General features: G+C 39.3%; 1 protein-coding gene and 1 long non-coding RNA gene across 7 annotated transcripts; one reads left to right on the forward strand and one right to left on the reverse strand.

The window, feature by feature from the left end:
* Positions 1 to 61,234: 61,234 nt before the first annotated feature.
* On the reverse strand, positions 61,235 to 103,390 carry LOC140122239 (uncharacterized). 3 transcript variants are annotated; one of them, XR_011854299.1, is made up of 4 exons: positions 102,873 to 103,390; positions 101,866 to 102,758; positions 62,613 to 62,865; positions 61,235 to 62,223 (listed from the first exon to the last, which is right to left on the reverse strand). It is a non-coding gene; the product is annotated as an uncharacterized lncRNA (long non-coding RNA). The 3 variants fall into 3 exon arrangements; XR_011854298.1 differs by lacking the exon at positions 61,235 to 62,223 and having other exon boundaries at positions 62,247 to 62,865; positions 101,866 to 101,924; positions 102,671 to 102,758; XR_011854297.1 differs by lacking the exon at positions 61,235 to 62,223 and having other exon boundaries at positions 62,247 to 62,865.
* Positions 102,248 to 107,893, forward strand: SLITRK3 (SLIT and NTRK like family member 3). 4 transcript variants are annotated; one of them, XM_072142888.1, is made up of 3 exons: positions 102,248 to 102,387; positions 103,427 to 103,522; positions 104,809 to 107,893. In XM_072142888.1, exon 3 carries the CDS (start codon positions 104,828 to 104,830, stop codon positions 107,477 to 107,479), a length of 2,652 nt encoding a protein of 883 aa, XP_071998989.1. In that variant the 5' UTR covers positions 102,248 to 102,387; positions 103,427 to 103,522; positions 104,809 to 104,827; the 3' UTR covers positions 107,480 to 107,893. The 4 variants fall into 4 exon arrangements, with proteins under 4 accessions (XP_071998989.1, XP_071998990.1, XP_071998988.1 ...); XM_072142889.1 differs by lacking the exon at positions 102,248 to 102,387 and adding an exon at positions 102,710 to 102,818; XM_072142887.1 differs by lacking the exon at positions 102,248 to 102,387 and having other exon boundaries at positions 103,195 to 103,522.
* The last annotated feature ends 14,003 nt before the right edge of the window (positions 107,894 to 121,896 follow it).

Genomic DNA, 121,896 nt, shown 5'->3' on the forward strand with positions numbered 1-121,896 from the left:
GGTCAACATTAAGAGAAGGGAGATGAGAGGCGGCAAAGAAGATGAGGGGGGCCTACATGTCAGAAAAAGAGGGAGAGATACCAGGGGGCTCACAATAAGAGAGGGGGAAATGAGGGGCTACATAATGAGGGATGGATAAAGTGATTCCACAATAAGAAAGGTATATACAAGGGGGTACATAACCAGAGGGTGGAGAAGAGAAAGACCACAATAACAGGGGGAAATGAGAGGGGACCCACAATGTTTTAGTGCATAGCCCCTGCACCTCAATATATAGCCTGCAGCCCTTGCCACCCAGTATGCTGCCTGCAACCCCTGCCCCCAGTATATTGCCTGTAGCCCATGTCTGCCAGTATATGTCCTACACCCTCTGCCCCCCAGTATATAGCCTGTAGCCCCTGCCCCCCAGTATATGGCCTACAGCCCCTACCCCCCCCAGTATATGGCCTACAGCCCCTGCCCCCCAAGTATATGGCCTACAGCCCCTGTCCCCCAATAGATAGCCAGCAGCCCCTGTCCCCCCAGTACATAGCCAGCAGCCCCTGTCCCCCCAGTATATAGCCATCAGCCCCTGCCCCCAGTATATAGCCAGTAGTCCCTGCTCCCCAGTATATAGCCTGTAGACCCTGCCACCCCCGTATATAGCCTGTAGCCCCTTCCCCCCAGGATTTAGCCTGTAGCCTCTTCCCCTCAGTACTTAGACTCTTGAAGAAATAACGGAGCTCCGCACCAGTGATGGGATAAAACTTTTCTTGTCCGTCCAGACTTTATTGCAATATCACATTAAAATATACACATCATATGCACACCATGCTCCTCAGTATATACCCTGCAGCCCCTGCCCCCCAGTATATAGCCTGCAGCCCCCAATATTTAGCCTGCAGCCCCTGTCCCCAGTATTTAGCCTATAACCCCTGCTCACAGTATATAACCTGTAGCTGCTGCCCCCAGTATACAGCCTGTAGCCCCTGCCCTCAGTATATAGCCTGCAGCCCCTGGCCCCAATATTAATTAGTAGCTGCTGCCCAAAGTATATAGCCTGTAGCCCCTTCCAACAGTATGTACCCTGTAGTGCCTGTCCTCAGTATATAGCCTATAGACCCTCCCTGAGAAATGTCCAGCCTATAAGAAAAAAACAAATGTGTACTCACCTTCCGACACCCCCTGGCAGGTCCTCTTCTCTCCATTGATGCTTCGGCTCCGGTTCCCCTGCCCTATAAGGTCGGTTGCGCCATGACGTCAGCTGTTCGCTGACATCATAGGGTATGCCAATGGCAGCGCACACACACAAATGTCAGCAGGCAGCTGACGCCATGACACTAGCAACGACACCAGACGGAGACACAGAACCGAAACAGGAACATCAATGGATAGAAGAGGACCTGCCAGGGGGTGTCGGAAGGTGAGTACACATTTTCTTTTTTTCTCATTGACTCGAGTAGAACCCACATTCTTTGTGCTGAAAAACTCGGCTTATATTTGAGTATTTACGGTTAATATTCTTATGTAGCAGTAGGTGGGCCCCCAAAATCTAATTCACTGGTGGGCCCCTGGTCCTCCAGTCTGACCCTGTGCAGGCTCACCCGTGCCCCTCTCTGCATGCTAGTGTGGTGCCCGCGCTACTCACCTGTCCCTGCTCCTGAACTCAGTCCTTGGGCCTTGCGTGCGTGCGTGTCCCCGTTTCCTGGCTTTAGAAAGTTTAAGGGCCAGCACACTGTTAATTGCCACTGGCCATTTCCCAGAAATCTATTTAAACCTTCCTCTTCCTGCACACCCTATTGGATCTTCGTGTCTTATGCCTAAGAGAAAGCTCTCTCTCATGCCCTGCACTGATATTATGATTTCCCGTTGTTACCCCAGTTCCCTTCCTGACTACGCTCCTCAGCTGCCTGCCTTGACCTATTGCTACATCCCTGACTCTGATCCCATGCTGCCTGTCCTGACCTCCTGCCTGTCACTGCACCTCGCCTTGGCTGCTACCACGGACAAAGTCACACCTGTGGAACAACCTGGGGGTATTACTTTGCGGCGGTCTCTGGTGAAAACCGAGTGGCACTTAGACTCTGATTCCAGGCTTACATCATCATCCGTGGTGGTCCAGTGGGTCCACTACCCCTGAATCCTGACAGACACTTGAAATGAGCTAGAGTTGTCCACACAATTTCCAGTATGGCAATACTCGCCCACAATATTGTGCAGCTAAAGGTTCCCTTTTAGTAGCCTTAGTAAAACAAAGCACTATCAGGACTGCAAACTGCCGCCAACTTTCACTTCATATAAGCTCAGTCTGTAACAGTTTAGAAGATGATGCTCTCATTCCTGGCTCACCTACAGAATAGCAGTCTGGATGTCTTCCACTATAAAGCCTGGCAGCAGCAGGGGATTCCTAGCAACCCAAACTGAATCAGACACAAACATGGACCGATCATGGTGACAATAAACAAACCCCAGGAGGAACATCTTAGTGACTGGAGGGCCACCATAGAGTCATCCCAAGCTGATCAATTACCAGAGTCTACAGAGAGTCTACAGACTTGCCCCATACCTGGAGAAACTACCAGACCCCAGAGACTTCCAATTCCTGAGCCACTACAGACTAAGCGCCCACAACCTGACCACAACTGAACACATTCTTCGCCTTCATATAAATCATACAGGGATTTTATCAATATAAAACATAATTTTATCCCCCTACATTAACATATGTACAGCACTTGTATTGTCTTTTATTTATTGAAATAACCAAATCAGCAACTTTTTGACAACTCTAAACAGAGAAATGGAGTTAGAAGACACCTAGAACCACAAAGCGGTATGGGCTCTGATGAGTACATGATGTGTAATGTCCACATAATACAGTCCTAAGAAGTTCACAGATATTTCAACAGGACATTAAAAGCATATCTGTCAAATTTGAAATCTCAAAGCAAGTGGAACTATAAATGAAAGTGCGCATTAGTGGGAAGTCCTTCAGAAAAATGCATTCATTCTTGTACCTGATAACACCGGGTTTTATGGTAAGCAAACTATGTGCGTAAATATGCATACATGGCTCCCAGTCTATGTATAGAACTGCCCACTGGTCACGTAAACTGACATAGATGTATAGATGTAAATTGCAGTAGATTATTAGATAAGCAGCATAAATTTATGGAACAGGAGCGGCTGCACAGATTGAAATATAGTTTTCGGATATTTTGGGCGGTAGCCCAAGGCCCAAGTTTTCTAGGGGGCCCATTGTCACCCAAACCACCCTCCAAATTTAGACTTTCAAGGGCTTTCACCCATTAAATCCTAATATTTTCCTGCTCATACTCCAGATGAAGGTCCTCCAAAGGTCCTGAAACTACTGATTGAAATAAAACTGCCGGGATGCTCCTGCATTTCAGAAGAAGCATGATTTTAGTACTTTATGTAGGAAGTAAATTCCGGCGTTGTAGAAGTTATAATATTCTTACAGCCCAGTGTCTGCAGTACAGCTGGTGACTGGTTCAATCAGAATTATTTCAGCCCTTATAAAGAATGCCTGGACCATTGTACAAGCTCTTATACCTCTTGTGTCACCCCTTCATAATTATAGATTATAAGTGTGTGTTAGTTAGTGTGTGTAGTGTTAGTAGTAATAGTAAGGAGTATGGTGGTGTCATTTCTGTAGTTTTTGGTAGTGGACATGGTGTGGCAGTATTATACAGATGCAGTATGGTAATATTATTCAGTCACTGTGTGTTGGTTATGATATGGCAGCAATTTGTTTCTTCTCCTAGATGTGTGTCAATTATGGTGCCACAGGCAAAAGGGGGCCTCTCCTGTTTGCCACTTAGTTTAATTAGCTTCTTAGTAGTGATGAGCAGACTAGTGAGAATTTGGGTTCAGCCGAGTTATTCTTAAGAATTTATAAAAACAGTTTGGACCCACAAATGAATTGCAGGAGCAGGTCCAGGGAACCCGAACCTGGCAAGTTTTGTAAGAACCTGGGTCCTCTGAAGCTACATCTGCTTTTGCATCCATTTTTTCTGTTTTTGGCATTTTACAATGTATAAATCCTTATGTAAATGAGAGACACTGATTAGAAGTGTGATAGAAAAGAAAACATGTGCTGGGGTGGTTTTGTTCAGATTTGGCTTAAACGCATTAGGACATATACATCATAATGATTTTAAGAGTGTATAGAGAGCTACCACAGGCTGAGCCGTCTCCCAACACCGGGTCCATGCCGAACATTGCACGTTCAGTTCCCTGACTCCGAACCTGGACTTCAACCAGAGGTTCGGGTTTGGGCTGGTGTTGAAATACTTGAAATGAGAATCAAATTTAAATAACTAGAAACAAAAGCAGTAATGTGCATGGTGCCAATAGATGTGCATGGTGACGGGCAGTGTAGATGAATGATGGATAAGGAGTTCTGTCTATAGAGCATAATGATTTAATGTACCATAACTGCAAATAGCATAGCTCTGCTTTATCTGTAATACAGCATGTGTTCCTGTATTTTATTGTATATTCAATATTTTTGATGAGGATAGAAATCACCTACCTCTTATTTGTCTATATTATAGAATATAAATGTTTGTAGTATATACTGTAAATGATAAAACACAAGGAAAAAAAAACCTCAATAGACACTTTGCAAGAACCATTTGTTTTTAGTCTCACTATTTCCATGGGTTCTATTACTGGCCTAAAATTTAATCTAGTTCAATTTTTTTTTTCCTTTGGAATTCATACTAATTAAAGTCAATCTTCCAGAAATTGCTCAGCTCAGCAGTTTCACTCGCAATATTGAGAAATGTGCTTTTTCTCACAGCTCTTCACTCAGATGATCAGGTTTGTACTTATTTAATTTATCTGAGTAAAATAGAGCCTGTGTTTATATGGGATTTTTTTTATAGCTCACAGAAATAAACTCAGGAACAAATGACACAAACTGCAAACTGTGCTGTATGTCATTTACTCAGTACTCAACTTTTGGCCTTGAAAATATACCAGTAGCCATTATTTCCATTGTTAATTCACATCCTTTTGTTACAGAAAGTTACACATATTTGTGTCGCTTTCCTATTTCATCCATTATTTGTAGCAGTATTATTGTAACATGAGTCAGTTCATTACTGGGTTTAATTGATAAGAAATATAGATGAAAAGGACATTTTCTATGTATTCCATATGATCAGTCAATCCATGAAACCATTTTCAGAGTTAAACCCTAGTATGTCACATGCCGGGTGCGGGTGCATGGAGAGGGCTCACCGGCTGAACCCTCTCCATAGCCTGTAAGTCTTTGCTGCATATTGCAAACCTGCCGGCGGCTTCGAAAAGATTTTGCTGAGGATCGCCGGTCCCTGTGACGTCATCGTTGAGCGGTGATCCGTCGCCATGACAGCCTCGGGTCTTCCAAAGACTGCACGTTGTAATGAATGAGGAGTAAAATCCCCATATACTGCCATACAGTATTATGGCAGTATATGTTAAGATCATACAAACAACCTAGGGTTAAAGTAGGCTCCCTAGGGAGCCTGAAAAATAGTAAAAATGAAAATAAAAAAATGTTTAAAAAAAAAGTTATTAAAAAAAACCTAAAAACTCATCACCCCCCTTTCCCTAGAACCGATATAAATATAAATAAACAGTAAAAATCATAAACACATTAGATATCAACGTGTCTGAAAATGTCGATCTATTAAAATATAATAACAGTTTTTCACTGTGTTTAACCCCATAACGGAAAATCGCACCCAAAGACGAAAATGGCACTTTTTTTGCCATTTTCCAAAAAATTAAAAATTTGATAAAAACTGTTCAAAAGGTCGTATAGTCCTAAAGAAGATAACATTTTAAACATCATCAAAAGCCGCAAAAAACAACACCTCCCAAAGCTCTGTATACCAAAGTATAAAAAAGTTATTAGCACCAGAAGATAGCAAAATCCAAAATAAATTTGTTGTACAGGAGGTTTTAATTTTTGTAAATGTATGAAAACATTATAAAACCTATACAAATCTAGGTATCCCCGAATAAAGTAGACATGTAATTTGGGGTGCACAGTGAAATCTGTAAAATCCAAGCCCACAAGAATACGGCACAGTTTTTTAACCAATTTCACTGCATTTGGAATTTTTTTCCCGCTTCCCAGTACACGGCATGGAATATTAAATAACACCATTTTGAAGTGTAATTTTTTTATACAGAAAATAACACAGCCCTGTACATGGAAAAATAAAAAAGTTATAGATTTTTGAAGGTGGGAGGGAAAAATGAAATTGCAAAAACGAAAAAGGGCTGCGGCTGAAGGGGTAAATGGTAAGTACAAACAAATTCCAACCCATCTCCCAGCAACCTCAAGCAGAACACCGCCTCCTTCACCTTGGTCAACCATTCTCCTGGTCCAGCCATTAACACACAGAAATAAGTATATACTAATGTTACAAATAACACTATTGAGATTAACGTATGCGCCCTTGTCTTATCTATTGTGCACAGTATCTATGCCCCCTATAGGGTAATAATTGACATCACCAAATTATATAATAACCTCCCCACAACTTCTCAAATTATGTAAAACAGAGAATTTTCCCCTCAGGTGTGTCTCCTGGGCCTAGAGGGAGACGTCCTATAAGCAAAATTTGAGAGGGTTTTGTTCTAGCTGCTAATGTTTTATGGTAGGAAGGTTATCTTGCTGAATTGGAATACTCCTAAGCTCCCCACGTGGGCCAAATGGATTTCGCTGATTAATGCAGAACTTTCAATGTACAAACTTACTTACACTGCGAGAGGTAATATACGGGTTTGTTATTGCATTACTGACTGATGTATTTCTCCAATATTGATATCTTTGTGCTACTAACCCTAATTTTATGATTGTGCCTTATACTTCCCTTATACTTTTTCGTAATCCTGCAGTCTGCCACTCCCCTCACTGATTCTGTCTTGCAAGAGTTAACACTGTGGATCTGTAATTGCTTACTCCTACCACCTGTGGCAGGGCTGAGTTCCCTATAAGTGTCCAGTTTAGCCTTGACTCCTTGCTGGTCAAACTGCTATCTTGCTGTGTTCTCTAGCTCTCTTGTATTTCTGATTTCTTGCCTGTTAATTGACTAGTCTATTTGGATTTTGATTTGGTTATTGTTATTTCCCTGCTGTTGCTGAATCGGATTGCATACCGCGCCTTATTGTGTTTGTTTGCCTGTATTGTTACGTGTTCACACCTTACCCAGGGCTCACTGTCCTTGTCAGGGCTCACTGTCCTTGTTTGTGTCCTGCCATTACAAGCGTGCACTAATACCAAGATTATAAAGGTGCTCCTGTCAATAAATAGTATGTACTAATAACTAGATTGTAAAGGTGAATGGAGTAAACTAATACCAAAATTGTAAAGTCATTGAATAGTGTACTTAAATACCAAGATTGCAAAGCTGCTCCTGTGAGTGAATAGAACACACTAATACCTAAATTGTAAATGTGCTCCTGTTGGTGAAAAGCATGATGTAATATCAAGATGGTAACGGTGCACCTGTCAGTAAATAGTGTGTACTAATACTTAGACTGTAAAGGTGAATAGCGTGCTCTAATACCAAAATTATAAAGGTGCTCCTGTCAGTGAATAGGATGCACTAATACCAAAATTCTAAAGGTGCTCCTGTCAGTGAATAGCATGCACTAATATCCAGATTGTAAAGGTGCTCCTGTCAGTAAATAGCTTGTACTAACACCTAGATTCTAAAGGAGAATATCATGCGCTAATACCAACATTTCAGAGGTTCTACTGTTAGGGACCAAGACTGTAAAGGTGCTCTTGTCAGTGAATAATGCACTCTAATACCCAAAATTGTAAAGATCCTCCAATCAGTGAATGTTGCACACTAATACCTAAATTGTAAAGGTGCTATTATTGTCAGTGGATGGCATGCACTAATAGCAAGATTGTAAATGTGCTCCTGTTAGTGAATACCTTGTAATAATACCTAGATTGTGAAGGTGCTGTATAGGTTGGTACTGTATCTCTTTTAAAATGAGGAAAATAGAAATTAAGGGACAGCGACGTGGCTGTGGTGCTGTTATTTCTGGTGGTGGGGATGGAGCTGGTACTGCACGGATAGTATTTGTTTCGTCACTGCCTGCTCCAAATTCCTCTGATGCAAGTAGGTGCCAGGGTATTCAGCATGTACTCAAAGGCCCAAATAGGGGACAGAAATTTGAGGCATTGGTCAATTAACTGGTATCCTGTGGCACATCCACCTGCCCCAGTAGCAGAGATAGAGTTCAAGGATTCCCAAGAATTTTAATTGGAGAATGAGTTTGTAGATGTGGACCATCAGAAGAGACATATGATGACAATTAAACATAACTGCTTATGCCTGTGGCTTTCTGCAATGAGCAGACAGAGAGTAAGGCAGCAGTGAGGCCTCTGTGGTCGAAGCCAGCCAGGGGTGAAAATGAGGTCCTAGATACCATACTGGTGGAAGGCAGATATATTTCGGATGAAGTGGTGGTCAGGAGGTCACAGGCAGCTGGCCTAACAAGCCAAAGGGTCCATACCAAGTACATACCGTATCTGTATAAAATACGATGGGCTGGCAGATGATGGATGGATGACTATTGGCTGGATAATAGAATGCACCTACTACAGGTACTGGATACTGACACTTATATACGGCAGCATATAGTGCACAGCAGTATGCAGCATGTATTTAGTCTGTATTTTATATGTTCCGATTGACTTCTATGGGTCGTAAAGAATGGAAATACGGTGGAAAATAGGACATGCTCCTAATTTTTATACTGATTGCTTCTGGTATGGCCTGTATATACGGCCGTTTTTATATGGCTGTGTGCATGGGGCCTAAGTAATGTGGTATTATGTCTTAAAAAGACAAAGAACTCCTTCATCTCCCAGATCACATGTGATGTAAACATATGGCCTTGAAGTTTTCTCAATCCTAATCATGACTTTCATGAAAATATGTTGCCTAAAAGCACAGAAATCTTATTTTTAATTCATATGCAATTCAGTTATTTGATTGGTGTGTCCATGCTTTTTGGTGAACCCTATGTTATCAAGTTCCATAGGAGGTACAGGGCACCATCAATAAAGGCAAAGGGAAAGGCAATGAAACCAGACAACCAGTCAATGTTTGTTTTATTTGTTACCTAGGACCTGAGGCTGAAAGAATCCCTTTAACGGAAACATCAGTTCTGCACATGTTCTGAGTACATAGTCCAGTATTCACTTTTGCCAAAAATATTACTAAAACACTTTCCCTTACTGATTTAAAAACAACACATACATAGGACAGTGAATAACTATTCCAGATTCTGTGCAGTTCAGTTGTCATGACAACAGATTTTATTAAATAATAACGTTAATTGACAATTAAAAACTTTAATGTGTTATTAAATATACACATTTTTATTCAATACAAATATTTTTGTCTCAACTTAAAGGATATCTACCATCTAAATCAAGATTGATAAACCTGGGACTGTGGTAATCTTCTTATATGGTTATATGGTTATCCATTGTCTCCATCGTTCTAAAATTGACTTTAAAGGAAACCTACCATTTGATTTCAAGTAATATGAACCAAATATACCTTAAGAATGCTGTAGCTACACTGATGCAGAAACATATCTTGTTTAATCCCTGAACTGAGTGGTCTTGCTGCACAAAAATTAATATATATATACTGGGTGATAGATCCTCTTCAATGTTACAGGATAAAACCGTGAGTGGGTGGTGTACATCTTTTCCAACTGTAATATATACAGTTGTAATATATACAGTTGCGAAAAATGTCTACCACCCATTCACGGTTTTGTACTGTAACATTAAAGAGGGCCTGTCACCCATAAAAAAGGCACTAAAAGGCTTACTAAAGTAAGCAGCTTCTAGCGCTACCCCATTTTTACTCTCCGATAAAGCTTGCAGATACTGCCCCGCTGTACATCCCGAATTCCGGACCATGCTCAAAGCGGTCCGGCGTATTCGTATAGTAAGCAGCTCCTAGTGCCTTTCATGTGGGTGACAGGTCCTCTTTAAATCACAGTGATTAAACCATCCCAATCTCCCATTTTTCACATGACATCTTCCAAAATGTCCATCTTCAGGCAAAATGTTGCTGTCTGCTTGTCTCTGTGTTGACTGTGTTCTGAATGCATCAAAGTAGAGATTGATATGTGATACCAAGCAAACACGTTACATCAGTTTAGGAACAAGTTGGGTACTGTACACAAGTGTTATGATCTTAGAAGCAACATAAGCTCCTGGGCTTTTAAATTAAATCTTTTTCCCATCCTTTAAATGGAACAAGTTGCATAAAGCTTCATATTACATTTTGATGTATCAGCCTGTGAGGACGGGTAAAATGCACACGCTGTGTATACAGTTACATATATATATATATATATATATATATATATATATATATATATAAATATATATACATATATATATATATATATATATATATATATATATATATATATATATAATATAGATATGCATTGGCAAGAACTGTATCCTTTACATCAGAGCAAAAAACATATTTGTCTGCTGAAAAATGTAACGAGTTTAACAATGAACTAGAAATGGTCCTGTTTCTGGGAACCCTATAATGTATATTCTAAAGTTAGCTCGATCCATACTACTTACCAGCTGTTCAAGGAACTTGACTCCTGTTTTAAACCTCTAATAACAGTAGGATTAGACTAAAAGTGTCTTGTAATTCCTACTTGTTAAAGCAATCTTTCATTTGATATTATTAAACAGAAGAGCAGCCTCTGCTGGAAAGAGACACAGAACTACAAGTAAAGAAGGAGAAATGTGTTTATTCTCCACTAAAGATTTACACGGATATTTAGGGATTCTGTGCATAATATAAAATGTGATATTATGAAGTTTAATAATAAAAAATAAAAGAAAATGGGAAAGTTAGAAGAATGTAAAAATTATAAGAAGTCATGAAGAATAATAATAATAATAGTAATAATAATAGTAGTAGTAATAATAATAGTAATAATAATAGTAGTAATAATAGTAGTAGTAGTAATAATAATACTAATAACAAGCCCGTTTTTTCTTGCTGCCCACACAAATATCTGTATTCTTATAAATATGTTCATGTTTTTCCTGTTCATGTGACAATTTGCATTAATTCCAAAATTGATGATGTTTTAAAAGATTCCAAAAAAATGACTGTGCATTTGAAAAACATCACAGAGGTTCTCTAGTTGTATTTTATTCTTGCTACTTCATTCAGTATAGAAACGTTCCAAGTTATCAAGGAGTTTGATTAAAAAATGTGCTGACAGAATTTGTTGGATTATTGCTCTCTGCATTAAAGCTTTTCCCTCTTAGAAACCAGAATCAATAATTTAGAGCTTTTTCCTACTGTATGTACTTGATAATGCTGCTGTATTTCCTCAGTGCAGACTGACATCCCCCCTAATCCCATAGAAATCTCCTCATCATTAGTTTTGTTTGGCATCATGCTCAATCTTAATCTCTCACCAATAGTTTTGCCGATTTAAAGCTTTAACTGGATGGATAAAATTCCAATACAAGTACAAAAAAACTATAAAGTTTAAAAAAAAAAGTATTAACCCCTTGCCTGGAATTCCCTTTTTCATTTCCATTTTTTGCTCACCTTCTTTAAAAATCCATAACCTTTTTATTTTTCCATTTACAGAGCAGCCTGAGGTCTTGTTTTCTGCATAGCAAATTGGACTTTCTAGTGGTGGTATTTAATATTCTACTCCATGTACTGGCAGGGAGAAGCAGGAAAAAAAATTTCACAGAAAATGCATTTGAGCCAGTTTCTTGTGGGCAATATTTTTATGACTTGCATTGTGTACTTTATATGACACATGTTCTATATTCTCTGGGGCAGTACATTGGCAGTACCAATGTAACCAAAGTTATATAGGTTTCATTAGGTATCAATAGATTTTACCTTTGTACAAAAAAACAAAAAAATTTGTTATTTTGACATTATCTTATGCTAAAAAGTATTAAGGAGTTGTGTAAGGTGTAATTTTTAAAAAATGTTTGTGCGTTGTAAAATGGCAGAAAAAAGTGGCGTTCCGTAAATTTGGCCACTATTTTCTTTTTTGGAGTTCACCACCCGGAATAACTGTTTTTATATTTTGATAGTTTAGTACTTTGAGGATGTGGGGATATTTAACATGTTTATGATTATTTTTATTTGTCTAGATTTAAATCCATTCTAGACAAATGGGGGTGATTAAACTTTTACAGTGATTTTTAAATTATATTCTATACATTTATTTTACTATATATGTAGACCCCCTATGATGCTTTATTCTTAGGGAGTCTGATCTCTCCTACCATATACTTTAATAACACTGCATAATGCTGCAAACAACCAGTTTGTTTGAATAGGTCTCAGCTAGTGAGTCCTCTTCAAACATCCTTAACGGCACTGATGTACTAATATGTCACATGTCAAAAAGATGTTAACCCCTTCACGCACTAGGTTGACTCATGCACTGAGCTCTCTCCATACACAGCGGGTGTTGAAAGTATAACACAGATGACACCCTCCTGTAACAGCCGGGATTGATTAACCTGTTGGTCAAAGCTGATCGTAGCACCTAATAGAGCTGTTGGTGGATGATGGCCAGTGGGTGGCCAATCGCCGCCCACTGTGACATCATCAGGGGGCAAAAATTTGTTGCCATGGCAGCCTACAGTCTCTGAAATAGTATTAAAAAATGAAATTTTTTAAAAATTTAAAAAAGTAAAAGTTTAAATCACCCATTCTACCTGACTTTTAAAAAGTTTATTCTGGACATTGTAACAGAAAATAGCGCTCAAATGTCAGAATCACCACTTGTTTTGCAATTTTTCCATCTATGTATATTTGAATAAAAATGATCAATCAGTCATATAGGTCCCAAATTTATATAAATCAAAATGTCAGCGCATACCGCAAAAAATTAGACCTTAACTATTATTTTTATATTATAATTATGTTTACACAAAAGATTTTAATGTTTTAAAATCTACTACAAACTAATAAAACCTATATAAATTTGGTGTCCCTGTGATCGTACTGACCCATAGAATAAAAGGAAAGTGTCATTTGGATTGCAGAAAGACATTTGTAAACAGAGCCCACAAGAAAACATGGCAAGTGTGTTTTTTTTCCCGCTTTCCAGGACATTGCATGGAATAGTAAATGGCGCCACTAAAAAGTACAATTTGTGCTGCAGATAACAACCCCATCTAAATCTCTGTTAATGGAAAAATGAAAAAGTTATCGTGTTTGGAATAAGGAATGAGGAAAAAAACAGAAACACAAAACAGGGCTGAGTCCTATTTTTTTTTTAGTTAATCTACCGTAAGAGTGGTAAATAGTGCCTAAAAACAACAATACTTTTTAATATCACATTAAAACTTGCACAAAAATTATGTGACATGGGGTAAATCCAGGTACCTGTGCCATATCTTGGTTATAACAGATGCCCTGCAGAAATATGGTTGATAAACAAATGGAAAATATTGCCCTTTTACTCACAGTTTGATGTTGGCAATCCAGAATCAACAAAAGAGTCCTAACGTGGTTCAGACGTACTGTTTTGGCAATATTAGCGGGAATGGGTTACGTTTCAGGGGGTACTATCCCTGTCAATAGCTTATAAGAGCAGTACAAAGACTGTCCCTGTAGCCTTATGCTTCCGCCCCTCCGCAAACGTTTCCCTGACACGTTTCATCAAAATTGGATTCTTCAGAGGGACTTGTGTGCTGAGGTAGCTAAAGAGGAAAAAGTGAACTAGTGTAAAGTGCAATGTAAGTGCAGGGCATGCTGTGCGCCTAGCACCCGGAGAGCCACCGGTCCCTTGTCCCAGTGGTGGACCGTGGGACCCTAATGGGCGGTATGCCAGTAGGTTAACCCTGTCAGGGTTAATTAAACAAGCTGGATGCATTGTTGGGTCTCTGTCAGTGATTCTGGCATATTGAAAAGAATTTGAAGAAGTATGAACAAGGTTTTAAGCATAATTGTTTTTTTATTACAGAGCACGGATCCTCTTTCTCCACAAGTGTTGCATGTACTGTATCACATGATTTGTAAACCGCTTCAGAATTTGATGGCGCTATAAATAAAGATTATAATAATAATAATAATAATAATAATAATAATTATTATTATTATTATTATCACAAGAATAGCAGCCATAAGCAAATAATTACAGATTGTTTTTTAATGGCAGCAAACAACTAAAAATTTCAGTACGTACATTTTTTTTCTACATTTTATTAGTTTTCCACAAATAACAGTTAATGAAATCAACAGCCATATCATACATAAACAACAAAAACTAGTAGATACGAAGCATCAAAACCAAAAAAAAGAAATAAAAAAAAGACAAAAACAAACAAAAAAAAAAACTTAAAAATGTCAGATCCCAATTAGTTTGCACAAGAAGTTCCTCAATATTTTAGTAGAATGGAATATTTAGTTTAGCAGAATCTAGTCTATTGATACGGTACCAATCCTGTACATTATGTACAGATAATATCACTTGGTGCAAACATACTGGTTTTATAAGGGAGAGTGATGAATAGGTGGAACACTGCTGTATTTCATAATGCTCTGCGATGGGAGGTTGACATTACCATGGTGTGATGAACCATAACTGGACATCTTCTGGGACTCAGCATGATACCTTCAGGTGGTTTATACTGTAATAATATACTATATAATTGTTTTATCCATATGCTGCATTCATTCTGTATACTTACTCGGAATTCCTTCCAGGTCTGTAGGCACGCTATATGCCTCTGTATAGTGCATCCATTAGGCATTGTATATTACTGTAGAAATCATACCAGGGGGAATACATCTATCATATGGCACAGTATGAGTGCATTGCAGGTTTAGGACACTTCTGGAGAGATTCATAATATGTCAATGTATGAGACCTTCGAGAAGTGGGATATTAGCAAGTTATTAATGTGTCTTTATTGGTAGTTACTGAGCAGCACATACATGCTGGCTTTCAGCATTGCTTTAGTATCTTCTCATGTCTTTCCCCAGAAGATTTATGTATAGCAGCTCCTCACTTGTTATACTGCAGCAGATCTCCCTGGTGTCATTATTAGGCCTAGTTCATAAGCAGAAGAACATTTACTGTACCTGTGAATATATTAAATTCTACAATTTACTTTCTATGAGTACAGATTGAATAAACTTATCTATGAAAGATTCTAATAGAAAAAGCATATACAACAAATGTAAGCAGCCATTAATTAAAAGCCATCATTGCAGTGAATAGCGCCAATCATTATTAAACACCTTTATGTTTTTTAGAGCCAGCAGGGAAATCAATAGCAGCGAAAGTTTGGAATGAACTGAAAATGTAGACAGATAAAATTTTTATGACATATCTGTCTTGCTTTGAGAATGCATCCTGCCAGCAGCGGCGAGGTTTTAATTGGCCAGATTATGCACTTGTTCACAATTACCCCACAGCTGGTGTTAAAATACTGACGTGAGAGAAACATTTTCCTGTAATTATATATACAAAAGTAAGACAGGAATATTGTACATTAAAAATGCCTTGCCTTCACTAACACATTTGGTTGTTCTGATTATGATTTCCTTTTGTTAGCAATATAACCCTTGATAACCCATTCCAATGTACCCCATGTAAATTAATTGACCCCTTAATGGACCCTGTTAATTCTTGTTAGCACCATTTCAAGTAATCAGGTCTTTAGATTATCCAGGTTTGAAGAGCAGGTCTATGTCTTGGGTCTCGGGGACCTGCATGTGACAACTTCATACCCTTGAGTATAGCTGAATGCTTAAAAGAACTCTAGCAACAGTTTTGTCCGCACGAATCCGAAGCTTGTTAGTAGGGATGAGCGGACCATTTAAGATTGGGTCTGAGTTCCATTACTGAAACTGAAACCAAACTGTCACCCCCCTACTAACACCCACAATCGGTACTCGGACGCACCCTGCCATTTTCCCAAAGACCCTCACTCCCCAATGACGTTACATGATGCTACATTGAAGTCAACACCCGTGACCGATGCCAGCACCAATCATGGATGTTAGCAGTGGGGGAGTTGAGCCAAACCCTAAAAACAAACTTTTGTAGTTTTGTAGTTTTGGGTCTGCTTATCATGAAGCAGAGGGGAGTAGCTATGGCACCGTTCAAAGTAAAGATTTCATACAGCGGTGTACTAGATCCACATGCAATCCTGGAAAATAAATGTGTTTTTCACAATGCTGCTGCTACTAACAACGCAAACACAGGTATCATTACACAGATGTCCTTGGCTGCTATCTAAGGATGCATTGACATGTATGTATGCCCACCCGGCCATAGCTGGGCAGGGACACTCCAGGCACGCTGGAGAGGATGAGAGGTGAGCGCTACTCACATTTTATTATTGTAACAGAAAATAATGTATTTTTCAATGGTTTACATTTTGTGCGCTTCTGCAGACATCATCAGAAAGCTTGAGAAGTCATGTGGTACCACGTGGAGCTCCAGTAAGAGAGCAGAGTGAGGTTAATGTAAAAATGTATTATTATCAAGGATGACCTTTAATTTAACACCATACTACCTACTACATTTCTGATGCACACAAGGTATTAAAAAGAAAACTTGACTATTTCAGTATCTGTGATCTTAGCTTTTTATAATCCTTTCTAATCTCCATTGTTCTGTACTGAAATTTTTTCTGCAGTTTTTGGCAAATCAACAAGGAAACTGTATGTGAAGCAGAAGGTCACTTTCACAATGCAATAATTTACTCCTTCCAGCTTCATACAGAAACACAGCACCAGGACCAGGGTCCCTATACACATACAGTATATACGGTATGATTTTACATGACAGGTTGTATCCAGTGCAGCACCCTCCCTGCTTGTCCCTGACATAAGCTGTACCCCATTACAGCACATGGGTGAGGCAGGAGAGGGTGCACATCACAGGCTTGGGAATACACAGGGGAGCATTGCACATTAAAGGGTTATGGCAGGAGGGAGTGCAGAAAATTGGTGTCGGCTTAAGATACAAATGGTAGGGGGAGAGGAGGAAAGCTGCACAGGGTATGCAGTTGCTAAGCATATAACTGCTTAAAAACAGCTCAAGTCCCTCCTCCTTATGATATGGAACATACTGCCACCGGAGTCTCAAGCTGCTGCACAGAAAGCGCACGGTATCTAACAGCAGATACAGGACTTGTGCAGCTCTCGTGATTATCACTGGGATTCATTTTACCATAATTTGAAGTAGGTGGAGGGCTGATGCTGGTGCCCCTTACCTGCTCAAAGTGAGTGTTGCCCCGGGTGGCTGCTCATCCCATCAGATGGTAGAAACAGGCCTGCAAATGTGCATCAAAAAAACACTCTAATTCCATGAAGTTTTGTGGAAGTTTATGGAGATGCTTTTCACAGGTCTAAATGTGTGCCACATAATGAACCAAAAATGGTCTGGGAAAAAATCAGTGCAAAAAAAGTGTCAGAAAATGTCAAAAAGCTGCACCAATAGGAAACAAAAAAACATGCATAAGGCATAAGTGTCAGAAAAATGAAACTTTTTGTTAGGCTAGTGCAAACATAAAAAGCATGGGATCTCCTAAAAAAACAGACAGAAAAGCATAATTACATTTCCCCGATGTAATTCACAGTAGACTTGGTTGTAATAACTTGGCTGTAATAAAGTTGACATTATTACCAGAATTTATTTAGACAGTTTTTAGACACTTTCGACTTTGTACAAAAAAGAAACCATTTCTTTACAGAAATAAGGGTGTGTTTCTGTGCTCACTATACAGGTAGTCCCCGGGTTACGTACAAGATAGGTTCTGTAGGTTTGTTCTTAAGTTGAATTTGTATGTAAGTCAGAACTGTATATTTTATAATTGTAGCTTCAGACAATTTTTTTTTGGTCTCAGTGACAATTGGTTTTTAAAAATGTTGGATTGTCATAAGAACCAGAATTAACAATACATCTTAATCTCAGACACCTTTAATAACTAAAGTACAGTAAATTACCAATATCCAGAGGTCCGTTTGTAACTAGGGGTCGTCTGTAAGTCTGGTGTTCTTAAGTAAGGAACTGCCTGTATAGCTGTGTAGGCTAACTTTCTACTGTCTATCTATTAGATAACATTAGTAACTCTGCCCCATTGTGCTGGTGTAAAATTCTTCTGCACCTATTATATAATAACAAGGATATCCCATTACAAAATGGTGTTGTAGTTCAAGTGATTGTTTATTCCACAAAGACAATCAATCGATCATACACCCATTGGGGCTGGTTCCATTTTATCCTAATAATAACTAACAGAATGTGGTACATAATCAACTAACCTTGACTTAATTTGCTTTCATATTATATTACCATGTAGCATCTGTAAAATGTCTACTCATAAGCCGTATTTACACATGACATGTTTCCAAGTTAATTTAGCAGACAATATTTGCATTTATACCTGCTGATAATTCAATGGCTTTTTACCCTAATTGCACATGTGAATGCAACAATGCATATATTATTTTATTTGACACAATTATAGCATTACATGGCCATATTTCTGTGTTCAACAACAAAGACTTTCATTCATCAGGACTAAACAGTAGTGAGGGATATGACTGTACTGTCTGGGCTGTAAATTAAATAGCAGCCATTTCTGGTGTCTCTCCTGTAATGTATTGGAAGGAATAGCACATCTATCTCTAAAACAATGAAATATGGAGCAGTAAATCCATTGGAAATTATTTTTGTTGAACTTAAAACCAAATTCAACGAGTACTAGGAAGGAAATAGCTAAGCACTGAAACAGTGTTGTATTGTGAGGGAAAATTAACCCCTAGGCGCACCAGGACGTTATAGTACGTCCCCGGGGCTAGATGCTTAGCGCACGGGGACGTTCTATAACGTCCTGCTTCTGGCACCGGCTCACAAACGGAGCCGGTACCAGAAGCAGCGGCTGTCAGCTGTCTAGTACAGCTGACAGCCTGCGCTAACACCCGCGATCGGAGCCGGCTCCGATCGCGGGTGTTAACCCCTTACACGCCGCGGTCATGTTTTGCGTTGTGGTGTTTGCGCTGTGGATCGGATCCCCCGTGCCGCTTACCGGGGGATCCGATCCACTTCTGGGCAGCTCCGAGGACTGGCATGTGCCCCGGAGCTGCCCGGTCTCCATGGCAGCCAGACCCCTTCCGGGTCTGGCTGTAAACTGTCTGAGCATGCGCAAGTGATCAGAGCATCACTGGTTTAAGTTCAAGTATGTATAAGTAAAAATATGCAAAAACACTTAACACTACACATTATAATAAATAAAAAATAAATACATAAAAATATAAGCCCCTAAAATGTCACTTTCCCATAAAAACACTTAATAAAGTATAAAAAACACAAAAACACAAAAAACCCCGCATATTTGGTATTTCCGCGTCCGTAACAATCTGTATAATAAAACAGAATCGTTACTGGACCCGCACGGTACACGCCGTAGAAAAAAAACCGCAAAAACGTTCCGAAAAAAGATAATTTTTAATTATACCCTATCAAAAAATGCATTAAAAAGTAATTTAAAAAATGTTATGCACTCCAAAATAAGCCCACTAAAAAGAACAACTCTTCTCGCAAAAAAATAAGCCCCTAACCAGATTTGTCATCAGAAAAATAAAAAAGTTATGCATATGAAAAGATCGTGATGCTAAAATGAACAAGATTTTCTCCAAATTGGTTTTTATTCAGTACAATTGAATAAAATACACAAAACCCCCACATATTTGGTATCCCTGCGTCCGTAACAATCTGCATAATAAAACAGAATCGTTATTAGATCCGCAAATTGAACCCCGTAAAAAACAAAACAAAAAAAAGCTCCAGAAAAAAGATCATTTTCAATTAATACCCTATAAAAATGCTCTAAAAAGGGATTTAAAAAATGTTATGCACTCTAAAATAAGACCACTAAAAAGAACAATCCTTCTCGCAAAAAATAAGCCCTTAAACAGATTTGTGAGGCAAAAAATAAAAAAGTTATGCATATGAAAGACGGTGATGCTAAAATTAACAACATTTTTGCCAAATTACTTTTTATGCAGTAGAAATGGGAAAAAAATAAAAAATCTATATAAATGAGGTCTTTTTGTAATCGTGGCGACCCATAGAATAAAAATAATATACTATTTTTATGGTATGGTAAACGGGCAAAAAAAAAACCCATAAAAATCTTCCTGAAAAGTGATGATTTTCATTTCCTCCACCAACAAAGAGTTAATAAAATCTCACCAATTAGCCTATAGATTCCCCCAAATTACGTACCAGAAAAGTGCATCTCATGTGGCAAAAGAAATAAGCCCCTATAGGTCCACATTAAAAAAAAAGAAAAAAATTATAGCCTGTACAATGTGACATAGAAAATCTGCTCTGGATGGCGCCTCCTTCCCTTCTATGCCAGGCCGTGCGCCCATACAGCAGGTTACCACCACATATAGAGTATCCGTGTACTCGGGAGAAATTGGGTAACAAACTTTGTGGAGCCTTTATTCATTTAATCCATTGTAAATGTTTAATTTTCCACCCAAAATGGGTGTATTGTGAAAAAATATTACAATTTGCAGACTGCACCTCCATTTTGTTTTAACCCCTATAAAACACGTAAAGCGTTAACAAACTTCTTAAAAGTGGTTTTTCATACGTTGAGGTGTGTAGTTTCCACAATGGGGTATTTTACGAGTCCCACTATTATTTGGGCCTCTCAGTGTCAATTAGAAGTTGAGCAGGTCCATCTAAATGCGGGTTTTGGTGATTTTACAAAAAATGTGAAAAATGATACCTAAATTCTGAGCCTCATAACATTCTAGTAAAATATGTGGAATCTTAAAAAACCATGCCAACATAAAGCAGACATTTGGGAAATGTAAGTTATGAATTTATTTGGGAGCTATGACTATCTGCATCAAAAGTAGAGAATTTAGAACGTTGAAAATAAAGAATTTTTCCAAATTTTTTCCAAATTTTGTTTTTTTTCATAACTAAACACAAAAGATATCATCCAAATTTTTAAACTAATTTGAAGTACAATGTGTCACGAGAAAACAATCTAAAAATCCCCTGGATATCTCATAGCGTTCCAAAGCTATAACCACTTATAGTGACACAGGTCAGATTTGAAGAATGGGGCCGCGTCCTTAAGGCCAAAATAGGCTGTGTCCCCTAGGGGTTAATATCACTTGGCGGACAGGATTAATGTGATGGAAAAATTGTGCAGTCCTGTTGTGTTGTTGTGATTTGTTGCTAATTTAATCAATAAAGAATTTTCACACTGTCCAGTCCACACTTGTCATAGTAGGGAACGAGCTGTCCCCAGGTTACGTACAGGATGTTGGAAGTTGGAACAGGCGTATTTAGTAAGTGTAACGCAAGCCAAGTTGTTTTATGAAGCAAAAAGAGAATGGGGAAACAAGGAGAGACAGAGAGCGCTTCTATAGTGTAATACCCTTTTATATGGTTATTGATGAGATGGTGTATTAATACACTCACCTGACTGAATCTGATGAAGTGCTTAGCACAAGTGCGAAACATGTTATTCTAAATTTTTTTTTTTAATCAACATCAATTCAACCAAGCCAGTGACATTTTTTAGCGTTCACCACTGGAGAGAGAAAAAAAAACCACCAATCAATGGGTGTTGAAAGGCATACTCTGTATGCCCCCGTATGGTTATTAAAACATATTAAAAGAAGAGGGGCTGATACTTGCCCCATGTAGTATCCACTGGTAACTGCATCCCAGTCTCATAAACTACCATTAACGATGACCCTCTGTTTTGTATTACTAGCTAATTATTAACCCAGTTACTCTTATCTTAGTGATAGCAGTCTCATATTCTGAACCAACCTTTTATGTGGTATAGTAATACAAAGTCTTGGTACACAACATTTAAAATTATAATGACAAATATATTTCTTCTACTTTATATTCTTTTGCTCCCCATCAACACCCTCATGTTTATCTACTCAACCTTCTATATATCTCTGTCCTTTTGGATTGCTTCCAAGATAAGAATGGAATGAGATATAGCTAAAATTCACATTTCCCTGACCCCATCACACACAACCTTTGCTATATATTTAATCTCTAGTATCCACCTTGGTTCTGGATATTTTGACCCCATTTTTTTCATTTCATTCCATTCTATTAGATCATTCAGTGCTGCTATTGCAAATCCCATGCTTAAAAGTATTCTCCAGATTTCCTGCTCTCTGTAGTTGCCCTCTACATCAAATATCTTGGAGCCTCCTTAACCTAAATTCTTACTCTTGCCTGACCATTTACTGCCTTGTTTTCATCAGTAACCTTTCACTTTTACCATTATAACAGAAGCTGCTTAGGATTGTCTGCCTACATTTGTACCATTTCTCCTTTATTTTCCTTTTAACATTTCCTCGCCTTTAGCATTACCACTAGAGATGAGCAGATATGAACTTCCCGTTCAGATTCGGGTGCACTCTGTGCAAACTCCGAGCCAAACTTGGAAATAAATGCCCCTACCAACTAGCCATGGCTATGATTGGCCAGGAGTGTCCCCTTGGCCAATCAAAGGAAAAGACCATGTGCTATACCAAAATATAATCTTTATTAATAAATCAACAAATATATTAACACACCACACCAAAAATCAATAAAAACATTTAAAAAGGATCACAATCCTCTATACAAAAGCACAGGGAGGGTAGGGCATATGATAATACCCACCAGGACAACACCTCCCTATACAGCCCCAAACCTTATGCCTGTCCAGCTATGTCAATGCAAAGAGTAGCAAAAAAGAGTAGCAAAGAAATATGCTACAACATTATGGCAAGAATAGCCAATGTAAAAAGCATGGTAGATGAATAAATAATGATAATTACCAATGAAGGCTAGGCTGGCAGGGAAGGGGGGGCTGTGAAAAGCCCCACGCGTATCGCCACTAGCAGTGGCTTCCTCAGGGGTAACTGGTATGATGGGTGACGCAGTATAAATACCTGTGTAAGTGTAGTAAGTGGTGGCAGGTGTGGAGCGCTGTGATGGAATGTCAGCGCTCGGCGTCCTCTCCGGTGTAGTGCGCATGCGCCCATCTTGTACCCGCGAGTCACGTGATAGAAAGTCATGTGACTAAGATCGTGGCGTCCAGCGCCGCACAAAACTCACACAAAGGGAGTGATGCTTGCTATAAGGTATGTATATATGCATATGGTAGACTGAATAAGTGTTATAAGAGTAGTGTCATATACTATTAGATATATAAAAAACCCCCAAAGAAAAAGAAAAACAAAACAAAAAGAACAAAAAACATCCTCAAAGGAACGAATATGAATATAAATAAATAAATAAATATGTGATCAATGTGCAGGAGTGAATAAAAACTGCAGAAGCATTATAAAAATTAGAAAAATCTGACCATATAAGGATGCATATTGTAGTTCACTTAATCATATGATGTACATAATTAGATCCAAAAAAGAGTACATGAAAAAAACAATATATATATAGGTATGCATGATGTATGAAAGAATGACATAAAGGACTTCTACACCAACATGACATACATAAACAGACACATACATGGGCCCATGTATACACACACACACATTGAGTACAAACACACAGAAAGCCACCTCAATTAAGTAAATAATTAAAATACACAGATATCTATGAATGTCTATTCTGGTCACAAAAATATGTTGCAAACAGTTGCGGATGAGGGTGACAGGGACATCCCGGAACTGCTCCTAAAGGGACCCAAATCATTGAAGGATTTTTAGTTCGGGGGAATGAAAAAAACCAAAGCAAAGATTAATAAATCATATATCATATGTATATTCAGGAATGTGTGTGAATAAGTGATGTGAGAGAAATTGAAGTAAGAAAACAAGAAGGTGAAGAGCGTGAGAAAACTGGAGAAAACAGAGCATGTGAGACAAAGTAGTACCAGAAGTGAAGAGAAAAAGAAAGAGAAGAAAGAGGAAAGAAGTGAAGTGAAAAAGGGGGGTGTGAAATGAGGAGAAAACAGAAAGAAAAAGGGGGGGACAAAAATAAGAGGAGTACAAACATAAGAAGTGAAAACAGAGAGGAAGAGAGACTACAAAACATATAGACTGTGATAAGCAACGAGAAGGCACAAGAGGAGACCCCAAAACACAACAAGACCTTGTGAGAACATCTGTGATAAATATAGGGAGTCACAGCACTGAAGCGGGAAAACACAAAAAAGGGGTAAGGTGCTGACTCAGATGTGTGATGTGGTGATAAAGAAGGTGAGAATGAAAGTATAAATGACAGGTGTTAAGTGAGGACAAATAACTAAGTGAACAAATGGTGAAGAGTAAGTTATATATATATATAAAAAAAAAAGATTAGTGTAATAGTGATATACCTTATTGCTTGTAGAATCCTGAAAACAGCATATCTTCATTTATCCCAGTTGGAGACAGTGAGCCCAGACGGAATATCCATCTTGCCTCTTGCCGTAGTAATGCTGGTACTATATCACCACCCCGAATGTTGGATTGGATTTTTTCCAAACCTACCACCTTTAGTTTGCCCGGATTATTGCCATGAACAGCATGAAAATGCTTAGCCACCGTGGAAAGTTGTCTACCATTGGCCATGTCCTGTGCAGCATTATTGATTGTAGAGACATGTTTCTGAACTCTTTTCCGAAGTTCTTGGTCGTTTGGCCGACGTACACTTTCGGGCAGGAACAGATCAATCCGTATACGACACATCGAGATCATGGGACAAACTGTACAATCCCCACATGGGTAAGAACCCACTAGTTGGAGACCTCTGCCTAGTGTTTGACTAGGTCTCTGGAAATGACTCTGGACCAATGAGTCTCGCAGGTTCTTGGCTCTCTTTGCAATCATCCTGGGTTTGGCTGTGATGTGTAGGTGAAGCCGTGGATCACTCCTCAGAATGCCCCAGTTTTTTTTGTAGCAGTTTATAGACGTCTGACCATTGGTTATGGTATGGTGTTGTCAAACAAGGTTTTCAATCTGTCTTTTTAGGGCTGGGTGTAAATGTGTCTTCCCTCTTGGTGTGCCTAGCCCGCAAGTAGGCTCTGGACACTACTTTCCTTGGGTATGCACGATTGCAGAATCTATTGGTTAGATCCGTACAGTGTTGTTGGAATTCCTCCTGGCTGCTACAGTTTCTCCTCAGACGTAGAAACTGATCAATTGGAATCCCATCCCTCAGGTGTCGTGGGTGGAAGCTCGAGTAATGTAGCAAGTTATTGGTCGCTGTCTCTTTTCTGTAAAGAGTCGTCTCGATATGTCCATTCCGGATTGTAATTCGAAGATCCAAGAAGTTTACCTCTGTCTGTGAATACACAGGTGTGAGATGGATCTGTAAGTTATTAGTGTTTAAATCTGAGATGAACTCTTGGCAGGTCCCGAGTGAACCCCTCCAGAACACCAGCACATCATTGATGTAACGATGTCATCCAATGACGTGCTCCTGGAAGGCCCACGAGGGGTACACGCTGGTCTCCTCCCACCATCCCAAAAAGAGATTGGCATAGGAAGGGGCACAGCGTGCACACATCGCGGTACCCGAGACCTGCCTGTAAAACACCCGGTCGAAAACAAAGTAATTGTGCCTGAGAACAAAATCAAGTAATTCAACAAGGAAAGAACTATGTCAACAATCACTCCCTTGGTCATTCCTGAGAAAGTATGCCACAGAATTGATGCCCATCTCATGTATAATATTGGTGTACAATGACTCCACGTCCATCGCCACTATCCAAAGTTCTTAACCTGCCAAATGTAGATCCACTTTCTCGATCTGTCCTATGAGATGTGAGGAGTCCCGTACGTATGATGTACGTTTTCACTTCTTATGTTTGTACTCCTCTTATTTTTGTCCCCCCCTTTTCTTTCTGTTTTCTCCTCATCTCACACCCCCCTTTTTCACTTCACTTCTTTCCTCTTTCTTCTCCTTCTTTTTCTCTTCACTTCTGGTACTACTTTGTCTCACATGCTCTGTTTTCTCCAGTTTTCTCACGCTCTTCACCTTCTTGTTTTCTTACTTGAATTTCTCTCACATCACTTATTCACACACATTCCTGAATATACATATGATATATGATTTATTAATCTTTGCTTCATTCCAATATTTTTTACCTTCTACCCAGATCGGTATTGTGATTCATCTCCTATGTACACCATCATCTCCATTCTTCCTTGCTTTGGTCCGTTCGACTTTGGTTTTTTTCATTCCCCCAAACAAAAAATCCTTCAACGATTTGGGTCCCTTTAGGAGCAGATCCGGGATGTCCCTGTCACCCTCATCCTAAACTGTTTGCAACATATTTTTGTGACCAGAATAGACATTCATAGATATCTGTGTATTTCAATTATTTACTTAATTGAGGTGGCTTTCTGTGTGTTTGTACTCAATGTGTGTGTGTGTATACATGGGCCCATGTATGTGTCTGTTTATGTATGTCATGTTGGTGTAGAAGTCCTTTATGTCATTCTTTCATACATCATGCATACCTATATATATATATATTGTTGTTACATGTATTCTTTTTTGGATTAAGTGAACTACAATATGCATCCTTATATGGTCAGATTTTTTCTAATTTTTATAATGCTTCTGCAGTTTTTATTCACTCCTGCACATTGATCACTTATTTATTTATTTATTTATATTCATATTCGTACCTTTGAGGATGTTTTTTGTTCTTTTTGTTTTGTTTCTTTTCTGTTTCTTTTTCTTTGGGGGGTTTTTATATATCTAATAGTATATGACACTACTCTAATAACACTTATGCAGTCTACCGTACGCATATATACTTACCTTAGGCACTCTTTATAGCAAGCATCATTCCCCTTGTGTGAGTTTTGTGCGGCGCTGGACGCCGCGATCTTGGTCACATGGCTTTCTATCACGTGACTCGCGGGCACAAGATGGGCGCATGCGCACTACACCGGAGAGGACGCCGAGCGCTGACATTCCATCACAGCGCTCCACACCTGCCACCACTTACTACACTTACACAGGTATTTATACTGCGTCACCCATCATACCAGTTACCCCTGAGGAAGCCACTGCTAGTGGCGATACGCGTGGGGCTTTTCACAGCTCCCCCCCCTTCCCTGCCAGCCTAGCCTTCATTGGTAATTATCATTATTTATTCATCTACCATGCTTTTTACATTGGCTATTCTTGCCATAATGTTGTAGCATATTTCTTTGCTACTCTTTTTTGCTACTCTTTGCATTGACATAGCTGGACAGGCATAAGGTTTGGGGCTGTATAGGGAGGTGTTGTCCTGGTGGGTATTATCATATGCCCTACCCTCCCTGTGCTTTTGTATAGAGGATTGTGATCCTTTTTAAATGTTTTTATTGATTTTTGGTGTGGTGTGTTAATATATTTGTTGATTTATTAATAAAGATTATATTTTGGTATAGCACGTGGTCTTTTCCTTTTTTACTTCATTCGTTTTTTCATGTGCCCAGATGGAGCATTTTTGTACATGTTGTTCCCCCTTCTTGATTTTATTTTTTTCCCTTGGCCAATCAAAGACAAGGCTAGTAGCATAAATTTGCAAGATTGGCTGTTTGGTGAGCCATGTCTGGGTCATGCAGGCCATACTCGAACTGAAGTTTGATCCTCTCCTCTCTAATTACTAATTATTTGCAGCTACACATATTCTCCTCACATATCTCCTTTTATGTGTACTACTGCACTATTTTTTTTTTATTTTAGTCTGTTCCTCCTCTACTTGTCCACTTGAATTTGTCCGTTTTCATATCAAGATGTATTCATAAATCTATTTTTTTAACATTTAAATATGACATTTCTATGTTAAATCCTGACTTAAGGACACCCAACATACAGACAACCCCTAGTTACAGACAGACCAATCTGCCCAATGTGACCTTTGGTGAAGTTCTCTGGATGTAGGTAATTTACTGAACTTTAGTCCCAGGCTGCAATGATTAAGTGTAAAGTTTCTGTAATGAAGTTTTATTTAAAATATGTGTTCCCATGACAGCACAAAATTTAGAAAATCCAGTTGTCATAGGATTAATTATACCTGGAGTTACAATTATAAAATATTATGTATACAAATAATAATCCAAATAATAATATACAAATAATATACAAAAGGTTTGCCGGTTTACCTATAACCTCTATACATTTCATTGTTGCCCAAGGTAACCAGGTAATTAGGAGCAACATTCACTTTTTGATGTACATACATAGAATACAATGTATTTATCTAGAATTGTTTATATAGATACACCTAGAACATTTGTAGCTTCTTACACCATTTTATGCGGTTTTTCTAGCTTATGTACCAGGTAAACAGCAAGAAACGGAACAGGAAATACAGGAAGTAAAGTATCAGGTATGGAAACCTAAAAGAGACCTTACACATAAATTCTACTCTTTGGAATGAAAAAGGGGTCAGGTGTGGAGAGATTTGTGTAGGGAACCAGCTGTTCTTGGTTGCTTGTTACAGGAAAATATACACTGAAGAATGTGACCCACTGCTTTCACAGCTGCCTACAGCTTTAAATAGAGGATATAGTTCTAGAAGAGGGTTGTAGGTGAGAGTAGAAGGTGAATCTGTCAGAGGTGCCATTTCTCCAAATGTTTAAATTACTTCAGTATTTAAAAAAAAATAGCAGGAAAACACACATGTACTGTATGAGAAATAAAAATGTAGATTTTTTGTTTTAAAAGTTTAAACACAACAGGGGAGATCTTTCAACAACTAGTCTGGTTTCTTTTACTGCTTTTTGGTGTCAGTTGGGACCTTATGGTCTTTGTTGAGACAAAAAGCCCTAACTGAGGCCAAAAAGTTTCAAACTGGAGTACAAGAAAACAGACAAAATGGTGGTTGGATGAAGTATTTTTTTTAATTTCACTCAGTACAGCAACATAACAACATAAAGTGAAAGATTATATTGAAAAGATTTTTTTTTATTTCTAACTAAATTGTAATGCACAGTCACCACAGATTTGTTAAAACTTTTTTACATTGCTTAACCTTTCTTTGTGTAGGCTTTATTTTTATTATCCCTGTTATCAGATCTGCCTGGTCTTATCTATTAAATGGTCTTTTCTTGAACTACACAGATTTCACATTTATGCAAACCATGAAGAGAAAAACTCAAATTTGATTGGGAAAGCTTACAAATGCAATTGTCCCAGCATGAAAAAAGGCTGAAAGCAACTTGACAGCTATTAATGACCACAGGAATGCCAACTGGTAAGGAAGTCAGGAACTAACAAAGAAAATGAATTTTCACTGAAAAAAAGCTTTTATGAAAATTTTTTTACTGGCATTTTAAAATGAATTTTAAGAAATAAATTCCATGTTCCTTTCTTTTGTAATGATATAGTACATCTATCTGGTTTCCACTTACTTTCTACTTTTATTGTGCTAAATCTTTCAAATAAAATGTCCTCCACTCCTGGGTCACTACAGGCTTTAACATAAAAATGTCATGATATTTAAAAGTTCTAACACTGGCCATTTACAAATATTTCTACTGTAAAATTAGCAATTCCTATAAAAGATCTTAAAAATAATATTGTAGTAGGAATTGGTGCAGGAAATTTGAATGATCTACTAAACAAATATGTATGGATATAGTTTAGTTTCCAAACAAAATTAAGAAAAATGAAGAAATTCTCCTAAGTGATCATCAAGATTGCCTTATAAGGTGGCATCAGCTGTGTACTCTTAGCCCCTTTGATGTATGTTAAAGGCCTTAGGTTAGAAAGGGAACACCCTAGAAGAGGACTTCTGGACATATTCACTCCTGAAAATGCAATCACAAGGTGGCAATGCCATTCATGGTCTTTTGCCTTTCCTACAGTTTCTCCAGCTCCTGCGCTGGTTGGAGGTAAATGGACCTGTCTCTGCCTGTCAGAGGCAGCCAGTGATCCTAAGGAGAGGGCAGAAGCAGTTTATTATTGCTTCTGCCTTCTCCTTTATTCACTGTATAGTGCTAAAGCAGTGCTTTCCTGGGAACGCAGGAGACAGCACTGCCACCGGCTCTATAGGCTCTACAGTCACATGATCTAAAAGAGCTGAGCAGAGCTGCTCGGTCTAATAATACCCATTACAGCTCTGTCCCACACTTTCTCCCCACAAGATGGTATTTTCTCTTGTAACGGGGGCTCTTATAAATGCCCCAGTTACAGTGGAAAACTTGTAAAGAAATTTAAAAAATAAAAAAAACCTGTAAAAATATTCCCTATGCCTCTTTTATTACCTCAATGGGAATATTAAGTAAAAATAGTGCACACATAAAATGTTAATAAATATTTTGAAATAAACATAAATATTCCCCAGTTTTAAAAAAATCCTCTGCTATAAAATAAAAAATAACACCATAGTCGTCCCGTTGGCCTGATACTAAACATTTCAAATATTTAATCACTCACAAGAAAATAGATGTCAACTGTTGCTTGACGGTTAAAAATCTCTCAAGTTTATTACATGTAGTGAACATATGCCTTAAATCTCAATCCAACATCCGTTTTGCGTGTACCACGAAGAAGCGTGGTACACGTGAGCCAGCCACCGCTTGTCCGTACAGCAGATTTGCATCACTCCCTATCCCTAAGCCATGTTTGTTTAACAAGCTGGAATAAAGATTGATTGAATCAGCAGGAAGGATAAGTGCCATTCCATGTCTCTCTATTCTAATATTAAATATTAAAATGACCATCACCCACTCGGGAATTAATTTATAATTGTCATTTTGATATCATTTGTAAGTAAAAAAAAAATACTATAAATTACAAAAAAGTCTTTTTTTCCCACTGTGTGTAACTGTAACCCCCCAAAAATGAAAAAATAATTAACATTTGTTCATTTTTCACTAGCCTTTCATGTCGCAAAAAACTCCAAAAGTCTTTAAGACAGCATAGAAAAAATTACTTAAACCTATATGTACAAAAATCATCTAAAAAATCACTCAGTCATTAAATCCTTTCAGGCCTCATCATTAAGGGGTTAAATTATAATAGTAGATATTAAATATGTTTTGTGCATATGGGGGTAATTATCAGGGCATTTTTCTTGCATACAAACCTTAAAATAGTCTCAATTCCCTGTGAAAAAAAAAATTGCTACTTTGAAATCTCCATGTCAAGAGAGCATGCTGATGGCTTTGTCTGGTCGTGACTTGGGAAGGTGCAAGGCAAGACCTGGCCAAAGTATTTAGCAAAAGTACCGTAATTGTTGAATATTTTTTCTGGACAAAATGTTCTCCACTTTACTTGCCTCTCTTTTTTCTGTTTGTCTTTTGTTTGCATTTAAAGGGCACCTACCACCACGAATCTACCTATAAAGGTAGATCGGGTGGTAGGTGGATGTATGGGACGTGAGGATAGCCCTTTTTAGAGCTAATCCTCACGTCCCCGCTAGCGTAGCATAAACTTTATTGCCCTAATATGTAAATTTTATTAAGCGGCTACTGGGGCGTGGAGTAGCCGGACACGAGGCTACACGGCTGCCAGGAGCTGCGCGCCGAAGATCACAGGGTAGGCGGGGAAAGCGGCTACTGGGGCGTGGAGTAGCCGCGCCGTGTAGCCCCGTGTCCGGCTACTCCACGCCCCAGTAGCCGCTTAATAAAATTTACATATTAGGGCAATAAAGTTTATGCTACGCTAGCGGGGATGTGAGGATTAGCTCTAAAATGGGCTATCCTCACGTCCCATACATCCACCTACCACCCGATCTACCTTTATAGGTAGATTCGTGGTGGTAGGTTCCCTTTAAATTAGAAATAAAAAAAAAACTCCCTTTTTTGTTATTCAGTAATTAAAACTAATAATAAAACCAATAATTAATGTTGCTAAAATAACTGTGTTATAGAGAATAAGTTCATAAATTAGCACCAAATATTTCACTTCACTGTTCAAGTTTCATTTATTACATTTTGTGCCTTGGCATAGTTTTCTTTCGGTAGCAGCAGGCGTGCAGCAGGACATTCGTGGTATGGTTTTGTGGTAAATATATTGCACACGCTAATTTATCTTGTCTTTGGAAAGTGCTTTTTGGCAGGATTTAACAGTACCATGTCCAAGACAATAAAAGTTTTTGGCAAAAGAGACATATAGAATATATTGAATCTTCCCTTGCAGTTAGCTAACAAAATCAACAGTGTAGCAGGCAATTTAGGCAACAAAGAAACATAATCACTATTATACGATTATATTCAATGATTATGGGGGCTAAACAGCTCAACAGTTACCTCTCGATATTCTACTTATAAATCATCTTACCAATTTAACAATTCTTTGGCCTCTTTCAATGACAAAATAAATAAATAAATTGGTTTCCTACCTAGAGAGAGAGCCAGTAAGGCTGGTTGCACATGACTGTGTGCCGGGGGAAACTGACCTGTATGCTGGTGAGGCTGCACACATTGCACAGAGTCATTGGGGGTCATTTACTAAGGGCCCGATTCGCGTTTTCCTGACGTGTTACCCGAATATTTCTGATTTTCCCTGAATTGTCCCAGGATTTTGGCACACTCGATCGGATTGTGGAGCATCGGCGCTGGCATGCTCGCGACGGAAATCGGGGGGCGTGGCCGAGGAGCCGAAACGCGCGTCGGGGCGTTGCAGTCGTCGCAGCCACTGGTAACACCATACCTGACTCACTGGTAAGGACTGGTATTTACATCATCCTGGATGTCTCATCATTTTCTCTATGTGCCAACCTAGCAATTATCTGCACCTTAGTACTTCTAACTGACATCCTTGCGATTATATATCATATCCAGCCCTGGTATACACCTATACCTAGTAGAATTTTCTACTGTGTTCCCTAAGCTGTTTTTTTCGATTGCAATCTGTCTGTGTTTCACCATCCTGTATAGTTGTCTGCATCTCATGTTTTATATTCATCACACATTCTTGTATGTTTTTTATATATTTTTTCATTAAAGAATTACTACCTTTTTATGATTTGTTGTTAGTGTCTTCCCTCTCTTTCCCCGCTTTGGGGAATATCTTTGGTTTTCTAGTAATTTTGCGAGGTTTTGACCGCTTTAAAATGCGTATACCTAAGGGGTGCCGCTAGGCATTTAGGTGGGGTTTGGACACCCACACCTGCACTACGCTCCATTTGCTTTCCCCTTTATACTGTTCCTTTCTGTTTGCTTTTATGCTGGTGAGGCTGCACACATTGCACAGAGTCATTGGGGGTAATTTACTAAGGGCCCTATTCGCGTTTTCCTGACGTGTTCCCCGAATATTTCCGATTTGCGCCGATTTTCCCTGAATTGTCCCGGAATTTTGGCACACGCGATCGGATTGTGGCACATCGGCGCTGGCACGGAAATCGGGGGGCGTGGCCGAATGAAAACCCGACGGATTCGGAAAAACCGCCGCATTTAAAACAAAAAATGTGTTGCGAAAATTACACTTACCTTCACTAGGTATTGGCCGGTGAATTTCGGGGCATTGCAGCGCGCCTCTGGGGAACTTCAGCGCAGCAGCGCCACCTGGTGGACGGCGGAGAAACTACCTTAGTGAATCCCGGCCGGACCCGAATCCACCGCAGAGAACGTGCTGCTGGATCGCAAATGGACCTGGTAAGTAAATCTGCCCCATTAAGTCAGAAATATGATGCCATAACTCCCTGTCTGCCATCCAAACTGCAGCAAAGCAGCTGTAACAGTTTCTACAGTGCTGGCATTGCAGTTTGGTCATCAGACAGGAAATCCTTACACCATATTTCTGTATGAAGCAATGGTGGAGGCTTATTAATCTGTCCACAACAGAATTCTGTCTTAGTTTGCACAAAAAAAACTGTCTGCACCACATTTATTAAGGGTTTTAGACAGAGTGCAGAGTAGGATTAGACAGTCTTATACTACAATTTATTATCCAGCATTCAACACTTAAATCTGGTGCAGAATAAGACCGTATAGTCTACCTCTGCACTGTCCAACCTTAGGACACTTTTTATAAATCTGCCCCAATGACTGCCGTCCTTTGTAACATGTTTAAACTTGAAGACTAGACAAACGTAAGGGTCCACTTATACAGGTCAATCATGTACAGTTGGCCTACAATGTAAAAACCCTGGTGATTGGATCAAGAGCACACACAATTATGATTTTCTATTTGTAAAAAAAATGATGGGTCAACATTAGAGATGAGCGAACATACTCGTCCGAGCTTGATGCTCGTTCGAGCATTAGCGTACTCGAAACTGCTCGTTGCTCGGACGAGTATTTCGCCTGCTCGAGAAAATGGCAGCTCCCGCCGTTTTGCTTTTTGGCGGCCAGAAACAGAGCCAATCACAAGCCAGGAGACTCTGCACTCCACCCAGCATGACGTGGTACCCTCACACGTCGATAGCAGTGGTTGGCTGGCCAGATCAGGTGACCCTGGGATAGACTAGCCGCTGCCCGCGCTGCTCGGATCATTCTCTGTCTGGATGCCGCTAGGGAGAGAGCTGCTGCTGGTCAGGGAAAGCGTTAGGGTGTTCTATTAGCTTACTGTTAGGCAGGAGTGATTCTACAACAAACCAACAGCCCTTCTTAGGGCTACAATAACGTTATCCTTTTTTTTTTATTTGCTTGTGGCTGGGCTTGCTGGCACTAGTAGTGCAGCTAGTACCATATTGTGAGGAATTAGCAGGGGGACTTGCTACCGTTGTGTTTAGCTCTTAGTGACACACATATCCACCTCAAACACCAAAGTGGGAAAATTTATTAGGGGTTTGATTTCAATTAGGCACAGTCTGGCAGTTTCTTTTTATTTTACATTTATTTTTTCATAACTCAGCGTCATCTCATCTGGCATAGTAGTGTGCTTTCATACTTGGCTAGAAAATAGCCATAGGAGAATCCAAAAGGCTTACTTACGTCTACAATAGCGTTATATATATTTGATTTCTGGTTGATCTGCTGGTGGCTGTAGTTGTTGCAGTGCATCTACTAGCAAATTGTGAGCAATTTGGAGTGAGACTTGCGACCACTGTGTTTTGCGCTTAGTGACGCACATATCCATCGCAAAGACCGAAGTGGGAAAATTTATTAGGGCCCGGGGTTGTATTTCAATTAGGCACAGTCTGCCATTTCCTTTTTTATTTTACGTTTATTTTTTTCATAACTCAGCGTCATCTCATCTGGCATAGTAGTGTGCTTTCATACTTGGCTAGAAAATAGCCATAGCAATAGGATAGCATCTTTTGGTTTTAAAAACTAAAAAACACACAAAAAAAAAAAACACAAAAAAACGTTAAAAAAAAAATTAAAGTTATAACTCTCATTTTCAAAATGTTTAACCCGAGGGCTAGGGGTAGAGGACGAGGGCGGGGACGTGGGCGTCCAACTACTGCAGGGGTCAGAGGCCGTGGTCCTGGGCGGGGTGAGACACCACCTGCTGATGATGAAGGAGCAGGGGAACGCCGCAGAGCTACACTCCCTAGGTTCATGTCTGAAGTTACTGGGACTCGTGGTAGAGCACTGTTGAGGCCAGAACAGTGCGAACAGGTGATGTCGTGGATTGCCGACAATGCTTCGAGCAATTTGTCCACCAGTCAGTCTTCCACGCAGTCCACCCATGTCACCGAAATCGGCACTCCTCCAGCTCCTGCACCTCAGCCTCCTCCCCCCCAGTCTGCCCCCTCCCAGCAAAATTTGCCATTTGAACCGGCATACTCTGAGGAACTGTTTTCTGGACCCTTCCCACAGTCACAAACCACTTGTCCTGCTGCTGCTGAGCAATTTTCCGATGCCCAGGTTTTCCACCAGTCGCAGTCTGTGGGTGATGATGACCTTCTTGACGTAGTGGAAGAAGTGTGTAAAGAGGTGTCCGACGATGATGAGACACGGTTGTCAGACAGTGGGGAAGTTGTTGTCAGGGCAGGAAGTCCGAGGGGGGAGCAGACTGAGGGATCGGAGGATGATGAGGTGACAGACCCAAGCTGGGTTGAGAGGCCGGGTGAACACAGTGCTTCTGAGACGGAGGAGAGTCCTCGACCAGAACAGGTTGGAAGAGGCAGTGGTGGGGCCAGACGGAGAGGCAGGGCCAGAGCTGGTGCATCAGCGCCAAATGTGTCAACTAGTGAAGCTCCCGTGGCGAGGGCTCCTGTGGCGAGGGCTAGATTTTCAGAAGTCTGGAGGTTCTTTAAGGAAACACCGGATGACCGACGGACTGTGGTGTGCCAAATTTGCCAAACCAGGATCAGCAGGGGTTCCACCACTAATAGCTTAACTACCACCAGTATGCGCAGGCATATGAATGCTAAACACCCCACTCAGTGGCAACAAGCGCGTTCACCTCCGGCCGTGCACACCACTGCTCCTTCCCCTGTGTCAGCTGATAGTCAGCCCCCTGCCCAGGACCCTGCCACAAAAACCCCATCGTCGCCTCCACGATCCTCCACAGCATCCACCAGCGTTCAGCTCTCCATACCCCAGACGCTGGAGCGGAAACGCAAATATAGTGCAACCCACCCGCACGCCCAAGCCCTTAATGTGCACATCTCAAGATTGCTAAGCCTGGAGATGCTGCCCTATAGGCTAGTAGAGACCGAGGCCTTTCGCAGCCTCATGGCGGCGGCCGCCCCTCGGTATTCGGTCCCCAGCCGCCACTACTTTTCCCGATGTGCCGTCCCAGCCCTGCACCAGCACGTGTCAGACAACATAATCCGTGCCCTGACCAACGCCGTTTCTGACAAGGTCCACCTGACCACGGACACGTGGACGAGTGCTGCCGGGCAGGGCCACTATATATCGCTGACGGCACATTGGGTTAACTTGGTGGAGGCTGGGACCGAGTCTGACCCTGCGGCTGGTCATATACTGCCGACGCCGAGGATTGCGGGGCCTACCTCGGTCCAGGTGTTTCAGGCCTACTATGCCTCCTCCTCCTCCCACCCCTCCTCCACCTCCTCCTCCGAACGACCATCCGTGGGCATGGCGCCATCAGTCGGTAGCTCTAGGCACAGCAGCAGTGCCGTCGCTAAGCGACAGCAGGCGGTGCTGAAACTGCTGAGCCTAGGCGATAAAAGGCACACCGCCCAAGAACTATTACAGGGCATCACGGCGCAGACTGATCTGTGGCTGGCACCGCTGAACCTGAAGCCAGGCATGGTTGTGTGTGACAACGGCCGTAACCTGGTGGCGGCTCTGCAACTCGGCAGACTGACACATGTGCCATGCCTGGCCCATGTGTTAAATCTGATAGTTCAGCGTTTCCTCAAGACATACCCCAATCTGTCTGATTTGCTCACGAAGGTGCGCCGCATCTGTGCGCATTTCAGGAAGTCCAGCACAGATGCTGCCACTCTCAGGGCAGCGCAGCGCCGCCTCCAACTGCCCGCTCACCGACTGTTGTGCGACGTGCCCACGAGGTGGAATTCAACACTGACCATGTTATCCAGAGTTTACCAGCAGCGCCGAGCGATTGTAGACTGCCAGATGTCAACTTCCACCAGAACTGGTAGTCAGGTCAGTCAGCTTCCTCAAGTCTACAATGAGGAGTGGACGTGGATGTCTGATATCTGTCAGGTGCTGAGTAACTTTGAGGAGTCAACACAGATGGTCAGTGGCGATGCCGCCATCATCAGCCTCACCATCCCGCTGCTTGGCCTGTTGAAAAACTCTCTGGTCAGTATGAAGTCGGAAGCTTTGCGCTCCTCACAAGAGACGGGGGAAGAAGATTCCCTTGTTGATAGCCAAAGCACCCTTAGGTCTGTTTCTCAGCGCATATCGGAGGAGGTGGAGGAGGATGAGGAGGAAGAGGAGGAGAATGTTGGCGAGACACAAGAGGGGACCATTGCTCAGACCTTCACTGTTCAGCGTGTATGGGAAGAAGAAGAGGAGTTGGAGGAGTTGGAGGAGGAGGAAATGGACAGTCAGGCCAGTGAGGGGAGTGAATTCTTGAGAGTTGGGACTCTGGCGCATATGGCAGATTTCATGCTAGGCTGCCTATCCCGTGACCCTCGCGTTCAAAGAATTTATTCCAGCACCGATTACTGGGTGTTCACTCTCCTGGACCCACGGTACAAGCAAAATCTTTCCACTCTCATCCCTGGAGAGGAAAGGAGTGTGAGAATGCATGAATACCAGCAGGCCCTGGTGCACAAGCTGAAACAGTATTTCCCTTCTGACAGCGCTAGCGGCAGAGTGCGTAGTTCTGCGGGACAAGTAGCGAGGGAGAGTAGGCGAGCAGGCAGCTTGTCCAGCACTGGCAAGGGTACGCTTTACAAGGCTTTTGCCAGCTTTATGTCACCCCAGCAAGACACTGTCACCTGTCCCCAGTCTCGGCAGAGTAGGGCTGATCTTTACAGAAAGATGGTGAGGGAGTACGTAGCTGACCATACCATCGTCCTAAATGATCACACAGCTCCCTACAACTACTGGGTTTCAAAGCTGGACATGTGGCACGAACTGGCGCTGTACGCCTTGGAGGTTCTTGCCTGCCCTGCCGCTAGCGTCTTGTCCGAGCGGGTTTTCAGTGCAGCTGGTGGCATCATCACCGATAAGCGTACACGCCTGTCGACTGACAGCGCTGACAGGCTGACGCTTATCAAAATGAATAAAGCCTGGATTTCTCATAATTTCCAATCTCCACCAGGTGAAGGAAGCTCAACCTGAATAATTTATCCACTCCTCCTCCTCCTCATTTTCCTCCTTCTCCTCCTCTTTGTACAGTAAAGCAGAGGAAACTGGCTATTTTTTGACAGGGCCCACTGGCTCTAGCTATAGTACTTTATGCATGTAATTTTTCTGGAGGGCCACCGACCCGGTCCTCTGTTTTCAACAATTTTTGGGAGTGCCACATACAGGCACTCAATCTATTCAATTTTTCTGGAGGGCCACCTACCTGCTCCTCTGGTTTGAAAACTTTTTTGGACTGCCACATACAGGCACTCAATCTATTCAATTTTTCTGGAGGGCCACCTACCTGCTCCTCTGGTTTGAAAACTTTTTTGGACTGCCACATACAGGCACTCAATCTATTCCATTTTTCTGGAGGGCCACCTACCTGCTCCTCTGGTTTGAAAACTTTTTTGGACTGCCACATACAGGCACTATCCAAATTGAATTGTCTCCATAGCAGCCTCCACACGTTGTCTCCATTGCTACCTCCAAAAGTCGTTTATATAGCTGCCTCCATACATCGTCCCTTTATCAAATGAGGTGTGTCAGGCCGAAATTTGGGTTGTTTTCATGGATTCCACATCAAAGTTGTTAACCTTGTCGCCACCCTGCTGTGTTATCCACAAAATACACTGGCAAACTTTTACCATTTACGGATATTATTTCAGCGCTTCTTGCGCATCTGTTTACATTCCCCTCACCCGCCATATCCTAAACTTATAAGAACGCTACTACACTTGATCTTATACAAAAGATTCTTAGAAGTGCTGTTTGGGGAGTAGCCTAGAGACAGGGGCTTGGATTGGCGAAAGCTCGCCTGGCAGCGGAGCGCCAGCTCCATGCGCATCATGCGCTTCTTGCGCATCTGTTTACATTCCCCTCACCCGCCATATCCCAAACTTATAAGAACGCTACTACACTTGATCTTATACAAAAGGTTCTTAGAAGTGCTGTTTGGGGAGTAGCCTAGAGACAGGGGCTTGGATTGTCGAAAGCTCGCCTGGCAGCGGAGCGCCAGCTCCATGCGCATCATGCGCTTCTTGCGCATCTGTTTACATTCCCCTCACCCGCCATATCCTAAACTTATAAGAACGCTACTACACTTGATCTTATACAAAAGGTTCTTAGAAGTGCTGTTTGGGGAGTAGCCTAGAGACAGGGGCTTGGATTGGCGAAAGCTCGCCTGGCAGCGGAGCGCCAGCTCCTTGCGCATCATGCGCTTCTTGCGCATCTGTTTACATTCCCCTCACCCGCCATATCCCAAACTTATAAGAACGCTACTACACTTGATCTTATACAAAAGGTTCTTAGAAGTGCTGTTTGGGGAGTGGCCTAGAGACAGGGGCTTGGATTGGCGAAAGCTCGCTTGGCAGCGGAGCGCCAGCTCCATGCGCATCATGCGCTTCTTGCGCATCTGTTTACATTCCCCTCACCCGCCATATCCTAAACTTATAAGAACGCTACTACACTTGATCTTATACAAAAGGTTCTTAGAAGTGCTGTTTGGGGAGTAGCCTAGAGACAGGGGCTTGGATTGGCGAAAGCTCGCCTGGCAGCGGAGCGCCAGCTCCATGCGCATCATGCGCTTCTTGCGCATCTGTTTACATTCCCCTCACCCGCCATATCCCAAACTTATAAGAACGCTACTACACTTGATCTTATACAAAAGGTTCTTAGAAGTGCTGTTTGGGGAGTGGCCTAGAGACAGGGGCTTGGATTGGCGAAAGCTCGCCTGGCAGCGGAGCGCCAGCTCCATGCGCATCATGCGCTTCTTGCGCATCTGTTTACATTCCCCTCACCCGCCATATCCTAAACTTATAAGAACGCTACTACACTTGATCTTATACAAAAGGTTCTTAGAAGTGCTGTTTGGGGAGTAGCCTAGAGACAGGGGCTTGGATTGGCGAAAGCTCGCCTGGCAGCGGAGCGCCAGCTCCATGCGCATCATGCGCTTCTTGCGCATCTGTTTACATTCCCCTCACCCGCCATATCCCAAACTTATAAGAACGCTACTACACTTGATCTTATACAAAAGGTTCTTAGAAGTGCTGTTTGGGGAGTAGCCTAGAGACAGGGGCTTGGATTGGCGAAAGCTCGCCTGGCAGCGGAGCGCCAGCTCCATGCGCATCATGCGCTTCTTGCGCATCTGTTTACATTCCCCTCACCCGCCATATCCTAAACTTATAAGAACGCTACTACACTTGATCTTTTACAAAAGGTTCTTAGAAGTGCTGTTTGGGGAGTAGCCTAGAGACAGGGGCTTGGATTGGCGAAAGCTCGCCTGGCAGCGGAGCGCCAGCTCCATTCGCATCATGCGCTTCTTGCGCATCTGTTTACATTCCCCTCACCCGCCATATCCCAAACTTATAAGAACGCTACTACACTTGATCTTATACAAAAGGTTCTTAGAAGTGCTGTTTGGGGAGTGGCCTAGAGACAGGGGCTTGGATTGGCGAAAGCTCGCCTGGCAGCGGAGCGCCAGCTCCATGCGCATCATGCGCTTCTTGCGCATCTGTTTACATTCCCCTCACCCGCCATATCCTAAACTTATAAGAACGCTACTACACTTGATCTTATACAAAAGGTTCTTAGAAGTGCTGTTTGGGGAGTAGCCTAGAGACAGGGGCTTGGATTGGCGAAAGCTCGCCTGGCAGCGGAGCGCCAGCTCCATGCGCATCATGCGCTTCTTGCGCATCTGTTTACATTCCCCTCACCCGCCATATCCCAAACTTATAAGAACGCTACTACACTTGATCTTATACAAAAGGTTCTTAGAAGTGCTGTTTGGGGAGTGGCCTAGAGACAGGGGCTTGGATTGGCGAAAGCTCGCCTGGCAGCGGAGCGCCAGCTCCATGCGCATCATGCGCTTCTTGCGCATCTGTTTACATTCCCCTCACCCGCCATATCCCAAACTTATAAGAACGCTACTACACTTGATCTTATACAAAAGGTTCTTAGGAGTGCTGTTTGGGGAGTAGCCTAGAGACAGGGGCTTGGATTGGCGAAAGCTCGCCTGGCAGCGGAGCGCCAGCTCCATGCGCATCATGCGCTTCTTGCGCATCTGTTTACATTCCCCTCACCGCCATATCCCAAACTTATAAGAACGCTACTACACTTGATCTTATACAAAAGGTTCTTAGAAGTGCTGTTTGGGGAGTAGCCTAGAGACAGGGGCTTGGATTGGCGAAAGCTCGCCTGGCAGCGGAGCGCCAGCTCCATGCGCATCATGCGCTTCTTGCGCATCTGTTTACATTCCCCTCACCCGCCATATCCTAAACTTATAAGAACGCTACTACACTTGATCTTATACAAAAGGTTCTCTTAGAAGTGCTGTTTGGGGAGTAGCCTAGAGACAGGGGCTTGGATTGGCGAAAGCTCGCCTGGCAGCGGAGCGCCAGCTCCATGCGCATCATGCGCTTCTTGCGCATCTGTTTACATTCCCTTCACCCGCCATATCCCAAACTTATAAGAACGCTACTACACTTAACTTGGTGCAGGCTGGAACCGAGTCTGACCCTGGGGCTGGTCATATACTGCCGACGCAGAGGATTGCGGGGCCTACCTCGGTCCAGGTCTAAAAAAGGCCTACTATACCTCTTCCTCCTCCCACCCCTCCTCCACCTCCTCCTCCGAATTACCATCCGTGGGCATGGCGCCATCAGTCGGTAGCTCTAGGCACAGCAGCAGTGCCGTCGCTAAGCGACAGCAGGCGGTGCTCAAACTGCTGAGCCTAGGCGATAAAAGGCACACCGCCCAAGAGCTATTACAGGGCATTCCACATCAAACTTGTTAACTTTGTCGCCACCCTGCTGTGTAATCCTCAAAATATACTGGCAAACTTTTATCATTTACCGATATTATTTCAGCGCTTCTTGCGCATCTGTTTACATTCCCCTCACCCGCCATATCCCAAACTTATAAGAACGCTACTACACTTGATCTTATACAAAAGGTTCTTAGAAGTGCTGTTTGGGGAGTAGCCTAGAGACAGGGGCTTGGATTGGCGAAAGCTTGCCTGGCAGCGGAGCGCCAGCTCCATGCCAAGGTCCAACTAACATAGTTTTAACTGCAGCACCTTTAATCTACTACTAGTTCACTGCCTCCATACATGGTCCCCTTATCAAACGAGCTGTGTCAGGCAGAATTTTGGATTGTTTTCATGGCTTCCATGTTAACTTTGTCGCCACCCTGCTGTGTAATCCACAAAATATACTGGCAAACTTTTATCATGTACCGATATTATTTGAGCGCTTCTTGCTCACCTCCTTTGGTTCCTCTCTGCCACCCATTGGTTTGAAGCCTGAGTCCATTTAGGGTATGTTGCCATGACACTCTCTAGCCTGCCGCTGCCGCCGCTGCCGCTGCCTCTGCATGCCGTCCCCTATAGTGTCAGGGTCAATTATTGGATGTTTTAGATGCTATCTAGCCTCATTCGGTCACTCTGTCATGGCCATGCTGTTGCCCATAATTTTGGCATAATGGTGCGATTAAGCAGCCTCAGAGGCATCCATGCATGCTGCCCCTGCTGTTTCCTGTCCATTTCCGTGGTGTTTCCATCCTTTTCTGAGGTTCCCAGGTGTTTGGCCAAGCTTCCCTGTGCAGAGCCTTGGTCCCCTTGAAAAATGCTCGAGTCTCCCATTGACTTCAATGGGGCTCGTTACTCGAAACGAGCACTCGAGCATCGGGAAAAGTTCGTCTCGAATAACGAGTACCCGAGCATTTTAGTGCTCGCTCATCTCTAGTCAACATCAATACCAAAGACACAAAGGGTTTTTTGCATTTCGATTTTTTACTCCTCTCCTTCCACAAACCATAACTTTTGATACATCAGACGGGAAGGCTGGAAAGGAGGAAAGGAGTAGCACCTTCTAGGACACTTTCAAACTTTAATTGTGAGTTCATAAATCATAATATGTAAAATGTCATTTGCTTAGAAAACATCCCCTTTAAGTAGGTAATATTTTTCCAAGTGGCAATGTAGTTCTTCATGAAAATATTAAAAGTTACAAGCACAACATAAATATATGGTACAATTTTTAAAACCAGGAACTATTAGCATATAATTGAAATGGAGAAGCAATGCAATTATGTTGGACAATTTTACATTATCGTGTCTGAGTTATTATTATCAAGCGGCCAAAATCTTAATTTGAAAAGATAATTCTCAATCCTCGCTACTGTAACAATCTGGTTAAGCCTGGTATTCTGAATATACCTGTGCATCTTTTTTTAACTCTTTGCAAAGGATGAGTCTGCTTTTGTCTCTACTTGACCTACACACTTTTTGCTATAAGTTAGCAATTGACCTTGCACTTGAGACAATTGACATGCAGTATCTTTTGTTCTAGTATTGATAAAGGTGCAAATTGTTCAAAAATTGCAGCACTTTATATACCAATTATTAATTTTTTTTGTATTTTAAACAATAGAAATTGAAGCCCTACATTGTACACTTCATTAAAGTGAAGAACATATGAACCCTGGTTGGAGTTATAATATGAAGCCTCATAATTATAGGTTAAAGTAGTAATAGTTTTACATGAATTGTGCAGATATCTGAACTGAATTGGCTGTAGTACAATATTTAGGTCTTTAAAAGGGTTGTTCACTTTCCAAAAATAATTTATTGTGTAATGAAAGGTTCTAAAATTTTCCAACATACTTTGTGCAGCAATCCCTCACAGTTTTCTAGATCTTTGCTTGATGTCCTTCTATGTAAAGTTCCTATGTTTACTTCCAGTGCATAGAAATGTGTCCATGGTCATTTGATGGACGGGGCAGCCATGAACTGTTAATATCACACGGCTCTGATTGCTCTCTGAGATAATATCGGATTGACCACCTGTGTGTCCATCACAAGACCATGGACAGATTTCTCTCCACTGGAAGTACATATAAGCTTTCTATAGCAGGACAGCAAGCAGAGATCTAGAGACAATGAGGATACAGAAGGTATATTGGAAAATATTATAACTTTACATTATACAAACAATATCAATTAAACAACCCCTTTAAATGCAACTGTCACGTCTCAATTCATTCTCTAAAGTTTATGAGTATTACTGTATATTATCTCTGATATCAACATAATTTCAGTTATTAAATGTAGTATGAATATCACTAGTCAGCCAGTAATATCAGCCAGTAATCATTGAATTGAGTGTTCATAAAAACTCTCTGTCACCTGATTATTGCACTGCATATACAATTTTTGTTTATTAACTGACTATATAAAAGAGTCACGATCATAGTCAATGTATCTCTCCCTGTAAAGATGGGTTGTGCTGCCGACAAAAATGAAAATAGATGGGTGCCCAAGGAATCCATTATTCTGATCAATCATTGTGTGACAATTCATTATAGAATTTTACCTGTTTGAAGAAATTTTAATGATTGCAGATCAATGTATAATTTAATTTGATGAAGACTAGTTGTGACCAGCCTAATGACCTGTATACATGGGCATTCAATCCTGTTAAAACAAGCTGGTACATATTATGGAGATAAAGTAGACAGAAATTATCAGGGGCCCAAATACAGACTTATATGGGCATACATTGACTAATCTAGTAGGAATCTTTAATCCATGTTTGAAGGTGAAAGTCTTGCAAAAGGTAGATATAGAGTCCTCTATAGAAACCTATGGTACCTAGCACATCCCACTTGACTATAGTGTTATTATGGATCTTCAGAACTTTTGTTCTTAATGGAAATCTACCATTGAAATCGAGCCTGATAAACCACGGACACTTACTCATAGATCCAGGCCCAGTGACTGTAGTAATCTTCTTATCTAGTCTTCCTCACATTAGTGAATTTGATTTAGTGCTGGAATAGTTGAGTGAAGAAGGTGTATTTGTCTGTTTTTACCATATTGCTTTGCCTTACAGTATCTATGTATGTTACTTTATATCAGTGATGGCGAACCTTTTACAGACAGAGTGCCCAAACTACATCCAAAATCCACTTATTTACCTTGAAGTGCCAGCATGGAATTTTATAAATTAACTTACTGCTACCTGTTCTTCCACATCTTTCAACTATATCGGCCGCCTGAGGCCACCAATACAGTTGACAGAAGGAAGGCAAATTCAATCTATCATTGTAGCTTCTTTTCAGGGTCTCTCTATAAAGGAATAATGGTGGGTCCAGCAAGATGACCTCCAAAGATAATGCAGTTCTGCCAACCCCTTTCCCCGCAGTTCCAAACAGCCAATAGAAATACTTTGAAATAGTGCCGAGAGCAGCATCTCATAAGTTGAAGTGTTCAGTGTTTGGTGAACTCTGTCCTTGGACAATGGCTTGAGTGCCCTCAGAAAGGGCTTCGAGTGCCACCTCTGGCACCCGTGCCATAGGTTCGCCACCACTGCTTTATATCATCATAGGATCCTCTTTGAATGACTTGTAAAAATACAGAAAATAATCTCGATACTAATTAGCAATTTCATATATATATATATTTATATATATATATATATATATATATATATATATATATATATATATATAGATTAGATTAAGAGTGCTTTTCAAACTATCCTAATTGTAGTAGATCCGTATTGCATATGATACTACTTTTCTCCTTTACCATTTTGACCAGTTTATCAGTAGCAGCCTTTAGAGGTGACCTTTTAATTCATCAAGTCACATCACAGGGATCTATCCATATTGCAAAAAAAAACAAAAAAACGCTGTCATATGTTTACAAATGATCCGGGTCAGAAACAATTAAATTACATAGATAAATTAGAATTTCAAACAGCCTGCTGCCTTTAGCAATTTCCTCCATTAACCTTTACAAGTGTAAATCCCTTGGTTGTCTGTATCAAGAAGAAAAAAGTCCAATGTTTGCCATTACTTTTTATGTAATGTTAGCTTTTTTAAATGTCATTTGATATTGTTTAAACTAGAATCCTGATCTTTTTTCATAACTAGAGAAACAATTAAAATGACCTCTGTTTAACAGACATTCTGGCCCACATTTATTAAAGTTTTTGCGCAAGTTTTCTGTCTGAGTTCGGACTAGAAAGAACATGCAAACTGCTTGCATATGTTTTTATAAAGTGTCTGCAACACATGTGTTGCGGCTGCTCTGTGTCTGATGCAGCAGAACTTTCTGTACATAAAGGGCTGTTCCGGGGCACAGTCAGACTGTGCGCCACATTTATTACCGAGACTCGGCAGAATTGTGTTGCATACTCTATGTTAAAGGTGCACAAAAAAAAGTTGGTGCACTCAGCTGGAACTGTGCAGGGAGCGCCAGATTAATGGAGAACGGCCTTAATAATTCCTGCATCTGGTGCACACTCCACAAACTGATAAATGTGAACCACTGTGTATTTTGTACTATATACAAAGCCTAAGAAACTGAACAGACATTGATGTAGTATATGTTGATAGATAACATAGATAATCTTTGCAAGCTGGGAGGATGGTTAGATAAGTCCACAATAGAGGAAGCATGGCTGGATGCAATGGTTCAGTTTGAGTGGCACCCATGCATGGAATACACTTCGCCATTTTTTTACTTAATTTCTGGAGTTCTGCTTCATGTGAGGACTTAGATTTAAATGGTTTGGTCCAGGAATCATATAGTATAGCACCATCCCTTAAATGGCTTCATGCTGTGCTGCTCTGTATTTTCTCTGTTTGGATGGATGGATAGATAGATATATAGATAGATAGATAGATAGATACTTGAAGAAGTTCAAACAGCACACAAGAAAAATTGGTGGGTGCAGGCTCACTTGGACCAGGCCACAGGTCCTCCAATAATACGATACGAAAATTAGGCAGCACTCCAAAGCTTCCAGTGAAGTTGATTTTTATTCCATGTTTAAGAGTACAACATAGTACAGCGACGTTTCGGCTCACTTGGGGCTTGAGAAACGTCGCTATATTATGTTGTACTCTTAAACATGGAATAAAAATCACATTCACTGGAAGCTTTGGAGTGCTGCCTACTTATCGTATCGTAGATAGATAGATAGACTTTTCTCCCAGATTTGCCAAGATGGAAGCCAGCTAGCTGCTTCATATTAGTAGCCTGTGACTTAAAGGGAACAAGTCATCAGCAATAAGTCATCAGCAATAAACCGATAACATATAGGGGGATATTTATCATACGCTGGCGCTCGTGTGCCAGCATATGATCGCCCCGCCGCTGCAAATTCGCAACCCAATACATCAAGAGGCATCTGCCTCTTGATGTATCGGGCTGCCAGCAGCGCAGCCGACGACTTTTCACGTATGAAAAGTCGCTGGCAGCATCGGGTGCGCAGGCGCGGGGACAGTAACGCCCCGCGACGACCCACTTCCGTCCGGCCGCGCCCCCCGCTGACGTGAAGGTGGCGGATTGGGCAAAATAATCGCAAAAGCTAGCAATAAGCTAGCATTTGCAATTATTTCAGGGCCTCTGCGCCACTGGCGGTACGCAGAGGTCCTGATAAATATGCCCCATAATCTAGATTTTCTAGGTTTTTTTTTTCTTTCATGGTCCAGTGTGGTGGCATCATCCAGAAAATCAACTTTGAAGTGAGATATATATTGGTTGTTTAAAGTGAAGGAGGAGAGTTTAACACTGGTTAAGTCAAGGTGCGGAGCTCTGAACGCCTCCTCCTCTGGGATTGAATTCATGCATCAGACTTTAGGAGATGTCTCTGGATGCACGGCCATTAATTACAGAGAAGGGGGCTTCACTGGAAGGTTTTCACTGGAAGCTGCTTGACAATATACTGATAGTGGTTTATTAGGCCAATTTCTGCCTTTGCATATTTGTGCAAAAGTCAAATTTCACCATTCTTTCAGCATTCTTTTTCATAATTTGGATATGAACTCATCATCCTATGAAATGTATGATTTATTATTTTAAAATAATATCAATATTTGAAAACAGTATTTTGCCATTCAAGATACAGATTCATTATAAACACATAGTAAAGAATGGGGAGTTCTATAATGAAAAAAATACAAAATCATATAGGACATATCGGCACCCAGAGTATTTTAAATAATAGACTCAATCAACGTCAGCAGAGTACTATAAATATAAGGGGGCTCAATGCTTAGTCATCGCATTTTGCAAATGCTGTAATGAGAAAACGTGTCAATCAAACCTTCACATGTTAAATTACTGCATCAGATAATCTATACATCTTAACTGTGTAGGGGCTGATTAAAAAAACATAAGATGTCATCTCAATACGATTACAGTTCTCAGGCATTCCTCATCCTCTTCTTTCCTGGAAAATGCTTGGCCTTGTCATTTCAAAGAGTTTGGTTTATTAAATGTTATATTACCTTTCCTGCTTCGGAAGACACAACTTTACTATTATGATATGTTATTTTATAGTATTACTATTACTACTGTTGCTACTGTTGCTACTGCTGCTACTTCCAGTACTAAAATTATTATCATTATAATTATATGACTAACAATGATAATCTTAATTTGTGTGTAAAACTAACCGGAAAACGATTTGCTGCCATTATTCACATGAAAAGTTGTATATTTGCTGTGACAAATACTTATGTTGCCACTGTTGTATATGCATTTGCTGGAAATGTTGCACGCCTATAGCATATTTTCTATGTTACTGTTAATAAAAAGAACTAGATCCACCTTTGTAAAGCCAAGCTCTCTGCAGTAAAAGACATAGTTGCCTAAGACACGATAATGTTGCAATTTGTCAGTAGGAATGTGGTTGGCTGTAGTGCGAAGAGCAGTAGCTTTTATAAGCTTCTGTGAGCTGACTTGTCATGGCAAGGGGCACAAGTTCTCTGTCACCTTCCATAGACGTAAAACTGTGAATGAAGCAGATCTAGAAGTTTATAATTTCTATAGCAGCTTTTTTAATTCCATCTTCTATAACCCTTATTGATGTGTCTTGTTTTTTCAAACTAATATAAGCCTATGGAAAAAATGTATCATGTCACAAATGACAATCTGTAAAGTTTGGGCTTTGACCAGGAATAAGAGAAGGCAGAAGTGAAGAAGATAGTAAAATTTGTTTCTAGACTGGGCGGCAGCAGAACTGGAGGCCATATTGGTAATGGTACTTGAAGGAAGTCAACTACTAAAATAAAGCATCATGGGGACTTGATTGACTTGGAGCTTCTTTACTTCTCAATTTTTCACCATGACTAACATAGCACCAATCCCCTCAATAGTTGAGTCTGAGGTTGATGAGGGTTAACATCCTGGCAAGTTTGCCCCTGTTACCTGTTTTCCTCCAATGCCTCTAATATAGTTTCTCTCTTCCCAGATTCCCTTGCCAGTGATTGTTATTCTGCCAGTGTGTTTGAATATTGTTCACTATCATGTTTTATCTGCTTCAGGCAGGGACATCGCTGGGTAAGGTCACTTGCTCAGGCTGACAGCTAGTGCCAAGGTTGTGAATGTACCTTTTGCTGGTGAGTTTCTAATGGTAATATTACAGTGAGAGATAGTAATCAGTTGTAAAAACCAGTGCAGCCTTTTCCCTGGTCAGGAAATCCATGGGATCGTAACTTTTGAGTTTCTAAAAAGTATAACATTTGAAATTTGAAAATTGTCATTTTTTTCAAATTTTTCCTAAATTATTGAATTTCTAACCCCCAAAAAAGAAGCTGATCACCAAAATGATAATACTAACATAAACTACAATATCTCACGAGAAAACAATATCAAAATCACAAGGATATCTTAAAGTGTTGAAAAGTTATTACCACAGGAAGAGAAACTGGTCAAATTTTAAGAAAAAGGTCTGAGCATTAACTTAAAAACAGGCTGCGTCATTAAGGAGTTAATAGGATTGCAGCTTATAAATTCCACTTGTTTTTTTTTTTATGCATTATATCGGAACTCAAAATCAGAACCACAAATATGTTGCAATATCACTTGCTTCTGATTTTCCTTAAAGAGAACCCGTCATGCAAAATAACCCCCCTAATCTAAATAGATTTTCATAAACTGCCATTACAAAGCATTGCCTCTATCCCTTCATTGTCCCTCTACATGCCTGTAAACCTAAGCAATGAGGTCCTAAAGCTGCATGCAAATGACCTGTGAAATGTCCAATGAGTCATTAGTGTATTCAAGCTGTCAACCTTATTCATGAGTGGGAGGCACAGCCACACCCCCAGTACATGACTGACAACCTGTATAATGATGTGAGGCTGTATAATGATGTGCTTCCTGGTGCTGGCACCCCCTGAAGCCTGTGTATGTATAGGAGAGATACAACAGCTCCAGGCAGCCATGTTATAGCAGAACATGTCAGGTACTTGTGTAGCTGATGTCTGTGTCTCTGTGTATTAGGAGGATGCAGCAGATGTCAGCAGATGCAGCACACACTAGCAATGCTTTACTATACATTACACACAGACATGAGCAGGGGTAGGAGAGGAGAGGGGTAATAGGAGTGACATCACTGCCTCTGACCATGTGACCAGCCTCATTTACATAATAAAGAAAAAGATGATTTTATAATGATTAATGTATGAAATAACTAGATAAAGGCTGGGATGGATCCTTGTGAGCTGCTCCAACAGGTAGTGGTGACAGGACAAGTGACACAGACCTGATGACAGGTGTCCTTTAAAGGTGTATTCCCACCTCAGCTACTACAGTTAATTTAATCCCTTACCCCCCAAAAAAAACATTTAAGAAAAAAGTTACCTTTATTCCCATAACAGTGTAAATGGGACTTACCAGCCCCCTAGTGGCCGAGCAGGCACTTAGAACAAGGCTTCTCTGAACCTGCCGGGAGTTTGTGAATGCGCATAGCTAGCACATGCACAGTTCACATATACCTCGCTCAATCAGGACGGCTGCCGGGCATGCGCAGTAGCTTTACAGCAGTCTGGGTTGATCAAGCCTTACCGCGGAACAGCTGTATACTGCAGCAAGCCAGCACTAGTAAGTTCTCTTCATATAGTAGTGCTGGCTTTCTGCAGTAAACGATAAGGCTTGATCAACCAGGACTGCGGTGAAGCTACTGCGCATGTCCAGAAGCCGTCTTGATCTAGAGAGCGAGGTATACGTGAACTGCACATGCGCTAGCTATTTGCATTCACACACTCTTGACAGGTTCAGAGAAGCCTCATTCTAAGCGCCTGCGCGACCACTGCTGCTGAAGAGAGATGGTGGCTGCATCTAGTAATAACAGAGGGCCGTTACTAGGGGGCAGGTAAGCCCCATTTACACTGTCATGGGAATAAAGGTATAACTGACACAGCTCTTGATTCGCGAGACCTCTCTGATGCCATCAGAAATTTGGCATGAGCCCTAATTGCATAACTAGAAGCCTGGATCTCTGATATATCTCTCACTGACCTGAGGTGCGTAGCCTGACTCTTAAACCCTCTCTCTCTTAACCTGACCTAATCACAAATTAAAAACCGATAACCCAAATACTAAGTACTAGAAGTAGCAAGCGTGTTATGTCTAGTTAGTGTTAGTTTTTTTTTTTTTAATTGTTTGAATTGAACGATAATGTCAAACATTTTTTGCATATCAGGGTACTTGTACACTGGAATACTGTCATATTTTATATCTTATGAATATTATATATATGTTACCTGATTCATGCATTCATCAATAAAACTGAGTTTTAACAAAAATAACATTGCCTTGAAGAAATATTTTTTGGGGGTTAAGGGATTTAATTAACTAGTAGTAGCTGAGGTTGGAATACCCCTTTAAAGGAAATCTACCATCTAAGTCCATCATGATAAACATCTACGCATAGATTCATGCACCGTAACTGTGGTAATCTTCATATACTTGTTATCCATGGTCTCTTCCATCTAAAATTAAAAGTGCTAATGAGCCACAAGAGCTCTGGGAGAATTACCAGAGCCGTTCCATGCTGTAGCTTCTTGTGCTGTTACACTGTGCAGGTGCACTTCCCCCTCCTCTGTCTGTTAAAACATCCTCTGCTGCTATGAGATAACAGCAGGAGAATTGAGGTAGAAAGAGCTGAAGGGGAAGCATGGACAATGTAATAACCTGTGAAGCTGCATCACGAAAGGGCTCTGGTAACGACCATCATTTTAAAGGGTTTTTTTTAGAAGGAAGGAGGCCAAGTATAAGAAAATCACCATAGTCACTGTGCCTGGATCTATGAGTAAGTATCCCTGGTTTATCATGATGGATTTTGATGGTAGATTTTCTACATTTTCTGATATATAAAGGGTAAAAAAAGTGAAATATTCTGAATACATTCTAAAATGTATTGTTTGTAATACACATGTAATGTAGATACAGTAAAAGTAAATAATCAAGCTTGGGCTTTGTAAGAGGAGTATGAATGCTGCTTAATTAACCAGGCTCTTAGATTAATGAGAATTAAATCTACTTCAATAGAAACATCTACTGAATTGAAAGACACTGGACCTCTCACACCAAAATCCAATATACACACAGTAATAGCCCTTTTAATTGCACTGTATTGCCATTTTACAGATGGGGCCAATTAACAAACAATTCTGAGAAAATCCTAATATTGTTCTCTACCTCATCAGAATGGGATTGTATAGGTAAAAGCTATCAGTTTCCAATATGCCAGCAATAAGTAATGCATCTTGCATAATTTGGTATGAGACTGTTAAATACATTTGCATTGCCTTTGCTGTGTCTTTTGTGAAGGTGTAATCTGCCATTTGATTCTGAAGCATCTGTTCAGGGAAAGTTTAACTTTCAGGTAGGTTCTTCTTAATAGGAGATCAAAGACTTTATTAATGAGATTTCCGCCTGCAATTTATTTCTAGTTTCATTATTTAATTTCGATCAGGGTGAATTTCAGCTTGGTAAATGTCTTATTAGAATCTTAAAGGCAAATCACACCCATGCAGTTGTGCAATACGGCGAATTTCACTCAAAGAGGATAAAACGCTATAATTATTCAGTGATTATACAGGTTTATTTGCACTTATGAGAACATACAGCAGCACCTGGTGTTTATTCAGGCGGTTTCACACATACACATGTGGATAAAATGTCCTTCAAACTGTAAAATTTGTGTAGCTTTTTCCAACTTTTGATGCGTTTCATGGGTCCATTCCATTTTTTTTTTAATACGGAATAGTCTCTGAGATCAAAAAACACCCATCAAAACAGTTTTATAAAAAGAACACAAAGCAACAAGCCAAGAATAGAGTGTAGACCTTCAGGTCTACATTAGATATCATTCTTTTGCGCACTTTTAATTTTACATGTATTTTGTTTCACATAAATTCATTTTTTCCCATGGCTATTAATGCTGATCAGTCAATCGCTAGTTGAGCCAGTTCAATGCAGCTGGCAGTAATTGGCTAGGCAGGCATTCCAAGCCATTTTCTACTTTGTAAGGACAGGAACACAACGTGAACCTGGGATGCCCAAGTAACAATAGCAGCAGGGGATCATTGAGTGAATATGAGTGCTTTTATTAATGTAAACACCATTTTCAGTCCATTGACAATTATCAATTATGCTTAAAGAATTGTAAATTCTGTAAGTACAGAAAACTGGGAAACTGTGACCCAAATTTTGGGCATGACAGGTTTATTTTTCCTTAGGAAAAGCTGAGCAGATGGCAGACCTGGGAAAGTTGGCTCTGTCTTAAGTAGCAGCTAGCTGGAAGTCCTGCATAACTACCTGGTGCATACTTCCTACAATGGCTCCACCCTGGGAAAGGGTAACCTTTGAGGCTACGTCAAAGGCCTGTGGAGCTATGGCAGTAAATTGATACTGTGAGTTTTTGGGGTGCCGGGCAGTAGGGCAGCACCTGGTGAGGTAGAGAACCTCAATGTGTATTTAGTGCCGGAGAGGCTTAGGCCTTATTTTTGTTGTTTTGTTTATTTTGTTTTTACCTGGCTGAGGTCAGTTGTACCCAAAATGCATAGTGTGGACAGTGAACTTGCTTGTGTGCTGGGGAATTGTGCCCGTCTACCCTAGGGGAAGGCAATCCCGGACCTAATCCATTACACCCTGCATGTTGCCAGTTTAGAGGACGATGAGTAATGATGACATCCTGTTGATAAAAATAAAATTAAGCTTCCTCTATCTACATCACCCCAATACTGGAGTTTGTCTCTTTTTTCTGTATCTCCATTGTCCCCAACACACTGTGGGTACAAAATATTATGGGATTCAGACTGAAATGAAAGCGAGGACTTCTACAGCGAGGATGGAATGGGTGTTTGACCAACATCTTTCTGATAGCACAAGGGAGGCATGCCTTAAAGTTTGAGAATTATTGACCGCACAGTAAAAGCAGTAAAATCCAAGCCCCCAAGAATACTGCACAAATGCATGTCTTCACCATTTTCACTGCATTTGGATTTTTTTTTCAGCTTCCCAGTACATGGTGTGGAATATTAAATACAATCACTATGAAGTGCAATTTGTTATGCAGAAAAAAGCCCAAATACAGCTGTGAAGGTGGTGGTAAAAATGGAAACACAAAAAATTAAAAAGGGCCTCGACGTAAAGGGGTTGAAGTGCCATTAAAGCTAGCACTTTATTTATAATGAATGTTTCCACCCAGTATTACTAAGAAATGGAAGCCATTTGTTAAACTGCAGGACATTATGGCGGTGGCAATTAGACCAATACATATTTATTTTTCTATCCCTCACAATAAAATCCTAATGGCATTGCTTGTTTTTATTTTCTTACATGATTGAGGAAATTGTGGAGAGAAGCGTAGAGTGTTATTTCCATATACACTGTAGCCTTAAAAAGGGAGAAGTAAACATTCAAGTTTCAAATGGAAGTAGTGCTTCATTATAACTGCTTACTCTGCTAGAATGATTTAGAAATCCATTTCAGACTGCTGTGGACGTAGTCTTATTGTACTCCTACTCAACAATGATAATCCCGTCCGTAATGTTTCTTAATTATCTAGGATGTTATCATCTTCTAAAGCTGTTCCATAAATCAACTTTGTGGTCATTTCCTTGAACAAAGAAAAAAGAGCTGAGAAATGGAAAACTTAGAGTATGTGATATCTGATGCCTGTGTATTAAACCAAAATCTTTGAGTGCCAATCCCTAGCACTGTACATAGTCTACTATTGCTTGTGAATATGCTTGTAACAAGAAGAAAAATGTTTAGCGTTTTTCATGCAATTTAAATTTTCATTCAATTCAATTTATTAGTCAAAAGTTATTTAACCTTTGTTATTTGCTATAAATCTTTACGTTGTATTTTTTATTGATTTTTTTTAAACCATTTTGTATTCAATTTCTTTAAATAATTTTTTTATTGTTATAGGGTGTGAAATAGAATAAAAGCGGATCAAATATGTATCACTTTAGGCTTTAGGAAAGGTTACAGCTTGAGCCATCAAAGAGCTTATCTGGCTTAAGCTTGTTGCCCACGAGTGAGTTTGACAGGACATCCCTCTCCATGTTCTTTCCCGGGATTTATCTGTACTATCATAGTATTACTGAACTGAACTCAGCATGACCATTCACATCAATGATTCTAGGTTTGGTCCGGTTAATACCGGAGGCGCACAGAACTTGTTCATCAAACCAAACTTACTCATGAGTAGAGGGCTTAAATAAACACAGATGCCATTTTGCGTCTTGCTATGTAGTGTATATAAAGAAGAAGGAAGCAGCAATCACTGGTAAGTTGGGCATCATTGAACCTGAACCTGATCTAATGTTCCATGCAATTGAAAGAAGATTCTGTTGCTAACCTCCAATAAATACAAAGCAAAGTCTTTGGTTTACCAGTGTCAGTGCAACCAGTACTAGTTACTTTCCATAACATTTATAATTATTATTATGTTGTAAATTAAATAGGATTGTTTCGCTACACTTGTACTTTTCGATGGTGGACAGGATGAAAGCCAACATGTATACAAAAGAATGTATTTTCTGTAAGTCATCCTGGATCAGGATAAAAATAATTGGAAGTAAAACATATACATGCACAGAGAGATTTACAAGAGCCTCAGTAAAATTTAAAATGGCCCTCACACATATAATAAGAGCTCAGGCAAATCTATTATGCCTCTAGTAAATTTAATGTGGCTATATTAAGTAGTTATTTCCCTTTACTTCGTATTACAGCTGTTGTGGAGGATTAGCTTTGATCGATATGAGTGCACATTTATTAAAGCCCCTGCGGCAGTTTTTTGTCTACTTTTTTGTCTACACATATATCTATAAAGTGTCTGCTACACATTTTTGTAATGACAGTACTATACCTGACGTGACACAAAATTATGCACTGAAAGGGGCGATCCGGTGCACAGTTGGCCCGTTATCATGAAGTGTTCAACAGAATTGTGTCACACACCCTATGTTAAAGGTGCACCCTAATGGAGCATCGGGGTGCTAGATTCATGAAGAACATGTGCCACAATTCATCATTCTGGCACCCACTGAACACTCCAAAGCAAACTGCCCCTAGTGCAGTTTGCCCTGTTTTTGATAAAGGGGCCAGGGATGCTGAAACCCGCCCTCTCTTTTCCCGATCCAGCTCCAGGGGCCTTTTATTCTGGCTTTTACACGAAGCCAGCCTTGGAAACTCTCTGCTTTCTACTAAACACAAAAACTACCCAAGAGCCAAAGATACAAATGATAATCATCTAAGGGAAATATATCTGTCCTCACTTACTTTCCCCAGTATTGAACTCAGTAGAAGCTTCCCTTAGCATCATCTACAGAGAGAAGGTCTCTAATCACCTGTCCTATGTCCATGGTTGGGATGCAACCATGCTAAACCCTATGCATTAGTAAGGAAGAGCCACAGGAAGTGAAATGCCATCAGTGAAATCTATAACAATATAAATGAAAAAGGACTGTAATAAAACTAAAATGTAATGAAATAAAAATGTAGCACAACAAAACTTTCCCATAAAATACACAAATAGATTGCAACAATTTGCCATTAAATGACTTTTCATAGTTAAAATGAATTAGAACCTAGTTGTATGCTGCATGCAACAAACCATCCAAATGTGATGACACAGAACGCTCATTATTCTGTTCAGGTCTATAATCTGTGATGAGAACATGCAGCTTGATAACATTTAGGAGAAGTCGAAGCTCAGCTGTTAACAGAGACTCAGCTTCGTGAATCTTGAAGGAAGCTACTTTATCTTAAGGAGCCTTAGGCTCCATAGAGCAGGGACCCACTTTACATCTCCAAATAAGAATAATTACACAAATATCAGCCATGTAACATTTCTTTTATTTTTTTACAAGAAAACTTTTGCAACTGATTTTTTGGAAGCTGAAACTATTTGAATTATATAATCTATTTCTAACAGAGCAATGCTAGCTATATTCATAGAGCTCTGTTAGTTTATACAATAACGTAACTCTTTTGGAGGCCTCTTCTGTCAGAAAAGAAATCAACTAATAATTATTGTGACTTATTATTGACTATAATTGTGACTAATGACTATATGTGACTAATAAACAGAGTTTGTTTCACCTCATATAACAGCAAATTCAAATGAGATAAAAATGTCTTCATGAAATAAGTACATTTTAATGATAAATTGCTTACCATAGGAATGAGGAGTAGGTAATTAGGTCTTTAGGCTGACCATACACATACAAACTTAATTAGCTTAAAGTGAACCTGTTACGACATTTTTCACTAATAAAGCTTTTGGCAGGCTCCTAAAAAGCCCTAGTAACTATCTGAACACCTTCTTTTAGCAAAATTTGTTCCCCTTAGTTCCCTATAAAATTAGAGTTATAAACTTGCCTGGTATCTATGCATCTTTAGAGTTAGTCGAGGGGCATGGCATAATGTCACATGACCAGGGTGACATCATCAGCTCTTTTAGCCTCTTAACATTAGCAAACTGTACCTCATGCACATATTTGACCGTAATAAAAAATTCACAGCTTGCCTGCATGGACTTCTACTACTCTCTATATAGGCTGCTGTGATTTCACGTGATATAATATGCTGTGATTTTTGAGATATATGTGAGGCATAGGCTTTTCAATGCACAACCAGGCTTTGCTTGATGAAAATAATTCAAAGGAGTTTATTTTGAAAAGTCCATATATAACATGACAGGTTCAATAAACACCAGGCTCTTGTAGTTCCACAGACCAGCAGAAGGCAAAACACAAATCTTCACAATCAAAATCCCCCAGGTTGCTGGTCAGTAACACCTTTTATACAATTGAAAATTCCCAGAATTCTCTGCAGCTTACCCTATACCAGACCGACATCGTCAGGAAACCCGACGAAAATGCGCTCCACGGACCCTTAGTAAATGAGCCCCATTGTCTACATGACTTTTTCCAAATCACATTCACCTTAATACACATAAGATCTGCACATGATCCACAACACGTACAAATAGCCTAATAAAACTTTCTACAGTAATTTTGTAATTAAGTCTGCTAAATGTTCTCAGTTAAAATTTAACAGATTAAAATTGCATATGGAAATTCATGCTGGACTTTATTACTTTATTGTAATGTTGTTTGTATATACTGTACATTGTAAAAATTAGGAAAAACTTGGGATTAGTGTTGAGCGAATACAAACTGCTTCAGACCTGGCACTGGACTTTATTAGTCGTTTGCGGCCATATCTGGGTTCAGCTCAACCCCTCAACCATTAAGATAGTGCTGGCATCGATTGCGGATGTTAACTCTTCAAAAGCAAAGTTGCAAGCAGGATGTAAACCAATGTGGTCCTGTGCCGCCGGCACTAGCATGTCGGCCCAGGGTGCCAGCATTCGACATTTTGACAAGAATCGTCAATCCACAATGAAATGTCAAAGGGACTTCACAGTAAAAACATTACAAATCAAAAGTAATAGTCTATCCTCTATTTTTGTAAGGGCTCTTATGTTTACCCTTATTATTATAACTGTAGTATAGTAGTTGTTTTTGTACACATATAGTTTATGAATTTTTTTTTGTTTGCATGTTTTTAATGCATTATCCATTGCAATATATATGATATTATCTACTTTAACCCCTTAAGGACGCAGGGTTTTTCGGCTCATTTCTCGCTCTCCAACTTCAAAAATCCATAACTTTTTCATTTTTCCGTGTACAGACCTGTGTGAGGGCTTATTTTGTGCGTAACAAATTTTACTTTCCCGTAATGTTATATATTTTAACATGCCGTGTACTGCGAAGCTGAAAAAAAATTCCAAATGTGGAATAATTGAAAAAAAACCGCACGTTCTTGTGGGCTCAGTTTTTACGACTTTCACTCTTCGCTCCAAATAACACGCCTTCTTTATTCTTTGGTTCGGTGCGATCGCGGTGATACCAAATTTATATAGGTTTTATTGTGTTTTAATACATTTTCAAAAATTAAACAGATGTGTACAAAAAAGAAAAAAATTTTTTTGCCATCTTCTGACGCTAATAACTTTTTCATACTTTGGCGCACGGAAATGTGTGAGTGGTCATTTTTTGCGAAATGAAGCGACGTTTTCATTGCTACCATTTTGAGGTCTGTGCGACATTTTGATCATTTCATTTTTTATGTTATGTAAAAAGGTGTAAAAGTCGCATTTCGGACATTTGGGCGCCATTTCCCGCCTCGGAGGTCACCGCCGGCCGGAACCGTTTTTATATTTTGATAGATCGGGCATTTTGGGACGCGGCGATACCTAATATGTTTGTGATTTTTACTGTTTATTATGTTTTATATCAGTTCTAGGGAAAGGGGGGTGATTTGAATTTTTAATATTTTATTAATTTTTTTTATTTTTTAAACTTTTTTTTTTCTTTTTTTTTTCACTATCTTTTAGACCATCTAGGGTACATTAACCCTAGATGGTCAGATCGCTGCTACCATATACTGCAATACTTCTGTATTGCAATATATGGCATTTTTGCAGCACATTCATTACAATGAGCCACTAGCCTCGTGTCAAAAGAAGACACGAGGCTACCATGGCAACCGATCGCCGCCCCCCGATGACGTTCGGGGGCGTGGCGATCGAAAAAAAGATGCTTGCGCCCGCGCGCCGCCGTCTTTTGAATGCCGCCGGCGACTTTGCCGGCGGCAACGGGGGGGGTTAATAGCCGCGATCGGTGCTAGCACCGACCGCGGTTATTAGCGGTGGGGGTTTTATGCATTATGCAAAAACCCCCACCTTTGTATGAAGAGGACTCAGCCCGTGAGCCCTCTTCATACATTCCTTATACCTCTGCGCCGTAGAGCTACGGCGCAGAGCGTTAAGGGGTTAACAGTAGAGTAGTATGGCACCTCTACAATGGGGCACATTTACTTATCCACCTTGATACGTTCCCCTGAAAGTGCATTGTCTGATCAGAATGATTGTGTGCCCGATATCCTGCATGTGTCGCTTCACTGCTCAGGTCCACCGGAGTTCAGCTCTTCTTCCTGGTGAATTTAAGAGCTTGATCTTGCAACACAATTTGCATGTTAAATCCCTCGCTCAGTCTTAATCAGTCGGATCGTCCGATGGCACACCCCCCGATTTCTGTCGCGCAAGTCAGCGCAGCTGCACCACAATCTAATCGCGTGCAACACAGTCCCCACTTAAATAACTGTAACAGTGCAGCAAATCCCCAAAACAGCGGAAAATCTGACGAAACTGCGCCCCAGTGTATTGGAACGTTTTGTATCGTTAAATATAAAAAGGCTATTTCTTTTGGAATCCACATAGATATATATATGACATGCTCAACTGGACATCAAATTAATGTGCCATAAAATACATGGAGTGGGGTTCAGCATGCTTCTGTAGGCTCATAAAAAACCTTAGAGCATTATAAACTTGATATCAATCTACCCATCATTTTACATAATTCTATATATTTCTTGAAAACAATGTATAGTGTATATAGTCGCAGAAGCAGACACATAACATTTATTTATCTTTTTCCTAGGGATATTTGATGTTTTTCTGATTACAAAGAGCTACATAAGATGAGGAAACCTTGTGGTGCACTTTGCTTTCCCAAACTGCATTCCATATATGCCTGTTTTTCAATATTAGATTCAAACAGAAGGATATGCACCTGGAAATAGAACTCAAAATGGAATTTGCATCACCTACAAATCATTCCTCTTTTATACCCTGTCAGTGAAATCCCTGCGAGAGCTATCAAATTTTCGAAGTCTTTATGCAATTCTCTCGTGATGTTGTTGGTAAGTATTAATGCAGTCTTCATCGATCTAACTTTTCACAAATTACACTACATTTTTTTCAGTGGATGATATTCATAGGGATGAAAAGTGTAATGTATAGCATATAGCATTCTCTAAATGTAGGCTGATTCCTTAAAATGAGCAACAAATGTAATTTGCAGTTCTGTATATAGATTCCATAAAACATACTAAACCTTAATAATAAAAATCACAAATGTGCAAGAGGTTTTTTCTCTGCAATTTGTAGTGAAGTTAAAAATGTTTGCAGTGAGAAAGAAGGATTAGATTTAAAGATGAAATGTATTAAAATCCAGTTCCATATGACGTGTACTTTTGTTTTGGCTTGGCTTTTTCTGTTTTTTTGCGACATTTTGTGGCTCATGTGCACTTTTGCAAATTTTTGCAAAAGTTTGCCATCAGTGAGCTTACTACAGCATTCCCTGGGTTATCACTTGATTCCAGATGTTGAACTTCCGCCTTTAAAAAAAAAAAGTCTCCAAAATTAGCTGGTTTTGGCACAAATCCATACATGCTTTTGTCAGGCATAGCAAAAAAATGCAGAGCTGTTTGCAACTTTTTGAAGCTCTTTTTGCGACTTTGGTCTAAAAAGTCCCAAATTCACAAAAGACTCCCAGTAATACACTTATACACAGCCTCCTCCCCCCAGTATCACAACTATATACAGCCACACCCATAATACACCTGTTCCTAGCCTCTTCCCCCCTAGTAATACACCTGTCCACAGCCTCCACCATAATACATCAATATATACAGCCTTCTCCCACCAAGTCATACATCTATATACAGCTCCCCCCAGCAATGTATCTATATATACAGCCCCACAAAAATAATAGAACTGTACTCACTTTCCTTCTTTCCCCTGGTGCGTGATAATTTCATCCTCTTTTGGGATGTCAGCATAACTGGTGCAGGCGACACAGTTCCTTTGCTGCCTTGTTCCCTTGCTCTGCCTTAAAAACACGTGTAACAGCTCCCATTTATTCTCTGGACCGGATGGCGGGCCGGACCCGAACATACAGTGGATTATTCTTGCGGTAGCTGGTATACTTGGTGGGGCCCCTGTAAGAGTAAAGTGGTGGGTGTCCTAGGGCATATGCCCTGGGAGCCCACCCCATAATTCATCCCTGCATGTAAATGTATAACCTGTATTAGTTACACTTTCTACACCTGAAAGAAAAATATGAAAATGTGACAGTAAACTCAAATTCAATAGAATATAATAGAGGGGAAAGAAAGGTTTACTTAACCTGTATAAAAATTCTGAAGTACCATACCTGAGTGTAGTGCCATTAAAGTACCATATGCATATTGTTGCAATGCAACGTATTACTGTATGTAACAGTATTGGCACCCAGGATCACTTTGGTGTGGATGCCTGACAGTAGAACAATGTAATTTCCTAAATCACTTAAATGACACAGAACTTATTAACCAGGTCATCTAAGAAATTAAATGCTCATAATGTTAATTTTTCTGACCATAGTTGGCACAGCTTGTGTTGGGCATCCATATTTCTACCATCTGTCTACATCTAAAAGATTAAAGGAGATCTACCATCAAAATTCATCATGATAAACTATGGGCATTTTATCATGGATACAGGCACTGTGGCTGGGGTATTCTTCTTATATTTGTTACCCATGGTCTCCTTTGTTCTACAATCAACTTCTAAAATTATGCTAATAGATCAGAAGGGCCTGGTTTATCATGCTTGATTTTGATGGTAAATTTCCTTTGAATAGCCAGGCAGGTTTTTCTGTCCCTTTGACCATCAGAACTAATAAAATACATAAATAATATATATATAGTTTTGAAGCCCCTTAGGGACTGTCTGGAATATGTATAATTATATTATCTAGTAATGTCATCTGCCTATTTGGTGAGCTTATAAAACCCCAAATGTAGCTACTGTCTCTATATACAGTAAAATGATTGGATTATAATGACTTGACATCCACTGATTTTCACAGATACTATGCTGATCCATTTTTTTCTATGTGCTTTTTTTATGTAATTATTTTTCAAGGGGTATGTGTTCTGTTGAAAAAAAAAAAATTAAAAGCCTGTCATATTTTTCACATTTATGGATGTTGACGACGATAGAAGTCTGTGGGTCTGAAAGAAAATACTGCAGTCAGTTTTGCCTTTAAACTAATGTGAACCAATGCAAAAAAGACAAACAATTGATGCCAAACTTGACATGAAAAAAAGACGCAGATACAAAATGGAAAGAAAACAAAAACACAACAACTCCATTTTTAAGGGACACAATACAGACACACCTGTGTGAATAAGCCACTAGAGTGAGCAGGATTAGTCAAAATATTATTGAACCTTCAGCCTTTAGATCCATTTAAACACAGAAAACCCCAGTCACTAATATTTAAATTTTCTTTAAAAATAATTTCTCCAAAAATGCAGGAGGTGGGGCAACTTTAAGAGGATGTTTTCTCAAATCTGCTGATAAGGATAACTCTGAAAAAGGCGAAAAACATTTTAGGGAACTTGGATAAGAAAAAAAAAAACATGATAGTACTGTTATATCTGGAGGACCAAACTAGAATTGCTGGGTCCAGATCATACAAATACACCAACAAAGAACTTTACAGAATCAGCGTCACACTCAAGTCATAATGCTCATAACATATTAGTGGCCCTAAGCAGTAAACTCATTCAAGCCGAAGCGTAATTGGCCGTGTGGATGAATGCTCATTCATTAGGAAGTATTTCAGGATCCCTAGTAATAATTACAATTGGAAACCTGCACTGGTTTTCCTAATAGGCAGAAATACAATTACCCTACAGCTAGTTTTTGTTATATGGATTTTTTGCCTCACAACCTTCACACTAAATAGGTTGATTATCTGCCCATCTTAATTACTATGCAGGGTCCCAATGATTGCATGCTGGATGCACCTTCACATTGTCAAGTAAATGCCGCATATTTGTGAAATTAGAGAAAATATAACATTGACATACGAGAGGCAAAGAAACAAGGCTCAATGGGGTATCCTGACTTTGTGTACTATTTTATTAATTTCATATTTTACCTACTATTTTATTTATTTACTTTTTCTTTACCTTTTATTTATGTACCTTTTTCTAGTTTACATATATTTAAAGTTTTTTGTCACATACATTTGCTGGGTCAACCCTGTATGGAAAGGTCTATGTAGAGGGCAATTTAAACCCTCAAATGCCACAAAGTTTGATGCCCCTCTGTTGCCCTAACTTTGTCCCCCTGCAAAGCAGTTGTCATGTGCTGAGGGCAGGGGTTTAACTTTAGGGGGTGCACCTGGGCCCAAGAGGTTTAGAGGGCCCTTATGGTGTCACTTTCCGATATGAGAAGACTATTACTATAAACCATACATTATAGTCGGGGGCCTGGCACAGACTTTGCACTGGGGTCCATCAGCTTCAAGTTACGCCACTGGCTGAGGGGTTTCCTTGGCAATGGAAAGCCTGAGGATGACCTCCTTTACAGAAACATATACGGGCCATATAATATAACTGACAGATAAAATACACCGTAGTACAGATATATTCTGCGGTATTATATGAGCTATAATGGTATTGGTAGAGTAAGCCACCTAGTAGGACAGTAAAAATATTATAAAAAATATATAACAATTAATAAAACTTATAATCACCCAAAACTTGCCCTTTTCCCCAAAATTGTACGTGAAAAAAATAATGATCTTGGATAAGAAGAAGCAAACATTATTATATTCATACAGTCAAGGGCATAAATAATAAAAAAGTAATGATTCCAAAATTGCCATTTTAGTGCTCCTTAACTGGCAAAAAATGCTGAACCGGTTAAGTACTGGTTACCTTTATAAAAATATTAATATGAGAGAGGCTGTCGGCAGAGATCTCTTTGTATCTGTAGATGCCTAGAGAGAAGCCTTGGCACTTTCTGTAACGGCCTGACACAAACAAGGATGGTGAGTCCTACTACTGAGCCCCCAAACCTGTCCCTGCCTGCTTATTGAGTCCACCCTAAACGGTGGCCAATAACTGGGTGTCTTTCCCTTCCTATGTCAAGTGAGAACACACAACAAGACATAAGCAGGAATTCAACAATCCAAGTCACAACTGGATTACAAATAAAATACAGAATCAAAAGGACGGTAGAATGGTAAAGGATATATCAAATATTCAAAAGCCAGGAACAAGAAAAACAGACTATAGAAACCATAATGTACAGAGCTGGGCAAACTAATAGTTTGACCAGCAAGGAAAATGGCTGTAATTACTGGAATTATTTCCCCAAACATGGAGCAGTTACCATTTCTTTTATTTTTCTTTCTTTTTTTATCATTTTATCAACTCTGCAACTATTTGTTCACAAAAGCATATTTTTAGGTTACCTGACATTTCCTTTAAAGAGAACGCCTCTCCCTCTTGCTTTGGAAGCATGTATCTAACAATTGATAGGAGAGTTCCTCCTATATGTCATGGATATTACATTATTCTATGCTTCCCTATAGAAACTATATATTATTTGCTGATACTGGACCTTTTCTTTGTTAAATAAAGCAATATTCATGTTAGTCTTGATTTTAATGAGGTCTGCTTGTTTGACATATTTGCCTTATTTCACAGATATCCTAGCTGCTGGCAACTTTAGTAGATACACAGAACAAATAATCATGTGGACATAAATATCCCACACTCATTTTAAAAGCCAAGTTCGAATACCAAATTTGCAGAGAATGTCCTGTATATGCATTGTCTATGAAATAGTAAAGCTTTATATTACATGTCTCACCAATTATAAATTATAAAGTAAAAAGGCTTCATAGTGCAGCATGGAATTTACAAAGCTTTGTCCAACAATTCAGCCTGAACCTAGGGGCGAATCATATACCGTATGCTAAATTGCCTTTGGTATACATTTTGTTATTTTGTGACACAAACAGAGACCTAAAACTGTTTCCCAGGTTCCCTTGCCTATTTGTCCAGCATATCCTCAACACTAATTAGACAACTTGTTGAGATTCCCTTCCTGCACCACTGTGCAAACAAGAAGGTGAAGAGAAGACAATGAACAAAGAGAGGGATGGTTGTCTATACAGGTCAAAACCAAGATGACAACCCAATACAAAATCACTAGGCAATCAGTCAAGATTATAGGTAAATGGTCAAAGATATATAGAAGAATAACATATCTAGCTTACTAGGTACAAGACAGTATAACATAGCTAACTAACAAAGTACAAGACTATAGCAGGCAACGAGCAATTGTTCAGATAACCATTTATGAGATTCCACAGTACCAGTCTGGAAGATGAATAGTACTCTGACATCAGACAGGACAGAAATGGGAGTGGATAAAACTTCTGCCAATGGCAGTAGGTTAACCTTCAGTGACTAAGAACAGAGTATGTAGGAGACAATGTTCAGACTATCAAGGACAGAGTGAAAAAAAAATCAAAGCATCCTCAGACGTACGTTAAGGACAGAGGAAGATGTCTGCATAGATCTTACACTAAGCTAATAAATATACTTTAGTATAGAAGACAGCTCACAAGGTAATTGAGAATATAGGTTGCACTACGACTAATTATATATTGAAAATTATTTTAAATATTTTATATTTTTTATATTTGGAACAAATTTATCAAAAAGGTTATATTTTAGGGATATTGTTGATTTAAAAGGGTCTTTTGTATTAGGTCAATTTGTAATGAAGTAGTTATTGATGTTATAAGAGTTTATGTAAATAAAAAATATCAAACAGGCCCAAAGTAAATAAAAATCCTTGCCATTATTAACTAACTTACTGACTAAGTGAGAGCTGGAAAAGTAATGAGTAAAGAGTGGTTATTATGGAAACGAAGGGAATAAACACAGACATGCAAACAATTTGATATTTGGGTACAACTTTTGACACCCCCTGGGCAGTATTTAAAAGAATTGTGGGGCTCAGATAAGCATTGTGGCAGCTTTATTAATATAGATATCCACAGATAGCAACAGATAATATGTATTATCTGTGCAGATACATAGATAGATGGATAGCCATACATAATCTGTAACATCTGTGGCTGTTTGGGCTTCAGCCCCATGCTCTGCCCGGAAAGTATGACATAGGATGTGCTGCTGGCTGTGATTTTGCACTAGTCTGGACATTTCCTTATCTCACTCCTGGCTTAATTTCCACCACAATTGTTTATCATCTGTTGACTTTGTTCTGGGCTGCAGACAGTTAAACTAGCTATGATGAAAAGATACATTCTCCACTTACATTCCTCCCAACCTAGTCTGCTTTGTTTGGATGACAGAGGACTGGTCCAATCACCTTTCAGACCAGGACTCTAATATCAGGATTGTCTAACCACTTCCAATTGCTAGCTACAAGTCTTCTTTGGTGATTGCTTCTGCTTATTGGATTTCCTTATTTTATGACATTTTGACCGTTGCCTAGTCTTCTGACTATGCATTTGTTTGTACTGCAATGTCCTCCTTGTTTTGAGCCGTATACCCATGAAAATTATTCTCCATTTGTTCTTTATTGGTCTTAACTTTCTTGATGTGGTTTCACTTTGGCACAGAAAGAGAATGTCCACCAGTTGTCACCTACTGTCTAGGGTAGGATAAGGAAGCAGTTGGGCGTGTCTAGCTTCAGTGCTCACTTTCTGTGTCTTTCCGTCATTTTCCATCTTCTTGTCTGTTTCCTAACTATAGAATTACATCATCAATGAAGAACCTTTAGCACAGAAAACTCTTCAATAGATTGAAAAGTGGAGTGTCCTCTCGACAGGTCATTAAAATCTTCAACTTGGAGAATCCCTTGACATCCCTTGACATTATTTTCCAAGAATGCATCCTATACTTGGCAGGGATCTGTTTGTTGTTACCAGGTTCATGAAAAAGTGTTAACCCTGCCAAAAAGCCACATGTCACACTATGTCACACTTATTCTTCTTTAGGTGGCTACATTGACTGCAAAATTTTAAATTGCTGCATATCGGAAAACCTAAAACAGAGAATTTTTTTTTTACTAACATAGTGGCATGAATATAACTACACCAAAACATTGTATGTGGTCACGATGACTGTACTGCTTCCAACTGGACATAGTTTCCTGGCGGGGTACTACCAATGATACACCCAAAGTTCAAATGTTTTATTTCCCATGATGCACATAGCACTCATGATGCACATTCTGACATTGTGTAGTTGTAATAACATCTAATGAGGATATTACGTATTTATGATTAGAATGAAAAGGGATTTTCTTAAGCCAAGTTATAGTAAGAGAACACAACTGTTTTATTTCCTCTGTCTTTGCAGCTTGCTGGAGCTGATTACTATGGAGGCAAGCTGTTAACATCAAACTATTGCCCTCTCAGCAGTATTTTTTTGTTAAGCATTCATTCAATACAATGCTGGATTTCACTCCTGTTTTTCTGTGCCACAAGCACTGGCATTCTATTACATAGGGAATTAAAATATTAAGAAAACGCTAAGAATGATGCAATCTGTCTAAATAACATATTCATAATTATTGTGTTAAAAGCAGATAATTGCTTATTGCTGGACAAGTCACACAAAAATATGTAAATATAAAGAGAATTTATCCCCTTTTTCCACAGCGACTGTATTTGTGCATTGCAGCTCAGTATCATATACATGTCTTGCTGTCATTCATGTTGGTGTAAAATTCGCATAAAATAATATTACAAATAAAAATCACCATACAAACCCTACATATATGGCATTGATACAACCACAAAAACTGATACTATAAAATTAAATCATTATTGAACTGGCACATGGAATGCGGTAAAAAATTGTTTTTTACGCATCTCATCCCACAGCAAATGCAATAAAAGTGATCAAAAAACATTTCTTTTATGCTACTTGGAAGACAGCGATAAAAAATGATTAATCTTTTTTTATCGAAAAATAGGTTTTATTTTTCTAAATTAGTAAAACATAAGAAATATGGTATCACTGTAATTGTACTGACCTTTAGAATAAAAATAACATGTTTATTAGGCTATAAGGTAAACACAAAAAAAATGTCAAATATCAATTACAGACCAATGTTTTTTTTCTATCTATAATAAATACTTCACAGTGTACAAAATTGCGCCATTGGAACAACTAAAAGCCTCTAACTGTAGGGCAAAACTGGCTGCTACAGGGACCTCCTTCGCTTCTGTGCAGTGCTGTGCCCTGTATGACAAGTAACGTCCATATGTGAGGTGTCTCCTTACTCGGGAGAAATTGCGTAACAAATTTTAAGAGAGGTTTTAATCTTTTATCCTTTGTGAAAGTGTAAACTTTAGAGCTAAATGAAAAAGCTAAAAGCTGTCTCTAATAGGGTTTTCTAATTATATAGATATATTTCAAATCTTATTAAAAACAAAAATGTTCCCCAAAAACTTCTATTAAAAAATTTCCTTAAAAATCGCTGATCTATTTATAAGCCATCAAATATTGAATTAAAAACGGACATTTCAAAAATGATGAAAACATTAAGAAAAAATATGGAAAAGGTTAGTTAGTAACTAATTGTGGCGGTAAAACTATCTGTCTAAAAAGCAGTTTATTTAGAATTGGCATTTAAAAATGGCGAATTTTCTAACATTTCCCCAAATTTAATTTTTTTCCCTATAAATAAATGCAAAGCTCATCAATCAAAATTTACTACTAACGTCGAGTACATGCCATGAAAAAATATTCTCTCTTTAGAAAGTTAAAATTCTCAAAAGTTATCACCATTTAAAGTGGCTCATGTCATATGATGAAAATAGGGGCTGAGCCTTAAGTCACAAAACGGCTGCATCCTTAAGGAGGTCAGAGTACATAATTATGATTTCAAAAACCTCTTTATCCCTTTACGACATGTAGGAAATTCATTTAGTCAGTCTGAAAAAATGTCCTTGGGGGGGTGGGGGGTGGGATTGGAAAAACAATTGCAAGAGGTGTTCCTTTTTTACATGCAATATTTGTCTTCTTCATGGTTGTCTCCCCCCAGAGCTGCAGTACTAACACATGCCTTGTATTACAAATTATGGCTGTATTATGAACAAGGGAGCAGTTTACCCTCTTCGACTTGTCTTGACATTTGCCAGTAACTATTTTTATTTTTTTCATTAATATTGGAGTTCCTCATAGAACAACTCTCTTATCTTGACAGTACCTCAATGACTCCAGCTGCCTCCTATTTTTAATTATTCATGTACAAACAGGGACAGCAAGAGTGTCTGTTGCTCACTAATTGAAGTGAGGAAGCTCGGAATAATGAGTACATTTCATCAGTACATCTCAATAAAGATGTTAGTGCCAGTCATTCTTCCTCTGAAGAAAGAGGTCTGGTACATTATATGTTGAAAGGAGAATCATTCATTTATCCATAGCACAATCTGTATTTTCAGCCTAATAACACATTAAAAATATTGGAAAAAATAAGGTGAGGCATTAGACAGATGGTTGTTTTACATAACACAATAAAACTTTGTATTATCATATTATGATATTCATAAATAGATTTACAGCTATATTAGAATAAAATTGTTATGTTGATTTGCAAAAAATTGTTAATAAGTGTGTAATATATTGACATTACACTTTTCCGAGTTTTCACCTGTTTCAATTGTTAACACTTTCTTCGCGGAGGACCTTAGCATGATAATGCCATTAACATCAATGTTGTGTTTTGCCTTATGTACAATACAGTCTTAATGCCCTTGTTTGCTTGGAGAGAGAGCGTTTGCCGCTGCAATGGAACAGGATTACCAATGCTTTTCAGTCAACAATATTCTGGCTCCAACTAGATCACGAATATTTAAGAGTGGTCCGCCCCCAAAACGCATTCATTATTTGATACTTTGTAAATAAAGTGAATTTTTGATCAAACATTGGTTGAGGCTGAAATCGATGTAGCAGCACAATGAGGAAGCTCCACTCTTTTCCCTTTAATCAACTGCCATTTGCAATACGGTCCCTCCAGGAGTAACCGGTCAGAGCACTGCAGCGCTACATTATCTCTTGACACACTCTGCACTGAGCATAACTCACCCCAGGTGAGAGCATGACTAACCTGACCTTAGTCACCAGATATAGGATTCCATTGAACCAACAGGTGTTTGCCCTATGGGCGCTTTTGTGTCCTTTTATTTTTCGTTCCAGTCTACTCTTAATGTCCTTGCTGTTATTCGTCTTGTTTTTATGACTTTCAGATGGCAATTAAACAGACAACTCCCTTTTTAATCTTTAGGTTAGTAAAATCATGGAAACAACAAATCTATATATTTTTGTTATGTTGTAAGACCTTTAAAAATTCGAACCTTTGCAAAGTAAAAAAGTTCTTACGTTGCTATATTCTAAACAGTAGTAGATTTAAATATAGGGGTCCGGGTGGTAAATCGGGGCCAAAGTCTTCTAGAGAACCCATGGCCACTGATTTTGATGCCTGTAACCTTTTTACACTTCTGTGTATGGAGCTGTGTAAGGTGATTTATTTTTGTGCTGAGCTGCTGTTCTCATCGATATTATTTTGAGAATGGTAGAACCTTTCTATTATTTTTTATAAACATTTTTATGGTGAAAGAGTGGCATTTGGATGTTATTTTATGTTATGGTGTTCAACATACAGGAACCTTTTTTTATATTTTGATAGGCTGTATATCTTGGTATATGGGGGATTTCTTTCTTTCTTTTTGAAAATTTATTTGATACTTAGGGTCTGATCATTCATGCACTATATTGAAATTCTAATATATGTGCAGAATATTGTGAATATATTGATTTCCATCAGGCTCTTATAATAAATAACAGCCAATGGAGACTTTGAGAGGCTCCTGGCTGTAAGTGTAACCAATGATGACTCTTAAAGGTAGGTGATTGCTGTTTAATCCATCAGGCACCTGTCCTGTATGGAGTTGGTTAAGTTAGTGAGCCTTTTTCATATAGCAGTAAAATGATGTTTAGTTTTGTTACTTGGTCATCCAGAGGTCAGATACAGAAGCCAAACTAAGGAGTAAGTGCTGCAGGTTGGAGAGAGCTAATTTTAAAGAATACAATAGTGAGTGTGACTATTGAGAAGACTGGAAGACTTAGACTTTCTGTATGGGCTGATCGAAGCTTTATCCACGAATAACACACAATGACGTTGAGTTAAAGGAAACCTACCACTTGAAGTGGCAGGTTTCAGAAGAAAACACCGAGCACCAGCTCAGGCTGAGCTGGTGCCGGTGCTTATTTTTGTTAGTGTTTTAAACCGCGGTATCGCGGTTTAAAACACTTTTTAAACTGTATAGCCGGCGCAGGGAGGGACGCGCTCGGCGCTTACCATGCGCGCGACCGTGCGCGCGGCTACATAGGAAGTGAAGGAGAGCCGCGCGCATGGTAAGCGCCGAGCGCTTACCTCCCTGCGCCGGCTATACAGTTTATACCAATACCGCGGTTTAAAACACTAACAAAAATAAGCACCGGCACCAGCTCAGCCTGAGCTGGTGCTCAGTGTTTTCTTCTGAAATCTGCCACTTCAAGTGGTAGGTTTCCTTTAAATGCTAACGTGCCTCGTAATGTAATGATGAAAAAATATTTTAATAATTTTATTCTTCATTGGTTCTTCAAGATGTTTATCCCTCTTATTCACTGCAATTTTCAAACCAGACAAATAAATTCTACCATCTCAACTCATAACATTCAAATAAAGAGCCCACTGGGAGGGAACATTATAAAAAATGAATGCATTATTTTCTCAATCAGCCAACTGTTATGTCAAAAAAATGTTTTAGGAACTGAAATGTAAGCGGAATTTGGTTTTGATTGTCATTCTGAAATAAAACTGCAAATGAAAATATCTTCCTGTGGATAGTTCAAAATGCAACGCATTGAAACACAAAAGCTCTTTTTAATCAACCTATTGTGATTTGATTTATTAGGAACCAGAATTAGGATTGAAAAACAGCAGCCTAGTCAAGAGATTGAAGTAACCCAATGATTGCACTCCGCAGTTACATAATATTTTCCGGCCTGGATCAATCATTTCTACATGGGCAATTGTTTGTTTTATGGAAGAAAATAATAATAGATTTTCTGACACGAAGTATTTTATTTCACATTACTTGCATGGATATTTCTTTATGGAAAACTTCTATGGCAGCAATGTGCTGATTGTTCATGGAAATTATCACAGAATTTGTGGCTGCCAGCTGTTTTGTTGGAAATGCTAAAGAAAAGCTGACTTCAAGCGGTTAAATCGCTGAGGAACATATATGAAATGTATTGTGTCAGTGTATAGTAAAAAGTGCTACTGAAGCCTGTGATCATGTCGTGAGAAATACTGATTCATCTGTTTCTTTACTATATTGTGTTCAGGCTTTTAAAGGGAAAGTGACAGAAAATACAAGCATAACAACAGGGGTGGACATAGAAACCATGGGGCCCCATTGCAAAGGTTGATGTAACCCCCCCCTTTCCACACCAGCATATCAGTAGTACCATAACTAATACATAGTTACTGCACAAACACATACACTATACAAATAGACATATAGATATTGTATTACATATCATTCATTTTAATGATGTGTAAAGCAATGAGCGATAATACATGGATATTTATACTGTAGTCATGTGCTCAGTTTTTTTGCCAACCAGCACACAAAAGGGGCAGAACACACAAGGGAGAACACATAAGAGGGGTGCAGAAAAAATAAGGGGGTGCAATGTATATAAGGGTGAGCACATACAGGGGTGCAGAGCTCATAGGTTGGAACGCATTTGTGGGTGCAGAGCATATAAAGGGGTGCACATAATAGGCATGCAGAGAACATAAGGGGGGTGCATACCACACAAGAAAGATCACATAAGGGTGTACAGAACACATAATGGAGAGCACATAAAGGCGTGCAACATACACAAGGGATACCACATAAAGGGGTGCAGAGCTCTTAGCCTAGAGCAAATTTGGGGGGTTGAAAAATATAAGGGGGAACACATAATAGGGAGCAGAGTACATAGAGACATTTGGGGGAAGAAGCCACAATGCTCCCTGTATACAGGGACCCTTGGGGTTGGAACTAGCAGATACTGACCTAGTGTGTTCCAGGATTCTTCTTCATGTTTACTGCTACATGGGATTAAAACGAGGGAAACAAAAGAGCTTCTTTGTTATATACACACAGACCAGATTCCTGACCTCATCAGGCTCAGCTCTGATTTGCTGAACTGTCCGGGTTTTTCTGATTCCCTTTAAATTAAAAGGTAAGATTCCACTGGATATAATTTGTGCCCACTGAAAGCCACCAAGGTGGAGGCCCACTTGTCTATTTCAATATATTATCTGATCCAAAAACTCACCTTACGGAATCACAGTAGTAACATTAAAGACGTACGTTATATAAAATAATATTTTGCAATATGCTTCATCTCCTCTTCCAAAAACTGGTCACTATGTTAGTGATGTTCTTACCTGACGGCAGGCAAAGTTCACTTCTACTTATCTCAAACACCGGGAAAACATCACAGATATCCAAGGTTTAGCTATCATTAGAATTGTACATCTTTTAATTGGGTTCATTTTGTACTTTGGGGCAATTTTCTAACATTATATAAAAAGGTGAATTCTCTGTATAATGAAAATAAATAAATAATAATAATAGTAGAAATAAAAATGGAAATAATAATAAAAATAATAATAAATAATATTAGGAAATATATAGTATTTTAATATCAGTTTCTCACCAATTTCGATATCTCTGTTTATTTGATTAAAATAATAAATAAAAATTATTTAAGATGCTATATCAGATTTCTTCTAGGAACTTTATTGTGATGACTTGATATATTGAACATGCAGTAGTATACAGTATGTGGTAAGCTGGAAACTGACATGTAGTTTTGTAATCAATAAGCACAGTCAGAAACAAATCAGTGGTCTCAGATTTTCCAGTAAATGTGGTCATCTGGGAAACTCCCATTGAATTTGAACTAATTACTAAAATTTGGGAGATGTTTTGTCAAATAAAACCTGGTTAATTATTAAAGGGACATTCCAGGATTAGTACAATAAAGAGACCTTAGAGATTCCTAGGTAAAAGCTGCAGTGTCTTCACTTCCTACCATGCACATTGCTATAAATAAGATAGTGACTGTGCTTGTTATTGCTTTGTCGGGAACTAAGAAGACTCCTTATAGAGGCTTTGCCATTTAAGGCAGGCATGTGGAGACTTACAGCCATTGATGCTCCACTGGTGGATCCTAAAAAGTATGCAAACATTGCCTTTTGGCTACCTTATAGGGCAGCCACCTTGCTATTGCAACTCAGCCCTGTTCACTTGGACAGGATGGAGCGGGCACACAGCAGACTTATTGGCCTGTGAAGAGGAAGCCGCACTCACAGCAATGTCACCATTACCATCCAGCAGCAGATCAGCAGGGAGGGCCAGGTGTTGGACCCCTACTGAGCAGATATTGATCACATATCATACAGATTTCCATGAATAGTTCTTTGTAAGGCATCTGACTGTGTGCTACCTTGCAAAAGATGACATGTTAGGTTCTGTTACAATTGATGGCCTATTTGTGTAGAAATACAATGGTTTGCATATAAGGAACACAAAAAACATAACTATTTAATAGCTAATGATATTATTATAATGGTGCCTATTATGAGTATTTTAATAGAAAATTGTATCACATACATGTGGTCCCCCACTTAAGGACACGGGACTTACAGATAACCCCTAGTTACAGACAGACCTCTATGTCCACTGTGACCTCTGGTGAAGATCTCTGGAGGCTTTACTTTAGTCCCGGGCTGGAATGATCAGCAGTAAGGTGTCTGTAACGAAGCTTTAGTGATAATCCTTCTTCCCATGACAGCCCCCAAAAAATGTTTGTCTGGAGTTACAATTATAAAATATACCTGTTCCAACTTAAATACAAGTTCGACTTAAGTACAAACCTAAATAACCTATATTATATGTAACATGAGGACTGCCTGAATACTTACAATAGAAACAACAATTCTACTCAAAAACATACTGGTAGGTTGATAAGATTGTGAGCCCCCTGGGGACAGGGACTGATTTGACAAGCTCTGTGCAGCACTGCGTAATCTGTGTGCACTATATAAATAAAGGAATTATTATTTATTATTATTAGAACTAGGAGTGTTATGTCTCAGTAACTCCTCCAGAGACTTAATGCATAAACTAACAACTAGCTTGAATTTTTCCCCTGGTAATACATAGTTATAGAACCTCTTTTATGATTGCGGGAATGAGCTCATCTCTCCAATGTCTAATACCTTAACAATGTGGACAATTCCTTTAATGATATTTGTTATTATTCACAGGTAACCTTCAATACCTCAACCCAAATTATTTCATGTCACACTTTTAATATATGTGGTTAACAATAATGTGTTCCCTCTTAACATGTCTACTGGCATAGAAAGGTTAAAAGTCAGACATTAAGCCCTATCACATTGTTAGCTAGACCGCCAGACAGCCAGCTGTTGACACTGACCTCTTAAGTGACTCGGGGCACTTTGCTCAGGCAATGATGAAGATTAAAACACTGTTTGTTTTGTTCATCATCTGTAACTTTCTTTTTTATTTTGCATCAGCACAGGGGAACAGATGGGCCTTAAAATCATTGTTCTACTAATGAAGGAGATAAATTATTTTAATGTATGAAAGAAACATCAGACGCTGAACACCTCTGTGACTTCACCTTTAAAAATATAAAGTAGTAAAATGCTCTGGTAAGGCCCCTGGGAATGGCGGATATGCATGGCGTTCTCATAGGCATTGCATCAAACATTCTGGCAGTGATTTGAATGGACGATATAGAAAGAAGAAAGCCTGCATCTGTTTGAAATTTTGTTGACATTGGATACACGAATTTCTCAATCTCCAGGGGAATATTTATGCAAGTGCATAATTTTTGTAGAAAAACAGAAATCTTGGTTTAGAATAAAATATCCTACTAACATTTTATATCATGAAAGAGAATAATTTTATTGTCATGTTAAAGTCCTACATCAAAGAAAAATCACAAGCCAGACAACAGCGGTAAATCATATGTCTTCTCAAATGTTCAGTTTATATTATTACATAATATCAAAGCATTGGCATAGATATGTATGTATGATGAATTTTGCGTGATAAGAATAGAGGTTGAAGTTACATTTGAGCCTCCTTGACTTGATGATATTCCAATGCAAAAAACTTGTTGTGATACCATAAAAATCACACGACATCACAAAAATATTACCATAATTATATTAGATGCCTTACACATGTGAAATAATGACAAGTATCCAAGGGTGAGGGTGGATCCATCAAAATCCACTTGAAATTTTAATACAGTATTTGAATTTTAGCTTTGAAATCTGAAAAGTTCAGGACTTCTTTTCACTTTCATTGATCTGGCACTAATTAAAATACACGTTAGGCACATTTCTCTTTTTGAATAATTTCTAGAAGCAAAGGAGCAATTCTGTAAAATATAGCAGATTTTATATTGATTTAGAATTTTTCTGCAGACAGTTATCTTACATCTACACTTTGTAAGGCCTCTTGTACAAATGGCATTTAGATCACGGCCACCACTGACTCCTACTTTGCACGGCTCACCATGGCTCACCATGGCTCACCACACCATGATCTAGTTGGGCTTATATTCCTACCTGTATTGCAGCGCAGTTGCTAATAAGAAGTGAGGTGTAAGCAGCGTTCAACCTCCCATCTCCATCCAGCCATAATGGGCATCCCCCTGTTTGCAACCCGTTTCTGCACATGATTGTGTGCATGCAGGCTAAATGTTCTTTCTAGGTTTGTAAGGAAAGGTAGAGTGATATGGCTAATGTTCTTGAGCATCTGCAAAAGAAGATTTTCCAGCCCCAAAATATTAACTGCCAATCAAAAGTAAACATTTAAAAGTGATTTTAAGGAGGCATCATCTAGCACCCCTCGAGAGTTACCCCTTACACGTTCCACTGCACTAATACATTTGTTTAACTCCTTCCGGATATTTATGTTTACGATTGGAGGATAGGCGATAGACAATTGACAATAGGAGCTGGTGCCAGAAGTTGGACTTAACGGTACTGTAGTGTGGGCACAATGCATTCCAGTCAGCCATTCCGAATCGGGGAACGCGCCAGGGACTGTAAATGTGCCAACTGTCTCGCTTTTATGTACTAGAAATCGACAGAAGTTCAGACAATTCTTTTATGAATAAATCACATGGGGGTGAGATATAAAACATACTATTTGCTGCAGCATAATCTTTGTGTATGTATCTCTCTCCCTCTTTTTATATCTTTCTGGGCCACTACTAGCTCCTTCCTGATCGTATGCTTCAACAGTCACTAACAATTTGACAGATTTTGAATAAATCTATACTACAAAAAATACAAAAACTATGATTTTGTTTTATATTTTACCAAAGAGGCCTCTTATATATTTATCAGATCTTTACTTGCTTTTTCCTCTTAAATACCTTACTTTGCATACATTAAAATATTTTGTTAATCATCTTGACCCTGGGAAGATTGTGAATTCAATTTGTCGCTAAGCAAAGTTGTCGAATTGCCCCTTTGTTCTATTTGGGTTGACATTATTACTCTTAATGTGGTCACCTGAAAGCTTTATTATGGTTTTAAAGGACAGCTACCACCAGGATTAAGAATCGTAAATCAAGCACACATAGATGTAGGTGTGTGCCCCCTCTGGCAGGACCTGCTCTTCTTTGAGCTCATTATGCCATTTTGTTTAAGAAAAAAGACTTTCAAATTTATGCAAATGGGCCTGAGGTGCTCCAGGTTCAATCAATATCTGAGGAACCTGCAGGCTCATTTGCATATTTTTTTACATCCTTCTTTTGTAAAAAAAAAAAGGACATAAGAAGCTAAAAGAAGAGCAGATCCTGCTAGAGGGGGCCCACACCAGCATGCACGTGTGCTTGGTTTACAAACTTTGATCCTGCTGGTAGATTTCCTTTAATATGTGGATTCATATTCCAAGCATTTATGCATGTAACAAGGGAAAATAGACAATATTTGCAGTGGCTCGTGCAATGAGTAAAATGATGTCTGAATAGGACAGTTGCAGACATACGAATTAGGAACCAACCAAAAATTATCAACAATAACTATATAACTGGAAGACAACAAAAAGACAGGCAGACAAGACACATATGGGAGGAAAAGGGAGAGGCAAGTTAGGTAGGGGAGGTAATTGAGGAAGGAACCTACCTTGGACGTGGAGCTGCTAGCAGTCAATCAGACCTCTGTGGCAGATACATTTCTTAATACAAGCCAGGGAACCATGTTTCATGAAATGCCTTATGTATACAGCTGTCGCCAGGCCGCAGTTCTTCCATGTACGTCATTGAGTCAAGGGCTTCTATCCACTGTACCCAGGCAAGGGCTTCAGAAGATTGATACTCCACAAGTGGGTATTTATCTGCCTCATGACCATAATAAAATGGCGCAACATAGCCTTTTTGTGATTTGAGATAGGACCAGGAAACAGGGACAGGGCAACAACTTCAAGGAGGGTTTAATTTCCCTATGGCAAAGATCATTAAATAAAAATAAACTTCCAAAGCTCTCGCACCAGCCCACATTCCCATACTTCAGGGAGCATTTTGGACACATTCCCACCATATGTGGTGAATGGATCCCTCGGCGTCTCCACATCGCCAACAAGTGTCAGGTACTTCAGGGAGGATTTTGGACAGTTTTACTGGCGTGCTGTACCATTGGTTGAGTACTTTGTTATTAATCTCTTGCTGGTGGCAGAAGATAGAAGTCTTGTTTGTCAGAACCAAGCTCTCTTTCCCAACTTTTGGAAAAGTGGGGCAAGGAGTCCACTGCCCCTCCCCGCAACCAAATAAATTATATGAGAGGGCAAAGAGGCAGCAAGCTGCAGTTTCTCAAAAGTGGTGGCATCAAGTAGTTGAGAAAGAGGATCCAGGGAAGTGGCTTAGTCTCTCACCTGGAAGTATACCAGCCACCTGCGCTATGGGATACCTAATGACTGTAACATCAAAGCTTGTTACTTTGCTAATGGATGTTTTTCCTATCAGAAAGCTTTGTGTGTTATGCAAAATGCAGTCATATATGTGGTCTCCGCTGTGAAACCACTGAGTTTCTGAGAAAGCAGTATTCTTAAATAGCTGCTAACAACTAGATGATGCTAAAATCAATATTTTCACACAATGAAGAAGCTACTACAGATATATTGTAGCAAGTGTTGCTATCTTGTAATCACAAAAAACTGTGTTTCTATCTTAAGTGCACATGAGTGAGCAAACAGAGCATTAATATGCAGGAGGCGCATCATAAGATATCATATTAGTCATTGACATTGATGTACTGTACTATGCAGTTAAAAAAGAAGTCTGCATTATTATGACACATCACTAAAATTATTCTTAAATTGGTAAAAAAGTTAAATGTATTTAATATAAGTGAATACCATATATACTTGTGCATAAGCCGAGTTTTTCAGCACAAAAAATGTGCTGAAAAATCTCACCTCGGCTTTTACACGAGTTAATTAAAAAAAACTTACATACTCTCCCCGAGGCTCGATGCAGGTCCCCGATGTCGGCACGGCTCCTCTTCTGTCTTCTCTTCTGGTGATCCTCCAGTCCCAGCGGCTATTCTTCTGTCTGCTGTAAGGGCCATGCACTCTGCCAGCGCATACTATGACGTCATCAATGTGCCACGGCTCTTCCGGCTGTTACAGCAGGCATGAGGAGCCGTGGTGACCGAAGCATCGCGGAGAATATGGAAGAGGAGCATTGTGGAGAACTGAACATCGAAACCACCAGAAGGTGAGTATGTAAGTTTATTTTTTTAAAGTGCTGGGCAAATTGGGGGCTGGCTACTAAAGGAGGCTGGCTGGCTGTATATTAAAGGGGGCTGGCTGTATACTAAAGGGGGTTGGCAGGCTGTATACTTCAGGGTGCTGGCTGTATATTGCTGGGGGCTGCCTCTTTATATACTGGGGGGCTGTTACCAATGCATTTCCCACCCTCGGCTTATACTCAATCACTTTTCCCTGTTTTTTGGGGTAAAATTAGGGGCCTCGGCCTATACTTGGGTCGGCTTATGCTCAAGTATATACAGTAAATTTGATTGTATGATGAAAGGCCACACAACATTGTCAAATATTTTTGTATTTGCACGAATTATTAAAACAAGAGCATGGTAGTCACAAGCATTACCCAATATGTAAGTATTTGATATTGGTAAAACATGTCTGCATCTTGCTTATGGAAATGAGAAGTGCCAAGAGTTTTAGACAGAATCATGTAATCATGCAAACTGTGGGTCCAAAATTCTGTGAGGATAAACTTCTTAACAGAGCTTTATAGTAATCTGAGCTTTTATGATACACATCTACAAATCTCTTGCATACGGATAAAGTGAAAAAGTTACTGTCATTTTCATATTTTTCTTAAACTTAGTAATATATCTTATTAAAGTAAAATGTCTAATTTTCCATTTTTCTTTTCTGTAATAATAATAATATTAACAATAATAATAAAAATCTTTATTTATGTAGTGCCATCAAATTCTATAGGCCTTTACAGATTATGAGAAACACATACAAATAATGGGCTGGAGGGTAGGTCACTGGTTGTACCACCCTTTGTGTAAAAATGGGACATCAGAAAGGCGCTGGTCCTCAGGCACAGCACTAGGCACAGCACAGTCCTCAGCACCACTCCAGCACAACAAGCCTAGACCGGAGGAAGCAATTGTTGTAGTGCGAAACGTGTTGTCCAAAATATCTCTTAATAAAAGGAAACCTTTTACCCCTGAGGACCAGTGCCTTTCTGATGTCCCATTTTAACACATAGGGTGGTACAACCAGTAATCTACCCTCCAGCCCATTTACTATACGCCCTTGTTATCCAACCTTGGGATGAGGGTGGGACGCGGCAGAGGTTACCCATCACATATGCCTGACCCAATGTTGTGCCTGTCTCTAGCACAACTAGCAAAGGTGAGTACCCAATCTCACTCAAGAGCACCTCCTACTCAAGAGTACCCCGGAACTAACCAAGGATAATCTCACACTAGGTAGCTCTGTTTCTCTCTGTCCCTCTCCCTTTTTCTCTGCATATCCACAGTACATACAAATAATGTAAGACATTACAGAGTAATAACAGTCATATGAAACAATAGGATGAGGGCCATCCTCACAAGAACTTAAAGATCAATACTCCCAAAACCGGTCCCCCTTCCTCCTCCACACTTACCCCATTTCCTAAACAAGTCAGATACTTCCAACAATGTGCTATATAACAAGTGGACTATATAAAGGTATAAGACACTTAGGTAGTCATAATATTCCCCTCTCTTTAAGATGCACATACTATTGATTACAGGATGCTGGCAGCACAAAGGCATTGCTGCCTGTGCCCTCCTTATGATTTAGGGGAACCATTTGAAAGGGAACCCTGTATTGTAATTCAAGAAGAAGTAATGAACAATCTGTTCAGGATCCGAACACCCACCAGTAACACCCACAATTGGTGCTGCCACCAATGGCGGGTGTTAACTGTTTAAATACTGCTGGCAAAGTCAACAGAGGCATTAAAATTCCTACGTCCACAGAAATTTAAATGATGTGTATAATTGCCATCATGGTACATTGCCCACTGAGAAGGCCTCTCACCACAACACTGGCCATACTGGATGCACTGCAAAAACTGGCTACATCTTAACGTAGGGATTATGCATATAACTGCCACAATTGATCATTTCCCCACTGAGATGGCCTCTCACCACAACACTGGCCATATTGGATGCCCTGCAACCAACTGACCACAGCCAAATATAGTGATGATCATATGACCTTACCAGGCAGGTACAGGACAGGTGACCAGCGGCCATCTTCTGTCCTGTTTCTGCTCCACAGGGACACAAGACTGATTAAAGGGCCAGCAGCTTTTTAAAGGGAACCTGTCACCAGGAGACCCATTTTTAGCACTCCCCAAGTCCCCACAGAGCATAGTACATACGCTGCCAAAGTGTTTTTGTATAAAAAATTGGTTTTACAGAAAAAAAGATATGTTATATTGTACTTTTCATTAGCATCTGCTTTGTGGCTAGTTGCCCAATGGGCAGTTGCCCAATGGGAGAGGCTGGAAAGGAGCAGCCCCCCCCACCCATGGGAAACATGTGACCTTTTCAAATATATGAATAACTCCCCACACTCTGGATTGGCTGTAGAGGAGCAGGGGGCGTCGCTAAGCCAAGTGATGGGTGTTTTCATATTTTTGAAAAGGTCACATGGAGTAGCTGTTCCCCAAGGGTGGGGGGGAACTGCTCCTTTCCAGCCCCTCCCATTTGGCAACTGCCTAGTCACACAGCAGATGCTAATGAAAGGTACAATATAACATATCTTTTTTTCTGTAAAACCTACTTTTTATACAAAAACACTTTGGCAGCGTATGTACTATGCTCTGTGGGGACTGGGGGAGTGCTAAAAAAATGGGTCTCCTGGTGACAGGTTCCCTTTAATTCCTCAACACAGTATATGTCCACAACATTTTTCTGCTAAGGGGAGCAAAATTTTAAATAAAAACGAATTACATATTAGCTTACATTTCAATGCCCTGTTTGAATATGAATTATGCTTATTCCTGGAATAACCCTTCAATTGCAGGGGGTTGTTGAGACAATCCTGGACCCGAACCTCTAATGAAATCATCTCTCTGCATATAAATAATCTCTGGTCAGAGGATACAAAACAATGAGAAATATAATAAATAATTAAAAATATTTTGGGTTTGTTTTACCATTTTTTTTCCATGAAATTGGGAATGAAATTGATTGAATAGAAAAATACACAATGTTTATGTAAAAGACATTTGCTGGATAAAAGAACTCAGATGTATTTCATATTTTTGCTGTATTTTGCCTGATGCATTCATATTCACAAGCCACTTAGATATCATGGCTACATGCTCTTCATGAAAAGTGCCTGATATGCTTATCTCTTCCCAGCAACTTTCTACCTACACAACAGGGGCCTGCTCGGCAAAGCCTTCTACTTAAGACATGAGGCATGTTTCTGCAGAGGCCGCCAACAAAATTCTTATGTAAACAGTACTTTTTCTCATAGATATAGAATTGTAAATTAAATTGTGTTGAAAAAGGATTTTTCCTGGACCCAAAAGTAAGCAATTTCCTTCTATAATAATTATTAGGGTGACATTGCCACCTAATCCATGTAGTATACCCAAATTACAATGACACAACACACTACAACTGGTACTGTAGTCAGAGCACATTGCTGCCTACATCGCATAATAAGAATTTGTTGTTAAGCGGGCACAAGCTCCACCAGCAGCATAAATTCAATAAAATCTTCTGTTTGAACCTCCATAAACACTTTTGTGAACCCCTTAAAGGGGCTGACTACTTTAACTCATGTTTTTGTATTATTTGTTGGGGGAAGGATGCTAGGTAATTAACCAATACACATTTATTTAAATTTATGCTCTGCTTTCCTAAAATGTAAAGTGAAGCCTTCTGTCTTTTAACTCATCAACCAGAGATTCCTGTCCATAAAATGGCTGCAGATGGAGGGTCATGTGATCTCTATCTGTCCATGATCAATCACCCTTCCAAGACCTCATTTATAATTATAAGTTTAAGGTCCTGGCAGGACAATTGCTCATAGACTCATATGACCATCCATCTGCAGTCATTTCATGGACAGGAATGTCTGGATGGTGAGGTGATATCCCCCACACTTACACACACATTACAAAAAAACATGAGTTAAAGTGGCCAATCCCTTTAACTTTTACTAATGTTTATTCCAACCAATCAACTGCAATATTTCAAACTTCCATTGAAATATAACCTATTTCTATTGCACTGAATTAATGAATTTCTCTGAATGAAATAGAAAACACTTAAATTTAACCTTAATTCTTGTTTTAATCCAAAATAAAAAATAAATTTGGATAGTGCTGAAAAAAGGTGTTTCCACTATGAGAATTGAAGGGCACCACACAAAGGGGGAGATTTATCAGAAGTGTCTGAGGTTAAACTATTCTAGTTGCCCATGTCAACCAATCAGACACCTCTGATAAATCTCCCCCTTTGTATCTCAGGCTGTGATAGATTAATACATGAAATTCTTTTTCTTTTGGGTGTATAGATCTAAAACAATGGCAGGTATAGTTTAATTTTTAGCCAGCCTTCTCTTGTGAATTGTTTGTCTATTCTTATTCACCACCCTTTACTTATTAGACATAATTGTCGCATAACAATGCTGACCATTGTTTATGACATGATATTTCTTAAACAATTAAACGTAATAGTGACTCGACGGGCAAATGGTCAATAGAATTCAAAAAATGACCCTAATAATAAACTGGGTACTATTACACAAGTTCTTCACTAGCCACCGACCTTCATCAATCTGACCCGCGTTGGGTCGTTGTCAGGGGCTTTATAATGCTCTCTTTGTTCAACAAAGTCAAGATATCTAGAGAAACTTTCACTGGTCTAAACTCATTATAGAATGACTAGGATAATCTATTATGCTTGGCCTCATTTTAATAAGTATGTTAGATCACAAGTAGTCAATGCATGTTCCTACCTTTCTCGAATCGTCTTTCTTTTTTCCATTCTGACTAACTACATAAATGTTCCCATAGCAGTGTGCGACGATTATGTGTATAACCATGCCATGCCAATGTGGTATTCTTATGTGTGCTCCTACTCTACTCTGATGGGTGGGAATTCCTGGTTCATCTGAAAGCCAATTCCAGTAGGACACATAATAGAATCCGATCCCGTCCAGGTAACATCAGGCCAATCAGCTGAGACTAGCGTCATTGATGACAGATAACATTAGAGTAAACCTATTTCCCGAAGCCTTGTTACCATTTAATATATATCTTCATTTAATGAACTTCTTTGGGTTTTTAGCTGATAAAACAGAATGACACTAAATATGTTCCCAGTCTTATTCCCAATGAAAACCAATTACAGTTTTCTTAAGAAATGAAAGCATTGCATTGATTGGTTCCTATAACAATACTATATTCTCATCTGGACAGAATGAGGTTAACCCTACTATGCTGAGATTTTTTGAAGCTACAAACTGGGCATCTTCTATAGTTCCATATGGGAGACACATTTACAAATAACCTTGTAAAAATTGTATTCAAAGGGAATATTAAAATTGTGACAATCCTCATTGATACAGCATTCTTAGTATTGGGAAGGTACTGGTATGGGACACCGATTATTCTGCACAGGGCCCTTACTTATTCTCTAGTTAACACAATACTTAGTTAGTGGGGGAGTAACTGTATATGGATTTTTTTCCAGTTCATTATAGTATATAATATACTACTCAACAGTAATTGTTTATACTGTATGTATGGGTCTCTAAATTCTAAGTATAACATACCAATATGAAGGCAGTCCCTGACTTAAGAACACCTGACTTACAGACAACCCCTAGTTACAAACGGACCTCTGGATTTTGGCAATTTACTAGTCCCAGGCTAGAATAAACAGCTATAACAGTTATCAAAGGTGTCTGCAATTAAGCTTTATTGTTAATCCTGGTTTTTCTGACAACTGAAAAGTTTGTCATAGGGACCAAAACATTTTTTGATGGGGTTACAATTATAAAATATACAGTTCCGACTTACATACAAATTCAATTTAAGAACAAACCTACAGAACCTATCTTGTACGTAGCTCGGGGACTGCCTGCATATATAATATAAGCCCCTAAATGTATAGCTTTACATTTACTGCAATTACTTTAAATAAGACCTGCTTAGTTCCCAAACTTTGTAGGAAAGAAAGTCCCTGCTGTGCTTTGACTTTAAAGGAGATAACTCAGTATATTCCTTTTTTCCACTGGAAAATATTCACATATTCTATGTGAATGTAAATGGGGATGTTCAAACCGCACATTCTCTAGCTGGTCTGAAATTATTACCATTCCATTACTCATTTCATCTACCAAAAAATTACCAAAAAATCTAAAACTTGAGGATAGTTTTTCAGTGTCCTTATTTAATGAGCATAGGAGTAGAAGAGATATAGGGGATCCTATTATACTTGGGGTACACTTATTTACTTATTTCCAAAAAACATGTCATGGGATCATGAAAGGTGTAAAAAACTGCTTTACAGTAACCTACTTGCTCAAGCACATAAAGAATAATGGGGGTAATTTACTAAGAGCCCGATTTGCGTTTTCCCGACGTGTTACCCGAATATTTCCGATTTGCGCAGAGTTTCCCTGAATAGCCCCGGGATTTTGGCGCACGCGATCGGATTTTGGCGCAACGGCGCCGGCATGCAAGCGACGAAAACCCGACGGATTCGGAAAAAACGCTGCATTTAAAAAAAAAATGTGTTGCGAAAATTGCACTAACCTTCACTAGGAATAGGCCGGTGAATTTCAGGGCATTCCAGCGGACTTCAGCACAGCAACGCCACCTGATGGCCACCTGATGGCCACCTGAAGGGAACTGCCTTAATAAATTCCGGCCAGACCCGATTCCACCGCAGAGAACGCGCCGCTGGATCGCGAATGGACCGGGTAAGTAAATCTGCCCCAATGTTGTAATACCAAAGCATTTAGGTTAAAATTTGACATTCAACGTGGATATATTATAACCCTTTATATAAACTTATCATAAGACATCACTTATGGCCTTCAAACATGCAAACAGCAAAATAAGTTATTTTATATCCATAATTTCACTTGACTTTGTAAAGGGATTAGACGTAACCTTGGACACAGTGGTGCCCTTGTATTATGTTATTAACATTAAGAAACTGAAGGAAAATGTCTTCTGAAACCTTTATATAACAACCTTGATGCTTAATACTCAGACAGCAATGAGTGCAATCTTATACGTTATGTATGTAAAAGTGGAAAATTAAAGATTAGATTTTGAGATCTATTGGATTTTTGAATTTCGTATCAGATGTTTCAGTAAGGTTTAGTTCACACCTCTATTTGACAAGTTCTATTCCTCTTTTCTATTATGAATAAAGTATCTGGTCTTTTTTTCCCGTTGTTACACCAAAATTGTAACAGAGGGCAACCTTAAGTAGATGGAAGTCAATGGGAACGGAAGATATTAGGGGACATTTACTAAGGGCTTTGCAACACACTTTAGTCGGACTGTTCACGCTCTTCATGCCTAATACGTAGGTATTTAAGAAGTGTGCGCTAGGATTGTGGCACACACAACGCTTTATGTGGTGCTGCTGCGATGGCTTCCATGCAACACATATCAGGGGGCGTGCCGTCGGTGCCGTCAGCGTGATTTGGACTGAGCGCCTTATTTAACTTTGAAATTATGTTGCACGCCCTATTTTAAAGATGCACCACAAAAAAGATGGTGAACTCTGTCAGACCTGAGCGGGGAAGCGACACATGCAGGTTATCCTGCGCACAGTCTTAGTGAATGGCCGCATGCAGCATTATCCACAGACAATAAACTTTCTGTGAACTTGAGTGGCAATGTAAGTAAATGGGTCCCATTCTGTTCACATTTCATTTTTAGTTTTCTAAAATGGAAAGAGTAATGGAAACCCCTTACCCTGGTGTGAATTGAGCCTAATTTGTATTTCTGTAATCATCAAGTTGACCGAATTGAGTGAAATTTTGATATGTATCCTATCTATGCTATGTGTGTTCTAACATTGAGTAGGAGAAGTCATTGCCCAGTGACTGACTTAGTGACTATTGTATTCTATTTTATTCTACTCTATTGACCTACTGGGTCCAAGCCAACATTTTTGAATTCCTCATCCTCAAAAATTTTTTAAAAATACCCTATTTAAAGAGTTTCTTTTTACACTCTGGAGTAATAATGATATCAATTTGATTCAGTGGGATACTGAATTATAGAGATATTTAATGCACAGAGTTTATAAAACCGTTTTTGGCTATGCCACTTTGGGGAATTTTTGTTTTTTTAAACTCACTTCATGAAATTTTTCTGGAGATCAAAGTTGTAAATAAATGGTAATTGAATAATTACAGAATTTCCTTATTTAATAAATAGTTGTATATTTTAATAAAAGGAATTTCAAATTCAGGAATACCAAACATGTTTGTGGGAATTTCCTATATGTACTTATTTGTAAACAGTAATATTAACAGTCACATCATTCCACAGCATCTGAGGGGTTAGAGTTATCTCCAATCAAAGACATTGCTGCTGGGTCCTTGCCATACAGCAAAAACATGGTGCCTTTAGAATCCACTTAGCTCCTGAATCGAACCATCTTTTAAGACTTATTACAGTAATTAAAAAGTAGATAAGCAGTGGTGTTATTGGCATCTATGGGGACCAATATCTTGCCGCAATTTGTGCTGCCAGATATCGGTCCCCACAATCTTCATGGGAAAGGCGCCTTAGCGTGACATAAGAAAAATGTTTGTTGACACAGTACACAGTTGAATGGAACATATTTTAAGTTGTGGGAATGTCGATAACATTTTATTCTTTTCCTTTGCATTTCTACATTATATAAATAAAGCTGAGTGTAATCTGTCTGACAGTCCAACGACAATGCAAAACCAAGCATTATAAACCAGGGGCACCTAATAAATCCAGATACCGTGACGGTGGTAATCGGGACCTATGAGTGAGTGCCCATAGTTAATCATGCTTGATTTTGATGGGAGATTTCTTTAAAAGTTTTTTAGGCCAACTTTCTATTTCTTAATTTAGCAGTAAATTTGATAAACTTTATATCATATCAACAAATTCTGCAGCATTGTACAAAAGAGGAAAAACCAACCAAAAGATGGCATGGCAAAACATCACATTTACAGCTGAAAACAAAGAGAAATATTTTTGCAAACATACATAAAAAGAAGTAGCTCACAGGTTATAACTGTAATGGCTACACATATAATTGGAAACTAATTACAATAATTAGAAGTAATTGCAAGCTTTCACTGTATTTCTAGTCCTGTTCCAGAATTTTTTTGCACAAGACAAATTATAAGACAATAATACAGGAAAACAAATGTTTAAATATGTCACTGTCCACACACTACAATTATTTTGGAGGAGATATATACTTATAAAACCTCAAATTTCAGGTAGGAAAACAGTCTGGCTGTTGACATCTGGGCTTTAACCCCTTGTCCGCCATTGTGCATTAACCCAATGTCCACCATGTGGGCTTTTTATGGGGGTAATACAGGGTACCTCTTCTGATGCAACACCTTTCCATGATGCCAAATCAAACAAAGACTGCAGGACTTGGGGTCCTGCTGTTTTAGGGGGTTGGATGTAAAACCACAGCCCGGTCCCGCTACTAACACCCGGAATAAGAAAGGCTCAGATCCCGAGTATGTTACCCCTTAGACGCAGTGTCTAAGTGGTGCAGGGGGATTGAGCTCCCTCTTCCCTCCATCAGCAACCCGCAGCTGCAATTTTGGGGTTCTGATAGTGTTGCATGTCAGCCCGGGATCCAGTGAAGGTCAAAGATGTTAAAATGTACTGCACTATATAAGTAATGCAATACAATGTATAAGAGATCAAATTATCTCATGTCAGTGCTCCCTTGTTGGACAAATTAAAATAAAAAAATGTAAAAAAAAAAAATAAAGTTTTATTAAAAAAAAAATTAAAGTCTAAATAAAATTGCAAAAATAAAAAAAAAGGAAAATGTCACACATTTTGTACCTCCCCACCCATAGCAACTCAGGCTACAAAACTATAACATTATTTATCCTGTATAACAACATGCTTAATAAAACAAAAATTACCAAATTGACATTTTTTAATCATCCATCTTACAAAAAATTATCTTAACCGTGATGAAAGACGTTTATGCACAAATAAAAACTACAGGTTTTTTTTCACAAAAAATAAGCCCTCGCACAGCCACATAAGAAAAATGTGAAAAATGGGCATGGAAGGTAGCAAGCTTTTTTCCTCCTAAAGTATTCAATTATGGAAAAAAAAAAACTATACATATGGTATCGCTGTTTTGCTGTATGCGTATTGACCCAGAGAAAAAGTTTTTATGCTATTTAGGTTTGACAATAAAGGCAGACATTTTTATAAGAAAAAACAATGTCAGATTTGTGTTCTTTTTAAAATATAATGCACAGCATACAAAGCAACATTTTGTCCTGAATAAAAATGAGACCCATAAGTGACCAAAAACAAAACTAAAAGTTATAGCTTGAAGAAGGCATTGGTGAAAAAAAATGAAAAAATATATTAATCATTAATGTGGAAAACAGGTGCGTAGATAAGGGGTTGATCCAATCGTCTAAGTTATTATGTCAATGTGGAGGGTCTGCACACCAACACCTGGTGAGTATATGTGGTACTGCTGATATTCACATCGCATTACAATGGTTATTTATATTTGTATTTTTGTTGTGTATCTGTATTTTTTAGCTTAATTAATTTAGATGAACAAAGATATAAAGGCCAGTCCCCTACTTAAGGACACCCGACTTACAGATGACCTCTAGTTAAAGACGGACCCCTCTACCCACTGTGACCTCTGGTGAAGCTCTCTGGATGCTTTACTATAGTCCCAGACTGCAATAATCAGCTGTAAGGTGTCTGTAACGAAGCTTTATTGATAATCCTTGGTCCAAAATTTGAAACTCCAACTGTCAGTGGGGCAAAAATATTGTCTGGATCTACAGTTATAAAATATACAGTTTCGACTTACATACAAATTCAACTTAAGTACAAACCCAAGGAACCTAACGTGTATGTAACCCGGGGACTGCCTATATATATATATATGTAGAGACATGTTATCAAATTGACTAGCAATAGTGTCCCTTAGTGGATAGAAATGAAATTGATTCCTATCTGACAATGTGCTTGCTCATTTGTTACAGTATGGCTCTCATTCTACTGTACACGGTGAGGCCAACAAATACAGTATGTGTCTTCGGGCATCTACAAGGGGACATACAGTAGTCTATTACATGATTTCTCTAAAGGCACATGACTTTATTCACAATCATTTTATAGCAAGGCAATCATTCTTGAAGTGGAACTCCACATTAGGGTCATATTAAATAATGCATGAGGGAATTACTGAAATAGCCAGTCCCTTATGTTACATTATTATCAGTAATGCTCCAACAAAATCATTACAATTTTAGCATGCAGGTCTAAAGGGAATATTAAGATTAATGTGGCTGGTTTACACATAAGGATACATACAGCTAATAGTCCGGTGATATAGATATAGAGGAGTATATATGGGAACTACAAGAATACGGCAAACAGCCTACAGACCTACAGTATATGTTACTTCTGCTATGATCCTGCTGCTAAAAATGCAATTCTGGTACCAGTTTTGTAACTTTATATCTATGTTTATCTCGTGGGCAATAATTCTTTATAATTGCATTGGATCTTTTATAAGCTCACTTATTACCTAACAGGCTTTCATTTTATCTCCTTTGGATGTTTCATCCTTCACACTTACTGTTGGATAGTTTGTTTTCTTTGTAGAAAGCTCTTTCCCAGAAAAAACCTGGTGATTTTGGTGAGCCACAAATATTGGTGTTTTTCTGCCACTCAAGACTTGTTCTTTTTTTAGGCTCAAAATTGTGGCGCCGCTTGTGTATTTGACACTTTTCAAGCGCTTCTGTTTTTCCGACTTCTTTTGTGGCGCAATTTTTGGCAGCTAAAAGCAAGTCCAGGGAGTTCTATTTCACCTTCATGAATGGGGAGAAAGTTCTAAACCTTATTGTTTGTGCGCCAAATCAATTATCTGTGCGCCACAAACTTACAACCCACTGTTATAGCTTCCATCTATGCTTCAGCAGGCTCAGTCTGTCCGCTTGCCAACAAAGACTGGTAAGCTGTACTATTGCTGGGTGGTGGTGAGTCGCATAAGCACCAGTAGTTGCACATCCTTGATGCACTGATTGGCTCATTTGCATAAAGATAAAAATAAAAATTTGGGAAACATGACAAATTGCAAGGCAGTAGTAGGGATGTTGGGATTAATTATTTCTGTGAAAACTGCAGTGAAAGGTTATTGGGGCAGCTGGGAGAACCTGCCATATTGTATCTTGTGCATAGATGTTTGGATCTCTGTGGAGTTCAACTTGTCTTTCTAATCATCTTTTTACTTAAAAATTATTTTACAGTAGTTTTTATTCTGCTCCACTTTGTTTGGGCAGGTGCAACTTCTGAAGCTCCAGACCCCATGGTTAAAGGGCTTAAATGACCATTTAAAAGCAGCACAAATTGTTTAAAGGGTGTACATTGGTGAGATTATATTTTTAAGTTACTTGTCACAGATACATTGATTTCTCTGTGACAGCAGTGGTGAGCCTATGGCATGAGTACCAGAGTTGGCACTCAGAGCCCTCTCGGTGGGCACCTAGGCTGTCACCCAAGCAGAGTACACCAAACAGGACTTAAAGAGGACCTTTCACTACCTCACTACCCCTACGGTTGCGGAGTTATTAGTCCCAAGATCTGACCATTATAATCTGTGTTTTGTCAGAGAGGAGGAGCTAGGGGCGTGTCTTATGCTAATCTACTCTCATACTGTCAGTGGTGAGATGTGATTTCTCTATGTGCATCTAAAGGCCATGTTCACACACATTCTAATAATCTGTTGACATTGCGTTTACACAATGTTTACTTAAATGCAATGTTACACGCATTGGTAAACACGCATGCAGTGAAACGCAAACGCTATGTAAACATAAGTTCAAACAGGACTGATAAACCACATAAGTGTAAACACAATGCAAACAAAACATAAATAAAATGGCATGTAAATGTAAGTGTAAACGCATACATGATGGCAAGGAAATGTAAATGTGCCGTAAATGCAAGCAGCGTTTACATAAGCAAAAACACAAGTCAAAATCGACATAAACGCAAATGCTATGTAAGCATAAACATGACGCAAAGGTAAATACCACATAAGCTAAAACACAACACAAATGCCACATAAACGGAAAATCTGCATATGTGTAAACGCACCTCAAACGCTACATACACGTAAATGTGCTACAAATCCCAAATGGTGCGTATGCATACATAAATGTGAGCCAACGGCACATAGGCAAAAGTGTACCGCAAAAAGAGAGAAGTATAACTGTGACGCAAATTAAGTAGTGTAAGCGTAACGTGACACAAACGGCACGAAAGAATAACCGCAATGCAAACACGGTGTAAGCGTAACACAAAAGCAGCGTAAGTGTAAATGTGACATAATTGCAGCGGGAACGTGATCCAAAGCATAAGCGTTAACGTGACGAAAGCGCAGCATGAGCACAAACATGATGCAAACACTGCGTAAGCTTAAACGTGACGTAAAAGCCTCATAAGAACAAACGTGATGCAAACACTGCATAAGCATAAATGTGAAGCAAAAGCCTCTTAAGCGTAAGCGTGATGCAATTTCTGTGTAAGCACAAATGTGACGCCTACCGCCCCTACAGGATAGTATCATAAACTACACATGTGTGAGGTGGTGAAAGGTCCTCTTTAAGTCCTCCATGATCCAAGGAAGTGACACATCCTGGGCTGTGTGGAACTACTGGAGAAAGTGTGGACAGAGATTATCACTGAAGCTTTTTCTCCTGGACCAATGATACACCAATTTTCTCCACTTTCTTTCTACTTCATTGGTGTCTTCAGGAAGCAGATATAGTTAAAAGTTATAACAAACCAGGGAGTGATAATTTACTTCTTATTTGCTATGTTTGCATTGTGTGACAGATGCGTGCGTTGAGGTTGTAGTTTGGGTATCTGGTCTCTAAAAGTTTTGTCATCACTGCTCTATGATATTACTGAAGAGCCAAGTCCTGCCTTTTGTTTTGGCAAGAAGTTCTCCCAAAAAAGGAGACTGATCACATGGTGTATCCAGCAATGAACTAATGTGTCCAAAGAATATATTAACAACATCACAATAGAGCAGATTTACTTAGCCGGTCCCGTCGCGATCCCGTGGTGCGTTGTCCAACGAGGATTCAGGTCCAGCACGATTCACTTCTTCCTGGTGCATGTTAGGCCCGTTCCACACTTGCGAGTGTGATGCGCTGAACTCGCATCACACTCGCAACGCATGCTGCCGGGATCGCGTGGCCTGAACGCTGCACCGCGGGAGTGAACTGACATGCTGAGTTCACTCCCGCGGTGCAGCATTCGGCCCGTGCGTTCCCGGCAGCATGTGTTGCGAGTGTGATGCGAGTTCATCGCATCACACTCGCAAGTGTGGAACGGGCCTCAGTGCTTGATCTTGCCACACAAATCTGTTTTTAAATTCCGCGGTTTGTCATAATCCGTTGGGTTGTCCGACGGCCACGCCCCCCAATTTCTGCCGCGTGCAAGCCGGCGACGATGTGCCAAAATGCGATCGCGTGCACCAAAATCCTGGGGCAATTCGGCGCAAAGCAGAAATATTTGGGAGACTAGATGAAAGTGCAGTAAATGAGCCCCAATGTGTATTAAAATATAGGCCTATAGGGCTCTCTGTTCAAAGATATATATGGGCACAGTTACTAAGGACCATGTCCCAGTTTTCTGTCAGACTTTGCACGTTTTTAGGTGCAAACTGTTCATGTCGCACATGACCGATACAAATTTCTGCACTGAAGGGGAGGTTCCAGTGCTCCAGTGCAGCATATTTAAAATGCAAAGTCCAGCAGAAATGATGTGCAAACACACAGGCAAACAGCACATGTGCTTATTAAGTGTGCTCCATAATGTTTGTGAATTACATCTGTCATTATAGATACAGGTCATTGAAACAACATTATAGGAACATTCCATAAGCTTATTCTGTCCAGGTTATCGTTATCTTGCCACCGTGGGTAGGTCTTAAGTTGGAATGTTTTGCAACCACAGGTCTCACTATAGTTTATCCTATAACTCCACTAATGTAACTTTGACACACACAATCACATTCACAAATGTTGGTTTACCATTTTTTTATAAATATAACCCCCAGTACATGGACTAGGACATTGCAAAGGCAAGCCAGCAAAACATGATAAGAAGCTGAGGCTTACAGTCTGTCTACCATGTTGACACCAACAATTGTGTACTGTACCCAGAATAGCAGAAAACAGTGTTGTCTATTTACATATACTTACAGTAAGTGCCATTAGATTGAAGTAATGTTACAAGACAACATAAATCTTGGATATTCTATAAATTATCCAGCATGGCTGGCAAATAAGAGCAAAAATACACTTTTTGTCATGCAATAAATTATAATTTGACCCTGTCATGCCCTTAGTGGTTCACGTCCTTATACATTGCCTCTGCCTGTCAAAATATTTTACTGTCTTAATTATATGAAATCATTTTACAAGAAGCGATCATCACAAGTTTAATCTTATACTACTGCTAGACTTCCAGAAAAAGAATTACATTTTAGCATACTGTTTGTTGGTGAAGGTCAGATGGTAAAATTCAGCAGTTTCTACAATTGAACATAGTTGTTACTTAAGGCCTGTTTACATTCTACATTTTGTGTCTTGTTGTACATTAAGCCCAAATGAATGAAGACTGCAGAAAGAGTATAACTAAAATCTTGTATAACTAAAATCTTCACTTGTGCTAGCCATCTCTTCAGAAAAATAATGATGGTCATGGGCTTGTAAAGAAGACAAAATTCACACAACAATGATGAATTTACTGTGATCATTTGAGGTCCTAATCTTTGGTCTCCACTACTCAGCAGTAATAGACACTGCGACAGTGCTCAGACCAACTATGACATTGCATCAAATATGGCTCACACAGCTCAAGCTCATATGAAGGGTGGGCGAAGATTGGAGAGCAAAGGGATCGCCTATCTCTAGTTTCTCCTATAAAGCTGAATGGAGCAGCAGTGCTCCATTTATTAGTTAGAACAGGATCCTCATTCTCATAATTGCTATCAACCCCCACCAATTAGGAAGTTATCTCCTGTGAATAGGGGATAACTTCCTTGGGACAACCCTTGTAAGTTAATTGTTGTTTGAGCAATGGATATTCAAAAGGTTAAGCGGTCCTAGAGTTGGATCTTTACAAGACATATATTTATAGCTATCCCAAGTTTAGACCCTCAGTGTTACATCTTGGAAAATAATATTTTTTCTCTGAAATACAGTTGATAACCTGCTTCTAGTTTCTGGCTTTTCTCACTTGTGTCCTTCCTGGTAACACATACTGGATGTGAGGTCTGTGTGGCTACAGTCTACAGCTTCGCTCCTGTATTTCATTGAACTCCTAAGACATGCGTCTCACGAAGGATGCTGTATGGACTCTTACATATACTGAGGAGATTAGGATATCCTTCTTCTTCCCTGTGCAATCTGTCCTGTGGCTACTTCCTCATTATGTACAATATAGCATATATGATATGACCCGACCTTCACGCTGCTATCTCTAAGGCCGCATTCACACGACCATAGCCCGATGTGAGCTCACCCGGTCGTAGCCAGTTTCTCCCACACGGTGTCCCCCACACCTCTCCATGGGAGTTTGTAGCATACAGCCATACAGGCTGAAAAAGATAGAACATGTTCTATCTTTTTCTCTTGTATGATGTGGCACCGTACGGCTGCCGTGTGCCTATTGCCATCTATGGTGACATATATATGGCCACAATCTTGCAGGCACCCTATGTACATTCCCAGGACAGTTGTGTGAATATAGCAGTATAGACTAAACAAGAGAGAGTATTAACAGTAGCAATGCACCCTAGGATTTATGTTAGAAACAACAGTGGAATTACACAGACTATTTGTATTTAGGAAGAAAGTGAATAACAAAAATAGATCTCTACAAAGGTGTCTATAGATGTTTAAGCAAAGCTTAAATATTTAACAAGCTCAACACTTATTGGAAATCTACCATGGAAATCCATCATGATAAACCAGGGAACCTCAAGGGAGGGGGGGGCGGTGTTACCAGAGTCCCTCTGTGTCTCACCACTCCTGCTTCCTCAGCACTTCCACCCTCCCTCTGGGGACACTCTCAGGGCCATGTGCTGGCCCGGACCCAATCTTCAAAGTTCATTATCATAGTTTTAAAAGTTGATTTTAAAAGGAAGGCGGCCATGGATAATAAAAGTAGATAATCACAGTCACCAAGCCTGAATCAATCTAAATATTGTATTTAAAAAATGCCAAACTTACTTATTTCAAAACATTACAAATCTTCGATCATATGATGTAGACCTTTAGTTTTCTCACACCTTTTAGTTATAGCATGTATATAACTATGGCTGCATGGTTTGTGCAAAAGTGGCCAAATATTACATGTGTGATCCACCAGTCAACCTGATAGTGGCAACCAGTAGCTCTTGAAGTTACATTTGGTTATTCTACTAGCCTCAACTTGTACTTATGCAATCTCTATCCTCTAGGGAATTTCTTTTATACCACTGATTTCTACATTAGAGTCTTGAATATTGTGACAAGCTGGCTTGGGTGATATGCTTACAGTCTGGGGCAGATGGAGGCACAGTTGAAAAGCAGCATGATGAGAATGAAGAGCAAGAGAAATAAGTAACTAACAGTGGCTGCTATACAACAGGGAGCATGAGAACATGCAAACACAAAATAAGAGACAGCAATGTCCTCGACTGACCACATGTACCTGTCTCTGGTCCACCGGATTAACACACAACTCAAAGCATAGATCATTATTTGTCTGAAGAGATTGGGGAGGGGGTCAAGAAGCACCTATCTTTATTTCATTCTGTGGTTATATTTCTGTTCCTTGTTTTTCCAGCTTTTCTGTGATGTTAAATCTTTGAGATAATGTTATTAAAAAAGCACTGATTTCCAAGTTAATAAAGGAAAATGTCCTGCTGAAAACAAGCCTTGATTATGAGTTGATTCTCTGGGCATGGCTGCATATCCCTACATGTCCAATTTGTTCCATCTGCATTAAAGCACACTGAGCTAGCTAGACTGATTGCATTTCACAATCCCACTCTAGGTAATGCTTTAAGTATTGTGATAACATAAAAAATAGATTCCACTACTGCGCTCGAGCACAATTGTGTTTTCAGACTGCAGACACAAAGCAGCTTTGAAGTAACCTGCTGCAAGTTGTGAGAATCCACCTGAATGTTTGCATTGTGAGCATGGCAATGTATAGGGATGAGGATAGCTTGTCTGCCTTATTATGACATATTTAGAGCAAAGGTGGCACAATAGACACTGAAGGCTGCTGTATTGCCGGTAGAAGTTCGTTAGGAAAGGAAATATTCCATTGTGAATTATTTCTATGGAAATTGGCTTTATTTTTATATTCTATAGTGGAAATGTATAACATATAACTGAACTTCTCATCTTAGTTTGGCCACATGGATATTACTTCAATTTATTTTATATGATATTTATACATATACGTTTATGTATATAAGTATATTGTTTATTGTAGATACCTATATTTGTCTATATAGAGGTAGAGTATATGTTTGGTTATGTGAATATTAGAGTGCTGTTTATGTGTAAATGTACTGTTTCTTCCTACAGTATATATTAGTAAAGATTTCTCTTCCTCAATGTCACCAGGATGCCCTTGAGTCAAATTGTAACAATGCCACCTGAAAAGGGTACAATATTCAGATTTTCATCCTATAGAAAACACATCTGGATCCAAGGCACAATATCTACACTGTACATACCTATGGAAAAATATCTAAATATTTCTTCTTAAGACTTCCCAGGAAGGGATATCCTAAGGCTATGACACACACCATCATACTATTCCATTTTTAATGGAAATCCATTTCTCTTTCAAAGATGCGTCCATTGAACCCCTCTTCTCCCTCCCCTCCATTCCTGCAGCAAGCAGTGCAGAATTGTTACCTGACAAATCCCTCTCCATGCTTGATGATAGTAATTTTTAGCTTTGTGATTTAGCTGCACAACCTGACTAGACATGGCAGCCTTTAGCATCTAATCGCATAGAGGTCATTTGCCTTCTGTAATTTTACTAACTGCATGGTGCTGGAACAGAACAGGGATGCTGCTGCCCTTGCATAGGGTCTGTGCCATATGGCTTTATGTGATGCAAAGAGAAGATTGGATCATGAACAAATCCCATTTTACTGCTAGCTTCTGCATACAGCTTTTCAACTTTGGCATCCTATCAAAAAGAAGTACAAATCAGCACCGACTGCGAGAGTAGAAGCCCAGTGGAAGTCACAACTGGGAACTTGGTACAACAACACTACAGCCCTGGGCATGTGAGAATTCTCCATCTTAGTGTCCTTGGCCGGGTAATTGTGAAGCTACTATTACTATGCCTACAAATACTGCTACTCATCATAATATTCAGTGCTAATACCTACAACTTACAGGCTATGCGAGTGCTGTGCTGTGCTTTATGTATACCTTGATTACTAATTGTACTATCATAATGACACAATACATTATATTCAAAGAGATTAGTCCATGTTATGCACCTTTCAGTTAAGATATCACACAAGGTTAACCTGGGAGATTTGCACTACACATAGTTGTGAATAAATAACAAGCTCAGCTCTGCTACCTCTCTATATGATTACATGAAGACTGATAAGTTGTATGTTATTGTGCATACAGTAGAAACTGCCATAGAGTAGTGTGCGTATCTCTACAGTGTATTAATATGTAGCATTACTACAGTACATAATTGCCTAGAGACAACTATTAAAGCCACTCCTACGCATTTCCATATCCACACATGCACACCCATACACACACAGATGCCATCGTTTCTATGCACATGATGTATATCTATGCAGTGAATCATCAGTGCAGAAGTAGATCTTCCATTTAATCTATTGATCTTAACATGATGCATAACTCCAGCGTCATTAATATTTGATGCTTTCTTATGATCCTGTAATTAGTAAGTCCAGCATGCACAGCAAATTTTCCTGCAGAACAGAATGAATATGTCATTCTAGAATGACATATAGAAGTGTAGATGTTCTGCATTGATGGTAACACTACGACAGTCAATAACAAGTGGTAATAGAACTTTTTTATGCACTGAAGGGCATCATTTATACATTAGACACAATGCATTGTACAAAGACACTATAACCAACCCTTCTCCCCAAATAAATACCTGCTTCACCATCTCGGAGACATCTTCCATCTCTTCATTCTAGCAGCCCGTTGACATTCCTGGAACAATTGGTGAAAGGTTGAACAAGTGGCATTGCTCCATGACGGAGTCTTCCTAAATTCCAGGTGATGGTGATATTGACACACAAGGCAAACAGCATGGAAAACTTACACATGTTCAGAAATGAAGGAATATTATGAAGGATTGATGGTAAGAAGGTGTACTGTATGTAGTCATACAGAGTGGCGGACTTTGTAGCATTGTCATAGTGAGTTTTTCTAAGAAACAGAAATGTTAGAACAGTAAATGCCATATTTAGAAGAATAACAGAAGGCAACCGAAACGAAATGAGTGCATTTCTCATCATTGCGGGGGAGAGAGAGAAATATTAGGGCTGGAGTGTAGATTTCGTGACTTATCATTTTGCTTTTTAAGATGCGGTACGCTCTAGTTAAAAAGGACATGCTGAGCTGCAGTCCTAGGATCCTGACTACTGAGGACCGAATCTCCACTGACTGCCCGGTAAGAGAATCAGCCCCATTCTTTGTGAAGCTCAAATCAAGCAAATCGATCCTCTCATCTTATATAGATGATCATATTTAGAGATTGCCTATTGCTTGGATTCTACAAATTTGTTGCAATTCTCAACTCTGTCAAATCAATTCTGTAGTCTCTAATGCCGTAGCCTGCCTCTATATCATAGTTCTCTTTAAAACTGTACATATGTATTATGTAAGAGCGATGATCACCCGGGATACCCCACACACCCACAAAAAAATGCCTGGGCTTCCCAATGCTCGCTCACGTCATAAACCCAAGTGCTCCCCCTCCGCTTTCATCTGCTTCTCTTCTTCCAGCTTGTTTCCACGATGCTAAGGGGAAGAGAGATAGATCTAGACACAAACAAAAAGATAGGTTCAATTGGAGAAATATAAAAGGAAAGATAATGAGGTGTAAGTAATCCGGGAAATGAGATTGTTAGATGTGATGTGAAGCTTTCTACTCACAATAGAAAGGAGAGAGAAAAAAGTGAGGAGGCATCGGAGAGACAGGTGAAGACAGGGAGACATAGAGGTAGAAACGGTGTGAAGATGCTTGACTATGATCGACTCTCCCAATTATCTGCTGTCAGCAAGGGAGGGGGGCAATAGGGGCGAAAAAAAAAGAGAAGCCAACAAACGGGTAAAGCCATAGAAGAGGTTGAAAGAGAATAAATAGGAGGTAGACAATTGAAGCAGTGGTGTGAAGATTGTTGGATTTGTGTCAAATTTCCAATGATCTGTTGCCTACGACTAGGGGAGGAGGAGGAGGAGGATAGAGGGGTGAGGAAAAGAAAAAGATAGAGAGGGGGGAGACGAAAAGAGAGGGCGAGTGAGGAAGACCTCAGCAGGCAATGTTGGACAGAGAGGCTGCAGATTCCTAGCTGGCTCCATTGAGCATACTGAGAGGCAGATCTGCATGTTGAAGCAACCCATTGAAAACACAGAGCAGCTCACAGCACACTGCACATTGCACATTCCCAGCACGTCCCTAGCTCAATTTTTTTTTCTTTTTGCCTCAGACTCAGTAGGAGCAGATAGGAAGAGAAAGACAGAGAGAGGGAGAGCCAGCAATCCTTAAACTCAGCCTGGATGTGCTAAAATTCACCTGCAAACTGGTAAGTACATCATTCCATTTAGGATACTTGTATTTGTCACTGACGGCTGATGGGAGATGTATCTTGCAGATGTAGTTTATATATTTCTCTTTGCAGATGGGAGCACTGCTGCTACTGCTGCTGCTGCATTATAACCCTGCTCTTTCTCCCTCCTATGCTATTCCCAGCAATCTATTTACTGCCTCGATTGCTTATCCACCAGCACTCCTGCTCTATCCCTATCTGTCTTTGTAGATTTTTCCCATGGATACAGTAGATGCTTGGATTTTTAGGCTGATTGTGATTATTGCAATATCTACATTGAATACATACAGGAAATGCAGTAAGATGCAGGTGCATTGGATGTTGCTAGAGATATTTCGGTAGTCCATGCAGCAATTTGAATATTTTGGAATATGACGGCATTGGGATAAATACAAAGAATTGCTGATTCCTTTATATGGTTGGATATAAGAGTTTCAGACGAGTCTGTTTGCTCACTTTTAGACTCTGGAAATGTATAGGTATTTTTGCCTGTGAACACCTCTGAGATAGCTTCACGGGTTGGTCTGTGTAGTGCAACCTCAGTCCCAGAGCAGGGAAGGCAGAGCATTTAAATCATGGATCATCCCAGACTTAGCTGCATTTTGCTGTCAGCTTCCCCTTAGATTGGAAGATCATGTGGGCATGTGCTGTAGACAGATTAATTTTCTCTACATTCTTTTATCTATTAATGGCTGTTTAAGGCATACAATAGATCTGGCATTAATTTCTTGCTCTCCTTGGAATCAGCAAATCAATCACATCAAATGTCCACACTGACATTTCCCAGGGATGAACAATGACGATTTTGTCCTTATTCCAGATAAACTCTTTGGGATGAAATACATGTATGAATCTTTTTTTATTTTTTATGTTAAACTAGATACTTAGGGAGAGAGAATATACTGATGCTATTTCTGTCATTATTACTGATGCCTGTGACTCATGAAAAAGGTAAGGTTGAATATTTCTAATCATCTATATGAGTCTATATGCAAGGCAAACTGCTTTATACGGTATGTGATCGGGGATGGTCGTATCAAGTGGCAATTATGTAACCCAGTGTTTTGTAGCGAATGGGATTGCATAATTGGAGACTTACACATTTATATCCAGCGTCGTGAAAACTATTGTCTGTTGTCCATGATCAAGCAGAAAGAATTGTTGGAAATTGTCAAAGTGCTACTGTGCTGCTGTGCTTAGAGCCAGCCTACATGTATAGAAAAGCTCAATAATGCCCAATCTATATTTTCTTTGTTTTTCAGCTTTTCTTACAGATCAAAAATGAAACCATCTCCAGCAGAAACCCGTCTAAAAGGACGTATATTGTGGATAATTCTTTTAAGCACAATTGCTCTCGCATGGACTACACCAATCCCCTTGATTGAGGATTCAGAGGAAATAGATGAACCATGCTTTGATCCTTGTTACTGTGAAGTGAAGGAAAGCCTTTTCCACATTTATTGTGAAAATAAAGGATTTACAAACATTAGCCAGATTTCTGAATCCTGGTCTCGACCCTTTAAACTGTACCTTCAGAGAAATCTGATGAGAAAATTGTACACCAACAGTTTCCTTCATTTGAACAATGCCGTGTCGATTAATCTCGGGAACAATGCATTGCAGGACATTCAGGCAGGAGCCTTTAATGGTATGAAAGTTTTGAAGAGGCTTTACTTGCACGAAAACAAACTTGACATTTTTAGAAATGACACTTTTATGGGGCTGGAAAGCTTGGAGTATCTACAAGCAGACTATAACGTCATTAAGAGGATTGAGAGTGGGGCCTTTAGAAATCTAAATAAGCTGAGGGTATTAATACTCAATGATAACCATATCCCCTTGCTTCCAACAAATTTATTCAAGTCTGTGTCTTTAACACACTTGGACTTGCGTGGAAACCGATTAAAGATCCTTTCTTACAGAGGTATGTTGGATCATATAGGCAGAAGTATTATGGAAATCCAGCTGGCAGAGAATCCCTGGAACTGTACATGTGAGATTGTGCAGTTGAAAAGCTGGCTGGAACGTATTCCTTATACTGTGTTGGTTGGGGATATTACATGTGAAACCCCCTTTCACTTTCATGGCAAAGATCTAAGGGATATAAAACGAGGTAAACTTTGCCCTTTGTTATCAGAAAGTGAAGTTGAGGCAAGTCTGGGTATACCCCAGCTACCTTCGAGCAAAGAAAATACATGGCCTACCAAGCCATCATCTATGTTGTCATCCTTTCATGTGACTGCTTCTTCTGTGGAGTACAAGACATCAAATAAACAACCCACTACTACCAAGCAGCCAAGAGCTCCAAAACCTCCACCGACACCAAGAGGCCTCTATCCAGGTCCCAACCAACCTCCAATAGCTGGCTACCAGACTAGACCACCAATACCAATCATCTGCCCAACTGGATGCTCCTGCAGTTTGCATATTAACGATTTAGGATTGACTGTAAATTGTAAGGAGAAGGGAATACACAATATTTCAGAACTGCTGCCTAGACCTCTCAATGCTAAGAAACTTTACTTGAGTGGTAACTTAATCCAGAAAATCTACAGATCTGATTTTTGGAATTTTTCTTCTTTGGATTTATTGCACCTTGGAAACAACCGAATATCTTATGTCCAGGAAGGGGCCTTTATCAATCTCCCTAACTTGAAAAGTTTGTATTTGAATGGTAATGACATAGAAAGGCTGACACCTGGTATGTTCAGGGGTTTACAGAGTTTGAATTATTTATATTTTGAGTACAACATGATAAGGGAGATCCAGCCTGCTGCTTTCAGTCTAATGCCAAATCTGAAGTTGCTATTTCTCAATGACAATCTGCTGAGAACACTCCCAACTGATGCTTTTGCAGGCACCTCACTAGCAAGGCTAAATCTTAGAAACAACCACTTTCTTTATCTTCCTGTGACCGGAGTCCTGGAGCACCTTAATGCCATTGTGCAGATTGATCTGAAGCAGAATCCTTGGGATTGTTCCTGTGACATTGTTCCTCTTAAACAGTGGATAGACACCATCAGCTCTGTCATCGTGGTTGGTGAGGTATTGTGTACAAGTCCTGAAAATCTGACAAACAAGGATCTAAAGTCAATCGAAATGGAAGTGCTATGTCCAGAGATGCTGCACGTTACCATTTCTTCTGCCTTACCTGGCAACATGGTGCCCACAACCTCTTCAGTGCTTGATTACAACACAGCAGGGGGTGCCATTCCACTGTCAGTCCTCATCTTAAGTCTACTAATACTCTTCTTCTCGGCCGTCTTTGTGGCCGCAGGCCTTTTTGCTTTTGTGCTGAGAAGGCGCAAGAAACTGCCTTTCCGAAAAAGACAAGAGGTTGATTTGACTGGCATTCAAATGCAATGTAGAATTTTTGAGGATAGACCAAACAACTCCCCAGAGAAAGCTCCTGGCCATGTCTATGACTACATTCCACATCCAGTAACTCAGATGTGTAACAATCCCATCTACAAACCTAGAGAGGAAGAGATGGGGGACGAATTTTCAGAAACAAAAGAAAATAACACAAATTATAGGACCTTAATAGAAAAAGAAAAGGAGTGGACCATGGCTGTGTCAAATTCCCAGCTAAACACTATAGTCACAGTCAATCAGAGTGGGGAAGTACCAAGTTTTCATGAAAATGGGGTAATTTTTCCTGGCATAATTGACCGTGAAAGGCCAGCTCCCACGGTGGGGTTTGTGGACTGCATTTACGGCACAGTGCCCAAATTAAAGGAGTTACACGTACACCCGCCTGGCATGCAATACCCTGATTTACAACAGGATGCCAGATTAAAAGAAACCCTACTTTTCTCAGCTGGAAAGGGGTTTTCAGACCAAACCCAAAGTGAATACCTCGAGTTAAGGGCCAAACTCCAAACCAAGCCGGATTACCTCGAAGTCCTGGAAAAAAACACTTATAGATTCTAATATTGCATAATTTCATAGCGCCCAAAAAAACGCATGATTCAAGATACCGTTATGATCCCCAAATTGTTTTGGAGGAAGGGCCATACTCTAATCATAATTAATTGAAGTGCCTTCGCAGACTTTTGCCAGCAATGTTATCAATCATTATTTTTTATATAGGAATCTAAGAAACTTGACTGTGCCATGTAAGGTATGGGGATGTTTGTACTGATCCTGATAAATAATTCCACGTGTCCTTTTTTGGCAGTAACTTCAACCTTTTCAATTGAGGGTTTCAGGGGGGAGGAGGGAGATTGGATGGCATTGTGGCTTCCTTATACAAAGAAATGCCCATGGCACAGTTCCTGTAAATTGATGCAGTTTGCTGCATGCCTGAAAAAAAAAAAAAAAACTGCAAAGGGGTTAACGCTCGAATGTTCTCACTCCAAACACTAATGCTCATCCATTTTCTTTTACCAACAATTCAACATCCAAACAAAAAAACCTGGATTCACTGCAAAGCATCATGGTTTAATGTATATTTGATTTGTATCATTTTGCAATGCAGAAAAGTATTGTTCATCAGACAGCTAGGGATCAACATCTTTGTGAATTCATGATGATGCCAGGATATTTTTTCTGCAGCTCTTTGCAAGTTATTTAGCAATGCTACTGGGTACGTATCACTAACAGCTTTGTAGGAAGCACTTTTAATGTCTTCTCCCCCCTCTCTTACTCCTTAGCCTATCCCATACACAAAGATTTTACAAAATGTGCATATATTTATTCTGTAATTTCAGTGACTATTAATTGTAAAGGTAATGTTTAATCAATGTATAGTGATTATGCGTCTGGTATAGCTTTCCTAATAAAAGAGAATTTAAAACAGTACATACATATACCAATATATACAGATAAAAGGCTTTATGAGCGAATTTAGCTATGCCCAGCCTAATTTATGTCCATCTGTCAAAGATGCTACCATGCTGACTGACATTGATCGCTATTTCATTGCAAACACTGCAAACAGTGCATATAGAGGTAAAACACGCGAGAAGAAGACACCTGCTTTAGTTGTTTTGGAAATCCCTTGCTCTTTGGTGTCTTTTTGCCGATTCCTCAGTAGTAAAGGATAAATAATTAACAATCCTCTGGATAACACTAGATTCAATTCTAGGAGATTTGGAAGTAAAATATTACTTACTAGGGTAGAAACATTTAATTTATATGTCTCTTTTGAAAAATGACTGCTCTGCAATCGTCCCTATAGTCAATTATCTGGGGATCACTACAGTGCAATTCAGAGCGGATCTGGAGCAATATAGAGTATAAAATGTCTATTTACGTTCTCGAAGGTAGATTATACGGCACATTATATTAAGCATATAAAGTAATCTATGACAATATATTTAAATACTGATAAAAAGGGGGTCACAAAACCCTATATTGAACCCAAAGAAAATCTATTTTCTGAACTGGTTTGCTGGAAAGTAAAAGTAATGCATTCATAGCTATGTCCAGCAGGGGGAGCTTTAGTCTAACTATTGTGCATAAGGAGCAGGCACCTGGTTCTTGGCTTTAGAGCTGTGTATTATCCGTGTAGTGCAGCCATTGCTGGATCTGTCCTCCTCTGCTTCATTTCCTGTCTAATTTCAGTCTCTAATGAAATCATTACTGTACATTGAATGTAAAACCGTCAGATGTCACTAATGCCTTACATAAATATGGGGAAAATTGAACAGAGAATGTGAAAAAAAAAACACAGCTTGTCACATTTTGGTTTTGCTGCATAGTCATCCGCCCTGTGATTCTCTGCTTTATGATGTATTATGTTTTCTATAAGCACATGAGTATGTAATGTATGCATCTATGTCTATATATAGAGCACATCTCACTTCATTGATTCTTTTTATTTTCTTTGTACTTTTTCCCATTTCCTGCTCTTGATAGTTTGCAAAACCATCATCATGGTCATCCTGTAGTGTCAATGAGATCATAGCTGAGGGCGTCAGGTTATATGTAGAAGATTTATTCCTGAACTGCACATGCAATACTGAAAATTCGAATCTGCTTGTAAAGCACTACGGTGCCATAGTATAGCATTATAGGGCTGTACGGAGCAGCTGGAGAAGGGATGGAACTCAGGGTCAACATTTAGTACAGCTACCATAGACTAGATCCTCCTGGGAGTTGTAGTCCAGCAACACTCCCTCAGTTAATATCTAAAGGAGGTTTAGTTTATTGGCAGCTGAGGTTCTGGCGGTTGCCCATCACTTTTGTTGTATATTTTTTTACCCCCCCTACTTTATTAGCGATGCACTTTGCAGCATTTCATTCTATTTTAATGATCTTCCCCATGGCTGGAATCATTTACAAGTCCACTACCCACTCACTGTACAGTGCTTACGACTGCATTGAACACTTCTATAAATAGGCAGCATGTGCATATTTTTTGGGCAAATCTAATCAAAATGCAAGGCCAAGCACTCCTTCTAACAGTAGAGCTCCATGAATTCCACGCATGCATTACTTCACTGTATTTCTTTTCTTCTTACACTTTTATGTGCAATCCCTAGTGTTACTGGTGCTGTAAAACATTGGAAACCGAGTGCTCATAATCCATCCAATATAATACAAAGTTACGTTTATATATTTTGTTACAAAAAAAGACAAACAAATGCAACAAAAAGAAGAAAAAACAGAAAAAAAATCAAAATAACCCCCTTCCCTCTAAAAAAAACAAACAAAAAAAAACTAAAGAAAGAGAAAGAAAGAAAGTCTTTACTCGGATAAAGGGACACTTTCCAGCCCTGGATGGTGCGGAATTCTATTTATTCAGTGGAAATCAATTTATTCTTTGAGAATGGAAATTTTATATTAAAGGAGATACTTTTTGGCTTAAATTTTGTTTTATTTTCTTATGTAGGAAACTGTTTTCTCTGTGCTCCAGATTCTGATGCTGCATTTGTGGCTTCTGTGTGTATGTGCGGTGTGTGTGTGGGGAGGGCAGGGGGCGTTGTTGTGCTCAGATTTTCTTTTCGTCTGTTGTAGACAGTCATTGCGCAACATTTTGGGATTGTTCTGACTGTGAGCTATGGCAGCAGACAGAGGAATCACTGTCTTATTTATCTCAACTCTGAAGAGTTCACATTTTCTACTGATCAATAATGAATGCACAAGCCTTATCTTTTTAAACTGATATGACTAGCACCAGTCATGATAAATGACAATATTAATACCGAATTCTGGCATCGTATTGCACAAATGCTGACATGTAGATTGATATGTCAAAGCAGAGATTTCCCAATACACTTGTTAAAAAGGTACCACCATTGATTTGAATTGTGTTACAGTTCCCGAGATTTATTTGTAAGCATTTGGTTGGCCATAATGATGAACAGTTCACAGACCATCTTTCTTGCATCAACAAGTTCTACCTATTAATAAACATAGAAATTAATTGATATTCCCACCGGTTCAATAACTTGCTGCTGCTGCTGCTTTCTAAAACGCTATTGTTGCAAATGTAATTGATGAAAATTTACATAAATCACTATTCTTGTGTAACTAACAACCTGTTCTGGACATAAAAGGGAATTTATTTTTTTTAAGCTACTATCAGACGTCATATCAAGTCGTCATTGATTCCCTAAGGAAAGGTCTTGATGACAAGAGAATTGAATAGAATTTCTAACCTAAAGATTCTTTTGAAGTGAATGGTGATCTATCATATGATTGGGACCATTGATATTCATGGAGTTACCATAAGCTGTATTTAGAAAAGTTGAAGTGGTTTCGGTGTTTTACCAAGCACATTCATGGAACCCCATCGAAACACCCAAACTACTTTAATTCTTATTTGAGATATTCAGAAATTACAGTTTCTAATCTTCTAATGGTGATCTATGATTAAGGCCATTGACATTCATGTGATTACCAAAAGCTGTATTCTGAAATTTTTACGCAGTTTAGGTCTTTTACCAAGCTCACTCATGGACCCCTATTGATTTGATATGACTCATCTCTATGATATCTCAAAAATAATTTAAAGGACCTCTATCACCAAATCAAGGATTGTAAACCAAGTAAACACTGACATACTGCTGTGTGCCCCCCTCATAGGAGTTAATAGAGCCCGGACCCCCACAGGCTCATTTGCATAATTTTTAAAGCCCTTTTCCCTTTAAAAACAAGGACACAAGAAGCTAAAAGAACAGCAGATCCTGCCAGAGGGGGCACTTACCAGTATGTCTGCATGTTTGATTTACAATCCTTGATCTGGTGAAAGATGTCCTTTAAAGGGGTTTTCCTACATACAAACATTTACAACAAATATTCCCAACTCAATTGTAGTTGGGGGTCAACCGCTGAGAATGGTGGATGAATTGAGTGGCTGTCACGCATATTCGATCCTGCTATATTTCAACAGGATTGATTTTACAATACCCCAGAACACTATCTCCGCAGCCCAATAGAGTTAAATGGAGTTGTAGAAGACATGGGCTTTTTAATTGGAATATGGGTCTTGTCCACATGATAAGTGGGGATTTTAATGGCCACTCGTTTATCCTTTATCCTCTGGATGAGTTTATGTGTTTTTTTGTAGGGGAACTCCATCTTAATGTAGAATTATAAAGCTGTCAATTATGTAAGAATATTCCACATGACATTTATATTTAGGTTCTTTGATTTGCATTTCCATAAATGGTGGTAAAAGTTTACATTTGTCCCATTTCTATGAGTGGGATATCAATGCACTATGCAGTTCTGGTACTTTGACTTGTGTTAAGAGATGGATTTATCTGCATGCTTCTATCATTCATATCATAATGCCTTACAAGTTTTGTTTCACTGTTTGTCTCTCAAAGTCAATGCTACTAGCTGGTTGATTAATGTATTATACTATTTATATATCCATACCGGGCAAGGATTAGCATTGCATTTGTAAATTGCATTTTAGAGAAAATACTTGGGTATTTTCTTGATGACTATAAATATTGCTCTTACTATTCCCCACTGTGTCTGACACGGAACTGAGCAACGTTACTGTTCATCATGAATACTTGGACATATGCCTCTTAATGAACTTGTCATTCATGTCTTAATAAATCCTGCAATGAGGTTTTGTTACTGGCATAAAGTGTAAAAATATATTTATACAAGAAAAGGTTAATGGAATATTCAGGAGAACAATAAACATTTTAATTATTGACAACTGGTTCACATTACTCTATGATCATTTTTTATATTTACATTTATTGCTTTTTTAACTACGTTTTTCTTTGTTATCTGTTCTGTCTAAAGTCTCTGTTATCGACAACCTCAGCAGAATATGACTTAACTCCTTGTATGTGAGCTGGGGAAAGGTTGATGTAAAATATTTGTCCAGTGATGAATGTTTTATCTTAAATTATCTTTGGACATTGTTCTGTTTTACCTCTAAGTCCACGGGTCTACATGTTTTGGGATAAAAGATGATCATTATTGGTTGACTTTATACATTTTTTAGTTAGGTATAAATATTTCCCCATGTCATATCTCCAGGTTTTTCTTTGATTGGTAAACCCTTTAAATGTGACAGATATTAACATTACTGTGCAAGCATTATTGTGCACCAATGGAATCATGGATGTCGTAACACAATTTAAAGGGGTTTTACCCCTTTTCATTCGGATGCTATTAAAAATTTACCTGTTTGATAATAACTTCCCCTAAATGGAGTTGTATGGTCCCTTAGAACTAAGGCAGATGTCTTTGGATATGACCACCTCTGTTGATGTGATTGTGTAAAGAAACAAATAGGTTTTTTGCATATGAAATGCTCGGTAGTTACTGCATGTCCCGCAGCTGTCCTGTGGTAATGAGTACTGAATCCAGGGTGTCAGACACCTCAATAAAATATGCATGGCCACTTCTTCCAGGGTGTGAGAGTAATTTGTTTCTAAGGGACCAAATGGCTACATTTATGAGAAATTATCCTCACACAGGTATCTTATTTTGATAACATCCAATCGAAGAAATTTAAATATATGATGAATACAGTTAAAAGGGGAATACCTATTTAAACATATCATGTTGGTTCAGTTCAGTATAATGTTTTGACAGGATTTTAAACAACAAATAATAGAATGGATGGAGAATGATGATCATTTCAAGTCCTGCCATATCTCTACTGAGCAAAATTTCAAAATTATTATTATGGTTACAAGATTTAAACAAGGCTATTTCAAACATCTTGAAAAATGGAAGTCTAAGTTACTTGATGACCAAGCATCATATATATACATAATCTATTATATCATGCTCAGGTTCAGGGTCTAGAAAACTGGTATCCGTTTCCAAAACCAGAATATTGATAGGTCATTAGGTCAATATTAAATAGCTTGTGGTTGACTTTCACTGTGTACATTGATCTGTCTACCTGCACAAATCCTACCTGATTGATTAGTGTTGAGCGGACCAGAACAGCAAAGTTCAGGTCTGTGCAGAATTTTGCCGACCTGACCTGGAACTTCATTGTACATTCGTGTGCAGGTTCGGGTTTGGCTCAACGCCCCTGCCAGTAATGCCTGAGATCAGTGCTGGCATTTGTTACCTATTACTAGATGCTGGAATTGTGGGGATGACGTCATTGATCCCATTCAAAGCATTTTAATCAGTGATCAGTACCAGCACCGGCATTGCAGGTGCTATTTGTGGTGTTTCAGCTCTGGGTCTGTGTCTGCTCATTGGGTTTGCTCAACAATAGTACTTATGCTAGTTATGAAAATTAATTCCCATTTCCCTGTTCCGCACAGTATGCAGCACCTTCAGCCGACAACTGATATTAATAACTACACTAATGATGGACATCAATCAAATGAAACCTGGAAAATCCCTTTTATTACCTTTGTAGTGTCACAGCAAGTTCCCCCACAGATTACAGATGAGTTCTGGGGGTCACATTAGTGCAATGCCGTGTGTTCAGTATATATCATCAGGGAACTGACAACAAATACAGAACTGAATGGTAATTGTTAATACATGAAACATGGAGAATGTGGTTGGGGATTTTGCTTTACAATGTTTCTGTCTGGTGGAGGATTTTGCTGAATTTGAGAATCATCCTATATAATTCATATGTTTAGATATTATTTTATTTCCATCAATAGCTCTCTAAGTAGGCAGTGAGAAAGCCATCTGAGAAACTAAATCTGCAGTAAATCATTTTACTTTGAAAGACTTGCAGATGCTAACAGATGGAGCACAAATGACTGAACACTGTTGTACATTGAAGGCAGCCTAATATATTAACCTGGGGAATTGTCATTAATTTATACTTTTCATTTGAAGTTCGGTATATTTTTTGTTCTCAGTTCTGAACATTTCTATTTTCTTTACATTTCCTATGTATGTATATTCATTACTCATACTGATTACTGTAGTCTCATGGATCAAAAAGTGTCCCTGTTTCCCATAGCGACTAATCAGAGTTTTCTTGGAAAAAGGGACAATGAAGATCCTGGTTGCTATAGGCAACAAGAATACTTTTTCTTATAATAAGAGACCCAGTGGAACCTAGGTATATATGTTCACTGAAATACTTGGCTACTAAAACAAATGACATTTGACATCTGCAGTCAATGCTGGAAGAGATTGTTATTGCTTGCCAGGATATACCACAGCTGAAGTAACAGTTCATGATTTACATGTGAAATCTACATTTATATTTCACAATTTTAGTCCATTCCAGATTCCTTTAATTTTGTGTTCTGCTAAATGAAAACTTTTTATTACAATTGTGTTGAATCTTAAATGTCAGTTGTGTTGTTATTGCTCAGCATGTTCACAATTTGTGATATTGTAAATGTTTTTTTTTTGTTCTGTTTTTATTTGGATGCCTTAAAGGGTACCTCTATTTTTTCATTGGAAATCAAAAGGGGGGAGAACGGTGGGGTAAAGGCTTGTGTAAGATGCATGCACAGACCTGAGCTGCTGAGAGTGAGCAGGAAAACCTAGTCCTGCCCTCCATAGGTCCAGAGTCCTGCCTGCTATAGGGCAGACACACTAAATAATGCTGAGGCACTTGTGTTGGACTTGAACCACAAACTTGGGGTCCGGGTTCGACTCAATTTTAAAACCATGTTTTGATCCAGGTGCTAGCACTAATTGCTGGTGTTACCTCTTTAAATGCCATTGAGGAAAGTCAACAGCAATGTTTAACAATGGCTGCACGCTATAGCACTAACATACCATGGAGCAACAACCCTTCAGTAATTTAATGAAACTGGCAAAGCTCAATCACAGGTGATGCTGGATGGGGTCAGTGAATTGGTACCGAACCAAGACCCGAAGAGGGTTTTAAAATTCAGGTTCCGCTTAACTAGGCCAAAGCCGAACTTTAACGGGATGCTCATGACAATGCCCAGAATGAAGTTGACTGCTAATAGAGCCCAAGATGTTTGAAACATAAGTGACCATTCAAAGTTGTTGTAGATATTGATTCTTGTATGGCCATTTTGCTCTGTCAAACATTATTAATATGTCGTCCATATTTCCCAGGTAGGATTTTGTTGAGTCCATGAATTACAGTTATCTATGGAGTTGAGATTCCCGACTTCTGTTCCATACTATAATCATCAGTCATAATCATCAGTCATAAGACAGTAGTACTGGGAAGGAGATGACTATAATGACTATGATGCAGATAGTCCAGGTCCCTTTAAGTGTTTATTTTGTAAATTTTGAGCCGACCTACAGTCCAAACTTCAGAACTTCAACACAGCTGCCTGAAACCAGCCAAAAAGATTCAGTAATTAGGTTCGTTCAATGGCATAACATTTCAAAAAGGGAAAGTGCTATAAAAAATTGAACATTGCTCACCTTTCTTCCATTCCTAGCCTTCCTAACTTCTGCCTAATGGTCCCTCTAGACTTGCAGCAAATGACTCCCATGTGGTCAGGAATAAACATGCATGTCACATGGGTTGACAGGTTCACTTCACCTCCACAAAAATTCTGTAAAAATGTATCCAGAGTCATACATATTGGTCATACAAACTAGTGTCCATAAAAAATGCCTTTGTAAAATGAATATGGTGGTGGAACAGGGTCATGCTACTCTTCTTAACATTTAGAAAATATTTGACAATTTGACATTAAAAAAAGAAATTTTGATCAGACAGACCTCCAAATATATCTAATGTGTCAATTATCTCAATAGTATAGAATGTAAGAATAAGGCCTGTTAAAATTCTTTGAAATCCCCCCTATTTATAATTTTCTTTAAACTTTGCAATGAATTGTATAGAGTGTTTAGGTGCAATTAGAAAGAACAAATTGTCTTAAAAAAAAGCTCTCAAAAAAGTTTTGGCTTTTGGAAGTTGACAGGGCAGGAAATCTAGCTGATAACAATGCAATTACATACAATTGGAATGAAGATTCTTGTCATTATTATTGTGCGGATATTGGCAGTGTTCTTACATGATCAGCAGCAGAAAAAGACTGTTAAACAACCAGCTTCAACTGCCCTGAGCAGAGACTGTTTAACCCCTTCAAGATCAAGTTATTTTTTGTGTGAATTTCTGTTATTTCTGTTATTCACTTTGCTCGTTCCACATATCAGATCTTTTACATTTTTCAGTTTACAATGCTTCATGAGAGCTTATTATCTATAAAACACATTGGGTATCATTTACTAAGGGCCCAGCACCAGTTTTTTGTTGGACTTTGCCTGTGCAGTTTGTACTGCAGAAGTTTCTAAGACCCATTTGTGTCACATGCGACCCGTTTGTGGCAGGGCTGCACTATTCTTCATGCGGCACAAATTTCTGCACTGAAGGGGGTGTTCTGCTGCTCAGTCGGACCATGCGCCAGTTTAACATGCAAATTCCGACAGAAATGTGTTGCACCCCCTATGTTAACGGTGCACCAAAAAAAAGGTGGTACATTCTGTTGGGGCAGTGTAGGGAGCCATATTAATCCGCACTATACACAGGCAAACTGCACTGTTTTCATTAAATGTGCCCCAATGTAATTTTTCATAGCAACAATTAATATTCTGAACTATGTACTAGGAAGCTGGAAACAAAATTCCTAATGTTGTGGAATTGCCAAAAAAACACACATTTTGCCATATTCTGATGGACTTTGCTTTTTCGACTTTCACTGTGTGGTTGAAATTACATTTAATTTTTGGGTAAATACAATTGCAGAGATACTCTTGTATATTTACCCATAACTTTTTCATACGTCACTGTACGGAGATGGATAAAGTGTCACTGTGGGATGAGAGGGCATTTTTGATTATACAAATTTGACAACTGTATGACCTTTTGATCACTTTTTTTATGCCTGGCAAAATGGCAAAAAGTGGCTTTACGTACATGTTTTCTGTTCATGTTTGGAAAAATTGTTTTTTGATACTTTGGAATATATGGATGTCTAAAATGTTTATTATTATTCATATTATATTTATAATTATAAAACTTTACAGAAAAGTATAAAATTCTGTAAATCTTAATCTGTAACTTATGAAACACTTTTGGCTTTCTGCACCAGATGCAGTTAAAATGTTAATCCATCTTCTTAAAAAAACATTTAAGCCCAGATTTTATCTTGAGGTTGCAAAATAATTGGCAAAAAATCTCCAATTTTAGGCAATCAAATGTCACCAAGTCTATTTACGTCTGGAGATAAGGAAAGACATACATGGCTACAACATGAAGGTTATTTTCCGATGCAGGACATTTTTATGTAAGACGTGTGGCTTTGCAAAAACAGCTAAGAATTTTTGTAACTCAATTTTTTGACATCAAGCGTTTTATTAACTGTTACAACGATAACGTTGTCTATATTATTAGATGTTCCCTTTTCTCCAAAATCTATGTAGGATGTACAGATGGAAAATTCACACAACAGTTTTTAGGACATATTAGAGATATACAGAATAGGTGTAAATTGAGTGATTTAAAACAAGAAAAAAATAAATCTTTGTCAGGAGCCTCTTGACACTTTATAGAATGCCATCAGGGTAACATTATTTTGCTATAGTCTGAAGCCATCAAACAGATTCGTCTACTTATAAGAGGAGGTGATAGGTCTAGAATCCTTCGGGATGGAAGTCATATATGAAACAATGCCTGCTATTTGACAAAACCCTGATCATGTGGCCACCTACTTTATCATATATTACAAGGCTATAAAGACCATATCAAAATGTCAAACCATTTCTTGTGGTTGTCTCATTTGTAAGACCAACATCCAGTATTATTCCCTGTTTAAGGCTACATTCACATGAAGGTATGAATTTACATTCCTTTTTAAGGCTACATTCACACGTGCGGCACTGTACTGTTCTGTAATACGGCATCGGGGCCCTATAACTTTATGGAGATGGGCGGGGGTGAGTGGCATTAATCCCCTCCTCCTCTCCCCAGTGCCAATGTATGCCCGCCGTACTTCGGGCATGCATCTTGTGAAAGTAGCCTAACGGTCCCCTCCTCTGATGAGATGTGTACATTTTTCAATGGCATTCCAGGAAAAACCGTGAGGGTGTAGAAATGGCCAAGATGTTACTAGCTTGGTTGGTAATGTCAGATAAATGTCTTCAGATTCTAACTTTAAAAAGGCCACGGGTGTGACCAAAATATTGCTTGAACGAGATGATACATACCACCAGGTATATAACATTAACAATTTTACAATTGATTTCTGTGTTTATTTGAAACTTCTTCCTAGTGGAATAGGAAATGTAGTCACTTCCTACTCATATATATGAAAATGCTTTACATCGAGCATGTCCACATTTATGGTTACCAGGAAAATTCAACCTTGAATATGTTGTTTATTTACTTCACTGATTAAACAATTAAGAGGATAGTTGTGAACTCATATGAGTGCCCTTTTTGATGCAAAGCGTCACTTTGGGTGGAATCTATTAATTCTGGTGTAATGAAGACCAGCCTCAGGCCTTTTAGTATATCCAGTGAGCTCTTCTAGCGGAATGAAATCTCTACCACTCTACCAGGTTATACCCTTTTATATTATTCTCCCCTACAACTCAATGATGGATATTGTTGAAGAACAAGGAGATAAAATTATTTTCTTAAAAACGTCTGCTATAAATAATAGAAAAAGGAATCATATATGTGCCTTAATTAATTTAATATTGTAATAAAGTAGGAGTCATGTTTTTAATTCTTTTGCATGTCTTTTCAATATCTATCTATTTCCTATTGATTAACCTCTGTTGTGCTGTACTACATTCCTTTTCGAATTGGGTTCTGCATGGATGAGTTCTCTATAAGGTATGTTACTCTATATAAAGGCTGGATGGTACAAAGTTGCCATAAGAATTTCCTAATACCTCTTTTCTATGCGATACCACATTCACTTTTCCGCTATGACCTGCTAAGCACACATTCCGAAAGACAGTCTTGTTGCCATTAAAAAAATGTGGGAAGAAATTATTCATGTCATTATTAGTTATATAGACCAGTGATTTTCAACCTGTGTTGAGTGTGCCGCGGGGAAAGTTCCCCGAACTATGGTGTCCCTGTGTAGCACTGCCGCCGCGCCCCTGTGTTTCGGCCGCCATACTTACCTACAAGCCCCGCCCATCCGCCCATCTTCTGTAGCTCCTGCACCGCGCGGCCCATGTCACGTGACTGACGCGACCTGACGTCAGGTCGCGTAAGTCACGTGACCAGATGCGCGTGGTGCAGGAGCTACAGGAGGTGGGCGGATCGCCATTAGGAGTGAAGGTACGCGGAAGAAGACATCAAGGGTAAGTATATAAGGTTATTATTTGTATAAGGAAGGCAGCTAGGGTCTTTTTTTTTACTAGTAAAGGGAGGCTGGGGCTTTTTATTAGTAAAGGGGGGCCTCTAGGGCCTTTTAATTAGTAAAGGGGGCCTCTAGGGCATTTTAATTAGTAAAGGGGGCCTCTAGGGCCTTTTATTTAGTAAAGGGGGGCCTCTAGGGCCTTTTTATTAGTAAAGGGGGGCCTCTAGGGCCTTTTAATTAGTAAAGGGGGGCCTCTAGGGCCTTTTAATTAGTAAAGGGAGGCCGCTAGGGGCTCTTAATTAGTAAAGGGAGGCCGCTAGGGGCTCTTGATTAGTAAAGGGAGGCCGCTAGGGTCTTTTGATTAGTAAAGGGAGGCCGCTAGGGTCTTTTAATTAGTAAAGGGAGGCCGCTAGGGGCTCTTAATTAGTAAAGGGAGGCCGCTAGAGGTTTTTTATTAGTAATGGGAGGCCGCTAGGGGTTTTTTATTAGTAAAGGGAGGCCGCTAGGGGCTCTTAATTAGTAAAGGGAGTCCGCTAGAGGTTTTTTATTAGTAAAGGGAGGCCGCTAGGGGTTTTTTATTAGTAAAGGGAGGCCTTTTATGACTGTTTTAGTGTCATTTTGTGCTATTTTGGTTGGTGGTGTGCCCCAGGATTTTCTAAGTATAAAAAGTGTGCCGCGGCTCAAAAAAGGTTGAAAATCACTGATATAGACCATAAAGCTCATGTACATTAACATTAACATTAGTTTGGCAATATTTTTGCACATCTATCAAATTAACTCCTGTGCTGGTGAGGGTTGTGGGGAACAAAACTAAACCATTTTTCTCATTGCTTCATGTATATACTTTCAAGGTAGGGGGAAAATTTGGATCACCTCTACTTGCAAATGTTACTGACAATCAAAGGTTACTTTTTTTTTTTTTAAATCTGGTAGCCATAAGTGATAAGTCATCTGCTGAATGTACTTTATGTACCCAAATGCTATGCAGATCTATCTAGAGGCCGAATTGCAAGTCTCATGCAATAAAAAATCTTCCATGCTCTAAAAGACACATTTGTTGTTGCGTAGGAAGTTACCCTCATCAATGGTTGCAATCAACCCATTCTTCAAGTCTTTCTCCTAGGCTACTTCTACACATAACAAAGGGTCTGGAGAGAGAGGGACAGACCTCATTGTTTACTTTGGATACTAAGAGAAAATAAGGGGTAATGGCATGTTTGACATACAGATATTGGGGCACATTTACTTTTTTGACATTTCTCTGTTGTATCTCATTATAATTTATGATATACATAAGTGTCTATAAAAAGGGATTCATTCATTTTTTTTCAATCTGGGATTAGGGATTACTACAAAATCTCCCTTGTCTTTATTTACCTATGACTCTATCAGTATTATTCTTAGCCCTGTAAGTATTATTCTTCAGTTGACAGTGGTGTTGGCCACAGCTATGGTCCTGTAAAATCAAGAATCAAAAAATCTAACATCACCAACCAAACTGTTAAAATCTCTGTAATTTTAGACATTTCCAAGAAGACTTTAGCAAAATGCCACAATTTATTAAAACATAACTTTTAATTCAGATAGATAAAAGGCGACCACCTTCAAGTCCGTGGTCCAATTCAACCACAATTCGTAAAAGAGAACACCTAGTGAACAAACAAACAATCACAT

Source organism: Engystomops pustulosus, chromosome 3 (assembly GCF_040894005.1).
Source record: "Engystomops pustulosus chromosome 3, aEngPut4.maternal, whole genome shotgun sequence".
Classification (NCBI taxonomy): domain Eukaryota; kingdom Metazoa; phylum Chordata; class Amphibia; order Anura; family Leptodactylidae; genus Engystomops; species Engystomops pustulosus.

Bases quoted from the DNA above. Each gene is read 5' to 3' on its own strand.
- SLITRK3 (XM_072142888.1), top strand. From the start codon at position 104,828: ATGAAACCATCTCCAGCAGAAACCCGTCTAAAAGGACGTATATTGTGG.